This window comes from Molothrus aeneus, chromosome 6, assembly GCF_037042795.1.
Source record: "Molothrus aeneus isolate 106 chromosome 6, BPBGC_Maene_1.0, whole genome shotgun sequence".
Classification (NCBI taxonomy): Eukaryota; Metazoa; Chordata; class Aves; order Passeriformes; family Icteridae; genus Molothrus; species Molothrus aeneus.
Window position 1 is genome coordinate 39,817,859 of NC_089651.1, and position 140,801 is coordinate 39,958,659.

The 140,801-nt window shown below is 46.9% G+C and overlaps 7 protein-coding genes and 1 pseudogene across 8 annotated transcripts; 3 read left to right on the top strand and 5 right to left on the bottom strand.

Annotated features, from left to right (window-relative positions):
* The first annotated feature begins 4,914 nt into the window (after positions 1-4,914).
* On the top strand, positions 4,915-10,837 carry EIF2B2 (eukaryotic translation initiation factor 2B subunit beta). The gene is made up of 8 exons (XM_066552619.1): positions 4,915-5,092; positions 5,713-5,833; positions 6,363-6,511; positions 7,225-7,388; positions 7,660-7,755; positions 8,614-8,751; positions 9,395-9,461; positions 10,346-10,837. Exons 1-8 carry the CDS (start codon positions 4,930-4,932, stop codon positions 10,501-10,503), a joined length of 1,056 nt encoding a protein of 351 aa, XP_066408716.1. The 5' UTR covers positions 4,915-4,929; the 3' UTR covers positions 10,504-10,837.
* Positions 10,838-11,191: 354 nt separating this feature from the next.
* LOC136558279 (DNA mismatch repair protein Mlh3-like) lies at positions 11,192-21,891 on the bottom strand. Its single transcript, XM_066552620.1, has 8 exons — positions 19,835-21,891; positions 19,120-19,191; positions 18,041-18,149; positions 14,777-14,936; positions 14,111-14,134; positions 13,832-13,913; positions 12,397-12,548; positions 11,192-11,665 (listed from the first exon to the last, which is right to left on the bottom strand). The coding sequence occupies exons 1-8, from the start codon at positions 19,929-19,931 to the stop codon at positions 11,588-11,590; spliced, it is 774 nt and encodes a 257-aa protein (XP_066408717.1). The 5' UTR covers positions 19,932-21,891; the 3' UTR covers positions 11,192-11,587.
* A 5,362-nt stretch (positions 21,892-27,253) lies between these two features.
* LOC136558277 (DNA mismatch repair protein Mlh3 pseudogene) lies at positions 27,254-31,531 on the bottom strand (annotated as a pseudogene).
* A 212-nt stretch (positions 31,532-31,743) lies between these two features.
* Positions 31,744-33,020, bottom strand: ACYP1 (acylphosphatase 1). The gene is made up of 2 exons (XM_066552621.1): positions 32,748-33,020; positions 31,744-32,392 (listed from the first exon to the last, which is right to left on the bottom strand). Exons 1-2 carry the CDS (start codon positions 33,003-33,005, stop codon positions 32,177-32,179), a joined length of 474 nt encoding a protein of 157 aa, XP_066408718.1. The 5' UTR covers positions 33,006-33,020; the 3' UTR covers positions 31,744-32,176.
* A 336-nt stretch (positions 33,021-33,356) lies between these two features.
* ZC2HC1C (zinc finger C2HC-type containing 1C) lies at positions 33,357-37,492 on the top strand. Its single transcript, XM_066551764.1, has 3 exons — positions 33,357-33,455; positions 33,910-35,149; positions 35,803-37,492. The coding sequence occupies exons 2-3, from the start codon at positions 33,917-33,919 to the stop codon at positions 36,067-36,069; spliced, it is 1,500 nt and encodes a 499-aa protein (XP_066407861.1). The 5' UTR covers positions 33,357-33,455; positions 33,910-33,916; the 3' UTR covers positions 36,070-37,492.
* An 817-nt stretch (positions 37,493-38,309) lies between these two features.
* NEK9 (NIMA related kinase 9) lies at positions 38,310-65,323 on the bottom strand. Of its 2 annotated transcripts, XM_066551761.1 has the most exons (23): positions 65,092-65,323; positions 64,648-64,677; positions 63,666-63,843; positions 60,764-60,819; positions 59,823-59,893; positions 55,964-56,069; positions 52,865-52,996; positions 51,778-51,888; positions 51,151-51,215; positions 50,118-50,168; positions 49,272-49,464; positions 47,900-48,044; positions 46,717-46,917; positions 46,288-46,334; positions 45,301-45,456; positions 44,765-44,873; positions 44,074-44,235; positions 43,527-43,697; positions 43,255-43,314; positions 42,502-42,692; positions 42,112-42,276; positions 41,225-41,437; positions 38,310-40,825 (listed from the first exon to the last, which is right to left on the bottom strand). In XM_066551761.1, exons 1-23 carry the CDS (start codon positions 65,278-65,280, stop codon positions 40,703-40,705), a joined length of 2,925 nt encoding a protein of 974 aa, XP_066407858.1. In that variant the 5' UTR covers positions 65,281-65,323; the 3' UTR covers positions 38,310-40,702. The 2 variants fall into 2 exon arrangements, with proteins under 2 accessions (XP_066407858.1, XP_066407859.1); XM_066551762.1 differs by lacking the exon at positions 64,648-64,677.
* A 4,371-nt stretch (positions 65,324-69,694) lies between these two features.
* Positions 69,695-85,499, bottom strand: TMED10 (transmembrane p24 trafficking protein 10). Its single transcript, XM_066552085.1, has 5 exons — positions 85,244-85,499; positions 81,145-81,265; positions 76,730-76,803; positions 72,377-72,503; positions 69,695-71,934 (listed from the first exon to the last, which is right to left on the bottom strand). Exons 1-5 carry the CDS (start codon positions 85,469-85,471, stop codon positions 71,813-71,815), a joined length of 672 nt encoding a protein of 223 aa, XP_066408182.1. The 5' UTR covers positions 85,472-85,499; the 3' UTR covers positions 69,695-71,812.
* Positions 85,500-108,491: 22,992 nt separating this feature from the next.
* FOS (Fos proto-oncogene, AP-1 transcription factor subunit) lies at positions 108,492-111,156 on the top strand. The gene is made up of 4 exons (XM_066551738.1): positions 108,492-108,771; positions 109,172-109,420; positions 109,536-109,643; positions 109,758-111,156. The coding sequence occupies exons 1-4, from the start codon at positions 108,631-108,633 to the stop codon at positions 110,370-110,372; spliced, it is 1,113 nt and encodes a 370-aa protein (XP_066407835.1). The 5' UTR covers positions 108,492-108,630; the 3' UTR covers positions 110,373-111,156.
* Positions 111,157-140,801: the final 29,645 nt, after the last annotated feature.

Sequence of the window (140,801 nt, forward strand, 5' to 3'; positions counted from 1 at the left end):
CCACACCCAGCCCAGAGCCTCTGGCCGCTTATCATGTGGATGCAGTTCTCCTGCTTTTAGTTGTCATAATATTGACACAAAGCAAAATAATAGTGATGGCGAGACTCTGCCTGGCTCTGGAAGGCAAACAGGCAAGGAGACGGGGAGTAGCAGACTCCGCTATTGTGTGGGACAGGGCAGCAGCCAGGGCTGCTTCCCAGCTCTGCTCCTCAGCATCACTCCTGCTGATAAGAGGGGATGTGGGATGCGGGTGGAGGGGGAATATAAGCTCCACAGCACACCCTCCCTGCTGAGGAGAGTGGACGTGTGTATCGGCAGGGCTTCATCCCAGAGGCTTTCCTAGAATGTGGGTGGAGGAGTGGCTCATCTCTCCCTTTCCCCGAAACCTGGCAGCTGCTGAATAGCTGCCATCACCCGCAGCAGACAATGAGCAGAGGGGAGCCCGGGGCCAGCTGCAGCGCCGGCAGCGCGGGAGCAGAGGAACTGCGGGGAGCTGGCTGGTGACCAGGAAGCAGCCCAGACTGCTGGTGTTACGGACCCCTTGGTGACCACACGGCGTCCGGGCTGCACTTTGTCTCGCTCCAAGGGCCCGGCTTCCTGCAGCCACACCAGGTTTGCTCCAGGGCTTCTCTGAAGCCAGCCCAGAGGGATGAGCCCCCAGCAGCATCTCCTCTGTGGCCCAGGCAGAGTGCCATGTGCCATGCACCCTCAAAGTAGTGGCAGGGCCACAGCCAACACCTGCATGGTGCCACTGGGTTTTTTGAGCACTTGTGCCTTTGGTGGCAGCGAAAAAAGCCAATGCCTTTTCAGGGTGTGAAGGTCCAGGACACTAATAGCAATGCTGAGGACAACAGCTCCCAGCCAGCTCTCTCATCCCTTGCTAGAGCTTGTTTTCCTACATGACATGCCGTGACTTCCCACACTTCCCTCACCTCTTCCTGACCAGCCTGGCCTTTGAACCAACTGCCTCCAGCTGCCTGTATCACGAGGGGAGACCTGGGCTACTGCCATAGATGAATGAGCCGATGAGTGAGGCTCCACATCCAGGGCAGGCATTTGGACGCCAGCTTCCCATGCCTCTCCCAGGGGCTGGGAAGAGCAAGAGGCAGCCCAGCCTGCTCTGGTTCCACAACAAGCCCTAGAAAAACCTTCATGCTTCCCAGCCTTGGTCTCTATTTTTAAGGCTCCTAAAAGGAGGGGGGCGCAAACTACAAACTTGCTGGCAGGAGAGACGGTCCCTGGGCTGGATTCAGAACCGCCTACTCATTTTCCATAGGGATTGTGGACTCCATTGGTACCACAAGGGTCTGGCTATGGACTTGGCCTGCCTGTGTGTGCTGTGCTGACGTGAGGATGAGACAGCAGCCATTTTCCAGGCAGGGACAAGCGCACGTACACGCAGGCGGCCAAGCCAGGAGCTGCCCCAAATCCTTTGCTAACCTGAGGTACTGAATCCATCCTGTCATTCCCCTTAGCAATCCCTGCCTGTTTCCCCTTGGCCACCCAGGCAGTCATGGCAGCCAGGCTTTTCTGAGGTTGACCAGTTTGGAGACAGAGTGATCAGCGAGGACCTGCAGAACACATGCCCTGGTACCTGCAGTGTCAGACTGAATTTCAAGCATGCCAAAGCTGCCGATGACTCAGACAATGTGCGTGTGCCTGAACAGCCACAGAGCTCAGCCTTCCAGCTACTCACGTACCTGCATTGGATCAGCAGCTGTTTGTTTGGGCTTTTTGTCTTCTTTCCCTGGAAGCTTGAGTTTTAAACATGCATTCTGCACTCAGTTCAGCTCACCGTTTCCATCCCCTTCACTTACTAAGTGGCCTGCTTTCTCCTCTGTAGCACACAGAAAACACTGGTTTGGGCTCCCTTCAGCAGATTCATTCCTGCCTCTCCATCTGTGACTACAAAAGCTTTGGTCTTGCCTTGTTTTTGTCCCAGGTCTTTGAGTACAGGTTTTCTAAAGAGCAATCAAATCACACCAAAGATACCTTAGTGCATCTTTCCCTTTAGACTGTGCTTTGTGTTCTCCCCACACCCATGCACTCTGACCTCCTTAATTCAGTCACTTGTGCTCAGCAAGTGGCTTAGGCACCCAGCAGTAATGCTGCTTCTGCCCATGTCACCCACCCAGCCTTCACAGTCCATGCTGAGCTGACAGCCTGCCCTGCTGCTCCTGCTGGGCCATGGCTCAGCTGGCTCTCCCCTGCTGGCTCCTTCTCTTTGCCTGTGCTGAGCGTGAGCAGCTCACTTTGCAGATGAGTCCAATTACTGGAGTTCAGCAAACTGATTCTCCTCCCTGGCATTTTATCCAGCCCACTTATCCACTAAGAGTTTCTAATCCAAACAGCCTCCCAGCACACGATGTTCCAGTCCTCCCAGGCTCTACCCAGCCTCTGTCCTGCCTTGTCCTCTCTCACATGAGCACTTGGGGGATGACATTCAGCCCCCAGGGATGCAGAATTCCCTGGGCAGAGGGAAGCAGTGTCTCCAGCAGTCAGCCTTGATGGCAGAGAGCAGGATGCCATCCTGGCTAGGCTGGCAGCTCTCCAAGGAGGTGAGACAGTTTTCAGCTCCCCTGCAGGCCCATAAAACGTGCTGCCATGCTCGGCTGGCCAGCTCATTCCCTGCTCAGCTCTTTTGTGCACATGACCAGCACTGTCTGCACTGTGCCAGCCTCCTCGCTTGCTTGTGCACCAGCTGGGGAGCTGCAGCCACCAGCTCTGCCCAGGGAAGGGAAGGGAAGGGAAGGGAAGGGAAGGGAAGGGAAGGGAAGGGAAGGGAAGGGAAGGGAAGGGAAGGGAAGGGAAGGAGGGTGGGCTGTGCAGGAGACAGCTCTCTGTGGCTGTGGCAGCAGAGGGGGTCCTGTTCCATAACACCCAGCAGCTGTGTAGCAGCAGGTGAGTCTCCTTCCAGCTGTACAGGGCTGCACCTCCCCACCCCCATCCCTTCTGCACCCTGCCACAGCCTCAAGGCAGTGGGATTTTAGCAGACTGCACCAGGGCACCAACATGCATCTTTCCTTCCCCACTTGCCCTACAGTCCCTGTGCTGTCTTTGCTGCCCATCCTCCTCCTCAATGCCTCCTTTTCAGTCCTGCTGGGCAGTCCCTGTCTGACTCCTTGGGTCCTGGCAGCAGCAGCTGGCTGCTGACAGTTGGATGTCTCGTAGCCATGGTCCCTGTGAGCAGCCTGAGATTTGCCTGCAGCTCTCCAGAGAGCCCCAGGCTTTGGCTCAGCTCAACTCTGCAGAGCTAATGGCTCTGAAATCCCCATTCAGAGGCTTTCATTCATGAAACACAGGGCAGCAGACCAAGCACAGGACTCTGTCCCTCAAGGGACACCAGACTGCCAGCTGCCTAAACTGGCTGTGGCAGCAGTGCCCAGCAGAAAGTGCTACAGGGGAAAGAACAGAAACAGCACAAATGGGAAAAACTCTTCAGCCTGGCAAAGCACTGGGAAAAAACTGTCCTGCAGTAGTTACTGGGACCAAAGCAGGGAATGTAAACAGCCCAGCATCCACAAGGAGGTCATAACCTCAGAGCCCTGTTTCCCTTCCTCTTCTTCATCCTGCCTAATCTCCAAGAGCTGCTCTGTTTACTAGCAAGATAAGTAAACAAACAAAAGAAAGTTCCAACACAGTGATTTTTATTTTTCTGGCCAATCCACAGGTCCCAGTCCCTGGGTGCACATGTGGGAGCTGTTTCTGCACACCAAGGCAGCTGGCACACAGCCCTGCAGGACCAGCAGCAGGCAGCTGATGGGCACAGTGCATGCCAGTAAGTGGCTGTGCAGAGGGGCAAAGGGGGAATGGGGTTTCCCTGCACAAATGCAGAGCTGGGCAGACCTTGCTCCAGGGAGCCTCTGATTTACACACTGTGGAAGAAAACATACACCTAAATCTGGGGAGAAGGAGGAGACAATGCAGTGGGAACCAGGATGTGTCCATCTGGGACAGTGGGGCCCAGCACAGTGGAGCCAATAGCTGGGCAAACCCTGTCACCCTCTACTGACTTTCTCCAGAGGCAAAGAATGGCACAAGCTCATCATGGAGTGAAGCTCTGACTTCTACCCAGGGCTGCACTCCCCCAAGCACATCCAGCCAAACTCAGATGCGCGGCCTTTTGCCAAGCATTGGAGGCATGCAGCGAGCTCCCTGCCCCAGGCTGCTGGTCTCTCTGGCTTCCAGGCACACAAGGGCACTTGAAGAAGCAGGAGGAAAAGAGAGGCATGGAAGGACTCTCAGTCCCCTACAGGCTTTGGGTGACAAATCACCTGCATTAAGGTCTTGGAGCCAGCACACCAGCTGTTGGTGTTTTGCTGGGGACCCAGCAGCCCTTGAACAGGAGCTGGCTGTAGGGTGAGTCCTAAGCTAACCAGACGAATGCAAAGAAGATGTCATGAACATCCAAGGCCCTACCGGCCTCGCCATGAAGCAATCACTGAAAGCTTCCAGCATAAACCTGTTTGCTTTTATTTCCTAATCTCAAACAACAGGACACAGACCAGAGCGATAGAGTAAAGCAGTACAGCAATGAGAATTATTCCATGGCTCCAAGAACTAGACACAAAGGAGCTACATTCCTGCCTTATCCAAGGCCGGTTCTGGCTCTGCCAGCAAGAACAATTGGGCTGCCAGGAACTGCGCCTTTCCCAGCCCGTTTGATTTGGCCCTTCAGAGGCCGGCACGGCGCGCTCCAAACCAAACTCTTCCGTGCGCGCTCCAAAGCGAACCCGCCCGTGCGCGCCGCAGAGCAGAGCCGCCCGTGCGCGCTCCCGCCACCCCAGGCACCGCCCGTCCCCGGCCGCGGCACCGCCCACCGCCGGACGCGCCTCTCATTGGCCGAGCCGCCACCGGGGGGCGGGCACAGCTCCGCGATCTCCGCCAATGGAACGGCGGGAGGGCGGAGGAAGCGGAAGTACCGCCGTCATGCCGGGCGCCGCCGAGCGCGGCTCGGAGCTCTCCGAGCAGATTGAGGCCTTCGCGGCGCGGCTGCGGCGCGGTGGGGAGCGGCCGCGCTCCGAGGATACGGCGCGGCAGACGCTCTCGCTACTGCGGAAGATCGTCGGGCACGGGCGATGGAGCCGGGCCGGTGAGGGCCGGGCGGCGGCGGGCGGACGCAGGGCTTTCCCCGGGCGATTGCGGCTCCCCCAGCTCCGGGAGCGAGGCGGCGGCGGGGTGAGCCGCGGGAGGGCAGCTGCGCCCCGGTCGCAGCTGTCGGGCGCGGAGGAATCCGCAGAGCCGGGGCGGGCCCGAGGCGGCGCCGCTGGCGCTGGGGCCTCGCTGTCAGCGCCCAGCGCCTTCGCAGTGGCTGCCCTGGCGCGGCGGAGCCCTTCCCGGGCCTGCCGTGCGCACGGCCGCGGTACCTGCGGAGCTGCCCTGCTCCAGCCGTGCTCTCCCCTCCGCGGCGGCAGTCCGCGCACGGGCCTTTCCAGCAGCACGCCGTTTCCTCTTTCAAAGGAAAGGCCAAATGCACTGCTGTTGGCCTTCTCTTAGGTCTGTGTTGTGTCCAAGCGTTTCAGACTACAAAACCCACCAGTGGAACCGGCTGCTTCGTGAGGGCTCTCTGCTCGCCCCTTCCTGGTGTTTCTTGGTGCTGTGGTCCTTGTGCTGGAGCAGCTGCTGGCCCTGGGATATTGAGGGGGTGCACTGGTTTGATGCTCACATGGGCTTGCTCTGGGCAGCGCTAACCAAGGCCCTCCCCTCTTTTAGGGGAGCTCATGGATCTGATCCGGACAGAGGGCCAGAGGATGATAGCAGCTGAGCCGTCGGAGACAACAGTGGGCAACATGGTGCGACGGGTATTGAAGGTCATTCGTGAGGAATATGGCCGGTAAAGCGCCCGCTTGCTCCCTGTATCTCTCTGAAAACCCAGAACTGCTCTTTTAAGCTGCTTCTGTAAAACTCCTTAAGCTTCCATCACCCCCTTTTCCCACTTCTCCTAGAGAGGGATTCAGGGAGTTTAACGCCAAAGGAAACCCTGTTGTTTCCACTGTAGGTGGTCACATTTCTTCTTTAGAAACCCCTTGGTGTATGTGTTGTGAGTGCATGACAAGTCTGTGCCCTGGCCTTGGGTTGTTCTCTCTCTCTGTACCTAGGGGGATCCATCCCACTGGAGCAGTAGACTCGAGCCTGCTCCTTGTCTGTGGACAGCAGTGTTTGCATTTGTCTTAAGAAGGCACTTTCTGGCAGAGATTTGGAGGTTTTTCTGCCAAGACAGCTATGGAGACCCTTTGGTGTGGCATGGTGTGCCTCCTGTGGGTGGTTTTCCTTCCTGTCTCTTCACATCCAGGTGTGCCAGCTCAGCCTGGCTGTGGCCCTGTGCTCTTTCCTGAGGCTAAAGAGGCCACTTCTCTCCACAGGCTTCACGGGCGCAGTGAGGAAAGTGACCAGCAAGAATCCCTGCACAAACTCCTGACTTCTGGAGGACTGAGCGAAGATTTCAGAACCCCTTATCCCTCCCTCAGAGCTAATGTTATTGAAGCTATTAATGAGATGCTAATTGAGCTAGGTACAGATGGGTCTGAATTGCACCTGAGTGAAAATTCTTATGGGATGGGACTGATGCTTCCCCCTTCTCTATGTGAAATAAAACAATAAGGATCTGGGAGGCTTAATCTGAAGGAACCAAGGGACTGAAGCCCTGCTGCTCCCATGAATTAGTTTTAAGTCCTCTTTGGCTTATGGGGAGATGGGTAGATTGTGGAAGGAGCAATATGGGGGGCTGTAGGCTATGCTCTTGGTCTTCTGGGAAGTCTCGAGTCCTGTGAAGAAGAGTGTAAAATCCCTGTGCACATATAACCTGACCCTTGTCACAAAGAACCGTGATACAATTTTCTTTTTCTGTGATTTTTGTGACAAATCAGGCACCCGGCCCACCTTCTGAGGCCCAAGTTGCCCCACTATTGAACTACAAAAATGTTGAAGTTTTGTGGGTCTCGTGGTTATCTGGAGCAGTGCTGACACAATCCACTCCCCTCACAATGGAGTTTTCAGTACAGCTGTTGTTATATATAATGAGGGTATAGCTAGGCAGCATGGGGCATTCAAGGGCCAGCTTCTTGGTTCCACTCCACTGGCAAAAAGAATGGATAGAAACACTGCTCCTGCTCTACCAGTGCTAATAACATTGCTTTAGTGAAAAATCTCTTGTAGGACAGTCCTAGCAGCACAAGTGTTGCTTTTGCTGGCTGCCTCTACACCCACATGTTGCTTGTGTTCCAGAGGGCACGACTGATAACATAGCAATGCAGGCCCTGGAGCACATCCACTCCAATGAGGTGATCATGACCATTGGCTACTCGCGCACAGTCGAGGCCTTCCTGAAGGAAGCTGCTCGCAAGCGCAAGTTCCAGGTCATCGTGGCAGAGTGTGCGCCCTTCTGCCAGGTAAGCCCCAGGCTGGCTGGACCCTATGTCCCACATGTTCTTACTGAAGTCTTGTGTCTGGAATCAAGGTGAACATTATGGAAATTCCTCTGCAGTTGAGAGATTGGAGATAGCTCATTTACCTACCCCAGCATCCTTGAGTTGAAGGGCCGTGTTCAGGTTTCATCACTTGGTATTTTTGCAGTTCAGACAAGAATTGAGTGCTGATACCTTTATAGTTATACTGCAGGAGCTATGTCACAGGAACCAATTGGATTCTTCCTCTTTTTAGGGTCATGAAATGGCTGTCCGACTGTCTAAAGAGGGTATTGAAACTACTGTCATGAGTGATGCAGCTATTTTTGCTGTCATGTCTCGAGTCAACAAGGTAAGGAGGGCTCCATTGGGGGGAGGGATTTCATGGCAGATTGGGTGCTTAGGCCTCTCAAATCAGCTGCAAGTCCCAGCAGTGATGGATGTGTCTCTTCACTGAAGACTCAGAATTGTAATTGTCCCTGTTCACTGCTGGGGTGGGGATTCAGTAGGAGCTCCAAGTCAGTATGATGACTGACTGAATGGTGACAGGTTTTTCTGGCTTAGTGGCTACACTTACAAGAGAGCCTCAAAGGATTAGCCTCAGTTTTCAAAGGAGATGGAATAAAAAGCAGCATTTCTAAAGGGAAGAAACACCCCTTTGCCTGAAACAGAAGATGACTGTTGAAGGGAATAATTAAGATTTGTCTTGTTAAACAGACGTGTTCTGTATTTTTAGAGATGAAAACTTGGCACCCCAAAATGGGGAGAAAAAAAGTACTTGTAACATATTAAAATGCAGCCACATTAGTTTTTATCTGTATATTTTGAGCTGCTTTATATTACTCCCTCAAGCATAACGCAAGGGAATTTTTGCAGTGAGTAGTCAAGTTACTTGTACAAAGCTCACTTTGTAGGTTTGTAGAAAAGGGACCACAGCCCAGTTTCTGCTTGGTGTTCCTTGCAGTAGAACATACATTTCTTCTGAAGTTCTCCGGGCTGGAGTCATGCTCTTGTTAGTGAGGAACGTCTCAGTGCAGAGCCAGTGCCAGATGAAACAGATCAGGCATTCAGCTGCCCTAGAACTCCAGCTGCTGGCTGGCTCTACTGACACAGTCTTCCTCCAGCTCATCTGTCAGGGTCTGAGCCAGGAAGTGTTTCTTCCCCACTTTGCTGTGGAACATGCTATCCAATTCTGATTTGCCCTTTTAAGGTCATCATTGGTACAAAGACAATCCTGGCCAATGGCGCCCTGATTGCTGTGAGTGGGACTCACACTCTGGCACTGGCAGCTAAACACCACTCCACTCCACTCATTGTGTGTGCCCCCATGTTCAAGCTTTCACCACAGGTAAGTACAGCAGCTCTTCAGGACTGCACCTGCAGGGGCTTTTGCTTGTAGGAGCTTAGGGTGGAGAACACCATCTGTCCCAAGGCAAGGTCAGTAAATGAGCCATCTCCCCCATCTAGCACTGTTACTTCAGAGAGGAGATCCTTACCCAAATCTGGCACACCTCAGGATCTCCGTGAAGCACCTCTGCAAAGCAGTACATTGGATATCAGGATGTAGACCACTGCCTAGACTGATGAGACTGGCATTGCCACACTTATTTTTCTTCAACCAGGACACATTTCAGTTTATACCATTAGTGTTGAAAGGCAGAGAATGTAGAATGAGACTCTCTTACACTCAGTACTTTTTCAATATTGTCAGTGTGAAGTTGCAGACTGAGGAAGTCACTCCTCCAGTTCACTAGGCTTTGGTAAGGGCAGCCACATCATAGAAGGCTCTGAAAGCTTTGAGGAAGACCTTCTACCCATAAATGTTAGAGAGGTTGTAGACACAAGCACTATGTAGTTTTTGTAAAAGGAGTTAATATCACCTGGCAAGTCATCTTCCTCTGCATTAATTCCTTCCAGTGCCAGGATCTGTTTTCACAAGGATAAACAGGTAGGGCTTTTTTCCTGATCTTCCTGTCCTCTTTCTCATTTAGTTCCCTAATGAAGAAGATTCATTCCACAAGTTTGTGTCACCACAGGAAGTGCTGCCATTCACAGAAGGTACTGGTTATTCTTTATACATCTGGTCAAGCTGGTTCAGACATTTTTTTTTTTGTAACTCATACAAAAAATTAAACATCAGACCATGTTATAACCCAAGACAGAAAATCCTTTTTTACTGTCTTTGACAGAAAAGAGTGCTGTGAACCATTCAGTTTTATAACTGTATATTATGTTAAGTAGAGAAAAAGTATTTATTTTGAACACTGTCTTGGCAGTTTTGCTTCTGCTTTGAAACTGTTTTATTATAGGATGGTGATAATGATGCCAGGTAGGCAGCAGTTTCCTGTGGGACAGGGCAGATGCCCAACACCGAGGGCAGCTTTCATTCTTTCCTGTAACTCCTTGAAACTTTGTAACATGATACAGCCATTGAAACATCAGTGTCTCTGCCATGGGCTTCCCACAAGCACCATCTTTAGAAAGGCATCAGTGCCCAAGCCCATTTTCAGTTAGCAAAGTCTCTTTCAAAGCCCCATTTCTATGTGACAAAGAAGCAAGACAGCACGCGTGGCAGCAGATTTTAGTTTTGTCCTTCTGAGCATTTCTTTAAATAATAACTTTGGCAGTATCAGGATTCTTGTCTTACATATTGGTAGGGTTTTTTGGCAGTTAGTCAGTCTACTACAGTCTACATCAGAGGGGATCTGGGGTTTCTACCAGCAAAAATGACCAGAAACAGAGTATTGCCATTCATTGAAGATTGCTGTATAGCTGTAGTTTGATGACATCAGTGAAGAAGTTGGAAAGTATTCAGGATGTTCAGGTACTGATTTCAGGGTGGCATATGCATATCCAGTTTGTTTAGGTACTCCAGAAGGTGTGCAAAAGACTAACTGTACTTTGAGTTGCTTTGACTGATATTGCTGCTATTCACTTCACAGGGGAGATCCTGGCAAAGATCAATGTTCACTGCCCAGTGTTTGACTACGTCCCTCCAGAGCTCATTACTCTCTTCATTTCTAACATTGGGGGTAACGCACCTTCCTACATCTACCGCCTGATGAGCGAGCTCTACCATCCTGATGACTATGAACTCTAATACTGTGAAGCACATCACTGTTCAGACTCTTTTATCTTTCTCTTTAGAGAGATACAACAGCTAATTAAAGTATATGTTGCAAAGACAAGTTGCTGTGGGGAGCCAGTGGGAATTTGCTCAGCAATGTCTTTTCTACCCAAAAGCATAAGAAGGCCGAGTTCTTGTACAGGTTTATATCACATGCTGTGTCAGAGACCATGTGGAGCTGCTAACACACTTTGATTTTGAAATAGCAAGGCATATGTGTAACTCTGGGGCAGCTAAGCTGTTACTTCAAAGTATGCTGCAATAAAGGCTGTTTACAGTGATCTCACTGTTAAGCACATTTTCCATATGCAGTTGTTTTGTTTATTTAACTAGCAGGAGTTTTACCAGTGTAGTCAGTTGCCTGCACTCACTGCATGATGCAGTAGCTGGCTTTACAGTGTGCTTTCACATGTAAATGTGGTAGGAGTAGAAACCCATCAACAGTTGTCTTCAAAATGGATATTTAGCTACTCAGTTATTTCTGTGGGGCTAGGTGGGGATTTAGAATCTCTCACTCAAGAACACAAACTGCAAGGAGTTGGAGAAGGCAGCTGTGTGTGTCATTCATTGCCAAGTTAAGTGTTTCTTGAGTCTAAGTTGGCATATATATACTATGAAGCTGGTCGATCCTCATTCCAACCACTGCCATGAGCCCAAGGAGTGAGTTGAGTGTGAACTTTATTAAGTTTTCAAAGTACTATAAAATACACTAATTAAAATTCTCATCTCTATTATGCAGAATTATGGTGTGCTTGCAGAAAAGAAGTGCTTTGCTTCAGTAGCTGCAAGTGGCTGCAACTCCTTATACCCAGCAGTGCAGCACTGACATAGCACCCAGACTTCCAGTGCTATTCCTTAATGTTGAAGATGCTTCTCCAGGCTCCAAGGGTGGGCTCATCCTGCCATGTTCTCCTGGCTGGTCTCTGCTTCTTTGGTCAGTAGTCAGAGGAGAGCTTTGGTGACTGCAGTGGCTCAGAACTTGGCTCCACACAGGGTAGTCTAACCACAGGATCATGGATCATACCAATGCTTCTAGTGGTTGCACTTTAAAATTTTTTTAAATACGTTCTTTTTTTTTTCCAAATAGCTGCCATGCTCTTGCCATCTTCCTAAGTCTAGTCAAATTAGGTTTAGGCTGGAGGGAGAAAAATTAAGCACAAGTCATAACTAAGTAAATAAGTTTCAGTGTTTTCACACTCTTTGCCTTAATACAGTCATTCCTAAGTTAATATCTAATTCAAAGTCCCACCTGACTTTCAACAGAATCCAATTTAATAACAATAAAGTACAGTAATAGCAAAAGGGAGGAATAATGATTTTGTTTTAAATGTAACCTGATTTAAATATAATTTGAATGTAACCTTATTTAATGGAAAGTGTTCATAGTCATGGCAACAAGATGATCTTTGAGGTCCCTTTCAACTCAAACCATTCTATGATTTTTCTAATAAATGTTGCTATTCCTGTGCTTTATCCCCATTTTATAGCACCTTAAACTTTGGAAAAGTAAGCATTAGTTTAATTAGCATCTTTGCCACTAGCAGAATTTCAGAATTTCCATGTTTTCCAAATTTTACACTTCAAAAAAACTGCAAGCACTTTAAATGTATGCTTAACCTTAAGGACACTATTCAAGTCAGTGTGACTATTCAAATACTATATGGTACGATCCTTGCTAAAGTATTTACAGGACAGATGGCTTTTGTCCTGAAGTTTCATTTTATTGCTAACAATATGTAACAAGTCAAGTAATAGAAGGCCAGTGGTGGTGGTTTCAAACGGGATGATCTTAGTTCTAGCACACATACGTGATGCGCCTCTGATAACCTAGAGCACGGATTAGCAGAGGTGTGTCCCACACAGTACCTGTTTTTCCTGCTGTAGATGGTCTATGTCTGCAAGAGGCAGCATTGAAGGTCTTCCATGAGCACACTGGAAGGGTAGCTTACAAGATGATAAAGCTTCAATAAGCCTGCAGCTCTCCTCCAAAGTCAAATGCTCATTAAACTTAATAGCTCCTGAAAAAGAGAGACACATTCTTGCCCCTGCTGCCAAAGAGGACTCCACTTCCTTCAACAGCTGTGGTTTTCAGTGAAAACTTTGCCTGAGATTAGCTGAGAGGCTGCAAAGGCAACCCAGAGCCTGCAGTGTGGCAGACTTGAGGCTTGGCTCAGTTAAAGAGTCTGCTGTATAAGGAGATCAGCTTTTCATGGCTTAAACTTTAACATAGTCCAAGTCTGATGGACGGTAAGATTATTACATTTTGGCATTCCAGGTAATGTTGCAAGAGGCAAATGGGCTTTTTGTGTGTGTGTGTTACTGAAATTGGAAACAGCTGAAATTGGAAACAGTTCACAAATCAAGAAATATTAAACCAAGACAACAGTTAATAACAGTTTCACAGGCTTGAGTGGCTCTCCGTGGCTGCGAGGGACAGGTATCACTTCTGAAACCAAGTGCTAGCCCTGCCACTGAGTCCATTCTCACAAGTGAGCACTTAAAGGCGTCCAGAGGAAATTCAAGCAGAATATTAGGGAGTTATTCCAGAGGTGTTTGCAAACTTCAGCCTTCACAGATGCAAAAGACCATCTGCAATATGCTTTCAGCCTTGAGACTTTTTTAGACACAAAAACCCAAAACCTATTGACTGCCAATTGAAAACTGAGACACTGTTGAGAAAACAGATACTTCTGGTTCACATTTGCCCTTTCAGTGTGATCTTGTTGATACTGTATATGACACAGGAATTGCAACAAGATGCTGGAGCTACTGCAGTCAAGACCAAGAAGGCCTGCTCATTGCCAGGTGCTGGAAAGCAACAGTTCCCTGAGATGGAAATTTTTACCACACTCCTTCCAAAAGTACTTGAAATGTTGCAGGCACACTTAAACTACCACTTGGGATACTTAAAAGAAATTAAAAATTTGGAAACAGTGGCTAAATGTTCTTTCCTGCATGCTTTCAAGCAGATTCTAGCACCTTCCCCCTTGGCCCATCATAGAGCTGTTATTTGAATGGTTTAGAGCACACACAGATGAATGCATCTCAGAACTGTGTGTTTCACTTGAAGGCTGGGAAGTATGTTAGGCCCATACATGAATAAACTGGGGGAGTATTGCTTATCCCTTAGTGCTGTCCATGAGCATTACCTCCTCATCCCTAAGAAATAATCTTTAACCCTACAATAGCTGCAAACACATCCAAACACTGCCCCAGGGAGGATGATGCGTATATACAAAGGTTTGGGGGAGGAAAAAAAGCCAAAAAGAGACAGAATGAAAGAAAAGTACAGTTTCCCTACCATGACAGGCCTGGGAAGCTAACACCTTCAGAAACGTCAGAGGCAGTGTCCCTCGCGCTCCTCCTCTTGTGGTCTGCAATAGCTAAAGGCAGTAAAGGAACGTCATGTTACTTTCCATTTAATATGAGAAAAAAGAACTGTAACACAAACGAAACTAAAAATGAGGAAAAGCTAGGAGATTATTTAGTCCACTCTCATTTGAAGCTCAGCAGGCTCCCTTTGATTCACGCAGTAAGCATTGGATGTTCCAGTCAACTCTAGAAGTAGACAGCCACTCACCTCAACTTGTTCTTGAATAAGCTCCTAGAAGAAAAAAGGTAATGTCATCAGTTGCTATTTTTCCCTTCCATCCTCCTACCCTACTTTGTTTACATCTGTGTATAATTTACTGTGGACTGCCTGAATAAGAAAAAGTCATATGGTTTGTAGTACACTGACCACAGTGTGGAAGATCTAGGTGGAAGTCCTGACCTCCCACTGCAAGTAATCACTTCAGAAATTTCTCCCTCAAACTGCAGAACATCTGAAACAGTGGTTTTTAGAAAGCCCTACTGACCATGTAGAGATTTCATGGAAGCAACTTTAATGTTACTGATACATAAATATTATTTGTTATGACTTATTCATTTTACTGTTCCTTCATTTAATATTTTTTCTGTTCCTTCAAGCATTTACTGTTTATTCAAGCATCCATGTGCACTAAACTGTTAAAATATCTTTGCTATATACAGTTTTTCTTAGCTTCTCCTCTAGTCCGAATCTGAAACAGTCTTCTATCATTTCAGTTATAGTTCAGTGATTTCAGTTTGGGGACTATTTAGCTACTAAAAGGGATGGCATTCACATTTGCCACATGTGTCTCCTTCATAACAGAACTTGTCATACCTTGGGCCATGAATACAGAACAAGACCCACTATCATAACTTCACCATATGCACAGCTGACCTCCACAATACTTTTAGTGATAGGTTGTCTTTTCCGCCGTAATTCGTTGGCTTCTCTTTCTATAAAACACATTGGCACTTTCCTCACGAGAATCAAGGAGTTGTTTGTCTCAGGAAATGATAATTCAAGACCCAAGTCCTCCAAATTTTTGTAGCAGCATCTGAGGAAAAAAACCAAACAGAAATAAGACATCAACCACTGTATCTATGACTCCACAGTACATGTAAACATTTCTGTATTTCTGTCCACATACATGGTTTCTCATATCACTTCCTGTAACAGTTTCCCATCTCAAAATCCATGCCTCATGAGATTCCAAGTAATTTTGCCTTTTCAGCTTACATTCAGACATGGTTTTTTCACTCCAATAACCATGCATTTTTCATGTTCCACAACTACAAGATCTAAGAGTTCCTGTGTTATGTGATGAGAGGCTTTATTTCTAAATCTATAAATCTGCCTTTTCTGAAGATGTCTGGTTCAACATACAAACATTCCAAATATTGAAATTACACAGCATTAAGACTATTTTAAGTCTAATCTAAAAGAACTGTGATTTCAATTAACACATATTAGCAAATTCTTAAAGTGGAAAAAATATTTTAAGAAATTTAGGATGGTTTAATGAACTTTATATCCTGTTAAGCAAAGAGAATACAGGAAAGAACAACCTCTAGTTAATTATGACATATGTCAGCCTGTGGATGGAAAAATACACACAAAAATGAGACTTCACAGACAGATGAGAGCTTATCTCCAAAATGAAAACAACTGTAACAATATATACTTTATTAATTCAGGGAGTATTCACTTAAAACAAAGGTGGTAAAGGTTAGTTCTAGAAAAGAAATTCTTTGAGCAAAAAATAGAAAGAAGCAAATCTAAACTTCCTAAATCAATAAGGAGAATAGTACAATTATTAGCCTCAATATGAACATGGCTTATGAAATTCTATTTTAAAAAAAAGAAGACATGTATAGCCTTCAGCAGGCTATACAGAAAGAAAGACAAAAAGCCTATTGTGAATGAAATTACAAAATCCAAGCAGCTATTGAAATCAACTGGCCTTTTCTATTTTTTTTTAATTATTATTAAAAGAAAAAATAAAGAAGGAAGTTCAAGAGAGTCAACAGAACAATGCATTACTACAATGCCTAGTAGATAAATAACAGAACCAAAGCTGCAGGTGAACCAGAAGTCCAGCTGAACAATTAAACTGCAAGCATAGCTGAAGTGAAAGGTCTTTTAGACAAGTTATTTTATTGTATTACACCAAACTTTACCACAGAATACAGTCACAGTCTGAGAGTAACAATAACAATAGAATTTAGATTTCCACAAAATACTTTTAATCCTAACTTTTTAGTAATGATAGTCTCTCAGAGCAATGGCCAAGGGATGAACTGCTAATACATACTGAAAAATTATTAAGTCACACAATAAAAGTACTAGTAAGCTAGCACTAGTGAGCTTCTTGCTGAAAATCACAACTGGCATCCCTCTGTGCTGAATATTCAACCAGTGTCCTTAGAAGAAACATATGCCTTTTTGAGTTACTTCCTTACTCAGTTTTGTAGAATGTTTGTGATTTACCTGATGAAAATAGTAGCTCTCATAATTTATTAGCTCTTTCAAAAAGTCATGTCACCACTTAAAAGTAGATAAAAGAGGAAATGCAAAAGGTTGTTATGGATAGAGAAGGAACATCTATTATGATTTAGAGACTACGGAAGCAAGGTGTGCTGGCAACAGATGGTCAGTGTTCAACACGAGTCCTGATCTGTATCTTCGTGATTGTTTATTAATGATGTGGAAAAGAAGAAGCATGGTCAAGCAAGCAAATTTGTAGAAAGCACAAAATTATTTCGGTCAGCTGAGATTAGATAGAGACAAAGTTGAACTCAATCAGAATTTAAAACAAGTAGAAAAATAGAAGAAAAATAGATTAGAAATCAGTAGGATGAATGAAAAATGGGCAGAAAACCAGAATTTACTCCACCTAAAGACAAATAAATACAAATTATCAGAAGTAATTTAATCTATTTCTACTTTTGGCTGGCTTCTACATAAACAACAGAAATTCAAAAATTAACCTCCATTACTCTGTTTCTTTGCCTTGACCATCCACATAGAAGCAGCTTATGCAAGCAGCAGCAGACAAAAAAGGAGACAAAATATCAGGTGTGGATATAATAAACAGAAAACATGGGCACAGCTGCAAATCTACTGTACAAATCAATGGGATCCTCCCACTTGGAATATTGTATTCAATTTTAGCCGTCCATTCTCTAAAGTAGATCTATTAGAAATGAGAGACATTCATAGATGAGAGCAAAAATAAATCAAAGTTGAACAAGAGGCATTACAAATATTGTGATGTTAGCAACAACATCATTGAGAGGTGGGAACAAAAAAAAAATCCAAATATTACTGAAATATGAACAATACTGAGCAAGTGTATCCCTGTACTAGGCAACAATCTTAATAAGGACTGAATCAGCAGCTGTTGAGCTTGCCACAGGAATCACAAAAAAGAAAAAAGAACAGTAATGAAGTAATACTGACAGAACTTCATCTAAAAATTCAGAACAATGCACTAAAAAAACCTCAAAAATTAATGTGGCAGGCAACAGACAGGGATGTGGGGGGAAAGAAAGTTTGATGAGTGTCCAATAGGTCTGCAATAGTCCAACAAGAAATCTGTATCTAAACTCTTGAAGAACAAAAGTTAAATATCCTAATTGTAGCTAGGTCACCATTCTGAAACATTTGGGAAACAGTGTTCATTAGTTACTCTTGGCAGTCACCTAGGAAAAAGGAATGTGTTTTTGAATGATTCACAATACAGACTTTCCATACCCCATCCTCCTCTTCTCAAAAAGTGTCTGTAAAGTCAGTACCTAGGTTGACAGTCTGGGCACTGCAGTCTTTTGTGCACTCCCAGGTCCTGAGCCCCAGACAGGAGGAACTGTTGGAAGCTGCTTTGGCAGTCTTCTGGCCCACACATGAAGGTTTACTTTCCCAGGGAAATCAGAGCACATTGCAAAGGCACTAAAATGGCACACCCCAGGGTTTTGTCTTGAGATGTTGTAAGAACGTGCCTAAGAAGTGTATCTGTTTCCCTCAGTACAGACAGAGCCAACTGGGCTCTGCTCAGGAAAGAATCAACAATTTTTCTCCTGAGTTTCATGGTCACAATATATAGGTATCTTCCTGATCAACAGAGCCATCCCCCAAAATTGAGAGCTATTTGTCACTACTAACCGTAGAAATCTTCTTTGTTCTTCAGTAACTTCAATCTCCAAAGGGGGAGAGATGGAGGATGACAGTATTTTCTTCTTGCCACATGCTGCAGCTTCCTTCTCATAGGAATCTGTGAATGAAACATTTAGAAGTAACCCTCTTAAAATATTTACGGAGGCATTACCCTTAATGACCCTCTGGTTTGGCATGTAATCCCCTGCTTGGATTAAAAAATGACCACAGAATGCCTTCTCTTGAAACTTGTGGAGGACTGGGAATGTCACAAACCAGACATCCAGTCTCTGGGGAAGGGTTGGTTAATGCCACTTTGTTTTTTCCCACCAGTTCCAAAAAAGAGTCACCCTAAATAGCAAAACAACCTACTGATATATTTGGTTCAACTCAGAGAGAACAATTTTTCCACAGAAAGTCAGATATAAATGGAGTTAAAATACTATTCATTAAGCATTTCTTCCTTCAGTCTTTACCTTTTTTCAGTACCTGACCAAAAGGAGCAGAGTTCCTGGAACACTCGGCAGGAAGTGAGCAGTGTTTGTTGATGTAAGAGAAGGTCAATGATTTTTAAGTGCTTGATGGATGGTTATTGTGCTTTTTAACACTGAAACCAATGGCTAATGAGCTTACACAAAAGACTATTATCCCTTTGCAAATAGTCAGACTGTGGAAATTTTAGGCTTTAAGCACAGTATTTAGCTAAAAATGAACCAAATGAACTAGAGTCTTTATTCAGCATCCTATGTCTTATTCTTCACAGTATAACCACACAAACTTATTGATGTTGTTTTATTTCCTCTTCATTGTTTTTCCTATCAGTCTTCCTGCTCTTTCATTATGTCAGGACTATTTTAGTTCAATAGTTCTGTGGGTAGGGAGCATATCTTTTATTTTTGGAAAGGCTGCAAGAATTTTCAGCTGCCAATATTATGATTGCTACAGATACTGAATGTCTGCACTCTTCTAGGGATCAGGATAAAGATGTTAAATGGATAGATATCCTATTGGTTCTGTACATCCCAGAGAGCTCATTTGTACTTTTCTGTGCACTGATGATCTGTTTCTTAGACCACCTGAATCCTCACCTGCAATCAGCTGCTCCAAGCGGATCCGTTCATGAGCTGCATGTTGGTCCACCAAAATCAAGAGGTTTCCATCTAAAAATGTACCACAACAGATGAGAAATAGGCAACTTTGTACCAGACAACTGCAGGGGTCAGAAAGAATAACCACTTCCCAGAGGCCACATTTAGAAGATAAGTATCAGCTTGTTTCACAGAAACAAAGTGAGGAGGAGGCTGTGTTGGCAGAACATAAAGTTACCACAGAACAGAAATTCAGTGGTCCAAAATGGTGGTTAAATTAGGTAACTAAATTGAGTCAGAAACTCTTGTCTATTGACATCTTCATCTAACTTCATAATAGAGCTGAGATCACCTATAAACTGTTCTGCTTGACACTGTCTTTTAAAATGTTACAAAACCTACTGATTTTGAATGCCTTTTTTGTACAGCTTCAGAAAGCTTCAACAATGAATATGTCCAGACACTGTGAACAGAGACTGAAAGATATTAGCAATTTGAGTACATCTATTTTTATAACATTAATCTGAAGGCAGTAGGAACACTCAACAATGTCCAAAATAAAGATAAAGAAGATCCAAGAAATTTCAAGCAAAGACTAAGGTTTTCCTCTACTAACAATATCAGCCCAAGGCAAGAAGAGATTACAAATAGGACAGTGCTCCCTCTGCAGTCCACTTGACAGCCACCTCAACTTCATGCTATTAACCAGTCTTACCTGCCTTTTTTTCCATTCCATTCCTAGTGTTAATTAAACAAGCGATAAATTTATTGTCCACTTGCTGAAGAACCTGTAAGATACTCATAAAACTCATTATAGGCAGTACGATTATTTTTAAAATGAAGGCAAGCAAAAGAAACAACAATCAAAATGGATCAAGACCAACAAATAGCTAGTATGATGACTAGAGGACTGGAAGCCACATCTTTCCTAACCCAAAAGGCCTAGCAAAACTGGACTGAGAAGCTAGATAGTTATTCTTTATCAATACAGTGGGGAACTAAATATGGAAAAAGCAGACATTATTTAAGCTAAAAGATAATATTGGCAGAAGGTCAAATGACCATTAAATGGTCATGAAACAGTTTCGTCTGGATCTAAGAGAAAGTTTCAAAATATATTTTTAAAAATCTGGATAAACTTTTTCAAAGATAATAATAAGGGCATGAGTACTAACTGTTCTAAGGTGAATGAAATGGCCATGTAGAAACCTCCTTGAGTTAGGAATGAAAGTTGTGCACAGTGACTCTGAGTAATTGATCTGTTGCTATCAGCAAAAGAGAATGTAAACAACTTTTGTTTAACTTGCTAATCATCTGCAGAAGAAAGGAAGCAGTTTTTCCCTTCATTTTTTGATGTAGAATTTGCCTCTGTGACTTGATTCCACTTTCCCCTCAAGCATCAGAAATCAACCAGAGCAACATGCAATACTGAGATGAGGTGCACAATGCTTTCAGTATCTTATTGTTAGATTTCAAATATACAGATATGGTGTTATGGAGGAATTTCTCCCAATGTTACATAGACAGCTCACCCTCAATTCTCTGTTTCACAACATGTGCATTGTTCACCTGGTAGGTAAAAATTAATGGATGACTCTATTTCTTTGCAGGGATACAAGACTAATGATCCTTTTTATTCTTTTCCTGTTGCATGATACAACATTTTCTGCTTTTAATCTTTTGTAGAGATTCTCAAAATTGCTATAGGGTACTGAAGGCAGTATTTCGTTTTTTCAGAGATAGGAAGTAGTAATTTCCTCTAGTATTGCCTTCTTAAAAACATAGAAAGGAAAACATGATACAGGTAATCACAGAAACATTCAGTAAGTTTTAATGAACAGCTCTTATTATGAGAAAACAGACAAATGGTACCTTCCATTCTCCATCTTTCCTCTCTTGGCTTTGTGAAACATAACCTGTTCACAACAGTAACTTTATTTACTCCTATTATTTATGCACTCACAACATAAGTAAGGGAATCATTTGAATCCTTGTCCACTCTGGAGATGAACATTACCATGCCTCACACAGCCAGAACCTGCAATCTCAAAGTGAGCAACCTGACTGCATAAGAGTAGTGCCAGCTGGACCTGTAGGCCTTTTGTCACTGGGATGCAGGAGAGGAAGATAATCCACTCTGGCATTTCTACCCAAGCAAACTATCATATATGTAAGCTGAAGACTTATATTTACATTAGCTTTTAAGCTAACACTCAAAACATTTGATTGAAAAAAACCAGTGAAATAATAAAACTTGATGTTATTATGCCACTATTAAAAATCACTTTTAAGTGCAGACGTAAATTTTAGGGTGAAATTTCAAGTTTTCCATTAAATCTTGGATTTGATTTTGAAATCACTCTACTAAGGAATTGAATTTCTAAGGTAAATAAAAAATTAAGATAAGGGCACAGATTTAATAGAAATATGAACTAAGAAAATGCTAAACAACAAATATAAAAACTGTACTTTGAACTATCATTTAGTTAATAATGTTTCTAAGCAGCAGTAACAGGGCTATCTCTTGATTTTGATCTAATCATACTAGTCAAGTAATTTTAGAGTCACTTGCAGATAGCTGGTTTACCATGAGATGATACTAGGATATGGATGACACACATGTCTGCTGGTATCACACATGACCAAGAATTCTGTTAGTGCTTGTGAAAATTAGGAATGTGAACTGTTTTCCTGGATATTTCTTTCCTACCAGGTAGAAACATCAGCAAATCCCATCTGCTGCGTAGGATTTCAGGGATGAAAGCAAGTAATAGATTATATTGTACCTGCATTGAATGAACCATGTCTTTGGTGAAACGATAAGGATACAAGATATTGTGAATTTTCACAGCCAGACTGTCAGCCTGACCACTGGTCACATCAACTGCAATCTGTAAAAACAGGATTCCATGTCAAGGAAAGGCTCAACAATGCAGCAAAAAACCCCAAACACACAGAGCAAATACTCCCAATGAACCAGTTTTAACAAAAAACTAGAAATAACTCTGCATTTCACAAACGCAGCTTTCCATACAAGAATAACAGCAACTCAAAAACCATCTGGCAATACCTGTGCTTTTACCCCCGCGTATCTTTCCCATCTGGCTATTACCTGCTAATTTCAATGCATCCAGCTAATTCCAAGTACCTATCAAAAGCTGAAGTTAATGATCAGCCTACGTGAGCTCTCAGGGGATGGTATCACAAAGGATGCATGACCCCAGGATGAGTCAGAACACACGTCACTGCAAGGCTGAACAGAAGTGTTCCCTTCCAGAAACTCACCAGCAGGTGGTTTGCAGCTCCATGCCTATTGTTTGCAGGTGGAAATGGTTACATACATATGTTTACACACACACAACATGAGGATTAAAGATAATGCTGCCTCATGACAGCAAAGGAAGTTTTTCTAAAAGCTCCAACATTGTTTCCCTCTCGCATGCTGTAATCCTGCCAGGCTTTAAAAACAGCTATGATAAAATACATTTTTAAGACCTGTTCAAAGCTGGGTTATTTTATCTCTGTCCACAAAGCAGACAGACACTATATTACAATTTTGCCATTTGATAACTTTTAATTTTGAGATGACTATCTCTGTAGAGGGAAAGACAGTTTACAATGTTTTGGTTTTAGAATTATGTAAAATGAAAGATTAGCCTGATACCTGCCTCTCTTTGAATAAACCCACAACAATGACTTGCATCTAAACAGTCTGTAAAAACCAAAACTTCCAGGTCCATAGTGTAATATACCCTTGGATAACTTATATGCAACAATCATTATATTTGCAATTTTGGACCCAATGTCAGAAAATAACAAAAATCTAAAATTATTCCTACTTCAGCATGAGATGCAAGGTAATACTTACCTCTGGGCAGGGAACAAAAACAGGATTATCCCATTCCAAAAGCAACGACTGGAGGGACTCCCCTTCAGCATCTAGGAACAAACACATAGATAATAGAGGAACTACCACCATCTGTCAATAGACTGTTCACTGGGGACCTCAACCTCACACAAGTATTATTTCTTTTTTTTCCTTCACAAAAAGGGGAGAGTGTACAAATAAATAATGGAACATGGCACTAGGCTTCTGTACTGTTTACTTTAACCAGGTAGGGCAGTGTGTATCCTTCTGACTCCTAAAAATGCTGCAGCACTATTCAATAGGCCTGTCTAAGGGGTGGAGGGATGGTAGGGAAAGAAAGACTTGTTTAGCTACCCATTCCCTCTGGACAAAGTTACATACCAAAAAGATTATTTCATCCTTTCCACCGCAAAAAAAAAAAAAAAAAAGTGTGAGGATTGAAGCTATTTTTCACATTCCAAGGCTGGAATAAGTACAAAGAAGGGAGTAGGTAATTATTCTTTAAACTCATGACATAATTCAACAAAGAACTGGGTATTTCATCCTGTAAATAAGTATTCTTTAACCTGCCTTCAACCCAAAAATTTTTTTTCCAGTTCTAGATCTGAGATGACTCACACAGTCCCATTGTTAACAGACCTTGAGTAATTCTGGTTCCTGTTGGGACATCTGGGAGAATTTTTTGATTTGTTTTTACCACAGAACACTGTGTCCTGGAAAGCTGGCCCTACCTCTCAGATTCTGGCTTGTCTGTGTCTTCTCTTTTTGAGGTCTAGGAAGGAAGGGAAGCACAATCTCACTTCTAAAGGGATGGCATCTGAACTGAAACCCTAAACAAAGAAATAAATTTACTGCTGCATAATAAGCAGCATGCAAAATTAGTAAAAGCTATACATCTATTATATTCTTATAAAGGAGCATGTGCTTTGCCCTGGAAAATTTTGGTATCATGCAGATTTTTGCAACCTAATATTGAGAAATAACAACACATATGTAAAAAGCTGAGAATTATCAGACATACACACCTTGGGAAATGTAAACATATTACCATGGTTTCTGCAGGACTGTATTTAAAAATTGGCTGCTGCCTTAAACTTGTAATAATTATTTCCAGAATTAGTGCAACCAGAAGTGTTTTCCCCAAAGAGAAAGGATGCATATAGTAGTCTATCAGAGATCAAAACATTGTTGAATTCCCTCTGTTAAGGAGCAGCAAAACTGTCAGTCTATCACCATTCCTAGCAATACTTAATACAGTTATCAGGAATTTTTAAAACTGCAAACTACAAGTCAGTGAGCCCACATGAGGTAACAGAGTTAGTCCAACAATATGTTCTCACCCACCCAGAAATGATTTAATATTACAAACTTGTATTGTTATCAAGAATATTAAGAAAAGTGGCTCAGATTTCCAGCACATTGGTAAACATTTCACCCTTCCTTTGGTACAACTCAGTCTTCCATTCTTTGAGAAATAATAATGAATTAATAAAGTTCCTTTCTACCAAGAAATTAAGGGTGTGCATTCAGGAAAAGAGGCAGAGTGATAATGCCAAAGAAAACGAGCTGTGTGCTGATAAGCTCAGTGTGAAAAGGCTCTATAAAATCTTAGGCCAGTCCATAGACTCCTGACTGTTGGCTCCATTCCAGTGAGGACTAGTGACCCTGGGGACTGAGAATCCTTTCAAGAATCCAAATGGGCAGTCCAGCACTGGAGAGTACCTCAGCATCCCATTGTCACAAAACCCAGAGGAAAGGACAAAATGGCCTGATGTAGCTCCTGCTAAACTGTGGCAAATTGAAGAATGCTGCCTATTTCAGACTTTGGCAGAACTTTTATAACTATTGTCATGAAAAAACAATATCTCTCAAGTTCACAGAAGAATCTACCATCTGTAACAACCCAAGTCCAGTACTTTATACATGTAATAGACAAAGAGCCATCTCCCTGTTTTTTCTTGAAGGAAAAATCCTTGTTCAAGATACATATTGCTCAGAAAGTTAGGATTTACTTGCTCCAAGGCTGGTGAGACTTCAGACTTGGCAGAGATATTATTAATATTGATTCTTCTGGCAAGTAACATCAAAAAAGGTGGTGAGGATAGTAAGGTATACACTTCATGTAGGCAAACCCCATACAATTACCACACTTGAGCATTCATTTTCACTTGCCTCAGTTAGATCATGAAGATATTCCAGTGTAATGACACAGCATAATGTAAGGAACAAAAATTGCAAATATAGCTGGCATAACAACAAAGACCAGGTTGAGCTAGGATAGTTTCCTACTACAAATGCATTGTTAAAAAAGGTATCCAATGGTGAAATTAAGTTTGATGAATTTTCCTGTAGCAATCAGTTTAATCAGTATGAAGATGCCTGGGTCTGGCCTACAAAATCCAACATCTCTGTTGAGCATGTGGCTTGTGGCTGGAAAAGATGTCAGACAGCCACTGCTGTCATGAAAAAGAGGGTATGGATTATTCTTACCTACTTCCACCTATTGCTAAGCAGTGTAACTTCCCTAGAATTGTGTACAAGATGCTATTTTTAGAGGCTATGAAATTCTAAGTCAACACCATGGAGTTACTGACACTACTCTAAAAACCAAAATGAAAGCATACAAGTGAGGAAATTATTTTGCTCCCGGGTCATAACAGCAGTCCAAAACAGTGCTCAACATTAAGAGACATGAATGCTGTGTTAGGACACAGTTATGTTTATTCCTATGGCTGAAAGGAGCAAACATCCTTTGCTTCAAAAACATATGAAAGAATGTGTTTGTTGGACTTTGAAAACCTAAGACCTACAGGATCTAGCCACAGTTCAAATACCTTGTGAAGATTTGGGAGGTCCAGCTCTTAACCTAAGTAAAGAATAAAATCAGACATGTTGCCAAAGACCTGGCAGAGTTAGAAAGACTGGCACCACTGATACAACGGAGAGTAACACCAATGCTAAGGCTAAGAACCATGCCAAGGGAGGTAAAAAGATGCAATACAATACATGTCTTCAAAGCCTACAGACTGTACATCATCTGAAAGCATAAGAGTACATGAGGTATTATCTCTATAAACATGAATGCACTATCCAACATTTTGGATAGAAGGTCAAGTTCTGCATCTCAGGGCTTTGGCTGGTTACTAAAGAGTACTGTAAGCAACAAAATTAGTATACCACAGAAACTAAAATGTTAGTCAAAAAGCGTATATTTGTGCTTGCAAGTAGTTTCGCTTAATAAAAACTTGAATCAAATTTTCTTCAGATAATTAGATAGATATTAAAAGCTTCAGGCATCAATTATTGTACATAAGGGGGAATAGCTCAACTGAAACACCTACTGCACCAGTGACAAACGAGGAAGTAACAGACAAAAATGGAACAAACCAAAAGCCATGACAACTGATTACACAAACTTTTAACATGATAACTAGAAGGAAGTCCAAACTACTTTTTCAAAATAATTTATGTAGCAGAAAATAAAGTCTACACCAAGAATGGCTGCATCTTCACTCATAAAATCTACCTACACACAGAATGAGCAACAACGAGAACACAGATATATCCCTAGAAGGGAAAATTATCAAAGACAGTACCAGACAGATAAACTAGATCAGGAATATAGAGTCAAAACCCAACAGACAGATCTGCGAAGACTCATGAACACTGTGCCCCTGAAAAAATAATACAATGCAGGATTCTTTCACTAGTGGAAAAGGTCCATCATCAAAACAGCAACAATGCTGTACAACATCTGCTATGAAGTGTGAAAGAACAGCCTGCCTTCTAAAATCCATGGACCGGAGACTACACATTCTCAATGAAGTTAGATTTTTTATTCATCTTTCAAGGGTTGCTTTAAATTTTGTATGCAGTTTAAAAAAAGATCATTTTAATATAAGGTTCTCTTTGACTACACATTCTTAGAAACATAACTGTTTAGGACAAAATGGTAAAAAACATGGTATTTTTCTGGTACACTTCCTTTGAAGTATGTTCCTCATTTTATATGTGACAACAGTTATATGCAACTGTTATCACAGATAATGTCATGATGCCCATGAAAAGTAGGCAGCTATCATGCTAATTGTCATGCTGCTGACATTTCTTTTTATCATTTTATTTAAAAAGATCTTTTAATATCTTTACTGTTAATGTTTTACTGTCTCCATAGTTCCCAACACTTTCTTGTTTTCCATGCAGCTATTAGCTATAAGGTAGTGACTAATGCAGTAAAAGCTCTCAGGTACTGCTAGCAAGATTATTTTATGCACCTAGAAGAACAGTTTTCCTCATCCCATTTTTACAACCACCACCCCTCTTACCATTCTCTGAAACAACATTCACAGCCATTGTTGTTATATCTTGAATGCAGGCAGTCTGAAATCCTTCACGAGGAGTGCCGTAGGTGCTGAGTCCAGTTGCTTTATTGATGTACACTGTCTTACCGGTTAAAGCATCAAAATCTTGGAGCCAGACAGAACATGAATCATTCCTGGGATTGCCTGTGCTTGTGTTGTCATCAGAGAATTCCAAGTTCCTTTGTAAGGTCACATGGGGAATTTCAGTATCTTTCATATTTTGTTCTGAGGATTCACCTAACGTACTTTTGTCTTTACAGATGATGTCAGTACAATCATTTTTAGCAGGTAATGCTAAAACTGAAGAGACTGTGTACTCTCCTTCTATACTGCTGAGTGGTGAGGAGCTGACAGGACTCTTCACAGCCTCTGCTATCACACCATCTGATTGCGAGCACACAGCCTCCTTAGAAATGCTGGACTTACACTCCATTTTTTCCACTGAGGATTTATATGTTTGACAAACATTATACAAAAAATTATTATTTGAGGATTCACAGTCAAAAGAATGGACATTTCTTCTATTTGAGTCTGTTTGGAACTGTTCAGCAAGTTGTTCTACTTCTTTGTGATCAGTTTTCATTCTGGACAGTTTGGATGATAATGATCCTGGAGATCTTCTACAACTTGTAGTTTTGTTACTGACCAGAGAGTAATCAGACAATGTCAAAGGACTCTGACAAAGGGCTCGTTTGTCCTGTGACATTTCTCCGCTGCAAAATAAAGTCTTTTCCAAGGAACCAAAACCTTGGCTAATATTATTAGAATCATCTTCTGCAGGTGGAGTTTCATAACTGCCAAAGTTATCATGATTGCCATTCCCATCCTTTGAAAAGTCACAGTTAGTTTCTGAATTAAGAACTGGGAGACCACATTCATTTTGCTCTGATGTGGGTGTTGGCAGTGTAGACTTAACTCTCCCATAATACCTCCTGAACTTTTCTAATGATCCCAGCTGTGTGGACAAGCTCAGTTTCTTAGAGGGCTGTGATCTTGGCACAGCTATCTGCCTTCTAGTGTTTTTGATAACAATTTTCTTGTGAGGAATACCTGAAGAAGTTGCCAGTGGCAATTCTGCACTGTTTGATGTTTCATAAGGTCGTTTATTGGTAGCAGCAGGCAAAGCTCTCTCATCCCTCACCCGATGTGATAAAGCTTTGTTCTCATCACCATCAGTCTTGCATACTTCTCTGGTAAGAGAAGTTGTATATTCTTTATTAGCATTACTGGAAATACCCTTAGCACTTGAAGACTGAATCACAACATTCACTTTATGGTCAAAAATATCCTTGGCACTGACAGGGCCTGGCCTACACTGTGTGTTTGATGCAAGATTTGTTTCTGTCTGTTCACAGTCATGTGGGGACTCATTTTGCATAACACTTTTTATGAGGCTTGTAAGGCACAACTTTAATGGTATTGAACTAACAGCCCCTCCTCTGGCATCATCTATCACTTCAGCTGTTCCCCTGTTTCTTCTTGCATTACACAGTCTTATTAATGAACTTCCAGAGACAGTTTCAGGTCCCACTGCTGTTTCAGTGGGGTCTTCTCTCTCAAGCAGTGACTGAATAACATCCTTATTTAAGACAAGAACCTTACCGCTTTCCTGCATTACTTGACCTTGATGGCTGCCCCCATCTTTTATATTATTCTCTGCACAATCCCCTAGGTCACCACAACCATCTATTTCCCTTATTTCTGATCTGGCTCCTCCACTGAAAGAGGAACAAAGATGTTCTGAAGGTTTCAGATGAGTATCAGATACTTTTTGGGAACTCTTAGTGTATTTTGACTTCTGTTCTGAGGTATTTGATTTAATTAAATCAGAAACTGTGTCATCTTTGCTTGACAATGGAATATCTGCTTTATTGTTTCTACATGGATCAGATGATTCAGCAGTGTTTTGAACTGGGGCATTTTTAGTTTCCTGTACATTTTTACTTGACTCCGTAAGACTTGAACTTTTTTTCCCAGTAATGGATTTCCTCTTGACATCTTTTGATTGCAAGCTACATATTTCATAAGAATCCACAATTTCATTACATGCTTTCTTAAAGTTTTCCTGGATGCTCTTCTCATCAAGAATTGAAGGCTTCAGAACTGGAGCATTATGTAAACGAAAGTCATTGTGTTCATTAAATTCTCTGATGTCCTCACTACATGGTTCAATAAATAAATGCTCTCGTTTCAAAAATATTTTCACTCCTTCCTCTATGCAAGTTAGAAGAACATCCCAGTTCTGGAACTCAATCAGAGTCTTTGCAGGTTCCAGGCACACATCGTAGTCACTGTATGCACAGGTTACATTGAGAATAAAGATCCCATACAACTCTGGCCCACAGCGATGGCGACCGGGACTTGAATTAGCCTGTCGGCTCGCAGGGACACTCTTTGCCTTGCAAATTACACTTTCTTTTCTTAATAAAAAATCAATTAGTTTATGTAGTCTTGTCTTTAAAACAAGCCTTCTATTCACATACAAGAACTGCATATTCTTATTGTAATGTCCCTCAGTACTGATAAAACCACTTATCTCAAATCCCCCAGACTTGTGATTTATTTCTCGCAACTTCTGGGATCTGCCCAGTCCATAAATTTGACAAAACCGAGAGTACACATCTCTTGTCTTAGGGAGCTGAAGCACCATGGAACAAGAAACATCGTTTCTTAAAGAAAGAGAAACAGAAGGATGCATTAGCGAAACAGCCTCTACCTTCTGTCTCACTCTCTCAATTTCCAGTACAGGATCCATACACTTTCTCCTCACTGGTAACTGATGGAACAGATTGCACACGGTGACTGTAGTTCCGCCACTTGGTCTGTTCAACTCAGCTTCACATACTTCCAGTGCTTGCCCATTGTGAAACAGTTTCATAAATGTTTTTGCTGTCCTGCTGGTCTTAGATGAAATTTCCACTACACTGGCCATGTTGGCTATACTTGCCAAAGCCTCTCCTCTGAAGCCATAGAAAGTCAGGTTCTCCAAGTCTCTTACTGAGCTGCACTTGCTGGTGAAGTAGCGCTTTCCAACAGCTTTTAGGTCCTCCTTCCCCATCCCGGAGCCATTGTCCACCACCTGGATCTTGAAAGCTTCCAAATCCACCCTGATAGCTACACATGTTGCTTTGGCATCGATGCTATTGAGGACAAGCTCCTCAACACAGTGTCCGAGTGAGTTGACAGTGACTCCAGAACGCAGCCTGGCTCGCACATCTTCCACCAAACGTTTGATCATGTCAAAATCTGATAGATGAGAGCCACAAGAAACTGCAGGGAGCTCACTGCTCCATATTCCTTAAAACACGGAGAGATAAAGGGGGGAAAATTAAATAAATACAAATTAAAGACCTGAAAAGGCTTTGATTTATTTCATTCACCCTCATAGATACACTTTTCTTAGTTTTCTTGGCATTCAGAGGCTTTTTCTGTGATTACTTTCATGCTCGTGCTCTGACTACACATTGTCAGCGCCTTCAGGGAAGACGGCCAGAGCCTGAGCCTAAGCTCCTTACTAACAACATGCTGTGTTCTCAAACTTAACATATCCAAATCACACTCCTACCGTGTGATACAAAACTCAAAGAACCTGCAAGCAAAAGGCTTCTACTGCAATTTTCATCAGAATTATAGAGTAAATATCACCAAGACCTGGGCAGAAAGATGTTTTTATCCTGTTTTTACATCCCCACAAAAATTGACAGTCCTGGTCAAATAGCATCTGCTGCTACTTACGCAGGAAAGGAGTAAAGCAAGCTTAGAAATGGGTGTCAGGCACAAAGAGAAAGCTGTTTATGCGAAAGGGAACCCACTGTTTTCAAGTCCTTGGCGCCTAGTGGTTTCCTAGTGGCATTCAAGGGGCCTGCTAGCCGTGCCTGGGGACCCGGTGCGGCCACGGGGACAGGTCTGCCGATGCTCCCTGGCCGCGGGGGCTGAGGAGGGCAGCGCGGACCCGCGGCTCAGCTCGCCAGCACACGCTGTTCGTGCCCTCCCCTCACGGGCGGAGCGCCCTCTACTTCCTCTCCCCGGCCGCCTCGGGCCCCGTTCCCGCCTCCCGCCCTGGCCCCTCAGCACCCACCGGACCGGGGCGGGCCCGCAACGGCCGCGGCGCGAGACCGCCGGAGCCGGACCCCCGAGCTCCTCGCGCGGGCCGACGGCGCGTGCGCAGCCGCGAGCGGGCGGGGCCCGGCTAAGAGCACGCCGGGAGTTGTAGTTCCCCCCCGACTGGGCCCAAGGAGGCCGGGGAAGGCGGGAGCTCGGCCCGGCTTCCCCCTGGCCATTCCCGCACAGCGGCACCGAGCGGGGAGACAGAGGGGCAGATTTGGCAACCAGATCCCGCTCCGAGGGCCGTCATCCACTCAGCCCCTCCATCCGACATCCATTCCACAGAGAAGGTGAAATCCAAGCAATTTTATTCTACAGCAAATATGAAGTTCTGGGATAAAATAAATTGTTTCTGAGACATTTAGTACATAGAAATAATGTTTTTAGTGATGTTTTCTAGCGGCACTGACCCTGTGATTTTCTTCACATGAGCACCACACTACAAATTTCAGTTTTATCTCATGTACAGCTCCCGAAACCACATACACTTGGAAACAGAGGTTCTGGCCCTGAACAGCCCTTTTAACAGAGACAACATAGCTTTTCCTCTATCCACAGGAATTCTGCGAAAAGCTGAGCATCAAACTAACAAAACAATAAATTAGAAATTTAATAAAATAAAGTTCTCTAGAGCTGAACATTGGCTGACTGAACGAGTGAGGAAGAGGGTCAGTGTTCCGTGAGCACAGCTCACGCTCCAGAATTTGCTTCTTCCTGGACAAAGTCACTTCAAAATCTGGAATTCCTTGTGCTCCAGCGCCTGGATCTTCTTCTCATTGCTGAACTCTGCTCGGCTGATACGGGACTGGGGACTTCCTATCTTCTTGAGCCATTCCTGCAGCTCCCGCACCCTGGCAGTCGGACCCTGGATTTGTCCTTGAACAGTGCCGTGGCTGGTATTCTGGACCCAGCCAACAAGCCCCAGCCTTTTAGCCTCTCCCTGAGAAGACAATGCAGAGCAAAATGAGGTTAATCCAAACTGTAAGAGAGCAATAGAACAGCATTCGCATACAGGAGCCAATTTTGTTGGCAAGATACAGACCTCCAAGGAAGCTCCTGTGGCTCAGGCAACAGGAAAGCAGCAGAGGACTCACTCCACTACTCAATATATTCTTTCACGCGAAAAACTGGGGCTGAAACTCTCTCTTCAGTCATGCTTACATAACCCGGCCGGGCTGCCAGCAGCCCCGCGACGCCGGCCCCCTTCAGCAGCAGCCGGAGCGCAGCCCTCGGCCGCGGGCTCGGCCCCTCTAAGGGGCCCACAGCGGGCACGCCCCCGGGACCGCGGCACGCACCTGGGTGTACTTGCGGAAGAACACGCCTTGCACCTTGCCGTGCACCTCGTAGTCCACGGACACCAAGCCCTCGCCGTCCGCCATGGCGGCAGCACCGCCGCCGCCTCCCGCTTCTCCGGCTACCGCAGCCGCCGCGCGCCCCGCTGCGCCTGCGCCGCGCGCCGGCCGCCGGGGGCGTGGCCTCCCTCCCTCGGCCAATGAAGAGCCGTAGCGGGGTCGGGCCGGTTCCTCATTCGCCGCCTCATGAATAATGCGCATCCGACCGCCTCACGAATAATGCATATCGGATCGCCTCACAAATAATGTGTATCGGATCCCCTCACGAATAATACATATAGGACCGCCTCATGAATAATGCATATCGGGTCGCCTCACGAATAATGCATCTCGGACCACCTCATGAATAATGCATCAGGGCCGCCCACAGGCGCCGCGCTCGTGCAGCGGTGGAACGGCCGCGCGGCCGGGAGCGATCCAGGGGCGCGCGCCGGCCGGGGCGGCACCGGTCTCCCGGCAACAGCCGCCGGCAGCGCGAGGGCGGCGCGGCGGGCACGGCCTCGCGGCGGGCACAGCTCCGCGCCGGGGCCCCGGGAGCCGCGGGCAGCGGCAGCGGCAGAAGGGGTCGGGTCTCTCGGGCCGTGAGCGCAGCGTGCGGCGCGCAGCTTGCCGAGGAGGGCGGCCGGCGGAGCGCCGGGCGCAGCCCCGCAGGTAACCCCGCTCGCCCCGCCGCGCCTCGGGGGATGTGGTGGAACGAGCCACAGGAAGATCGTGCCGAGCTTGGTCGGACTCCTGCGTGTCCGATGTGTGTGACAGAGTGAAGGGACACGTTATGGGAAACAGGCTGGGTACTATAACAATTCCTCTGTCATTGCAGTATATTTCTGCTGCTACCATGGTAAGGAAGGGCTCAGACAGAAAGAGAAATAAAAGTGTGTCTTATTTCTGCCTGCATAAACGGTTGAGACTAGAAGAGGCAGCATGGAAACTCCCTAGATGGAAGGAATGTAAAGATTTATAGAAAGCAGGAAAGTTACAAAACCTTTACTAATACTTATAACCTCTGTCTGCAGTGTCCATGCATAAACTGTTAGGACAAGATTTGTCCAGTTTTGGATAAAATTGTTTGTAATGGCTTTGCTTCTAACCTCAGGCTCTTTCTCAGGCACTGAATGGATTTTTTTCCTCCGGTGGCTCCTGTGGTGGCAGCTACTAAGTTTTCTCCTGGTTCCCAACTGAAATACCAGAAGGACAACTTTCAGCGTGGATTCATACTTGACAAAGAGGAAAGTTTAAAAGATCTCTATGCACAAAAGAACCAAAGATATTCCTACTCTATGTCTGCAGAAAGCACTCAGGACAAGCCCAGGCATGGAGGCTTTCAGTCAGGTGGACTAGAGAGCAAGTATCTCATCAACCAGACCTGTACTCTGTCAGCTAAATCCTTAGGCAGACATAAAGAAGGAGTGGACCGTGCATATCCCCTGCAACCAATTTCTCACCACAAGAGTGCAAGCGATCCACTGCTCAGCACTAGAAGTTCCCCCCACGTGCAGGAAGCTCCAAATAGTAAATCAAGCTCAATAAGCAAAAAGATGGTTCCAGCTGGGAGATCTCAGTTAGCTGCAGTGCTCTGCCCTTGGACACGAGAGCCTGAACCATCAGCTCTCTATCGCTACAGGAGAGAGCTGGCCTACATCCTAAAGCTGGAGGAAGATAGAAGGGACCTAGAAGAGGCAATTCAAAAGAAAAAGGCCCTTCTTGGAGAGAAGCTAAAGAGGACAGAGGAGACACTTAGGAGGATTCAAAGAGAGAAGGAGCTTATCAAGGTAGAGGAGAGAAGAGAAAGTGAAGTGGAGATGACCCATGAGCAAAAGGCCACGAGGCACCCTGAAGAGAAAACTTTCAGAGCTGCAGACATGCCAGGTGTTGGGATCTTCAGCGGGACACAGTCTGCAGAGGACTCCATCCCCAAGTCTGGCACCGCTCCCCACCCCCAAGAGCTGGCTGTGGGGAACCTCAAGGAGTGGCTGGGGGCTGCAAAACACAACAAAACAAACAACAGCAAAATACAAGACAACATCCCCATGGAGCATTTAGCTTCTTTTTCAAAACTGGTCCCCAAACAGAGCCCTTCTCTCTCTGCCCTCTCTGACCAAGATTCTGACGACCACCCATCTGCAGAGATGCTTCACATGCAGGCTGCCAGTGCTGTGGAGCAAGAGGGCTTTGGACAGTGCAGCTTCTGCAAACGTAAGTTTCTCTGCACAAGGCTTGAGAAACACATGAGTATCTGTGGCAAGAACCAAGACTCCAAGAGGAAAGTGTTTGACTCTAGCAAGGCCAGAGCTAGGGGAACAGAACTGGAACAGTATCAGCAGCAGAAGAGCTCAAGGAGTCCTCAGGTAAAGTGCAGTCCCTTTGCCTCCCTGGATCCACATCTACTGTTCCCACTCCTTCCACTTCAACCTCTGACTGAGGTGCAAGCACCTTCCCATGTGCATGGGGCCAAGGGATACAATGCAGCTATTGTCTCTGAAAGGTTCTTGCCAAATGGATAAATAGATCCATTTAAAATCTCATAGGTGGAGGCAGGACTCCTGACTTGGCTTTATAACGTGTTAAGGGTGTACTACTGGAGAAGGCTCACTTCCTTGCTGTAGTTAGGATGCAGAGTGGTTCTGCTGCAGTAAAGCTCTGTGACACCAGGGGCTGCAGGGAGCTGACTGAAAATCCAGATAATAGCACAGTCTGTTAATGAAGGCAGTGGAAACAGGCAGCTCTGTTCCTGCAAAGGAGATGTAGCAACCCTCTTTAGTTCCTTGGCCCTACTGCTTGCTTTTCTGGTTATCCTGAAGCTCTTTCTATATACTGATGTTTCCATCAGTATTTCCTTTACATCCTCCTTTGTGCTGGTCTTTCTGACTCCCTCTCAGGCTGGGTTTTATGTCAACAGGGAATGCACAGGACAGGTGACATGGGTTGGGCTCTGAGTGTAAGTTTGAGGATGGAGGCTGATGGTGGTCCCAGTTGCCCTGACTGCCTTTCCCTTCCACAGAGTAAAACACCACCCAGAAAGAACAACTGGAAACAGAAGCACGAGGCCCTCATCCACATCATGTCACAGGCCTGCCAGGTGGAGCAAACCCTCACTAAGGGGAGGAAGGTCTCTGGCCTGCCCCCACTGCCTCCCATCGACAATCCAGACTATGTTGCCTGCACCTACTGCGGACGAAAGTTTGCTCCCCGAGTAGCTGAGAGGCACATTCCCAAATGCGAAAACATAAGAAATAGGCCCCCACCTCCACCGCAGAGGAGGCGCTGATGAGGCAGTGCCAGCTGTATCTGCTGCTGTGATTCCCTGTCTGGTTTTTGCCAGATTCACAGTTATGCACATTTGTGTTTGCTGTAGTCTCAACACTGGCTGCAAGCTTCTATGCACAGCCAGTGAACAGCTCAGGATGAATCAGCTGAAAAACAGAAATTGTATACTTTGACCTGCACCCTAGGTTGCCCCACAAAAGATGCCCCTTTCCTCAGCATAAGAAGCTCAGGATCAGAAATTCCAGGGGTTAGAAAAGCTAGCAATAGCAGGCACTTGCTGTTTAAATCCTTATGTCAATTCATGTGCATAGAACAAGGATACTGTGAATCAGCCAGGCCCTTGAGGCAACAGAACAACCATAACAAACAGATTTTAAAAAATGGAGTTTTCTTCCTGCAGGCCAAGTTGCTAGGAACCTCTAAAAGCAAAGCTTTCACCCTTCCTGAAGTCATCTGCTTATTTCATCTTGGTTGCTGCAATGGGAGGGAATTATGACAAAAATATATCCCTTGTTTTCTTCTTGAGATGCTGTTTTTCTAGATTCTGATTATTAAATATATTAAACTAGTTCTCTTGTGTAAAAGTTATTTTAAATGGTCACAGAGTGGTCTGTGTTCTCACAGTAAGAATGACTACTTTGTATGAGAAAGTTGCAACAAGAAGCGAACAAGGAATAAAAAAGCTCCAGAAACTCCTTTTGCAAGTCCTCTGGTAGCAACAGCAGCAGCTCATGGGAACCTAGGGAAAGATCTAAAGCAACTAGATTAAGCTGGAATAGTCAGAAGTTGAATATGAAGAAATACTCCAGCTTTCAATGAGTGATCCAGCCACAATGACTGAACCTGACTCCTGAAAGAGGTTGGAGAGCTTCTGTCCTATGGATATGTGAGCAAAAATCTCAGTCCCTTGGCACACCCTGGAAAAGCATGAAAGTCCCAGAAAGGATCATTGCAGCACTGTGCTAGCCAACAACCCGTGTACAAACCTGAGAGAAAAAGCAGACTCAAAAGAAGGGAAAATAATTTACTGTATCCAAACTGATTGGAGAAGCAAGACCAATGCTTTAACTTGAGAGTTTTGAAAAACAGGATAGCAAGAGGTAGGAAAGGGGTAAATTGAAACCTTTATGCCAGCCTCCTTGAATTCATGAAAGGAACAAGTGATTTGAACACACTAGTTAAAAAATTCAGCACCACTGCCTGTCTTCTAATATTAACTCCGTTTCCCTTGCACTGTGTTTTATTGACTATATTTAGTGGACCCTAAAGGTCAGCAGTGTAAATGGTGACATGTGGATACACACTAAAAAGCATCGATGCTGTAAAATAAACCCATGTTTTGGGGACTCCTCATAACTGACAGGCAAATGGCTGAGATTGAAAAGATTGACACTGTAGATTAAATAAAAGTTATTAAAATTAAATCACCAGGCTTCATTGTTACATGTTTTGGAGCTAAGATAGGCAGTTCACCCCTCCTTGCTATTGTTTCAGTATCCAGAAAGTCTCTGATAACTGGTTTAAAACTTAGTAACATGTCAGACCAAGTATCAGGGTCAGCACAGAGATTTAGGGTGCTGCTTTGCTATCATGGTTAGTTACCCTGACACTACTCAAGCTGTGTTACTCATGACAGCTCAGCTTCCTCTTTTGCTCCTGCAGTACAATCCCCCTCTCAGAGACATGCCGCATTTTCAGCATCCAAATCTCTAGTGGATTTTAAATCTTTAACTCTGCTCTGCCTGTCAAGATATTTCACAATTTAATACCATTTCTGATGAAAGTGACAGTGTGCAGGAACAGTTGGCTGAGCAGGTGTCAGGCAGGTTTTCCCTTCTCTAGGCCTTAATGATCAGTGAAGATATTCTGAGAAAAACAGGTACTTCTTTTCCCTTTAAGCCTCTCTTCCCATTACTCATTTCCCCACTTGGCATTCAAACTGTGGAAATAAACACACACACACAAGCTCCTGACGTCACTAGGAGGAGATGTAGCAGTATGAGAAAAGAATGGGTTTTTTGTTTGGTTGTTGTTGGTTTCTTTTAATGAAGGGACACAGAAACTGACTTTTTTTTTTAACCAGAGCAAAGAATCTAAAAGCCCTTTCACCCTCTTTCTATAAGCAAAAGAAAATAACCAAAACCAGAACGCCAAAAAAACAGATGACTGTATGAATATTTCCCTTTCCTTTCTTGGGAAAAAAAAAAAAAAAAGACAAGAAAAGGAGTTCAAACACAGGACTATGAGTTTAAACATTTATTTAAACAGAAATTCCAAACCACTCCACCCTTTAACCTTTCAAAGAAAGACAATGACAAACTAGTTTTCAGCCAGAGTGTCAGAGCAGGCATAAGTTGTGTTCCACTACAACAACTCAGTAGCAATACTAGCAGGAGACCAACACATATGGAGCTAGCACTGCAAGAAGGGGAGAAGTAAAAAGGGTTTGAAACTGCTCAAAGGCACTTCTGCCTGCCTGCCTTTCCATTTTCAGCCCAAGACAAAGGTGCTACCTTTAAACTGCTTTTTTTTTGTTGCATAGCTGGCTGGTGTGAAATCTGTGTTCTGTAACAGGCACAACCTGGATAGCGTGAATCCTCTAAGGCACATATGAGATTGTGGAGCACAGGGCATCCTCTGTCAGGAGCCCTAATCCTCCACTAGATCCAAGGGGAATCCAGTCTGTGCACCTAGCTTCCCAACTGCAGAGCATTGAGAAATGAGGATAGCAGTGCACTGCAGGAGAGCGACTCTCATCAGCTTGGTGCTTGCTTATTGGACATGGCTCAGGCTCAACGTTTCAGTCCTCAAAGGCACTGTTGCACTTGAACAACGACCCTCAAGCCGGGACCCTAACCTGAGAACTGGCTCCAATGCACGGGGGGGGGAAAGGAGAGCAGAGCCACAAGGGCAAACAAGCCTGGCTGTACCAGGGCACCTGATTCTCACTGCCTCCCAGGAGGGCTCTCCTCCTGCTCTGCTTCTGGTAGCAGTGGACAGGCACTCTGGAACGATTCTTGCCCTGGACACTGCATTGGGAAGACAGCACTTGATTCAGCTCCCAGATACTAGCAATAGGCACCAAAGAAGTATTTAAGGAGCATTATGTTACGAGCAAATGGTTTGGCATCCACCTCTAGAGACAAATGGGGAATGCTGGATTCCCCAGAATAGTCTCTCAAAAGAAGCCTGTCAGAGGTGATATGATATTCACCTCCAGTAGACCTAAGGCAATTCTAGTAACATGCCATCAATGGGGATCATTTAAACCTGATGAAATCATAATCCCACTCTCACAGCAAAGGTGAGAGGAACTTAGGACTCCTTGGAGGCACCAAGGCAGGGGAGGCTAGCTGCTCCCGGGGATCCTACCAATCCCACAAGCTTTACTTCAAAGTCAGTTTGCTAATAAATTTAAGGGGAATAAAATTAACCTTGTTCTCTAACAGAAAATGAATAAATCTTGAGCATCAGACCATGCCTCTTCCCATCTCCAATTTTCTTGGGAAAACGTCTCACTTCTTGAAAGAAGGTGAATTCCGGACTAAGATTTGATCATTCATGGTCTTTGGAGAAGGCTGCATCCTGAGACCACAGCAGTAGTGACCTATTCTGGGTAGGAAATGGCATTCCAGCTTCATCAGAACACTGAGTGGAAAAACACGGATTTTTCCCACACCCACACAGAGTGTAGGCACAGGGACTGAGCAGAAGAGAAGCCAAGCAGGGAGCAGCTACAGGCTTATGCCAAGAAACCAGAAACTCTGGCACCCAAACCAAGTTAAGCAGCTGGAGCAAGAAACAGGTAACTTAGTCTGAGGCCCAGATGCTTGGCATCTGGTTGGGAGACATGTGGTCTGAAACCAAGAAATACAGATCCAATCTCAGACAGTCCTCACTACTGCTATGGGAAACACCCGATTCACTCATCTTGGTGCATCGCCTGGAAGTTGGAAAGCCCTCAGCACCCAGAATAAAGCCTTCAAACTCTGTCTATACAGACCAGTGGACTCAGCCATATGGCCAGAAGCTATGCTTCGAGGCCAGGGACATGCTGTCTACCATCATGATCTCCCTAAGAGGAACAACTCCACTGCCTCCAGAATGACACATTCGCTGGTCCCTCTGCGCCTGAGCAGAGGGAAGCAGCCTCACTGCCGGGGCCTTACCACGTGGTAAGGAGAGGATCCTAGTCCTTCACCCCTCTGAAGTGAAGGTGGCAAGTCTTAGGGCTCAGCCAGCTTCAGTACAGAACATGTTTCCTCCTCTCATCTAGAGATGCAGTGATGAATACTGGGGTCCCAAAGGCAGCTCCCAGGAAACAGTGAAACAATGAAAGGGCCACAAGCTGCTACTGGAGCCATCGCCATAATGGGGCCGTTCTGCCTCACATGCAGAACTGACAGGTAAGGTACAAAGAGGAGCTGCTGCTGCTTCAATCACTGAGCTGGCCTAGAGCTCAAGGGCCCTCCCCCTCTCAAACTCACTCCTAGTTCATATCAAACGTACATGGGTGCTGCTCTGGAGCCTCCGGCCTCGCTCCTTGTCCGCGAGTGACCTGACGCCAGAAAAGCCGCTCTCTGCATTCGGTTAGTGTGCTGTGAAGTTAGATGGATCCCAGTGGGCTCAGGAGACTAGAGGTTGGAGCGGCACGAGTCCGTTCCCAGGAGACACCAGGAATCTGAATCCACATCAGGTTTTGGATCCACTTCCATCTCCTCTTTGGTTGTCTGTGTTCCTTTGGAATGAACCTTCACCTGCCAAAACACACAGCAGTTACCCAAACAGTGCCAGGACAAGCTGCACAAAAGCTAGAAGCTGCACAAGGCCCAGTTTGTGTTCTCCACAGCCATTAGTTACTCTTTGCAACATATGACTGACCATCACTTCTCATCAAGAGAAATAAAGGGAAATCCCAGGTCCTCAAAAGAGTGGGCTGTCCTCAGAGGAAACTCTTTTGGCTTCATTCCTGTTTTGCTACTATCAGAGCCTGCATCAGCAGCTTATAAAAGAAACAGGCATCTTTCTTAGTCCCACCAAATTCTGTTCTGATAGAGATGGCTGTTAAGAGTTGCTCTCTTCTGCACAGCCTCCACAATCTGCAGGAGCATGGTGAGCCCTGAGCACGGATGTGCACCCAAATGACGGATTCTCACCTGCTGCATTTCCTCCATTCTCCTGCAGAACCGCTGGAGTTGGGCACTCAGATGAATGGTTTCCTGCTGCAGCTTCTTCTGATCATCCAGACACTGTAAAACCAGGCCTCGCAGGTGTGTCACCTCCACTTGCAGAGCACTGCACATGCAGCCTGCACCAGGAGATGCATCCTTCCCTTCACCACATGGTAAGGCTGGACTCAGGCAAGTAGGCTGCAGAGACATAGAAGGAAGTCAGGCCAGGTTTGAGTGCAAGGCCAGGAGCTGTATATGCCACAAGAAAAAAAACACGCCCAGAGTGTTATCCCAGCTTGTTCCCTGACTTGCCAACTTTCTAGCAGGCAGGATCAACAAGATGCTTCTCCTTCTGTCCTCTGTACAAAGTCACTAGCTTCCTTCTTTTCCTGGGAAGGCCATTCCTATCCTCCTAGCACCAAAATCCATACTGTTTACCCCCCTTTCCCTAAGTGTAGGATCCATGCCTCCCTTGGGACAGAAAACTCCTGAAGTTAGGTAGTCTCACAGGTTGTAATTTCTCATTGATTTTCTGTATCAATTCTTCTTCTATCTCTGCTTTCTAAATTTCTGTTTTCTGCTAGGCTTCTGAGCCCTCAGCTTCTCTTTTTTTCCAATTGCATTATACACATTTTCCCACAGAACTGATCTCATTACTTTAAATCTGACCAAGAATCAGCTTTGTACTCCCAAAAAATCCTTGAGAATTTTTCTCTTTGCAGCATCATCTCTGATTATTACCAGCCCTCTCTTCCTCATCCAGATGAATTAGGCCTATCCAACAGTCTCTTCTCAGCTCTCCCCATAATTCAAACATTGCCATTTATGGTCCCCAAGAGCTTTTAGCCAAGCATTCACTTTGATAACATTACCCAGGGCTCTGTTTTGGGCTTGTTTAATCCAACGGGTTCCTCAGAGGCCACTTTGAGTCCTTGAAGTTTCTGGTAAGGAAGAGTCTCCTTCTCAGGCTCTGAAGATGCCATGCTCAGAGGAAAGGGGCTGTCAGGCATGGGGATGAATTCAGCATTCTCCAGCTCCTGGATACACAAAAGAAGCTCTCTCAGGCCTGCCAACTTCCTACAGGTCATTTCATCTCAATCGATGCACCAACACCCTCTTGTGGTTAAAATGGCAGCGAGGCCTTAAGGGCTCTGTGCAACACGGCTCTAAGAACCTATCAGAGTATCCCTCAAAGGTGGAAGGGGCCACCCAGCTTTCCCAGCCTAGATCCCCTTTAAGGCATTTCTGAGAAGCCACGTTACCTTCCGCAGCCAGCCAGGGCAGGAGCTGCTGTCAGCACTGTTGCCTCCTGTAGCTTCCGTGGTGCTGATCCAGCCCCCCAGCTCACGATCTGCTTCCATGGTTCCCCGAAAGCCTCCACTGGGATTGGGAGTTTCTGCTTCCTGTTCATGATCCTCTTCCTCTCCTCCCCCAGTTGTGCAGCTCTGAGGCACTAGCAAACAAAAAGGAAAACTTTATACTTTTCCCACCTCTGCTATTCCTGTTGCAAACCCCAGATGGAGCAGAGAAGATGCATAAATGTGTACTGTATGCCCATGGTGAGAGCACATGCTAGCATTATCCCCCTCAGCAGTTTAGCTCCTAACACTGCCTGCAGGCCTCTCCACAAGGGCTTGTGTGCAGCAGTCTTTTGCAGTTTCTTGGCCCCAGCCCTCCCACAGGTCCAAGAAACTGGACTCCACCTCTCCAGCAACTATAGCCCCTTCTCATATCAGTTCCCTTCAGTGAATTCCTCTCAGCTTTTCCTTGTCAAATTGAAGTTCCTCCACAACAAAGGCCTCTCTGCACCCATGTTGTTTATCCTGTTTCCCTTGTTGCTTCCTCGGGTTTAGGCCATCCCTTCCTGTGCATGGCACCAACCAGATTTCTTCCCTTTGAGCTCTTCTGTGAGGCCTTTCAAACACAGAGAAACCATGCTGCAGGACCAAATTTCCTTCACTCAAACTAACCACTGAGTGGACTTAAACCAGAGCTCCTCAGGGCATGTTACTTACCTGTACCAATGGACAGACCACTGCTGTTGGATCGTATTGTTTTGGAGTTCAACACCTTTTCTGCAAGGAGAGAAGCGTGCTTTCAGTCAGAGTTCCACACAGAAAGCAGGATAACTCCTACAAAGCCAGTGTTGCAGGCCTATGGCTCAGAGCAGCTTGCCACATTTCCCCCAGAAATTTGGCCTGTTCTCAGGCAAGATTTATACTCTCCTGGCAAAAGAATATATCATCATAAACAAGATCCCAAAACTACATCCTAAATTTACACTTACCAACAATGATGATGGTGTGCCAGCCACGGCATGACAGGTCTGGAACATGATGCAATGATCCAAATATTGGCCGAGGCCACGAGGTACAAATATCTGAGCCGTGAGTTCTCTCAGTTGAGGTCATTGCCAGACGCCCGTTCCCGCCATTACCCCAAGCAAAGATGTGGTTGTCTGAGGAGAGAGAAATTCGGGGGCTCAATTCCCTCCCTCCTTCTCAGCCTGCAGTTGCTGTAAGGATCAGTCTTTCTGCTGTAGCTGCTATCCCAAAGTATCTAATCCACCAGCTCCATTTTGACAGTGGGAGAACAAACCAATAACAAACCTAACAGGCAGCGACCAAGTCAGTACTCTGCAGCCTTAGGGACAGCAATATCTTGGGCTGCACAGGGGCGATTAACAGGGCAAAGACAGCCCCAGGCCAGGAGGATTTCTTTATTTCAGGGCTGTGCTGCGGGGCTGGTAAAAGAAACAATCAGTAGGAGCCAGTTAACCCCTCTGCAGATTAAGTTTAAAGTAACCCACTGCAACTTGGCAAAGAGCCACTCACCGTCAGTAGCAGCTATGGTGAATTCATCTCCACATGAAACCCTGATCACCTGCTTACCCCCCAAGGGGCCTCCCAGCAGGTTTATTCCCAGGTGCTTCTTATAGTCCCCAACACCAAGCTGTCCACACTTGTTGGAGCCGAAGGTCAGCAGGCGGCCTCGCTCTGCCAGGAGGAAGGAGGAAGAGACAGTCACAGTGAGGGCCCAGCTCTGCAAGCAGCCATGAGACAGAGCACAGGCAACAACAGGAACAGCTCTGCTGAGCGGCCAGCCAGGCTGGAAGGGGACAGTGCCAACCAAAAGGAATGGGTTTAGCCTGGAAACACCTGCCCAGTTCCTTTTCCCATTGCTTCCCTTTTCTGATGCTGGGGGCTGGGACTCCTCACAGTTCTCTGACTGATGTGGCTTGGGCAAAGCCTAAGTTGATCACAAATGATCCCTCTGCTAGCCCAGAGTATTATACTTCCCAAAACTTTTTTTCTCCCCTTTAAAAAAACAGGAAGGCTGACATTGCTGCTTCAGCTGGCCAGGAAACAAGACTGCTGAGAAACAGGAATCCTGAGTTCCTGGAGCAGGCATGAACCTTGCTACCAAGAGCAAAATCCCCAGTGTCAAGGGCCAGGCTGAAAGGGCAAAGTTGATGTAATGTAATTCAGCAACCAGAATTCAGTTCTTACTGCACTAGGCTCTCACCATCGATAGAAGCTGTGTGTGTCTTCCCTGGAGAAATGGTACGGATCTTGTAGAAGGATAGCTGCTTGGCCAAAGTAAGGGAAGTGGCGTATGGCACCTCACAGTATGTCTGACAAAAGATGTGGGTAAGCACAGAGTGAAAAAATCACACATTCATCAGCTAAGACCTACTCAAGCGAGCTCATAGCTGACCACAATATTAAACTTAAAGTTTAGGTTTAATGGACATAAAGTCTACGTTTTAGGACCTAAAGACAGTCCTAAAACAAGTATGATAAAAAACTGCCAGAATCTGTATCACTGGATAAGCCACCAGAGCAGCTCACTCTGTTTCACCACCTCAGATCTGACATAAGCCCACAGGGCAGACAGAAAACTGAGGAACAAATTGCCCCTTCCCACAATCCCAGTATCCATTGTCTTGACTGGAATTAAAGCATTGGCAGGAAGCTAATGAGCACTTTGTCAGAGAACTTCCATTTCCCCATATACTACTGATTGCTGGGAGCTGGAGCCAGGCATCCAAACACACTCACATCATGATTGATTATCCCTGCTGTGCACTGATTCAGGCCCAGTTTGTTGAACTCGTTGAGTCCACATGCCAAGACTTTGCCTGTCTGGGTAAGCAGGAAAGTTCCATCACAGCCACAGTGAACGGACACAATGTTTAAGGTCTTCGGAACATCCACCTAGGTGGAAGAAATACATCCTAAGAAAATAAAAATCCCAACACCTATTACATGGAAGCTGGCACATGGAAAACATATGAGGGTAGAGCATTGGCACAGCTAGTCTGGACATTATCAATAGCCAACACAGTTACTTTGAATGAAGCTGTAAGAATACCATAAAGTCTGTAGCATATGGAAACTCTAGTCACAATGCAGATAGTCAAGGCAGACACCAGTTACCAGCACAGGAACCTGAAATATGATGCATAGGCAACCTGGCCAGATGGGCTCTACAAACAGCAAACACAGTTAGGTGAGCAGGACTGGGTTTGTGTCTGTGCCATGTGGGTGTGATACTGTGTGATCACAGATACTTGGCTTCCTGGCACATCCTTATTTGTTTCTAACCCACAGTGGGTTGGAATACTGCAGTTACCTCAGCACTGTATTTCAAGAGGTTTCTACTTTCAACTAATCTTTAACTCATTATATTAGATTCAAAGACTCGCAGTAGTTGCACTGCTGTGAGTTTCCTCTACAGACCCAAGGTAAGCCATTTGGTATTTCTCACTATGATTTCTACAACATCTGGCATTTCCAGTTCCATCATGGAAATCAGTGCAATGAAGCTCTAAGCTATGATGCTGTCTGGTTTGTGAGTGGTATGACTCTGCCATGATTGCTAGGAGAGAAATGAAGCAAAATGAAGGGAAGAAGCAAAGTTAAAACCCTTGAAAATTCTATAATGTCTCAGAAAAAACACCTGAGCCTCAGAGAGATAGTATTTCCAAACAGTTACTAATTTGGATTTATGCCCTAGCAGATTTTAAGAAGTAGTCACAGCCCTACCTTCTGAGGGGTGTAGTGATCTTCTTCTGAATCCAAGCCCAAGCGTCCTGCATCAATGAAAAGACTGCAGTTAAAATGGTCTTCCCAAGTGCCCATATCTAAGAACTGGTGTTGCCTCTCCACAGTCTCAAAATAATCTCCCTACAGAACTAGAATCTCCCTGCTCCCCTACATCCATCATCGCCCACCAACCCCACTCACAGAACCATTGGGAAGCCAAGTGGCACCTTAGAGCTTTCCAAAGTTCTAAGGCTTCAGTCTCCAGTTCCCCATTTTTAAAGGAAAGAAAGTCCCAAATAAACAATGTTTTTTGCCCCCAGGGTATATACCAGGCAGCCCTCACCCAGGCCCTGCATGGCACACCTGCAGCAGGCCACTTTCCAGCAGGCACGTCCCAGCGCCTTTAGGGATCAGGGAGACCCCACCTACCGTACTCTCCACAGCCCCACGTGTAGACTTCTCTGTTCCTGGTCAGCACTGCCACATGGTTATCTCCACATGAGACCTGCTCCACAGCATTGGTAAGAAAGAAATCCAGCTGCAGGGGCTCAAGCACTTCAGAGCCATAAGCCTTGTCAACGCCAATGCATCCATAATAGTCTGAGCCAAAGGCATACACCTGGCCCTCATCTGAAGGACAGAAGGGAAGCTTGGTCAGCACACGGGGCTCCTGTTAGGCTGCATATTAACTTCTTAGGACATGGTCAGAGCAACTTCTTTTCTGCAATATTCTTCTTTAGTGCAGAAGAATGTCATCAGGAGACTATGGAGCCCTTTCTTGTTCATGTTAAGATGGATCTTACATGACAACCTGTAGCTACCTCTATGCCAAAAAACCTTTGTCTGAACCTGCCAATTTCTTTAACAGTAACGCACAAATTGATTCTGTGGCCGTCTAAGTCACTCCTTCCTCAAAATGAATGAGCTTATCTCTGTCAAATTTCTGCCTTTTCAGCACTGGAAAAATAAGCTTTTTGAGAATAATTTCCATGAGTAAAGCAGAGTCAGATTCTTCTATAATAGACAACACCACACGTAACACATCCTTTAAAGAAGGAGCAGGGTTAGAACTAGAGACAGCTACCAGATGTCAAGCATTCCAAATTAAACAGTAAATCCTAGATACATATTCTTTTTCATCACTGGGTGATTCTTTCCCCACACAGTCCAAAGAGAGTTTCAAATATATCTGCATTCTTGATTTCAGGCTTCACTGTCTTTAGTGTGAGCATGAATGGAGGCAACACATGCACAGGTAAAAGCAGAAACTCTGTACAGACACGTAGATTTGTGGTCAACACCCAGCTTTATCACCAAAAAGTAGCACATCCTTAGCAAAACCCCATCCTTCTTGGGAGTCAATATCTTCCTCTGTGTAATAATGTTGACCTATCTCAAATGTTGAGATACAATCTATCCCAAATGTAATAATGTTGGTACTATCCTCCAAATTGAGGGATGAGTAACATACAGGGCTTTCTCCTTTGTGCATGAAGCTGCTTTGCTAATCTCATGGCGAAAGCAAACACCTCCAACAGCTCAGCAAAGTGACAGGATTTGTCAATGCCTACATATCCTTAATAGTCTGAGCCAAAGGAGTTGCAGCTCTCACCCGTGATGCACACTGTGAAATCATCTCCACAGGACACCTGGCGAATGGCTTTGCCCTGAAGCTTCTCAACATGCTTTGGCTGCCGGTAGGAAGCTCTGTCTCCATGTCCCAGCTGCCCGTGCAGCTTGGTGCCCCCCTGCATATTCTGCAAGACAGAAACCCCTGGTGAGGTTACATTCCCAGAATCCCACAGATGGTGTCAATAGTTAACAGTAAACAACAGAAGCAAACAACAGAAGACAGCAAGGAGCAAGAGAAAATGTTCTGTCTGCTCTTGGGAAGAGACTGCCATCTCTGAACATACAGCAGGCAACAATCTCAGTCGCAGAATGACTTTAGTGCAGTGATGCACTAACAAGGAGGGATCCAGTCTCAGGTCAGCACCTGGTGAGGAATCCCGGCTCCTTCCTCATCTGCCAGGCTACAGAATCTGCTCCCTGCTGCAGGACTGAAATTCATCCTTCAGCTTTTTGAACTACTTTTCTAAATCCTAATGGCTGCAAAGAAATGCACAACCTGAAACAAATGTCATTGACATGGCCTGACATAGCAATTATACAGGAAAATTATATAAAACAAGTACTGTTGAAACAAAAACTACTAAAAGCCAGCTGAAAGTTTTTAGTGGTTGTTCTTGCAGGAACACACAGCAAATTACTCCAAGTTGGTCTCCTCCTATTTGGATCTCTTTCCTTTCTTACTGACTTCTAACCTGTTTTAACAGACTCTGTATAATCAATATAAAAACCCATGGAAGCCAGGAAATGACCTCCATGTGAGAGACCATCTCAACCTGAGAAGACTGAATTCAATTGCTTAAAATGCATTATATGCCAACATTTTTTATTCACTTTAAACTATTCCAGAATTTCCACTCATCATAAAAGTCAGAGCTGTTTAGCATGAGATCCCTCTGCTTTCAGATGGAAGTTGCCTTGCAGATGACAACTGTACTACAAAAAGGTCACTCATCCCACCCATTCTGATCTTGAAAAACCTCCTAGAAAATACAAAAACTGAGACTCACTAAGTCTCCACTGCACGTCTAAGTAGTCAGGAATGGAATGAACATCTCAGGAAGAGATGTTTGACTCAGTGTTTGAGCCTGCAAGACCACCATCTACAAACCTCAAGTGCACAGCAAGTCTCCAAGACACTTCCTGCCACAACAGAAAACGTCTCCCAGAAAAACGCTTGCCTTGGGAGACTTGTGTCGGCCCCAGCTCAGATGGCCTCAGTGTCCACTGTAGTTGGAATTCTCCCTTTCCAAGCTCCCTGCCCATCTGATTCCAACAAGCTCATGAACAGTCAGCAGTAGATGTGAACCCCCCTTTCCCACCCTGACCCGCTTCCTGCAGCTTGTCTCACTTACCACCCAGGTGTAGAGCTCCTTCTCCACCGTCACCACAGCGAAGTGAGTGTTACCAGCACACACCTGGCGGGCACTGCAGCCACTTTTGATGGCATCCAGCTTCTGGGGGGTGGACTTGCCACCACCCCAAACATACACCTCACTAGTGCGGGAAGTCACCACGGCAATGGGAGCCTCGTTCATGGTACTTGACCTGCACAAGACCCCCCCCCACAAAACATACATGCTTTCATGAGTTTGCATTCCCTGTCATCATCCATTTTCCTGCTGTTGTCTAGCAGTTTCCTCTTCACAACCATTCATGGTTTTTATTTTCAAAAATAAAATTCAAAATAAAAACCAAATTCTATTTGATAAATAACAGACAACCAGCTACACATGTCACAGAAGCTAACTGCTTCACAGAGCAGCCCTGCTTACAGGATTGCTGGGAACTGTGCTGAAGCTATGCTATATCAGGTTTTATAGAAGATATTTATTTATATTAATGTAATATTCATCATTCAGACAGTCATGTTCCTCCTGCTGAAGGGAATCTGTGTGAAAGGAGAGATCTACATTACAACTCAGATATGTAGGCTGCAAAGATGACATCCTCAGTAGGACAGATTAGAGCGGGATGGGACCTGCTGAGGTACAGCTCCAGCCATACAAGTAAGTAGGATATAAAAAGGCAGAGTAAAGCACAGGACAATAAGCATGCTACTGCTGTGTCAAACTTCTAGCATTCAGGGATCCTCTAAACTACACTGTTCCATTAAGGTTGTCACAGGCTAACACTCTCAGTTCCTCTCTGGGGAGCTGTTCTCTCCATACTTCCTTTCAAACACATGTCTAAATAATTACCTTGGTCGCTTATTTGGCCCATTAAGCAGCGTGACTTTCTCTTCCATCTCCCTGCCAAGGGAGAAAAAAGATTTTAGGAAACAGCAACATTGTCTATGCAATTTACTGACAAGCAGCACACACAGACTGTTTTCCTTTCCAATAAAATGCTGCTGCCTCTTGGAGGAAGCATGGCAGCTGTTTACCAGCTCGCAGCAATACACAGTAAGTAGGGCAGAAGTAATGTAGCACACAGCTAACAAACTTCTAGAGAGCTGAGGACAACAAACTATGTCTGCATGAAAATGCAGCCAACCAATACCCATATTGCACAAGAATAACCTTAAAAGGCTAAATATTATCAGGATTTGGGCTTTTACCAATGCCTATAGTGAGACAAAACTCAAACTCCGCTGATTACCAAGCAAAAGAGTATTGCTATAAAGGACTAAGTCTGCTGTCCCCAAATAAATAAATGTGGAATAAAAACAGCCCAGAATTACTGTCTTGGTCATGACAAGATAGTGTGTGCAGGCTGATGGTCTAAACTAAGCTAACATGGGCCACTTTCAATGCAAGTCTCTCTCAAAGAGGGAGACAACAAAAGGAAAAAGTGGAGGTCTCTGTATATTGAAAGAATATATATCATTCTCTATACTGAATGATCCATATATTTTGAATATATATATTCAAAATGGCTTTTTCCAACGACTGCAAGAGGATCTCTGTGACTCTTCGTTCACAGAAATTTGAAGAGTAAGAAGAAGCATTCCTCAAACAGTCTCAGAATGGAATACCTCAAGGTTCTCAATACAAAAGCTTCTAAGGATGCAGAGACCTTTCCCACGCACCAACAGAACATCAGACCAGAAGACAAGACTGCAAAACTGCGCTTTTCCCCTAAAGAAAATGAAGTACTTAAATATCTGCCTCACATCAGTCTAAATTCACTGAAGAAGGTTACTATGAAAGCATAAACACCACCAGTCTGCACAACTCCTCCTGTGTTCCCTGTCAGCCATCCAGGTTTTCAGGCAAGACCATCTGAGATTACCTCCTGCGTTTGCTGAGGAGGGGATGTTCGAGCAATTCATCTGCAGTGGGTCTCTTTTCTGGGTCCTGAAAGAAGAAAGCAACAAGTAATTCTCTGGGAAATACTCATCATCTACAAAAAAATCTTGGGCCAGAAGACTCATTCAAGCCTGCATGGACTTCCTTCCTTGACTCCCTTCAGAAGGGAAAGAAATCAATTCAAACATTTAGAGTGAATAGGGATAAATACTACAGATGTGCAGGAGGGACTTGCATGTTCCAAAGGTATTAATACTATGTTTGCTCTCAATAAATTAATTCCCTACAGAAAGCCAGAGCCCTAAGAGACTGTACTGAGATGATGCTCCTACCTTCACAGCACTGCATTAAAAAATAATTGCTTCTGCCAGCCCATTAAATACTCGTGATCACAGTAAACCCAGCACAACTCCAGAGCCTGCAGGACTGAGACAAAGTTTTCAGAGGACTGGAGAAAGCCCAACCTTAGTGATGCCTCAGGCCCCACAAAAATTACCCTGCATCAACAGCTCACATACTGAAACAGGCATGTCATTCCCCTTCACCCATGAATTCCATGGCTGAGACAGCTGGGAATGGGCATCTGAAAGTTATAAAGTATTTCACCAACCTGATCAAGGCAGGAGTTCACCATCTGGATCAGCTCCCAAGAGTAGACAGTGGAATCCACCTCCATGGCACGATTTCCCTGTACAATCTTCACACAAAGGTTCAAGGGATTCTAGGCAGAAACCAGAAACCAGTCATAATGGAACCAAACTGGACAATGTGTCCAATGGGGAGAGATGCCACCACTACTCTCTTCCTCCATCTCTGATCAGGACACATCCCTCTTCTTCTCTTCCTAGCAGGTTCTCCAGAAATCTAATAACAATTCCTGCAGAAATGGTACCTCTGATAGATAGGACTTGGCAACATCCAGCTTTTCACCAAATTCTCTAACAGTGCAGGGAGATCAGGCTTCTCTTTGCATGAAATCTCCTCTGTGGTACATTGCCCTTAAACACAGCACAGCCGCAAAGCCTGGGCTTGAGAGCCATCACTGGAGAAAGTCAGGAAAGGGTGGTATTTTCACATATTCTCTTTCAGGGTTACAAAATCTTGCCTACAACAACTAGCAGCTTCTCCCATCATATGGCACAAACTAGCAAATCACATGTGTCAGCCAGCAATGCTCCTTTCACCCTCCCCTAAGCCAACTTGACCAGACTTCTCTTGCAGCCAAATTTTGAGAAAGAGTAACAGGATCTAATCCTATGAAATGTGAAGGCCAGAACCTTTTCCTACAGAATGCTACACAGAAAATTCACAGCTAGTAATGCTAAAAGGGCAAGAAGACTACACAGTCACAAACCTCCTCCTTGTAGTGAAAAGGACACTTCCTTCACAACCATGATACAAATTAGCACAGTTATTATTCTGCATCTAACAAACATGAGCTGCAGACAAGGGTGGGTTTGGCAGAAGCCAGGGAGGCTGCTGCATGAAGGCAGGAGGGAAATCTGCATGAAGGGTAAGGGGAATCATGCAGACATTTTCTCTGGTTATAGCTGTTACTCTCAGGCCACTGTTTTTTTAATTAGCAGGTTTAAACAACAACAAAAGAAAAAAATGACTGAAGAAAACTATGAGCTAAGTGTGAATCTTAGAACAATAAAAAATAAGGTTATTCAGTTCATATTGGTTTGAAGACTTACAGTAGCATCAAAGGTCCTCTTCAGGGTAAGCAGCTCAAAGATGACACAGCCCACAGCCCAAATATCTGATTTGAAGTTGTATTTCACACCCTGGCAGAGTTCTGGGGACATGTAATATGGAGTTCCCACCAGCTAGGAAAAAAAACATTTAAAAATCAGAAATGATCCAGCAGCTTTCAATTCAGGAACTCTGTACCCATTCTGTTCACACAGGACAGAGCTAGACACAGCACTGGTGATACACCTCCCTAATGTCCTGGAGGGATGGGAACAATAAGCACACTTTTTCTCCTGTCACCCACAAACCTGTCTGGCCCCGAGCTTCCTAAAAGATCCTAGACACCTCTCTTCTCATGTACCTGATATAGTACAGACTTCTCACTAAAGTAATAGTCACAAAAACACAGCAAGGACTTTCCCCTCTCATAAATATACATCATTTAGGGGTACTCAGGGCCTTATGTACTGACCAGGCATATGGAAACCATCACATGAGGCTGAAGAAAAAAGGATCTAGCAAAGCTTCTACATACAGATGCCAGACCTTGGCTATGGAGCCACGCTGATCACAAGATAGTGCCAGGACAAAGGCTGCTCTGTCTCAAAGAAAAAGAAGGGTTCCTTTTGGGTCAGTACATAGAAAACTGGCTTGAGTCCCACCCAAAAGGCCTTCACTTCAGAAGTGGACTTTCCTGAACAATTCCTTTGTGTAGGACAAACACCCCTACCACACAAAAATCCAAACCCCTGCACATAAAAACAAAAGCCTCCCAGGTACTGCAGAAGCAGTGGCTTAGCTCAAAGTCACAACAAGGAGACACAGAACAAACGCGATAAAAGATGTAAGAATGAAGCTTCCAGATGAATGGAGCTCACTCCTTAGAAAGAAACTAGACAGCAAAACAAAGTAAGACAGAGTTTAGAAAAAGGAGAAATATTTATAGATGACCTCTTTTCAACTCTCTCAGCAAAGCTCCAAGGAGCTTTACAAAGCCTGCCCTTCATGAGGCTCTGCAAGTACACTGGATACCTAATGGGCACATTGAGAGTGTGCCATCTCCCTCCCATTTCCTGTCACTGAGCCTGACCACTGCAGAGCTACACAAATCCCTGCCATGGGAAGGTTCAGGAGCCCTGAGATTCTGAGTATCACATAAAGAACTGGGACATTGCACCTAAACCTTTTTTAAGCAAAGGATAATGTAAGCTTTCTCTAAGACAGATGTATTTTCTGTATCTTCTTTGGTAAATGGTCAAAAATGATAAATTAGTGTTTAGTAAGAAAATCAGTGTTTAGTAAGAAAGATGTGAACATTCTACAAAATCACAATTTGACTGCTACAATTACAAATACTGATAATAACATGTTTTGCACTTATTTCCCAAAAAATTGCTTCCAGTCTGCCACTGGTCATTAGGTTACAGATTGAGCAACTAGACCAAAGGATAGCCAGCATGTAAAAATCAAAATATGGTTGAAGGTGTGTAGTTCAAAATTTTTCATATGTGAAAAAGGAAAAAACAATGTTTGCAGGTCTAGTAGGTATAGATGAATACAGACAACACAGGCGAAAACAAACCTGGAAATTCACAGCACAGACTGAACTGCCTCTGAAAGTCAGGCCATGAAGTGTGAAAAACAGAAGTGACTCTACTGCAGTCCAGCCTAGTGAAGGCTTTATGCAGCAGCCTTGAGTCCCCACTTACAGTGGAACTGCACAATAGTGCTCATGTTCTGGAAGGAGACTGGCAAGTATTTAACTACACATCCTAACAGAACACCAATGCCTGGCCTTAAATTGAATGATACAGGCTGGTAAGAGGAAGTGTGAGCTGGCTTGTGTCCCAAACTATAATAAAGGCTTTAGCAGACAGGAACCTCAGACAATGTCTCCCTTTCCAAACCTAACACTCACCACAGAAATTAATGGAGCTGAGAAATCCAAGCTGAACCTTGTAAGTGCCTGCAATACAGCTTACCCTGTGTCATAAGTGGCTGCAAAAATGCTTTCTGGCAGGGTCTGGAACAAGGCCAAGTTTGACAGCCTTCTGGCAGAATTAATCTCTCCTACAAAGCTTTGTCCCCCTTCAGGAACATTACCAATAAGCCATACATCTGGTTACCATAAGAAACACAAGTGCCTTTCTTGCTTCTTCAACAATCCAGTTCAGAGCCTGAATACTAAAGAGATTTGAAACATGCCTGTGGCACAGTGCAATGTCAGGCACACACATCCAAGCTATCTCAGATCCACCTGAGGCAAAATTTACCTGTTAGCACAGCAGCATGACAAAATTACTGTAATTTGTTAAGCTGGCCTTAACTAGCCCAGAGGGGGAGCATTGCTCTGATGTGACTATAGTGCTGTCTCTGTCCTTCAGCTAACACTGCCTTCCTGTTACACAGACTCACCTTTAGAAGTACCGTGCCTAGGGGAAAGAAGAGCAGTGCTCTCTAGCATGGCTACACCAGCTCTGGTACAATTCTATTCCCATAGTGGCACCTATCTTTAGTCTGCTGCTGCTTTCCAGAGAGACAGACCTCCAAAAGGTAACCTGGAAGCAAGGATAACTGGAGGCTGCAACACATCAGCAAATATGGCAAAGTTAGTGAGACAAAGTTAGGAAGTAAAGTTGTAGCAAGGTGGGTGCCAGTCTCCAAGTAATAAGTGACAGGACAAGAAGAAATGGCCCCAAGTTGCACCAGAGGAGGTTTACATAAAATACTAAGAAAAATTTCTTCACTGAAAGGGTCAAGCATTGGAACAAGATGCCCAAAAAAGTAGTTGAGTCACCATTTCTGGAAGTGTTCAAAAAAACCTGTGGATGCAGCATTTGGGGACATGGTTTAGTGATGAACACAGCAGTGCTGCGTTAACAGTTGGACTAAATGATCTTAGAGGTCTTTTCCAGCCTTAATTCTATGATACCATAACACTGAGGGAAATTCTATGATACCATAACACTGAGGGGTGAGGGAAAGGGAAGTAACAGAAAACAAGCAGCAAGAACGTACAGCATTCCCTGGTCTTCTGCAAGGCATGCAGAGATGAAAGAAAAACACAACTCAGTTTGCACACAAAGATGGCAGATACTCACAGTCTCAGCCATAGAGTACTCAGAGTTCAGCTTCTTTGCCAACCCATAGTCTCCCAATTTAATCAGGTTTGCCTTGGTTAGAAAGATATTTAATGTCTTTATGTCTCTGAAACGAGAAAAAGAAATTCAAACACTTGAATACGCTTACAGATTTCACAGTTTTTCACAGATTAATATATTTTCCCCCTAAAATGAGCTACTTGCTACTCTGCCAGCACTCTGTCACACATATGTACACAGAGTTCTCCAAAGGCAATTTTGCCCCAAGTACCAGGGCAGTAACTGCAGTTGTCCATGTTTTATCACATTCCCACACAAACACAACACAGTTGCAGAAGCTCAGGCTCAGACACCTATGTAAAGGCCACAGATCAAAGATAGTTCTTTCTCCCCTCTCAGTTTCTTCTCGTATGAAGGTCATTGAGCAGGTCTTATTTTTGCTAGTTTTATAAATAGACCCAAGCCAGGAGACGCTGAGCTCACTAAAAACATAAGTGTAAGTATGAATATGTATGTATGCAAATATAAACACATACACGGAGGGTGTGAAACAGATGCCACTCTAGAACTTAAGCATAATGTCTTTACTCCTCAAGAAGAACTCTTTATAACAGGACACAGGATTCTAGCCCATGAGTTGGCTGGGCTGACTGAGAAGGCTTAGTCTAGATTTGAAGGGGGAAGGAGGTAAGAGCAGGCTGGTTAAACAAGAGCCTGTGGGCTGCATGCCAGTGTTGGGGGTGAAATCCATAGCCCAGGTGAAGTGCATCTGCACCAACACACACAGCATGGGTAACAAACAGGAGGTCCTGGAAGTCACTGTGCAGCAGGGAAGCTGTGACACAGCTGCCACCATGGAAATGGGGTGGGGGGACCACTGGAGTGCTGCAGTGCAGCTCTTCATAAGGGACAGGCTGCAAGGACAGGCAGTGGGGTGGCTCTGAATGCTGGGGAGTGTTTCGACTGCACAGAGCCCAGGGTCAGAGACAATATGGCTTGGTGCCTGGGGGTGAGAATTAGGGGGAGGATCACCCAGGCAGGATGAAGACCCAGATGAGATTCCACAAGCAGCTGGCTGATGTTTCATGATCACCAGTTTTTGTGGGAGATTTTACCCTGCTGCACGTCTGCTGGAAACTCAGCACAGCAGAGAGGAGGCAGTCTGGGAGCTTCCTGGAAGATGGATGTGGAGATAACTTCCTGACACATCTGGTCAGAAAGCCTACTGGGGCAGTGCCTGCTGTTTCTGAACAGAGAAGGGCTGGTGGGAAACGTGGTGGCCAGAGGCCGTCTTTGGTAGTGACCACAAAATTAGTTTTCAATTCTTGGTGAAGTAAGGAAGGGGGTCAACCAAACCTCTACATCTTGGGAGTTCTGGAGGGCAGACTTTGGTCTTTTCAGGACATTGGTTCAGACAGACCCTTGGGAAACTGCTCTTAAAAACAAAGGGTTCTAGGAAGGCTGGACATATTTTAGGAAGGAAATTTTAGAGATGCAGGAGCAGGCTGTTGGAGAAGCTGGCAGCCCATGGCTTGTGTAAGTGCACTCTTTGCTGGGTTAAAAACTGCCTGGGGGGCCAGGCACAGAGCATGGTGATGATGGGTGCCACATCCAGGTGTCAGTCAGTAACCAGTGGGGTTCCCCAGGGCACAGTGTTGGGCCAGTCCTGTTTAATACCTTTATCAATATTTTGGACAAGAGGATTAAGTGCACCCTCAGTCAGTTTGCAGAGAACACCAAGCTGAGCAGGAGTGCAGATGGGTTGGATGGTAGGGTAGGCTCTAGAGTTGGATCTAGACAGGCTAGATCCATGGGCTGAAGCCAATTGTAGAGGTTCAGTAAGGTGAAATGTTAGGTCCTGCACTTGGGCCACAACAACCTCTGTAGTGCTACAGGCTGGGGGCAGAATGGCTGGAAAGCTGCCCAGCAGAAAAGGACCTGGGGATGCTGGTTGACAGCAGCTAAACATGAGCCAGTGTGTGCCCAGGTCACCAAGAAGGCCAGTGGCATCCTGACCAGTATCAGAAGAAGCGTGTCTTCTTGTTTAAAACAAATAGGATTGCTCCCCTATTCTCGGCACTGGCAAGTCCACACTTCAAGTCCAGTTCTGGGCCCCTCACTGCATGAAAGACATTGAGGGGCTGGAGCGTGTCCTGAGAAGGGCAACACAGCTGATGAAGGGTCTGGAGCACAAGTCTGATGAGAAGCAACTGAGGGAGCTGGGGGTCTTTAGCCTGGAGAAAAGGAGGCTTAGGGGAGAACTTTCCACTCTCTACCACTGCCTGAAAGGAAGTTGCAGCAAGATGGGGGTCAGTCTCTTTTCCAAGGTAACTGATGACAGTTTTCACAAGACGAAATTGCCTCAGGACACACTGGGAGAGGTTCAGGTTGGCTATCAGAAGAATTTCTTCACTGAAACGGTCATTAAGCATTGAATGGGCTGTCCAGGGAAGTGGTAAAACCACCATCTCTGGAAGCATTCAAGAAACAACTAGATATGGCACTTAGTGCTATGGTTTAGTTGACATGGTGATGTTCAGTTTGACTCCTGAAATCTTGGAGGTCTTTTTCAGCCCTAATGATACCATGATTCTACGTACTATGCCCAAGAGGTCGAAAGGCTGATGGCCAAAACTGATAGAAAACTCTCTCAGACAGAGTAATCTGTGTGTAGTTTCACAGATCAACACAAGAGGCTGGAAATAGAGAGGAAGCCCTGGCAGCATGATATGCTTTTTATGGCCAACACTTCTGAACACCCACTTTTCCTAATGTACCATCAACAACTTCCCAGTGTAAGTCAGGAAAACATCAAGTAAAGCAGCACTTTGCATTCATCCACTTGGGGCATCACAAAGCCCTGGGTCACTCTGACAATGTCTGCAGCAGAAAGAAATCACTGCAAACATTTAAATAATTGTTCAATTTGTTATTATGGAAGGATTTGGGGCCACACATGTTCAGAGGTGGTAAGCAGGAAATCACTGCAAAGCAGGAGAGACATGGCATTTGCTTCAGGCCAAAAACTTAGGCACTATTTGCTGAGTGTAGGCTACCAGCCCCTCATTAGCAAGGCTTGCCAATTACTAAAGATTCAGAATGGCAGCAGCCAGGATGCTATCCTACAGAAAACATCCTCACACAGCTAATCCCATAAGTTAGGGCAGCACATGATCCAACTGTGCTGGAGGTGGCTGTCTACATGTGCAATATCTCCCAGAACATCATGGCCTCCTTGAAACACACATAAGATGTGAAATTTACTGCTCCCAAACAGAAAAGGGCAACAAAAAAAAAAGTAATTAGCTACACATTAAAATCTCAGAATAACTGTCAAAATCACCACTACAAGCTAACAGACTGTCCTAGCTTCTTAAGTAACAGGCCACAGAAATAAGATTCAGACAAATGCAGGACAAATCTTCAGGTTATATTAGAGCAATGGACAAATGCAGAGTCTTCATCACCATTAGCCTCCAGGAATTACAGAATGATGTACACATTGGCTTGCAGCTATTAACTCTGGAACAGCTCAGAAGTACCTTTGGCCTGTGGTAAATGCTCTTCCTACCCACTTTAACAAACATCATTTATGTGCTATCGCAATAAAGGGCAAATTTACTTCCTTCCTATGTGGATAAACTCTTTGTTCACACAGCTGCAGTTCCAACTTCAAATACGAGATTTCCTGCACATTTATCACAAGATGGTTTCTAGCCCAATAAAAAAAGGGATTCTTGACATCTAGGAGATCCTATTACACTGTGGAGAGAAGCTTGGTGCTTGCTTCAAACAAAAGAGCAAATAAGTTCTTCACTGACCGCCATGAACTGCACTGGTTTCAGCATGCCACACTTACCTGTGAAGAATTCCAGCTCGATGAATGCAGCTCACAGCTGAGGCAATTTGAAAGAGATACCAAACCACCATCTGCACAGGGAGAAATATAAGTATAATGTGAGGCTTGAAAAAAATTAAAAAACCACAAAACCCTACACGTCCCTGTCCCACTGAGGCACAGCAAGATGGCCTGGCCATACCATTTAGATGCCCTTTCAGAAGTATGAAAATTTTAGAATTTTCTAGTTTGGAAATCTCTAAAACAGATATTTCCATAGGTAGATTGTTCTACTTCCATTCATAGTGTCTGTCCTGACAAGCATTAGAGATCCAATAAGTGAAAAGACTTCAGAATGACAACTAATGACCACTTGGGAAACACCTACAGTTGTGCTCTCCAAAATATGAACTGGGACCATTAAATACTCTCCATGAGCCAGAAAGCCTTAGAAGTCACTATATAAGACAAGTAAGTGTAATCTAAAACTAATCAGCTTGGCATGCAGTGAAAGCAGATGGCAAACAGTAAGTTTTAAATAAAATAAAGACAGAAAATGAGAAGAGCAAGATAGATTCAATGAAATTACTTGAAAAAAAATATGTACAAAATTGTTAAGAAGGGACAGAAACAGAGGGTCTACTAGGAAGAAACACAGAGAGGTTTAAAAGTTAAATGTTTGCCAAAATGATAAGGTGAAGAAAGCCAGCTCTCTTTCATTATTCCTCCCTTGGAAATATATACTGCTTATAGACAGTTTAAAAGGAAAATAAGTTTCAGATAGTCCATAAATGCTTGCAATATTGAACAAGGAGGATACCAGCCCCCAGATAAACACAGAAATTCCCCACCATCACAATGAAAAAAATTTGAAGAAATACACAAATAATCCTACAGATTATTTGTGTACTTGCCAGAACATTAGGCCAGCCCCACTGCTCCCTCAAACCACTCCAAATTACCTCTTCTTCAAATAACTTGTCTTTCTGTCGCAGAATCTTATCGTAGAGGTTCCCTCCTGTAATTATAAGTGAGTGAGAAAGACAGAGATGTTCATCTTAGTTAATGGCAGCAGTTACTCTGCTCAAGTGCTGCTGGGAATACTCAACCCCCCTAAGAGATCTGATCCATCACTACAGCTCTCTCACAGCATTCTTCACTTAAACTCATCAGGCACTCACAAAATTAAGTTCTTCTTCCATCTAAGAACTTCAGTGTGTGTTTAAGCCTAAGCCGAGACAATTCTCTAACACCACCCTTTAATACTCTCTGAAAAGCAAACCAGTAAGCTCAGCCAGCAGTCCCTACTTTTTTATTTATCTTTTTAAGTGTTTTCTTGGAGTATGTAAACATGTATTAGGTGTACACCAAAACACATGAGATTGTCCTGTTCAGCATTATATATACAAATAATACATTAAAAAAGAGAAAGAAAACAATTTTTAAGTCAGAGTAGTCCCTGAAAGCACAATTTACTGTCTTTCCCTACCTATTCCCTCTGGACTGGCCTCTCCTTTATCTGCCTTGCCAAATACACTGGTGCAGAATTCACAAAGCACTGACAACAACAGTACCACTAACAGAAGCCTGAAATCAGCAGAAATCTTTGGTGCACCCCATGACTTTAAGAGAGCAGACTGAAAATCAAGGAGAGCTAAAAGAAATTATGCTGAGGGCTGCAGGTATTTAAACTCCCTGTCAGATCAGCACCCAAACAGTAAATCCCAAAACTCTGATCACCTCCTGCTGTTATTCCAAATCCCAATTATCATATATTATATATATTTCTTCTCATTCAGCCTTGCTGTAACTTCTCAGCATTTCTTTTTTCTGCCTTATGTTCACATTTACAAATTAGCTACAAACCACTTTCACACTCACAATTTAACCAAAGTATTCACTTCTGCCTCTTCTTATGAATATCTTTTCTAACCATTCAAACTTTGCAGGTTTTTAGTCAATTGTGTTTTTCATCTCTCTTTTTTTTCTCCCATCTTTTTTGCAGCTTTTTGGAACAAAAGAGCAGCATGATAGGTATTACATTGCCAAAATCCTACCCAAGGAGACAAGTTAGCTCTTGACTCACACAACCAATACTTCTATGCACACATACAAAAACCAAATTAATTTTGTATTTGTTTCATCTACTCACATCTAACCTTCCAATGCAGGTTATTCTCTTTTCAATTACTGTATTTTATAGGATATTTCTTTCCAAATGTATTTCATTTGTATTCACTGATGTTATCCCATGGTAAATCCAAGTCTTACAGTACCACGATGTACACATGGAACTAAAGGCAAATAAATCAATAACTTGCCTTCCTCCTCTGTAAAACAGGGGCAACATTTACTGAAATTTGAAATTCTTTTCTAGATCTTCAGAAGAGACAAGCCAATTAAACAGTAAAAACTTTGGATTCTGAGAAGTGTCTGAAAGTGACTAGTCCAGCTTTACTTTAAAAATTACTCACAAATTATCTTGGGCTTGTACACTGTAAAAAAAAGCCAAAGAAACAACTATTTATGCATTGGCACAACCACTACGTGGAAGTCCAAAGAAGATTTCCTCTTTCTCATGTCCCTTGTTCTCTGCCATTCAGACACATTCAGGCAACACCAGCTATACACTCATCTCTTGGTTATTATCCCAAAGCCAACAGAGGCATTTACAAATGTGCACAGACATCAAGACTACACAGCTTTTCTCTATGCCCTCCAACAAATTTATCATGGCCTCAAGCATGCAGTCTTTCCACGGCAAGTAAGCAATTGACACAGAGAGAGAACGCCTAAAATAAAAGGCGCCTCAAAGAGCTAACATTCCCCTATGCTTGCACTGGACTCCGTCCTCCATAAGAACAAAAAGCAGAGAAGAAAAACCAGCTTTGGCCAAGCTGCCTACCATGGTATCTGACACCCTTCTAAAGGACCTTGCACAACTCTGTGGTGCTCTCCAACCTGTTCCAGTGAAAGCAATCTGCTGTATAAGGTAATCACAACACGACTATACTCTTTTCCAGCAAAAAATGTTTCTAGCAATGAGCCAAGGCTTAATGCAAGCCCTATACAAACACCAGATACTCTGCCTGGGGAGCTGTCCCACTCACCCAAACAGAAGCCACACTGCAGTTCTAGGCATGTATCCTGTTCCAGCAGTGTAAACTGTCTATGGGCTCCTCTTCCTGCCATCTAAGAGCAACAGCTGGTCACAGCCTCATTGCAAATCCTGCTCTCGCTCCATCCGAGCTAGGATTGCCTTCCCTACCAACTCTAAACACCATCATCTGAGCTACTCTTGGACAGAATTTCAAAACTTTCTCCACCACCAGAAGGACCAGGTTCATTGTTTGGGGTTTTTTAATAGCAAATGTAAAAGCTGAAAGCAGAAATCAGGAAAAAGACCTGACTGCAGCGTACCACGACATTTTTAAGCTCTGATTTATAAATGCCAAATTATAAACCTTTTTAAGTAACAGTACTGAAAAAACAGCCCCACTCTACACTGCTAGAGATGCCCAGAGAGTCTCCCAGTCTATTCCCACTGCCCTCCTAAAAGAACACAGCAAGATGCACTGGAAGTGTTTATCACCAATAATCCACTCCTTTCAGCACACCAGCCATTCAGAAAACTCAAGAAATCATCAACTGCATAGACTGCCTCCACTAACTACTGGGCTTCTTTTTTTAGCATCTGAGACACAAATCAGAAGGGTTCTCAGTCTCCTCTTCAGGAGCTATGCAGCAGAATTCACCACCACTCCTTTGCTCTCCAGAGCCCAGAAACACTTGCTGCTGGTTCTGCAGGAGAGTGACCCAGACACATGGCAGCTGCCTGTTCACAGATGGGAGTAGGGATCTCACCATTACAGTATTCCAGCTCAATCAGGAGCGTGGTGTTATCCATGAAGTGATTGTAGTATGCAATGATGTTCTCATGCTGCAACAGGGCCAGGATAACGATTTCGTTCAGAGCATCACGACGCTCCTTTTCTGACAGCCGGGTCAGGTCCACCTCTTTCCACACTACAAGCGAGTCATCCTGAAACACAAAAACATCTTTCAATTAAAAACACACTCTTATGAAGAGAACAGTATGTGCCTTTATACCAGGGAATTAAAATACTAGGAAAATTAAAAGACTTTCCTGTCTCTTACATATTTCAGAAAAATATTCCTCACAACTTAAGTTTTGATGTTTGCAGTTTGTCATTAGAAATAGTCATGGCCTGAAGCCATCTTGCTAGCTGGCCAACACTCACTCTGGGGAAAAAAAAACTAAAACCAAACACCAAACCAAGGGAAAGACACACGGTTTGTCTTATTTCAATAAAGACTAAACTTACTCGAGTAAAGGGAGAACACTGTATTTTTAGTGCTGTAACTGTAGGATATTGTACAAGAGCATAAGCTGTTACAAATATTCAAAGGAAAAAGCCTAAAGAAAAATAAAACAAAACAAAACAAAAAAACAAAAACAAAAACAACAACAAAAAAAAACCAAAAAAAAAAAACCAAAAAAACACCTCTCCAAAACAAGCCAATAAGGAAACCAGAATGAATTTAGATTTAGTTTGCTCTTGTTAGGCCCACACACGTTATCAGGCATGCTATGAGTGATCTCTCAAGTGAACAGTGTTCACTTATACCTGTGCAAGCCATGGCACCTCAAGGTGGCCAGAAAAAAACTGAAGAACTTTCCTTTGGAACTAAATCAAGCATTTTTCCTTGACAGCCACTAAAACCACAACTACAACTGAACTGGATGGTATTGAACGAGTTGGGAGCAACTTCTCATCCAGTCTCCCCTGATTACACTGAAATGCTGAGCATGTGAGACAGTTACCTGTATGAGATGACCCCATGTCCTCTGTAACTGGAACAAAACACAGAAAAATGAGTAGTCTACTAGCGTGGGAAGAACCTCCACATCTCCCTGCCAAACTTCAGGGGACCCAGAGACTGGCAGTGCCCAAACGCTACGAAGCCCAGACCCTGCACTCCCAGACACTGAGGGCTGAAGCTGTCACTTCGTATCCGGGCTGTTCCCAGAGCGGTGCCGGGGGATGTCACCCTGGGGGCTGTCAGTGCCATCCTGGGGGCTGTCGGTCACCCCAGGGGCCGAGCCCAGCTGAGGCTCGTCGGGCATCAGCGCCTTCGAGGACCGGCCCCTGCCGACCGCCCCTCCGGCCCTGGCAGCGGCCCCCGCCCCTCTCGGAGCGGCGCCGGGGCCCCTGGACGGGGGCGGCGGCACGGAGCCCTTCCGCCGCCGCCGGGGCCGCCCACCTACCTCGGTGCGGCGGTACAGGGTGGCCTCGCCGAAGGCGCCGCGGCCCAGGGTGCGGATGGGGATGTAGTGCAGCTCCTCCTGCTCGCCGGGCACGCCGCCGCCGCCGCGGGAGCCGCCCCTGCCCGAGGACTCGTTGCCGAAGTCGGAGCTGATGGAGTCGCAGTGCCGCTCGTACTCGCCCAGCGACATGGCGACGGCGGCCCCGCTCGGCCCGGCGCTCCCTCAGCGCGGCCCCGCGGGCTCCATGTCGGCTCCCGACGGCGACCCGGAACCGCTTCCCGCCGCTGCCGCCGCCGCGACCTCCGCGCTCCCGCCCCGCCGGGCCCGGCCCCCGCCCCGCCCGCCGCCGGGCTCGGGGCGCACGGAGCCGCCGCTGTGCGCCGGTTCACTGCCCGAGGAGAAAAGCGTCCAGCGTTAGTTTCCTAGGAAGCTTTTAGAAATAAAAAACTGTCTGAAGTAACTGATTTATATAAAAAAGTAATTGCTATTTCTTATTGTACAGTTGGTAATGTTTCTTTTTGCTTAGCCGTGCTACGCATAATATACATTATTGAAAAATAATTGACACAAGGGAGAACACACACATGGATAAACACTATGACTGTACCCCAAGCACAGAGATGTGCTGGGGTAGTGAGAGCACTTGCAGTGGATACACATTTCACACTGTTAATAAAGCATAGCCATCTCCCTTTCTGTGCCACTCACAGTTCATGGATTCTCTCTCTGCTGAAAAAAATAAACTAAAAGCTTATAAATCGTAGACCTGAAGCTGCAATGGCTTCTCTGTCATGAAGTATTTGCAATCCTACTCTTAGCTTTGAGATTCATTTTCTTCACAAATGATGCACACCATCATCATTTCAATGTTTTATTTTCAAGGTTCTGCAGTCACAACTACAGGTGAGAAAGCGGAGTTGAATGATGGAGAACGTTCACTTCAGGACAGGTGATCCAATGCTTACAAGAGACCTCAGGAGATGAAGCACAAAGCCCTAAACCCAAGCACAACAGAGCCCAGTCAGCTCTTATTTCACTACCTTGGGAAGATGCTTGAAGGAATGAGCAATGCTCCTTGCAAGGTGCTGAAGGTTAAAGAGCTGTTTGGCATTATATACACCTATTTGTAAGTTATACATCAACATCTATTTGTTGTGCATTGAAACTATTTCCATACAAAGATGATGTCCTTAGGAGCAGCAAAGACAGCATGTCAGTTTTAGGATAAAGAAGCTTGCAGTAATGGATGAAAAAGCTTGGATGTGTCTTGCTAAAGATCATTTGCTCCCTCCATTGGAAGGAGAGTACTTGGGAAAATGTCACCTGGCAAATAGTAATAGTTTTTTTTAAATCTACATGACAAAAATCTCATGAAAATGGGATTAAGGGATTTGGAACAGTTGTAGAAAATCAGAAGACTAATTGAAAAAGTCAGTCTTCATTTTTCCTATTTGAAAAGTAGAGCCATCTTGACCATTATTATCTACAGTATCTTACAAATTCTTCCACAAAATGCTTACAAGTAGTAGCTACAATCAGGTTTAGCCACCCCACAGCATTGCCTTTTCTGCCCTTTAAGAAGCAGGCAATAATTCTCACAGCAAAATGCCCCCAAGGTAAGTAGCAGTCACTGTGCACTTAGGTTTATTGGAATATGACTGAAGAATGCCTACCTGACTTTACACTGTATTTTTCACTCAAGCATTTAAAGAAATCAGACCATCAAGCCCCATCAAGGGGCAATGTGTCATTTTCTCTCTTGCAAAATGAGTATTGAAGGATGAATTTGGGTAAGGGCAGAAAAACTGTCATTTAAACCAAATCATAGCAAGCATCTGCCTTACTTCAAAGATCTCATTCATGGTTTTCAGAGTCAAGGCAGTACATTGGTTATATTACTAAGGAAACAACAGTTCACATATTAAAGGAAAATCAGCCCATGCTGAGAAAGAAGTGACAGGGCATCTACATAGTTAATTATAGTTAAGGAGACAACACCATGAAAATCCTGTTGCATATCTATAGCAAATACTTTATGTGTGAAGGAAGATTATCCAAACAAAGTACACTGGGGGAAAGAAAAGCCCAAGCAGCCTGGTATGGGTGAGAAAATGCTAGAGGGTAAAACTCTACAGCAGGTCAGACCAGAGCTGCCATGGGATATAGCAGGAAAACACAAGCACCTTGTCTCCTCTGCTTGCCTCATCTATTGGCAGCTGTAGGAACAGCACCCAGCAAACAACCAAGGAAAAATAAGTTCTTACCATTACAGTTCCAACAGAACATCTTGGTGCAGTTTATGCAAAGATCACATAATGCAATCAATTTAAAAACTCGGGGGAAAGCTACCTCAGAAATACCAGTTGTGAAAGGAATTTAAGTGACAGGAAACCATAGAAGTGAGAGAAAGCAATGTGAGCATGGTCATGTCATTGCTTTTTTGGGGGTTATGTGCCCCCAAAGGAAGTTATTCAACATGTTCATTTTATTGCAGAAACTGAAGTGCTAGACAAATTAGTCCTTTAGGAGATAGCAGCTTTCTCCAATCATGAGCTAAATCAATGATCCTCACAGCAAAGATCACTGGGATGGACACCAAGAGATCACTGCTCCTCTGGCAGGCAGTGTCATCAAGCTGAAATACAGATGCTAATGCATTGAGTTTGAGGTGATGGACCTCTGGCAATAGAAGAACAGAACAGGAATCTGTTACTACAGTTTTGCAGAAAGTTTAAGGCACTTCAGCTGAACAGAGGAATTTCTAGCTCCTGATAATCCTTCTAGTGCAAAGCAAAATAGGATTTCTACAAACATTACTGAGCAAATACAAATGTTTTAGTGCAATGGCAAAGGCTTGGGGTCAGTTGTTTCAGGTTATCAAAAAGGTGCAAGAAAAGCCAACTCACAGTTTTTCTAAACACTCTGCTCTTTCCAGCCTCCTCAGAGAAAGGTTACCTGGCTCTGGTCTGCCGAGCTATCACACCATCACATGCAGTGATTTGGGGGAAGAAAAAACAAGCACAAGTCTGACAAATTTTCCAGGTGGATAAGGGGCAGCAGAAAAAAACCTGTCAACACTAAACTCCTGTAGTCTTCAACAGACCCAACCTTTTTTTTTTTCTTCTCTGAAAGATTTATCCATTTCAGGTTTGTGGTCTCTCTTTCCAATAAGACACCTTCAACTTAAAGAGTTTATTTCCCAAAGACTTTCTTCACTAAAATTATGGCTATTTCAGGCACCTGAAAGACAAGTACAGCATAAGGACACAACTAAAAATATGGGAGACAAAAATATACCACATGAATTGACAGAGGTAAAGAGAGGCCAAGCTACTTTCCCAAACTTCTGCCTCAGGACCCGCCAAAATGTATGGGCAGGAATCCCCTCATGATCTTGACAACCAGTTGCCAAACCAGTTTGAGTCAAATGTCTCTCGGCTGCCAGTCAGAAGATAACACAGATGTTGTACACTTGGGTTACTTCTCACATACCTGAGCAGCTTCTTGAAAATGAGCAAGTGTGTAAAATGCTCATCCCCTCCCACATGTAGGCAAACAGCAGCTGCAGTGGGCACCCGCTACGGGGTGCAGCCCACGCTGGCAGAGCACACAAAGATAAACCTTACTTGGGAATGCTCACGTGCTGAGTTAAGTACTGTGATAATTAAATCGTTAGTCACATTGACAAGTGGGTGGAAGAGGCTGCAAACGTCTGATGCAGTTTGCTACAGGCAATCATGGATTTACCACTGATGCATCTGTCACACACAAAGATGGGCTCAGACCCAAGCATCTGCAGCAGCTCAACTTTAGGCTATTTCCCAGAAGTGAAATGGAACGAAGACACCAGCCCTGCACCCCCAGTGCTGTAAAACCACCAAGACCCACTACCAACCTACCGCATGCAAGCAGCTGTATGATTTCACATACTGAAAATATTCATCCGGGGAAAGAACTTGCAGAGGCTAATCCTTATCGAGGGATCTGGGAATTTCCCTTCCTGAAATCCTCCCTGATAGTACTAACTAGTTATCCAGCATTTTTATGTCCCCAGTCTTGTTATGTGGCATATTTCACTTGGCTACTGCATAGCAAAAGGCTTGCAGGGTCAGCAGAGATCTGAAGAATTTCAGTAAATACCTAACCACCCTCTTCAGTATCTGCCACTCACATAATACCAACTCATCTTTGCAATAGTTTTCAATCTCCTCTAAAGTACAAAACTGAAAGTACTTCTGTTTGTCTTAATGAACAAAATTTTATGTGAGAGCTGCTGGTGAAAAATTGGATCTTGTACCCCAGAGCACCAGCCTTGTTTCACTACCAGCCTCAAAATTCCACCCCATAGAGCAATATAATTAGGAAGGGGGGAGGGAGAAAGGCAAAAAATGGTAACCTGTATTGGGACACCTCACTTGCTGTGTTAGTCCCACTTCACAGAGAAGCCTGTGCACCATTCCCAAGTCTAGAATTAATTGTTACTAGAGAAGCCTAAGGGTTGTGGAGACTCTGTTTACTTGCTACTTCCTGCAACAGGTCAACTTTCAGGGAACAGCAGCCTGTAGGAACATGCACAAAGAGGACAAGACTCACAGCAACAAGGTGAGGTGGGTTGTTTTTCCCCAAAAATTTTTTATTTGAGAAAGCTGACAAAAGTCTCCCAACCAATCATTACAGGTAAATCCACACCAGTCCCCCGCACCTGCTCCCCAGTAACTACTCCACTACAGTGAAGATCAAAACATAACACCAGAACAATGAGAGTGTAACAGTCACCTGGGGAACTTAAGGCCTCACCATCATTTTTAAGATAACTTTGTACTCAGATAAGGATGGGGAGAGTATATCAAAACAGACAAGACCGGAAAAGACCCTTTCTTGTACTATCTTTTCAAGTTATATAAAAACAAAAGCAAAACCTTAACAGATCTACAGGCTTCAAACTGTAGGACCTAAAACTACCTTCAAATGACTTCTGTAATTCAGTCCTGTGGCACTGCTGCTGTTTCTGCACTGTAACAGCTTTCAAGAACATACAAGGATAAAATGGATACAAGGGCAAAGGAGCAGACTTAGGATCCTAATATGGCCTTATCAAAAACCAAACAAATTAAAAGCAATCAAAGTATTTGCAATGGAATTAACAACTCCAGGAACTGGGAAATGGCAAAGAACTAATGTATTTAGATGACAGGAGATCATCTTTACATCCTCTTTTCCACTGCCTCACCCTGGACAACTGTTTCCTTCCTAGCAATAGATCAGACTCAGGTGAGAAATTATAAAACTATGCTTTTTTTGAAACTGCTAGGCTGGGTCCAGGGCCATGACAACCCCATCCCTACCCAGAAGTATCCAGACACAGGACACCAGAATGCTGTGCTGCTGAACCACTGCTCTGAAGGAATGTAGAGACGATGACAGAATTGTAATCACAGCCTAAAAACTGCAACAAGTCTAGGAAGTTAACCTGCCTGCTTTTTCCCAGCCTGGCTTTTTTAACATAGTGCCACATGGACAGCTGAGAAATGGTTAGAAGCTGCTGGCTCTTACTATTTAGTACTGCACAGGAAAACAACAGGTCTGTTGAGGGCACAGTATAGACTGCCCCCTCAGATGTCGAATTACCCTATTCCCACCCTGTACTGCCTTTTTTCAGTTCATCCACATTCTTCCAACTCCTCTGGTACCCTGCACAGAACTACTGTATACCCTCAGACCTCAATGCAGGGTACAGGCCCTCATACCTCATGTTGGCATCAGCTCACCCTGCTTTGAGGTCTCATGAAATGACATTCAGCCAGCTGCCTGGATAGATGAGAAGTCTCCTGCTTAATGTAAGAGCAAATTTCCTAGCATGACCTGCTCCCATCTGCTCTGTGACTGTATCTGACCGAGGCCTCCTGCACAAAAGGCTGTTCCTGACCAAGGTTTTCAGGAAAGCTGCTGCACCATTTCAAAACAAGAGAGGCAAATCCAAGACAAACATGTGGGGGAAGGGTGGGACCAAGGCTGGATAGCTTATTTGAGCAAAGCAGGCTTCTTTCCAAGCTCAAATACACTTCCAAGCCTGCCTTAGAAGGTTCCCCTTCCTCCAGGCTGAATCACCATATGCTCAAGTGCCCTGACCTGTCAGCACAAAGACACCAGCTCCCACAGGGAGAAACACAGAGGTCCACGACAGCGACCAAACCTTGGAAGACCCTCTATTCTCAGGCCCTGCTGGAATGATGAATCCTATTGCTTTGCACTCATCTCCATTTGCTCGAGGCTTAGATCCCAGCTGGTGAGGACAGGGAATTGCCCTGCTCTGCCCCAGTGTGACCTGCATGCCACCTAAAGAGTGCAGCAGGGTCAGGTGGTTCTGAGTAACACTGCAGTCATAGACAGATGGGAGACATCATCAAGCCATGATTATAGAAGGAGAATAGACAGCGCAGAAAACTTGCTGCAGCTGTCATGGAAACATCTTTTTTTATTTAATCGCTGCCCCAGGAATACCCAAACCCAGCATGACCTCCCCCACCCTCAAGATCCAACAGGATTTCACAAGTCCCCCATTGCCTCCGATGTTCAGGCTCCCCTCCCCCTTTAAGGTCCAAGTTCCTCCAGAAAAGCTCCAGTCAGTGGGTATCCTCTGTGAGATCGCTCCAGGAGGCCATGGCTAGGTCCCAGCGGTGTCCAGCTGGGTCTGAGAGGAGGAGGAAGAAGATTTGCTCCTTTACTCAATCAGCTTCTTGGCCTTGAAGAAGCGACGCAGGTAGAAAACTTGCCAGGTGGCCAGGCCGATGAGACAGCACATGGAGAAGATGCTGAAGTACAGAACCCGTGTGTTTGTCGACTCTGAAACAGACAACAAACCATTGCACCTGAGTCTGGCATCACAGGATGCACCCAAGATGGCAAAATTCCCAGGATTTCTTCTCCTCCCCCATGCAAAAGCAAGATAGCATGAAGGCAAGGGCACCTGAGAACCAGCAGCACTTGAGAATAAAAGCAGAGGGAACAACAAGAAGGATAATAAGAGGGAACAAGGTGAAGTTGTGGTTAATGGGCAGCATTGAATGGAACAGAGTAATTCCCATTAGGAATGGAGACAGAAAGAAATGATTTCTAGAGACAGAACAACAAGACTCAGTGACTGCCCCAGATTTCCCTTACTAGGAACAGAACAGGCAGAGACCACCATAATTGCTTGATCTCCAAATGCTGCCCTAATAACACCTTTAGCAGAAATGAGGGTTTTTAGAGTTCCATCCCTCTGAAGGGGCACACAGTCTCTCACCATTTGTGTCCCTCATCTCCTCTTCTCGTTTCTTCATATAGGCAAAGTCATTAACGATGGACTCTGAAAGATCTTCCAAACGTCTCAATTCTACTTCCAGGGGTTTCAACTTCTCCACTTTAGCAATCTAGAAAACAGGAGAGTCAAATCACTGAACCAAAACCAAAAGCTCCCACATGGGTTTTTACTGCCAGTTTGAACCACTCCTCCCCACGCGCTACAGATCTGGGGCATCCTTCCCCTCGGGAAATACCTCTATGAGCCAGAAACTACCATTGCATAAAACACTATCACTTCTCCCACCTGTTTTCTGAAACACACTTTCCTACTACTCCTCCTACACGATGGAGGAGCACAGCATGCATGCAAGCACACTTCTTCCTTATTCGGCTTCATGTTAGCTAATTCACAGTTGGCTTCTGAGGAGTGGGTAGAAGTTCTTGCCACATGACAAAACCTCCAGTGAGTGTAAGTCACAGACTGAGATACAGGTGACTAACTTACGTATGTATTCGATACAGTTCCGTAGGCACACAGCCCATTAGCACTGAGACTCCCTTCGCTAGTGCCCCAGAGAGCCCAGGCAGCCCTGTTCCCAGCAGCAGCGGCTTCATTATCCCACAAGAGCTCGGGGCTTTTATCCCTCAGACAGAACCTCCAGCTCCTGGCAGGGACCCCGAGCCGCCGGGTGGCGCTGCGGGGCCGCTGCGGGGCCCGGCTCTCGTCGGGAACAACGCGCTTCCTCCCCCGGAGCGCTGGGCCAGGCGGGACATCGCTGCTGTGCACAGCGCCCGGCCCGCGGCTCACGTGCTCGGCATCCAAAAACAAAAATCCGCTGCAAATTCAATTACAAAGGACAGCACACAACAGCAACTGTTCAAGTTGAATGTGCAGACATGTGTCTCTGTCCCAGCTGTGGCTATAACCTTACACACGTGTTACATAAAACATGCGACACAAGGACACTCAAAGGAAGCTAAATGCAATTCCTGACACTTCTCCAGGGTTTGGGTTACTGCGGTTCTTGAATAGAATTTGTCACTATTTCCAAGAAGTGACAGGCCCCTGCCATGAAGGCTGGATGCTGTGCCCCCAAGTAATGCAGCAGAGGAAAAATGAGTTAGAGAAAACACACAAAGCACCTGCAGTTCACCACCAGTCTCAGCCTCACAGGATTATTCAGATATAAGCTGCATGATGGCCATCTCTCAGTGCTCCATGCTGACAGGCAGGCAAGAGGGCACCCAGCACGAAGGTATCCCCGAACTGCCACTTCCAGATGCAGCTGCCTGGGGATCAGAGCCAGAGCTGAAGAGATGCTCATGACCAAGCCAGTGCCAGCTAATCAGCCCTTCCACTGAAGGGTCTCCACATGACACATATCCTGGCAAGCAGCAAGCCATCAAACAATCATCTGAGGGTTTTATGCTGAGGCAAGCTGTATATTATAGCTCTGCCAGCACAGCAGTGTTAGTTTGGAGTGTTTGAGAGGAGGGGTAGGAAGGAGTAGGTTAACCTCCTCCTGCTTTCTAGCCAATAGATTGTAACGAAAAAACCCTGTGGCCTGGCCACATATCTGCCAGCAGAGACCTCTTCTGAAAAGCTAGCACCAGAGTTTGCATGCCTGCAGCCCAGACTCTGCTGACACTGCTAGAGCAGCAGGTCTGTAACACACACAGGGTCCTGGGCAGCTGTACTGACAAGCTAGCCTTGCACTGACCAGCTCCATTATCTTCCTTGAGGCCTCATTTCCTCATTCACATAAGGCTACAAGGGTTCCACTGGGAAAAATCAAGGTTTATCTGCTCCATCTGCATCCCATCAGCTGCTCTTAATAGGTGTAGCTAGAATCTAATAGCTACTTTTAGTCCTGCATTATTCTAAGATGTGTATCCTGCATCATGGAATCAATTAGAGTGGAAAAGACATCTTAGATCGAGTCCAACCTAAGACCTAACACCACCATGACAACTAGGCCATGGCACTAAGTACGATGTCCAGTCTTTCCTTAACGACAACCTTCCTGGGCAGTCCTGGAACCTTTTACCCCTAATGAACCCAATATGCACAGCTGCTCCAAGAGATTTTGTAAAAAAGCCCACCAGGCATCTGTGATAGTGGAACATCATCATCTTAGAAAGAACATCTGGACTACCAGCACCAGGATAACAAGTCCAATGAGCTTCCCAGTGGTCACTTAAAAGATTTGTCAAAGCCTAACTCTCTTCTAGCACAGAAAGAGATACACTATAGCCAAGAATTGGTAAGAAGTAGTCAATGTGGAAAAAAACCTAGATCATCAAGCATGTTTAGTGCCACCAGAAATATATTCTTTTATAAATCTTCATTTCTACTTCTTGAATGGATAAAATTATTCCTCCCAAACTCAGATAATTAAGATATGACATTGCAGTTAGATTCTCTGATCTGGCTCACTATTCCAGCTGCTTTGCTCCAAGAATGTCTGGATCTATGAAAGTTTATGAAGCCAGACTTGGACAGTATCAGTGACCCTCATTAAACTCCCTTAATCAAGTCTCCTTGCAGCAATTCAACAAGAAGGACTAGGGCTGTACAACAGCTCACTGTTACCCAACAACACATGAACATCACAAGCAAAAGGCTCAAAAAGGCTGCAATTCCACAAGAGAAACCCAAGCAACATTCCTGCCCTCTGAGACCCTACAGCAACCTGTCAAGTCAAAACTCACAACTACTACAGCAAACTGAGAAGAGAGATGGTGAAAAAAAAATCCCACATTGCAAAGCAGTGTGCTAAACATCTATAGCAGCTGTACAAATAATAAGTCAGTTTGAGTCCTTTGTAGACATCTGTTCAACAAGGCTCAATACAGTCTACAACTTTGAGAGGTCCTCACAAGTCAAGGATGATTGCCAGGGCTGCCAAGATCTGCATTTGGTATCAAGTGGGACTGCAAGTCTAAATTCTTCTTTTCTTGTATTTGTCCATGGACCTTTTCCCTCAATGAGCATAAGAGATGCATTTATTCCCAGACAGTTTTATCAGTACAGCCAGTGAGTATGTAGATACACAGGCATAAGAGAACCTTTCTGCACAGCAATGGTGCTTCTGGGTAGCACTACAGTAAATTAACTCTAGAGTATCCTGTGGGGTGGTATTTAAAGGGATTTTGTAAATATAGCAAACATAATCCTCCCAGCTATGCTCTCAGGGATTCACCCCATAAAATTTCAACATCTTGCAATCCCTCAGTAGCAGGTTGACAAGCAGCTGGCCCTATGAGTGCTCCATTCTTCCCTGACCCCCAGCACATTTTTTACTCTCCATGTAGGATGTGCTCCCAACTGACTTAAGCTATGATTGCTCTGCTCTTCCCTGACCCCAAGCACCTCCTTACAGTCCACATAGGAAGTGCTCCCAGCCAACTTAAACCACACAAGACCAGACAGCCCAAAGTTTGAAAGGAAGGTGAAAACACCAGCATTACCATCTCAGATTTTTGTCAATTTTCTATCTGGAACCACGCACAGCCTCCTCTGCTACCCACTCTCCCCTCTATGGCATCTCCCATGCCCTTATGCACAGTGGACACAACAATCATCTGTGGGACTCTTTCTCCACCAATAATTCTCATTTTCTCAGGCACAGGCTCTGTACTGGGGGATGATTGATCCCAAATTCTAGTGAGCCAAAAGCATGATAGCTGCCATAAAAATTCAGCATCCAAACCAGTCAGGACTGTCTCAGCCACAAAATAACTGCTACTCTACAGCCAGCTCTTGGGCCTAAGCAAGCCATGTCCTCCTAAGATGGAAATGTTGAGGCTTTTATGCCTATTTCCAATGTCACGCCTTCAAACCAAATACCCATTTCACAGCAGCTACTACTCTGCCAAACACCTCTACACTGATACACTGCCAGTTCTTAGAAACACACAAGAGCCATTTCAGGCCTGCTGAGCCAGTACATCTTACAGGCAGGAAGGTAAGAATAGTAACATAGAAACTTGACCTTTAAGAGAGGGTCTGATATTAAATTCAGATGACCTCTGCTTCAGGGGTTGGGGAAACTTCACCTCTCAGTGTCTTGTTGCCTCTAAATACCTATGCCCAGAAGCTGGCTCATGCTGTCCTAGTGAAGAAATTCACACATTAGGCTCCAGTTCCCAGAGTACAGAATCAATTCTAGTTGATGTTTGTCTTTTTATTTTTTTCTCCTGTAACACACAAAGCTTCACTGCAATTGTAGTTTGCAGACAGGCTTTCATCACCACTGGGAAAACAGCTTCCCACCACGAGCCCAGATCTACAAAAGCATCACGTGAGTGCTGGGAAAGGGAAGCCTGCAGTGCAGGCAGCCAGGGGACATACCTCCTCATAGTTCTTTGCTTCAACGCCATGCTTCATATCCAGAGTCACGAGCTGGTCCGGCATCCTCCCTGTTCCTGGAAGCATAATGAAAGGATTCCTTGTGTGAAACAGTCAGCCTGCCAGGAAATCACCAGCTCTTCCCACCAGTGAGGAAGAACTCAAATCCCTCCCCTCCCCTCCCTCCATGTCTGCAGCTAACTGCGGAGGCAGCACAGTCCAGCCTAAAAATACAGAGACTCCACAATAAATCCTGGCTGAAGGAGAGCCTCCCAAATATAATGAGAACAAGCTGTAACCAAAAGCACTGAGCGTCGACAAGATGCAAATCACTGTAAAAACTGCAGAGGATTAGAACATGAGCACCAGCTGCTATGAGACAGCCTGGTGAAAGACAAGTCACCGGAGGGACAAATATTCAACTGGGAGGCCCACGTTCACAGGAAGTGAACAAGCAACTTGTCAAGGTTACTGGGGCTGTAAATGGCTTTAAATGGCTGTAAATGGCATTCAAAGGAGCAAATGATAAACTGCTCCAACTGAGGAACATGGCCTATGAGGCCTTACATACTGGAGTATCTGCAGAAGCCAAGGCAATCCCTTCACCAACCATCTCAGATAGCCAAGAACCACACTGCTAATGCAAACCCTGAGAGAGCAAGAGGCTTCTGAAGCTGGGAAAACACTGCCCCAGAGAGCTGCCAGCTGGAGCCACATTAACAGCCAATAAGGCTGCAGTCACCAGCAGAGCAGGTATCTTTCAAGGCTGGTACCCCCAGGCTAGGGAAACCTGTGGCTTATAGCTTCTTTCAACTGCTACAAACTGTCACATCTAAGAACATTCACAAGAGGGGAAAAAAATTATAAGATAACCATATCAGATACTCTCAAAAATGCTGCACATCAGCTTATCTGAGTATCATTCTCTACCACCCACCAAGAAAATACGTCTGTATGTAACACATTTCCAAATCCCAGCATGTTAGGACATACAGCTGTCCTCAACTGGCTGCCAGCAAAACACAACATCTGAATTTACTTAAACTATGAATTTCAGAGTCTCTATCCAGAAGCATGTCCAATACTCACATTTTGTCTAAGAAGGCTGCCAGGTGGGCATTCCCTCAGTCCACAAACAAATTCAATGTACAGGTTATGCTGGGTCACTCCAGTTGGAGCTAGGAAGATATTCCAGACCTTTGATACGACATCCTCAATTTTTCTTCTACCCACTCACTGAACAGCTCTTCAACACCAGAGTAGAATCACCTCTTACTGCTAGCAGGACAATGAATAATCCACTGATAAAATGGATTATCAACTACTAAACCGCTTCCTAAGTTTCTTTATGGAAATGCACTAATAAGAGCCCAAAAATAAATTATTATTAGGATGGGATTTTGTTGTTTCCTTATAGAAGACTGGTTACTGTAAGAAACCCCTGAAGTCCCAGCACTGTTCTTTAACAGACAGGCTGTATACAACCCCCAGTACTCCTTTCCCCAGCCAAAAGTTCTGACTGCTTATGCCACACACGTTACTGGCACGCATGGAGACAGGCAGGTAGGACAGACCACTGTAGCTGTAGAAAAAAATTCACAGCACAGTTCAATGAGAGGGTTTTTTTAATGGTGCTCAAATTATAGCAACTTGATTTCAGAGCTGAAGTTTGCAGGAAGTCATGTGAAAGATGAAAAGACCAGTGAACAGAAGAACAGAGCTAGAAGAATTAATTTGCTAGATTGGAAGGGACAGCTGCCAAAAGGCAGTAAGAAACCAGAAACCTTAAAGCTGCCAGGTGCAAAGGGATGGAGAGCAGACATTTTGCAAGAGGTTAACATTGTCAGGAACTGGCATGGAAAAACTCAAGCTGCCCTCCTGTAAGTTCACTAAACTCAAGGCAGCTCCCTTCACAGACATCAAATCCTCAGAAACCCCTTGCTTCTGTGGCAGCTAAGGCTCACCAGAGCAAGCTGGATCAGCAGCAAAAAGAAAAACAGTCGAGATTCAGAGATCATGAACTAAACTGATGCCTATATTCCTGATACCTACACTCCTCAGGTCTTCAAGAGGTCATCTCACAAGAGCACTGAACTGTTTCCTGGGAAATTAGGGGAGCTCTTAATTTGCAGTCAGTGGAAAAGCAGGATGGTTGAACTGAACATCAAAAAGTTTTCCCACAGGAATTCCAGAAGAAATGAGTCCTAACACTCTTAAAAGTTTGGGAAGAGAAGGATTACAGAAGGAGGATGCAGTTAAAGATTAGTACACAGAAGAGCCCTAAAGGGAGAACGCAGTGAGGCCAGGCTGTTCACCTGAGATGGGAGAGTAAATGTGCCTGGGAGCAGAGCACTGGTCAGGAAGACAGGACTATACTGCCTGGAAGAGGGTAAAAAGCCCATCATGCAAATACCCACAGCTCCAAAAAGCACCCTAAGAACTCCTCCACTCTGATAAGGTGAACCCTCGATATAGGATCTCTCTCTCACTTCCTCTTCCTCATTTCTGTGGTTAGGGATTGAGAAATCCCAGTTGCTTGGACCCTTAAGATCCAACTGCTCTAGGTTTCCTCTACCAACAGTTTGTCTCTTTCAATACTCCACAAACATCCTCCTTGGCTGCTGCCCTAAGTCCTGATTACTTACTCGATGAGACTGGGAAAAAGACCCTAATCTTTAAAGAGAAACATGGGAATTAAAGAGACTTGGTACATTCCCCCACTCCCATGCTGACCTTAGAGAGGAAACAAGGTACTTCCTTGTGACGTGGTCACTTCTTTCCAAGTACCTTAACCAAGTCCTGCAGATGATCAAGCCTCACAGTGTCATGTCCCTTACTTTAATACTTCCTTGACTTCCAGCACAGACATGGGAGGTCTGGAAATACTCCAGGTGGAATTTGGGGCACCTGGGTCCAAAAAGAAAGCCTCCAGAAGAGGATCCAGTTGCTCAGTTGATGAGCTCTATATTTTGGCAGCTCAGTGCCCCACAGGTTATCAAGGTAGTAACTGCATTTAGAAATACTTACTCCTCAACCATATTGAAAGCTTTAAAACAAACTTGCAACAAGGGAGTCAGGGATCAAACATTTGCTACAATCAAAACAGTTGTAAGGGGCTTGGTCTAGGCAAGAAACCTCTACTCAAAAGCACTGAACTAAGAGTCTAGACACAACTAAAGAAAGAAACCTTTCCCACTTCAGTGTGTGATCACATGGAAGCTATGAAAAGGTCTGCAGGACTGTCTGGAGACTTCTCAAATACCCAGGTGTTGGAAAGTAAATAGCGTGAGTGACTCCCAGATGAGTCACTAGTGCCTGCATGTCTCAATGTGTTAGGGAACATTTGGAAGTCCTACCTTTGGAGTAAAATAAAAACATAATCCTGAGCATTTCGAATCACTATTTTATCTGTAAAATACCATAGAAGAAGTGTTACAAGCCAGATCCCTCCCAATCCCAGCAAAGAATACAGCCTTCTCTTTCTGTAAAGTTCTCTTCAACTTGCAAACTATTTACATCTTATATATGGAGCAGAAATAGCAAAACAGCAGCTGCCTTTCAACTGATTTGAGGAATGCTGCTAGTGAAAGCTCTGTGAAACATTCTGGGATCTTTTAGGGTAAGACCTAAGAAAAACCAGGCCCAAGGAGCAGAACTCTGACAGTAATCATGAAAATATGGAGCACCTCCAAACTTGCATGCACTCACAGCACCACTGATGAGACTTTTGCCCACACATTGGCCACTTTCAGCACGTTTGCCCTGAAGCTGAGCTCAGGCAATACATGCGTCACACTCACAGGAAACAAGCCTCAGCCCTCGTTAGGCAACCATCCTTGTAGCACAAATGCAAAGCTGACGTCCCTGTTCATTTCCCCTTCCCTTTACTGACCACTTAAAGAGCAGTTGTGGGTGCAAATCAAGGACACATTCCCTATACACACAAATTCAACCTCATTCAACAGTTGTCAACCTGGTTACCAAGAACACATTGTGCATAGATCACATTCCAACAAATGGGGAAGAAATGGCCTAGTGGGGTGAAAGAGAGGTCCTGGAGATGATAGCACCCAGCTCTGCCCTGTCTCAACTGCAAGACAGGGAGAAGCATGAACTGGCAAAAGAAGTGTGGTTTGCTCACTGGTACTGCCACTCATTGCAACTGTGGTGACCTCTGCAGGAGAATTGCCCAATTCCCCTTTCAGAGGAAACCCAACTGCTCTACACAACAACCACAGATGATTACTTCAAATGCAACACACAGAGCAGATGTTCTGCAGTGAGACTGGCCACAACCTCCTGAAAATCAGCTTTAAGTCAAAAAGTGTTCTGTGGACCACTTTACTCATATTCCTAATCCACACAGCTACACAAACTTGATCAGAAGCTAGAAACAGCCAGCATTTCATTTCACTTACCCACAGGAAGCTTGCTCTCAAAGCAGGCCTCAAACATATCATAGTCTTCAGTGGTGAAGGCAAACTTGCCCTTGCTGGCATCCTCCTTGGCATACAGGATGTGCCCAGCTGAGTCAGTTATCTGTAAGAGGAACAATGAAGGTAAGAAACACAGTACTTTGCTGCTGTGAGCTCATGCTGCCTGTGCAGCAAGAGTAATCCTAGCCTCCCCTTTGGATCTGCTGCTTTGTCCTTTCAACAGTTTCCCTCCTTCTTTGTGACTACATCAATTCCTCCCCTCCTTATCCACACACCAGGAGCTGACAAAGAGTGACTAAGAAGTAATTATTGACTCTTAGATCCAAAAACCACCAATCAACCAAAAAACAACACTCCCCCCCCAAAAAAAAACAACAAAAAAACCCACCGAAAATCTATTGCCCAAAGAATCAAAAAAATCCCAAACTGAGCCCCACTAATTTCTCTTCCTCCTATGAATCCCAAATATATACTACAAGTAAGAATTGGAGCTGAACGAAACTGTCATTCATTGCCTTTATTTTGCAAGCAAAATTCATGAATTCCCATAGCAACAGAGATAGGGAGAAGACTTATGGGACAAGAGTCACATTCCTCAGAAGATGAAATAGAGAAGGGTACATCTGTTGCTCTAGAAACGAACCATGAGCGTGGCCCTGAATTACACAAGGTTTGGGTGCCAAGATCCATAAAAGTGGCCACTTCAGAGGACAATTCAGACTACACAGACAGAATAATGACTGCTTTGCACTAAGTCTATAAAACTACTAAGAATAGGCAAAAACTGTGGAAGGTCTACAAAAATGCTTCAACAAAGAGTATAAAAAGAAAGGACATGAATTTCATGACGCAAACTTGAGAATAATTGTGCTCAATTAAAAGTTCCATCCAGCTGAAACACTGACTGGGGAGAGGGGTGAAAAAAACCAAAGGTGTTACAACACTGCATGAAAATGAACAGTGTGCAATCCACTGGAGTGCTTTCCTTTTTCCCTCAATGCTAATTTCTAACAGGTATGTCTGAAACAGCATGGACACTAAAGTTACTAGGGGTCTTTGAAACTCTTAAGAGATAAATAAAGTAAAAAGCTTGGGAATAATTTTAATAATAAGACCAAAGTACACAAAATAATTTGTGGCATGGAAAAGGTAAGTCAGACATTCTCTTTTATTCCAGCCTTTTCCCTGTACAAAGGCCATGCAAAAGGGCTATATACCCAGAACTATTCTACAGAAACACTCTTTATTCTTATTAGAGCACTTAATTAACTCTCTGGCACTGGATTTGAAACAAGTGTGGACTTACCCATGGATGAGAGCTGCTGCACTAGGCAGGAAAAACAATCAACTATACAAACTCTCACACTTTATGGTCTAAACCATAGCAGGCAAGACTTTAGGAACAAGCTTCCTCTATATACACATTATCCCACAATGGCCTGTTAAGAGATTTGTTGTAGCTGCCCCTGCACCATATGCTGTCAAGTGTCTGAGAACAATGAGGAGCACTGTTCCCCATACAGCAGCTCAGAGCTGTACCTGTTTTCCAGTGGCAAGCAGATGAAAGCACACCTGCACAGCCAGGTGCAGGCAGCTGTGCTGCCATCTCCTTGCCACAAGCCACCAGCTACCTCCTGTCTGGAATTCACCAGGCACTGGGAAGCACTGGGCCCAAGTGAGCAGGCCGTTCTGCAGTAAAGGACTGTGTATGTTTCACGACATGGCATGTGCTGTTTTAGTGGAGGGGTCATAATCAACCAAGAAGCCTCATCAGCATGACATCACACATTCTGTACACCAGGTTCTCCGTCACAAAAACTAGTTAGAACAACTTAGCTCTCAGATGCCCCTATTATTTTGAGCGCTATTTTCGTATGCCTTTGTAAGCACCAGAGCTAATCTTTATGCAGCTTGGTCCACTTTTGCCCTTTGCAGCTCGTGAACAGCATTCTGGACAGTAAAAGCACTGCTATCCGCTTTCATCAAAACTGAATAGCATTACCCAAATCAGCCACATACACTGCCCATTCAGCCGGGGGTGCGAGGGCGGGAGAAGCTGCTAATAGCCCAGCCAGAACGCTTGTGGGGGAGCCGACCTGAAAGGAATTTTTCATGCTATTCTAACGTTATTTACGGTAAGGCAATCCCCTACAGACAGGGCATTGTTTGCCCTTGACAAACAGCCCGATAGGGTCGGGCTCCACAATGGGGCAGAGGCACGCGGCTGCCAGGCAGCGCTCGGGCGCCCCACGCCCCCCGCAGCAGGCAGCGCCCGCGGGCTCCCCCAGAACAGAGAGTGCCGCTGTCAGCGCTGAGCTAGCACACACACAGATCCCAACTGAGCCGGGACACAGCTACCTACCACCCTCCTCCCTCCTCTGTCCGCTGGCCCAATCCAAGGGGCCACAGCAGACCATCCAGTGCAGAACAGAGAGTACCTGCAGGCATCATGCCCTGAACTGACCCTTCCCGCACAAACCACAGAGAAAGCAGGCACTATCAGAGAGGTTTCAGCACTTAGAACAAGCCCAGCATATTGGGAGGACACAGCATACCTGAACAATAAGAAGGAAAGCAAGAACTGCATTCATTATTTTTTCTCCTTTGCAGCTTTTCAAACTATTTCATTTTATGGCTTGAACAAAAAAGAACATCTATAAGCAGTACCACCTGGATACCAGCTTCATCAGCAAAGCCAACCAAGACTCAAACATGGGATTCATTGGTTCACCATCACCTCCCTAGATAAGTCCTGTGTCATAAAATTGAGTTTTGGAAGAGACCTTGGGGTCAACTGACCTATGAGTGGGGAATCTGAGAACAAGGAGGGTTGGTTACCAAGCACTAAGAGACAGATGGGAACACGGCACTCTGTCTCAAATACTTGTGCTTTACCAGGCAAATACTACATCCATATTTTAAAGCCTTAATGCTGCTTGGCTCTGCCTATACACAGACGAGTTTCCTCTAACAAATGAAGCAAGAACAGAACAACATGATTTTTTAAAAGGTAAGACTCCAGAAGAAGCCTTCCCCAGCCATAAGCAAGTACAACTGTCAATAATGCCAGCACCTTCAGGCATTGATAGGCAGATGCTGGAAAGGCAACCTGGTTTCACAAGGTCTGAAATACTCAAGAACACCAAGTTCACAAACTCCTGAGCAGACCAGTCTGTCTCTGGTTGTGTGCTTAGTATTGAAACCTTTGGGAATGCAGACAGAAATAAAAAAGGGGGAGGAAAGCTTGTAATGAACTAAGTAGCAACAGACCTTATTCGGCTAGGTTGGAATTTTGAAAAAAACCTAGGAAAGGCAGACTGTGGGCAGAATTTAAGTGAAGTTGTTGAATTAAAGTGAAGCTGTTGAAGTTTTATAGCTGCATGTCACACATGTGTCATGAATATTCTGCCAATCCTGTACTTCCTGAAGATCCTTCAGGATCATTTTCTTCCCTGCAGCAAATATCTGCCTAGCAAAAATCCATGCAAGCCACGACACAGCAAGATGAGAATAGCCATTTTGGGTACCAGAATCTGGTACAGCAAAATGTTCTCAGCACCCATTGCACTGTGCCAGGATCCCGTTGTGCCAGGCCCTCCGCATGGAGGGAGCCCTCGGAAAGCCACGTCACCAGAACTCTTTCCTGCTCACACGGTGTCAGCAGCCTGGCTACAGCTTTATCGCAGCGGCCCATCTCGCCAGGCGCCGGATAATCTGCATCTGCGCGGATTAAATGGCAGACTGCGGGACGGGCCGCTGCAACCCCATCTTTGGGGAGAAAAAGCTCCTGTTTGGCTCAGGCTAAAACGCCGCCCTGGTCCCTCGCTGCCCAGCACCCGGAGCTCCTGGGCGGGCTGGTGGCCCCTCGCACAGGGCGAGTCCCGCGGTGCGGTGCGGTGCAGGCCGGGGCCGGGCGGCTGTCGGCTCACGCGTGGGCCGGTGTCACGCGTGGTACACGTCACCCCTCTCTTCCTTCCTTCCTTCCATCCATCCATCCCCGCCCCGCACGGCCGGCGAGGGGAGGCGGGGCGGAGCCGCCCGCCCCGGCCACCCCCGCCCCCCCGGCCGGCCGGGGCCGCACCTTGAGGTTGGCGGAGGGTCCGCTGGAGGAGCCCGGCGGGGCGCTGATCTCGTACTCGCCCGTGACCAGCGTGTCGCGGTGGATCTCCTCCCGCAGGCACTTCCGCGCCTTGCCCGGCAGCTGGAAGGAGATGGGCCGCGCCGGGCCCACCAGCAGGAGCAGCAGGAGCAGCGGCAGGAGCGGGGCCCGCCCGAGGCGGGGGCGGCCGGGCAGCGGCGGCAGCGGCATGGCGGCGGCTCCGAGTGCGGCGGGCCGGGCCTGCCTCCGCCGCACGTGACCGCGCCGCCGCCGCCGCTGCGTCACCGCGGGGCGGGGCCGCCTGACGGGGCGCGGGCCGCGGGCTGCGGTGTGAGCTTCTCAGGGGGATGTTTGCTTATGAAACAAATGAGTAATGAAGTTCATCCAGTAATAACGGAGGGGAGCGAGTAATAATGATCTCGCTCGTTAAAGAATTGGAAAATTGGAGCAAAACCGAGCCGTGCTCTGAGGCACAGGAGCATTCTGGGGATCTCTGTGAGGCTGCCTGGCGGCTGAGGTCCTTCCCTGGGAGAGACGCTTGCTGTTTATTGTATGGGGGTTTTTTCCATTTTTTGAAGACTAACTTCCCTCTTGACTTCTTCACAGAAGAAAATTCGGTTTTATCAGATGTCTCTCTTCTTTGCATCAATGCCTTGTAAATACCATTCAGTAGGAGTATCCAAGTGTTTTTAAAAGCAAATAAAATTATGATGATTTTTGAAGACAGAGCATTACTTTTTTTCTCTCCTGTTCCAGCACACACTTAGATCTACTTTTTCTTTTTTTTCCCCCCTCTTGATACATTTTACTCTTTAGGAAGACAGCATTAAGTAGGCACTGACCAGCTTTGGGCTGCCGCTTCCCCTGGCACCACACCACCCCCATTCCCAGCCTCCTGGCCCGGCAGTGCAGCTGCCAGGAAGAACAGGCACAGGTGGGAGCAGTGACTGTTCTGTGGCATAACCTGCAAACAGCAAGGAGGAAAATTGCACAGGTGTGTGGTTATGATCACCACGACTGCAGTCAGCTCCTGGGATCAGCTGCAAATATTTGGGTGTGCTAAGATGTAAGGAAAAGCAGGAAGAAATAAATGGATAGTAATATTGCTAGAAAGCAAAATATCTTTTTGATTTCTGTTCGCTTGAGTAAAAAATATTACACCATTGTTCCACTTTTATTCCTTGAACATCACCAGCTGTGTTCTCTCTCTGGTCAAAACATGTCTTTAATGACAAGCAATAACAAGGAGTCAGTACAAACTTTAATCTAAAGAGGCTTTAAGTGGCAAATTTCATGCTTGGATGTTCACCTGCAGAGCATTTTAAAGAACAGTTCAGCGCTTTTTGCCTGCTTGGGCTCACACTTACTGAGAAAATATGGTGAAGGTCTCCTGCAGAAACAGGCACTAAGCCCAAATGTACAGTGGTGGAGTGACCTCATTACTTGGAGAGAAATAAAAAAAACTTTCACAAAAAAATAATTCACTAAAAAGCCCCCTAAACAACAAAAACCTCCTAGCATTAGACCTTTGCCCTTACTTTACGCTCCAGTTTATTGTTTGAAGTGGGATTTTCAGTCACTTGATGGACATTTCAATACATTTTTAATTCTCTTATCAGTTCACAAACCTTCCCTTATTTGGACAATTAAATTATTTGGAAATGTAACCATAATAAAATAAATTTTTGGCTCTTTCTGCAATATGTCAAAGTATATTTGCAAATGAAAACATTCTTTCCATTGCAGCACTTAAGGCAGAAAGAACTATTTCACAAACTTTAAGAAACACAGATTGCTAGGATATGAAGATATGAAATGTTGTACCATAAAATTCCTGATAAAGCTGGCACAGCATGACAAATTTCTTCATGCAGGACATCCCCCAAACCAGTGATATGTATCCAGCCTTCTACATGTTTAAAACATTCAATACTGCCTTATTTTCCAGAGGAAGTGGCTCATCCATGTTAAAGTAGCCTCGTTTTCTAAAATCAAAGTGTGAACTCAACCACCAAAAAGCAAATATATGACTGACTACAGTCCCTTTCTATTGTGGCCATTTTGTCACAGTACATTTTTAGATGAGTTACATTTATGACCAACAAATTTATCCCCTGCTTTCTGTTGTAGTCTCCTCCTGTGGATGCATTATTCTAGAAACTGCCACACAGGCAAGTTCAGATCTAATTATAAAACCCCCTCAGAGATCCTTTAGTGCTTCAACGTGTTATGAAATAAAATGGTACAGAGCTGCTGTGAGTCTCTTCACAATCCCCAGCTTTTTTTAAAAGCACTTAAACATGCAATGGGGCAATTTCCCTTGAGTGTGCAAAGAAACTTAGAGCAGAGGGAAAGCATTTGAAGATCCTTTCAGCTGCAGGTTAGGAAATAACAATCTTGCAGGGACATGCCTTAATATTTCCACATAGTGGAGGCTAACAAAATGAAATGCTTCCTGTAATTCAAAAACCCTGAACAGAGGTGAAGGAGAGATTGATAACTTGTTACACAACTTTTCAGATGAAGCCATGACCTATTTTAGCTTAATCTGCTGTGTTAAGCACTGTGGGAGCTTGGCAGTCAGCTGGAGGCAGGTATTCCTTCTCTCTACCACCAACCCATCGACAAATGGGTGTATCCCCAAAATAAACATTAATATCAGCTGCCAATCATGACACACTGACAAAATTCAAACCATTTTGTTTGTGTGATAAAAGATATCTTTTATATTTCCAAATATCCCTAATGCAGTTTTATCACTGTCTTGAAAGTGATGAAGAGCACAATGAATTATTCAGCTTTCAGTTCTGTTTTAGCAAAAGAGCAATGGAAACCTTTGGATTTCTAAGTAGTCTGAGACAGCAAAGGCCATTGAAGAAAATGTGCCTTTTTCCACCAAATTTCTAATTTTTTCCCAACTGACTAAGTTCACAGAGTGTTAGCAGTAGTCAATTCCTGCCACACCAAAATGTATCTTTTATCTATGGTAAATGGCAGAAAGCAACACTAATTTGCTTTCTCCATGAAACAATGTGTATGAATGTGTATGAATTACGTAATTAGACCTTTTTTTTACTGCTTTTGCGTCAGCTGCTGTGGCATTTTTGCATTTTCTTCTTTTGGACAATAAAAAGTTGAAACAATGTTCCTCTTAAAAACTATTCTAGACTTACTTTTATGTTCTAATCCTTTAGCATTCTGCCTTGCACCTGGCAATCCACTACAAGCTACTGAGAAAATGCTGTAAAAATTACAAATGCTTTACGATGCTAATCAGTGTTTTTACTAACCATGCAAAATTATCCATCCACCACTTCTAGAAAGTGCAAGGCCATTCCTTTTAAGGGGCTATATTTGAACTCATTGCTGGGATATAACTCTCACAGTCATCATTGTGATCACAATCCAGATAGAGATGCTATTCAACCAACTAAAAATAAATCAGTGGCTAAACAGCCATAGAACAGCATTGCACTGCTTTGTCTCTGCTGTAATCTGTCCCAGAGATGACATATTCTATGTGCTGGCCATATAGCTAAAATATATGGCATTTGGGTAAGAGGCATGGAACAAAACAACTTTAGATAGCCAGAATCATTCAGAGTTGAATCCTTTGAGGAGATGAACTACTGTTACAGTATATTTATATGTATCTGCTTCCATTTCACCAAGTGACTAAAGTTACTCCTACAAAGTACTTCAAAATCCTTCATGGATGTGAATTGCTTGAAATCAACTGTATGGGGCTCACTCTAAATTATGAGTTCATTTAGGGAAACAAAATATCCTTCATCACAGACAGCCCAGATTCAATCACAAACAAACTACTTTGAGGAAGCGAGCATTCATGACTCTTCTCTCATCTCTCCCCAGAGCTTTTCCTGCTGCCAGACAGGTTTTCAACTTTTAAGTAATAGCCTGACAGCCCTCCCATCTTTTTGAGGAAACCGCCCACTTCACTTCCTAGCAACCTTCACCTACTGCCCTCCTGGAGTTCAAGGGAGGCCCATATCCCTTTCCATTCCCAATGGGTGGCTCCAGGCAAAGCCCTGCTTCTCCCACAGCCCCAGCAGCTTGAACCATGTCCAGCAGAGGCCTGCTGGCCTTTCCTACTCACCAGCAACACTGTTGGGATTAACTTTTCCAGCAAACACCAATACAGAGTTCACCTAGAAACCCCCAACCTCTGCAAGAAGCAGCTGGCCTGTTACCTCCTCTCAAGTGCCAGCCCTGTCCTCCTCTGACCTTTGTGATAAACATGCCTCTGCTCAGGGAAGGTAACAAATTACTGTTTGCACAGGCTTTCAAGAATCTCTACAAAAGAGGTTTTGTTACCTAAGCCACAACTTTAAAAAAATAGAAGCTTGGGGTATTGTCTTGTCTCAATAGGCAAATTCTCCAGTGTTAAGTCATACCATTATTTTTCTTTCAGTTGTGAATCACAGCGCAGGCTCAAAACAAGGCACAAGAGAGTATGTTTGATGTTTGGGGCGTAACTTTATAGTTACTTTTTCTTAAAAGATCGTAGCTGAGATCCATCTGATTAAATGCATATCTCTGCATCTCATGGGCTGTGGGGGCTGCATTCCCTTTCCAAGCAATGGGGAGAAATAAGTTATTCTAGAGAGATCTCCTCATCCTGAACCAGACATCTAAATCTGGTTAGATAAATCTCACTCTAGGTTTCTTCAAACTGCATTTATGCTGAAATCAAGGTCTAATCAGCACTTACCTTGTGTAGTGATGCTCTGCACGAGTCTGACTGTGCTGTCAGGCAGACAGCTGTCCTTGCCCAGTGCACAGCATCTTAAATAACAGCTGCTTGGCCAGGTCCACCTCCATGCAGCTCAGCTCCAGCCCTCACTCACCTCATCCCTACCAACTGATGGGGACCCCCAGACCACTCAGACCAGCTCCTCCACTGTCCTCTCTCTGATAAAGGCTACAGATGGATATGGCATAGAACAATGGAGAAGTCCACAGCAGAAAGACAGGATATATTTGCTCCAGCATCAAAAAACTGTGAGTTAGACCTAACTGGAGGCTCTCAGAAGAAGACTTACTATCCTTTTTAAAACATACACTCATTTTTAAAAATCTGGATCTTTCTGCCAGCCATATAAATTTCAATGCTTTTTAATATTGCTGAACTCTCTAATCAGATGCTTTCCTGAGGTGCTGGCCAATGTCTGTAAAGGTATTTCCTTAGAATCAGTTTCAGATTTTGATAACTGCAATCCTGTCACAGAACCTATCCTCCAGTTGTACCTGATGGGAACATGGTTGATTTCACTCTCAAGAAAGGTGTCTGCCTAAGCTGCGAGGAGACAGCAACGGAGGGAAATAGATGAGGAAAAGTACCAGATTAGCTACCAGGAAAGGCTTGAGTATCAGTGTGTCTAAGGGCAGCTCTTGCAAATGATTCCCAGCTAAGACAAGCTGTGACTTCAGTGGTATTTTTAAAAGAAAAATTCTGAACTGAATTCTTAATGTAACCATCCAGAGAGACTTTCACATGTCAAAAGTAATGTGAAAAAATATTCAGGAATTAAAAAAGTAAATGCTCTTGTGTAGGCTTTGCACATGATAGCCAGAAGCTTTTATTGTGTAGGAAGCCTGAAGTCTTTTTATTATTCTATGACAGTGATGATTAAATGTTGAAACATTTTGTTACTGGAGGCTGTGTTTCTTCAAGGCCTAATTTTAATTATTTTTTAACTTTTCAGACATTTAGCATTTTTATCTGTCTGTTCTTAGATCTTTCCTTCTTATACATAGAGAGCAAGTGCAAGAACACTGGGGAGGAAATACCAAGGCAATAGAGAGTTGGAATTTCTAATTTGAAACACACAACTATGTAGCTATGGAGCCATGATTTCTGAATTATATTATCCTCATATCACCTGGTAAGAATAAAAAAGGACATCTATGCACAGCAATGATATCTATTTCAAAGATATCTTCATGCTAGATTTAATGGAGAGTATCAAGCTACGTTCCCCACTGAAGAGAATGCTTAATGAATTCTTCCAGACTCACATATTTTTTTCAACTCAGAACCACCTTGCTGATTATTTGAAGATTAGCATGAAGAACATTCCTTCCTGCAACTCATCAGAATGGCCAGCACCTAGCAAAAGCCATGATGAATATGAGCTCTTGTATATCAACAGCAGCACAGCTGAATGCTGCTCAAGTCACCAGTTCTTGGGAGGAGGCTTGGCAGCAAAGGCATCAGTTAGATGCGATGTTTATTGGATGTCTTCCACCAGCTGCACTGCGTGGTGGCTTGACTGTTGGATTATAAATATTTCCCCTTGTGAAAAAGGGAAGTTGGCTGGATGAACACTGATTCAGCAGGACATATTCATAGCCTCGACAGAGATTGGTGTGTAAGAAAGCAGGAATGGGAAGCATTGAATTAGGCCTGGGAAGTCCCCTCTCTCCACAGGCACATGAGCAGAGCACTTATCTCTGGAAGCTAGTCAGCATGGCACGTGGGCAATAGGAATATTAATAACTCCTCTAAAGCAAGATTTCTGGGGGCAGGATGGCTCACCCAAACCACAGCCTCCATGGCCACTTGGTGCAGATGGGCAACTTCTGCATTGAGAAGTTCCTTCTGCAAAGGCAAAGTGAGCTGCTGGGCTGGGAGGGGGGGCAGGAGGCACCCCAAAACCCAGGGAAAAGGTACTTTGGAGATAGTGCTTTGCTCACTGCTGAACAAGGCACTGAGTCACTCCTAAGCACTGTATCCAAGGCCGGTGGGCCATGAGAGCCTTGCCAGCGTGGCTGTCTCAGTGAGCACCAAAGACCTGGCTGGCCACTGCAATGTCTGATACAGAGAGTATCAGGTGACAGGCCCTTTGGAGAGCTGCACAAGGAGTGCATTCTAGCTGGAGGGAATGGAAAAACACACAGTGAAGATGGATAGGATGTGTAATCACAGGTTCTCATCCATGCTGCAGCATGGCTATGAAGACTGATGAGGATCAATTGGTAAGAGCAAAGTGGAAATTTCCTTTGCCCCGCAGAAGCCTTCCCCAGAGGTGTCAGAGTGCTGGGATAGCTCTGGAGTTTGCCTCAGTGCTGGCTTTGTGCAAGTGGCTCTGACTCACCAGGGCAATTCTGGACCAGGGGGTTTTCCAGGAGGCAGGGGCTGAAATCCCCAGGGATGTTGGTCTAGACAGAGTGCTCTTCCCTTTGACCTCATTGAGGGCCTCAGCTTCCTCTTCATGCAAGTAACACCAGCTGCCAGGACAGGTTATTTTGAGCTACAGAACAGTTATGAAAGAGGAATATGCTGAGAGTTTGAGGAAAAAGATGCTCCTGTTATAAGTATCCTTTTCAAACCACAGTTGTGCCAGGATACTCATCGCTGCTGCTCACAGGAAACAATTTTTATTCCTGACATCTAAAGAGACTTAAACAGCCTGAGAATGGCGCTTTGCCTGACACTGGGCGAGAGCTGTAGAATGATCTCCATTTCCCCCAGGATAATCAGAGGGAAATCCCAGTCATTAAGTCTTCTGTCAAGTGTTGACGTAAGAGGGATTGCAAATGAATCCTGCTTCCCATTCATCTCATCCCAGCAGAGATCCCGCTAGTAAAACCCGTCCTCCAACAGCCTCGGGGAAATCCCAGTCCACATCACAATGCTCTCCTGCCTTTTCCTGCAGCAAATACACCCTGATATTTCATGTGCATGTGTTACATCTTCCAATCCTCAGAGCTGATTTGTAAGAGAAGGCACAGGCAAGGTGCGAGTGCAGTGGAAGCACAAAAGATTTACAATATTCTGGGCCATGGAGATGTGTGACCCTCTCTCCACTTTCCCAGCAGCTGGTCCCTGGCTGCCTCACCTGCCTTTGGTGTCTCAAAACTCTTCAGCAACAGCCAGCCTGGCCTGAGCAGGGCTGACTTGTGGCTTGTGGGGAAAGGACAGGTTTTATGGCCCCTTCTGGCCTGTCCCATCCTTTCCACTTCTGTATACTCCGCTCTCTCAGAGGCTTTCTGCTACAAATACGCAATTTCAGTGGAGTCAAAGACCTGGCAACCTGGGCAGCCAGAAGATGGATGCCCCCTGCCTAGTGGCAGGAAGCACCAGGAGCTCTGCCTGCACGTGGGGTGGGCAGTACTGGGCAGGACCCACTGGGATTAGCATCACAGGGGCGTGAGGCTGCACTGAGTTGTGCATTGAGGAGTTTGTGGCTGGGGGAGTCACCCACACCTTGGTACCAACCCAGGAAAGCTGGATTTTGCTGTACAGCCCTTTGATTGCCAAACACACTTTCTGAACTGCCTCACTGATTACACAACACCAGTCTGTGCCACTCCAGGCATTCCATACCCCATTGCATTGTCATGGGCCAAAGGAGAAAAAGATAACAGAAGACATGAGGGACACACCAGGTGTTCTGCACTGTATGGTTGACATTTGGATTGCAGCAAGGCAATTCCTCAGAAACCAGTGAGATAACAGTCATCAGTGGACACTCAGCAAACAATTTCCCCAAGGATACACAAGCAACTTCCAGCTGGCCTTGCTAGGCTGAGGGCAGGACTGAGTGAGCAGGGACATCACCATGTGACACGGATATTCCTCCTCTTATCCAGCCAGTTCATTCCTGTTGAGCTTTCACCTCCAGGAACTCATGGAGAAGATGAACAGACTTCATTTGTTCTGAATGGTTTGGGGTTTGGGTTTTTTTGAGCCCAGCATGAGGAATGAGGAACTGCTCCTGTGGCTGCCCCACTCACCTCTTGCTATGCTGCTATATATATATATATATATATATATACACACATATATATATATATATATATATATATCAGTGATTCCTGTCTCCGGGATCTGTCTGGGATCCGAGCCATCTCTCCAAAAGGAGATGTATTCAGCACTGTCATATGACAGAGGTAGAGGGAGAAGGTGGCAGAGGTCCAGGGGACGCAGCATATATTACCTTCACAAGCAGGCACATGCCCCTCAAGGTAGGAGAACAGTTTTTGTCTTTTGTTGTTGTTGTTTTTCCATAAATAATGAAAAACACAGCCATTTTCTCCAGGGCTTTTCTCATCTTTAGTGTATGACATTGCATTAACTTGCTCCCCTTCACAAGTCTTCAACATGTCAGTTAAATGAGGATGGAGAATATTAGCCCCAGAATTCAGGATGGGACACCAAAGCCCCTATACAGACACACAGACATCAGGTAAAGTTGTGCCCAAAGTCACAGACACGAGCAATGTCGCAGAATAACAGATTACCACATTCCTGGCTCCTCTCCTCTGTTCAGACTGGTAAACCAGGCAAAAAATATCAAAGCCAATACATCCAAAAGAGAAGTTAGACACCTTCATCTGTGTGTGCTTTGGACAATGATACTATTACTTTTACCTAGTAATCAGGAGCTTTGAGCAACTGAGATTTCTCATGTCAGCAGGGAAAGTCTCAGACCTAATCTATGTGTCTGTGCAGGAGTGTGAGTGACTGTTTTCCAGCTTCTTTCTAGGCTTTTCTCCTGGCTTTATTTCCCTGTTCTTTTTTCTTTCTTAAAAGGGTCTGAGTCTCCACACAGTGTTTTCAGAGTCAGCTTTTCACCTCCTTTCAGTACTACACAGCCTGTGGCTCTACCAGGTTGCAAAGTCAGCAGACAAGGGGACCTGGCCGGCTCTGCAGGTCACCTCCCAGGGGACAGCAGCAGCTCCACGTTCCAGCCCACAGAAACAAGTTTGCTAGAAAGCTCTGGCAGAAGTACTATTCCAGTACTCGTCTGCTCGGGAGTTTGGCCTCAGACATGGTGAATACAGAGCCTCCAGAGAAGCCCTGCTCCGCCCACGGTGGTGTCCACGCTGGAAAAGCGAGGGTCAGCGCAGCGCTGAAGCCCAGCTTGCGTGTGAGCGCTCAGCCTGCGTTCCCCAAAGGCAGCGATGAGGCATGGAGCCGTCCCCGTGAGCCTTCGGCAGCCGTGCTCCCCCCTGCCGCCTCCTCTTCCACACATCTATCCCCTGCGGCCACACACCAGCCTTGCTGACAGATCTTACTTGAAAGCTCTGGCAGGCTGTGCCACTAATGGCAGAGCCCTGAGCCGGCTCCCTCCGTCTCCCTGGAGTCCCTGCGCAGACGTAGGTGCACGTCACGGCCTGCTCTAATTTTATCCGTGTTTGATGGAAGAGGCGAACTGAGCAGCAGGGAGGCAGCTATTTTGGTTTTCTCTGTGGCGGTGGGTTATATAAAGCATCTTGCCGTGACCCGCGTCGCTTGGGAGCTGCTTTGCTTTCAAACCCGAGGCTCGGAGGCTCGCTGCCGGCAGCCGAGACCTCCGTGCGGCAGCTGCGTGGGCCAGGTGTGCCGAGCGTGTGCCGTGTGTGAGTGCGTACGGAGACGGAGAGAGAGGCAACGAGATTCAGGGGCGACCATCTATAGGGAGAGCCTGGCTCTCCTCCTTGCCGTGCGGTGTGGCATACACCCAGGGCTTTCACCGTTCCAGCGCCAGCCCATCATACGTGCTCCCCCGGCAGCGCAGCGGGCACAAGCGGCTGCGGGATGCCTGCGGTGGGCAAGCTCCGGCCGCCGCCGCAGAGCACTGCCGCTCTCATCTCACCCGGGCAAGAGGAGCGGCTCCATTAGGTGGCAGCAGCTGCAGCAGCCACAGCAGGAGGAAGCTGCTCTCCCGGTGGAACCTGTGCGGGTGTGCAGGAGGCCCACGGGGCCACAGAGGTGCCTGGCACAGCCGGCAAGCACTGGCCCTGGGTGCTGGGCAGTTTGCTACCATGGGATGCAGGAGATGTGGGCAGCTCTTGCCCTAGCTCCCTGTGGGTCCTGGTACTCGGGGATACCTCTGTCTGACTCTGGCCGAGCCGCTGTGGCACCCCAGGGGCCGCTCCCGGGGCTGCCCTCCGGCACGTAAGGCACTACGTGGTGAGCAGCCGCTGGATGCTGCCCCTTGCTAGCTGAGCTGAGCGCAGCGCCCAGCCTCGGCGCGATGGCCATTTCCCAACCGCGGGGAGCGGAGGCATTACGCAGGGCTGCTCGCCCGTGTGGGCTGTGGCTCCTCCACGCCTGGCCCTCGCGGGTGGTGCATTCGTCAGAGATGCTCCGGTGCTTGGTCCCAGGCTAGCGAGGCAGGGCAGCGAGCTTTGGGCTTGCCGGCTTGGGAATTTTTGGCAAGAGGCGGCATGACCAGGACTCCTTTCTGCGTCTGACATTGGAAGAGTCTGCCAACATCTGGGCAAGGTGCTAGAGCCCACTGCCCGGAGGGAGTTTTGGGGAATGTCTCTTGCTTTTGTTTCTTGTACAAGCAAGCAAATTTAATAGCACAAGCTAAAGTAATTAGGACGCGTCACGATGTTGATTGGCACATCCCTGCTTCTCCAGTCTCTGGGTGCTGCTTACCCTGTGCTCAGCTCTCCGGCTGACTCATGTCAAAGCCGCCTTCTCCCTAATGACCAGGGGTCAGGCTAGGACCCAGCCTGCTCCGTGGCTCTCCTCGCTCCCACGCAGTTCCCGCTGGGCCTCCCGCCGTGGCACCGGCAGGACGCACCCACTTCCTAAAGAGTCACCTCCTGGGAACACCGCCGAGCCTCTGCGGTGGCCACGGCATCCGACTCCCTCCCCCTCCGGGCATGTGCCTGCCTGAATGCCCATACCTTCTGTCTGGCTGCTCCCGAGGAACTGCTGGGCGAGGGATAACCCGCAGGACAAGGGGGCTGTGGTCCATGCGCAACCACCACCCACCCGCCCAATCTGCAACTGGCTGGGGTGGGAGAACTACATCCTTGGGGTGTTCCCAACAGGACCCATATCTGTCTTGCTCATGCATCCCCCACTGGCGCCAGGAGCCCCAGCCCCCTCAGCACACCACCGCATCCCCTTTGCTGGCATGATCCCCGGGGAAAGCGGCGGGCGCAAAAGGCATGCCGGAGGAGGGCCGGGTGTGCGTGCAGGAGCGTGCATATGTGCACGTCAGGGAGAAGGAAGCGGGGTTGTGAGCGCTGGAGGCGTTGTGAGCGCCAGGCACAGGCTGACAGGCAAAGGCTGCCGCTCCCGTAGGAAGATAAACTGTTTCACAACAGTCACGATCGCAGTGAGTAGTTCACTCCAGAGTGCTCCTTCTTGCTAGGGAGGGAGAGGATAATCAGAGCCGAGAGGAGGAGTGTAGGATGCGGGGGAGCATCCCAAAGATTATGCGAGTGTGTGTGGAGGGAGAGTATTTGTGTGGAGAGAGCAGCAGCTCTGTAAGCCCCTACACACGGGGTGCGGACACAGGAGAGGAGTAATGCTATTGCACAGTAATGCAGTAATGCAGCCCCCTCAACACTGATGTGGAATGCTGCCCGGGGGCAGAGGTCACTAAACCTGCCAAAACTGGCACCAGAGCAAACAAGAAAGGCACGAAGAAACTAAAATACTTCAGGGAGTGAAAATATTACAGCCTTGGAATATACTGAAATGGGAGAGCAGCCAACTAGCCTCCTATCAGTTCTGCAGAGAAGTGCAAATATATTCAAATATTGTGTGAAAGGACAAGTCCTCCTGCAGGAGCTCAGATCCATCTCTCCTTTCCTAGTGCAGCAATTCAGTAAAGATGTCTCTGAGTCCCAGGCTTGGACTCAGAGACTCTGCTAACTGGAGCCCTGTTAGCTTGAAGTTGCCTCTGTGGCCATGCTTACCCTTTTTTGGTGCTGAGACTGTTTGAAGTGGTGTAAGCAATACCAATTCCACAGAGCTCACTCAGATCCTCCCTGTTGTGCCAGCACAACACTATACACAACTGCCTGGCAAACCAGATCCAGGAGCTGTTCTGGCAGAGGAGCCATCATCTTTTGTCTTTCTGGGGTTAGTTGTCTTCCAGCACAGCTCACTGCAAGGCTCCTGAGCAGCACCGGGCACCCCGGCTTTGCTCAGAAGGTGCTGGCTGTGCCTCCCAGATTTGAATCAGCTGATATGGAGGGAGTGGGGTGGCTGCCAGCACCACACCCTGTGTCGTGCCAGCACAGGTGAGTGCCCATGCACCCAAGTTGCAGCTCTGCAGCAATGCACACCAAGCTGTCGTGGGCTGGCTTTTCCCACTCCTCCTGGCATGGGACCATGGGAGCCTTCTCCATGCACTGGCTGACTCTTGACTCTGCTCTCAATCACCACACCATGATAAAATGGCAGAGGACAGATTGACAAAAGACAGCAAAGAATTTTCTCTTGGGCTAACAAAAGAGGGCAACTTACCACCCCACAGCTGAGAACTGGACCTGGCAAGGAATGGGAATGAGGTCCCCCAGTGGTGAAGGTACCCTGACAGTTCAGCCCACGGCAAGCCTGAGCAGCAAGCGGCCTGAGCTGACCTTCAACCTGCTGAAATAAAGTGTTCTGTTTCCATCCAGGTCAGCTCTCTGAACTGGCTTGCCATATGTCTACATGCTCCTATGTCTAGTGCAAAGAAATGAAACATGTGACTTGAGCAGAAGAGGACTAGGAGCACCCAGGGCTACATTGCCCACCAACCTTCCATCTCTGGTGTCCAGCTGCTTGCTCCTGTCCCACAGCATCATTCAGCTGGGCCTGTGTGACACAGGACAGGAGAGATTTGGGATGGAGCAGCAGAAGCAGGGTTGGGTAGATGCACTTCTGGATGTTGAACTCTGTCCTCTGCCCTGCCGGTCCTTCCCTGTCCTCTGCCCCACTGCTCCCTCCCTTTCTGCAGGTGAGGCCCCATAGCAGACAGGGTGGCAACCCAGTAGCAGCCCTGGCTGGCAGGATAGGGCACACTGAAAATAGCCAGTTGATTGAGATGAGGCATGAGCAAATGAGGAGGACACTGGGCTAATTGGTGTCTGTGACTCCCTGCAGCCCAGGAGCTGCGAGCGCCTGTGCAAGCAGCACCACTGCGTGTGCCCTGGGATGGGGCCAGAGGGCTGACAGCCTGTTTTGGGACAAGGGGAGCAGCAAGAATAATTGGTGTGATTAGTGGCATCTCTCCTTTCTCGTGCCAACGTCAAACACGGAGGAGAAGCCCTCACGCCATAGGCACCAGCTGCCTGGATGCATCAGACGCATCCCCCCTGTGTGTCAGTGGCAGGCACTGCCCGCGGCAAAGGCTGTGGGAGGCTACATGTCCTGGTGGGACATCCCTCCAGCCCTGGCGACTGGTGACTTTGGACATGCTCTGCATTGCGGCCCCGAACCCCAGGCGTGATCCCTGCCTTTGACCACCTACCTACACTTTCCCACACGGCCAGCGGTCTCCGGGAGCAGGTGACCGGCTACCCCCGGAATGCGGAATGCTGCCGTGACCGTGCGGATAGCCTTTTCTCACGCCCGCTGATTACCTTCCCAAACACCGGCACTTCAGGCTTGCCCTTGAGAAGCAAACACTAATTTCAGCCGCGCCCTTTCCTGCCCCGGGGCTGCAGGGCGAGGGTATCCTCAGCGTACGCCGTGTTCCCCACCGAGGGGTGTGGGACAGGAACCAGCCCTCGTAAAATCGCTCGGATTGAACCTGCTGCCCTCAGCCTGCCAAACTAAACCGAGCTGATGTAAAGCCAAGAGCAATGACAAGAGCCTGGCTGCTGGCGAGGGTTGGGCAAGCAGCTGGTTTCCAGTTTGCTGGCCTCAGCAGATGGCGGCGGCGGGAACAGTCGCTGGGAGTTCCCACCCCGCAGGCACCCGGCTCAGCGGCCGAGGCCGGGGCGGACCCGAGGTTCCCTCCTCTCCCGTCTGCCAGCAGCTCCTGCGCAACCCTCAGTGCAAAGACAGCTTTTGGGATTTCAAGGAGCCACCCAGCCGGCCCTGGCACGGGGAAACCGGGGATGCCGGTGGGTGGGTCCCTCCGCCAGCCGCTCTCTCCATGGGGTATTTCACCTAGCAGGGCTCTGGCCGCCACACATTGTGAGGAGGGAAGCTGATGTCAGAGAGAAAGACGCCCAAAGGAACACTCAAAGGTCGGCTGCCGGGGAGGAAACAATGTACGCGGAACAGGGGTCTTTGGAGCAGCGCCTGCTGCCCCGGAATGCAAGGAGAGCATTTGGTCTGTCTGGCCTCTGCTGGGCACCCCCGCTGCTGGTGACAAGAGTGTGGATGGCACTGGGCAGTCTGCTGGGCAACTTTGGCAGAGCAGGCTTTTCGGAGGATGCTGCTGGCAAAGGATGCTGAGGGATCAGGCCACTCTTTAAGAGATGGACCAGAAAACACTGCAACATCTGTGATTCACTTCTTAGTTTCTTTCCACTTATTTCAAGGCTAGATTTCTCAGGTTTGCTGGACATTCACTTTACATCCACACTCCACTCAGCAAGCTGGATGATGGGCACAGCAGACCTGTTCACATGTGTTGGGGGTGCTCAGCCAGTACCTGCAGCAGGGCAGGAGCTCATGTGCACTTCTTTCAGAGCAGTGCCTGCACAATGGCCTCTGTGGCCTGTCTGTCCATCCATCCGATTCTCCCAGCTCCGGGCTCTTCCTGCAGCTGGGCTGTTCGCACTGCCGGCCAGGGCAGAGGGCTGCACCGCTGTTCCCAGTTAAAAATAAGCCCACCTTCTCAGCGGCATTATTTTTAATCTCGGGCCCATCTCCCTGCTCAGGTTACCAGCCCGCGCCCTCCCGGCGCACGGAGGAAGGGCGCCCAGCCGCCCGTGGGGCTGCCGGCTGGAGGGACCTCTGCTAACCCACAGCCCACACCGCTGCCTCCTGCCCTGGGGGGAACCCTGGCCTGCGGGGCTGCCCAGACCCGGCCGGGCCGAGGTGCCCCGCCGTCAGCCGCGTGGGCAGGAGCCGGCGGGGGGGCCGGGGGCCGCCGCAGGCCCCGCCCGGCCGGGCCACCGCCTCCCAAACAAACAACAGCCGCTCCCGCTGCCGTGGCGACCGCGCCCCGCCCGCCGCCCGGCCCCGCCCCTCCCGCGCGGCTGACGCGCGCTCCGGCGGGGGGGGTGGGAGGGGGAGGCGATGACGTCGCCATTCCGTTTCCACGGGAACCACGCGCCGACGTCACGGGTTTGTGTGTTGTCAACGTCCCGCCGTCTCCCGGGCAACGTCAGGCGCCGGGCCCGGCCCCGGCAACAGCGCCGCGATTGGCCAGGGGGCCGCGGGGCGGGGCCCGCGCGCGCAGCGACCGCCCCCTCGCCGGGCCGCGCCTGGGACCGGGCCGCGCCTGGGGTGGGCCCGGGACCGGGGGGCCCAGCGGCCGCAGAAGGGACTGCTGGGGCTCAAGCCCGGGTGGAAGTCAAGCACCACGGCCCCTCGCTCAGCTCCCCTCTCTCCCTGCCATCCTAGTGAAATGGGGAGGAGGCAAGCTTGTAGGTTGAGATAAGAACAGTATAATAATGGAAAACAAAGTTACATGCAATAATAATGGCAAATAATGGTAGTAAAAGGGAAAGGAGCTAAAACCAAACAAATGATGCACAATATAAATGCTCACCACCCGCTGGCCAGTGCCAGACCCCAGCACATCACTGTTTTGTGTCTCTCTGGGGTTGCCAGGTTGGCACCACTGCTTTTTACAATATTTTACTGTTTTTTCTGGATTCTGCACTTGTCTGGGGATAAGGTACAGACACATTTTGTGTGTCCACTGCCCTGTGCACTTGCTCATACAATCCCACGCCCACTGCTGCCATTCTGAACCTGCAGGCTGTCAGGGTGGGGAGATCTGGAAGCCTGGCTGGGATGTTGACTTCAGCAAGCACCCCAAAACTCCAGTGTCTAGTCCAGGTGGGCCTGGCAGCCTGGAGGAGTCCTGCACAGCTGTGCCCCATGGCAGGAGGGAGACACTGGGCCCTGTGGGGGTGGTGTGGGATGGGTGGGGCCAAGTGCATGGTGCCCCATTTCAGCCGCAAGAGACCAAACTCACAGCTCCATACTCCAGTTCCTCTCCAGCACCATGCCATCTCCAGCTCCCTGGGAAATTCTGGGTTTGCTTGGAGAAGGCAGGAGGGAACCCATGACTAGAGGAACCAGGGATAGAGACCCCTCCAGGCTACCTTACTGGGGCTCTGCTGAAGCACAGGGTGCCTTTCTGTCCAGGCTGGCGCCTGCCCACATCCACACTGGCACTCAGTGCCCAGGGAGGCCAGCACCGTCCAGTGGTGTCTCACATGGGTGAGAGGTGCCAGATTTGCAGCCTGCTGAGCTCTACTGAGATCCTAAAGCAAACAGTGACAAAGCAAGTTAACCTGACCCCACTGGCTTGGCAGTTGTGCCCCTGGCAGGAAAGTACAGAGGACAGGTTCTCCATGTGCAATCACCAAGTGAAACAGTCCCAAACTGGACTGCTGTATCTCTTCTGTGGAAGGTCCTTGAGTTTCCAGGCCTAGACTCTCTGGCATGTTTATTGTCTACATGTTTAACATGTGACCTTGACAGGGAAGAAAATGGAGAGTCTGGTATGGGCCTGGATGATGGCAAGAGCTTTTCTCAGCTCGGGACGAGCTGGGAGCTGCTAGCAGTGAGCACAAGAGACTCTCCTCCAGACCCTGCTCACTGTGCAGAGCTGGAGCAGAGCACACAGATGATCTGTCAATGTCCTACTCCCAGGTCTCTCTGCACAGGCATATGCTTAACTCTGGCTGTGCAGATACTTAGGAATGAGTTAATACAAAAGATGTTTCCTCTTCCAGTAGCTATCCCTTGCCAAACCAAATTGCTTGGCAGATCTGGATGCATGGGGAGGATCAAAGCCTCGGGGCTGGGCTGGCAGTGCTCTGCACTGTTTACATGTTTACGTATTCATGGCACTGTTAACCCCAGACGATTTAATAATACTGAATTTTGTATTTGTTACATTTCTTAAATACCATCTAAGGAACCTCAGCTTCCTGGGGTATTCCCAATGTTTGTTCCTAGGGCAGAGACGGCCAACTCACTGCGTAGCCATGGCCATGCCTTATTATTTATTCTCTTTCTCCATTCCTGGGGTCTCCATTCCTGCAGTAGCAGCATCTTAGCACTGAGCTGACTGCTCCCTTTAGCTCTGCCTTGAGTGCAGCCTCCCTGTCCAGCCAAAGGCATGGCTCAGTTGGAGAAGGGTGCAAACACCTTGCTTTCAAGTCTTGCCATTTCCTTTCAGCAGCAGCAACTGAATGTGACTTGCTGGTGGGCCAGGGCAGGCTGAGTCTCTGTGAGTCCCTTGACAGCCCCATGACTACAAGAGTTGAGGACTCAAAAAGGGAGACCTTACTCGTGTTCATGACTGTCCTCCTGGGCAGCCAGCCCACCTGGCATGCTGGTGTCTGACACTGAATGGCACAGGGAAAGGTGATCTGGGGACTATGTCCAGTGAAGCAGGGTTGTTTCTCCAGGCAGTGACAAAGGCTCAGTGTGTCTTTCTTCCTCCCAGACTATCCTTTGCGATCCTTTGTCTATCCTGAGTTGCCTTGAGCCTTTTTTCCCCAGAGCCTTCCCCAGTCACAACAACTAGAAGGTTTCTTTCTGTCCTGTGCAAAACAATCTTCAACATCCTGTCCCTTCACTTCAGCTGCTTTGTTCTCCATCTGTAACAAAATCTCCTTAGCTAAGCACAGTGGCATTTTCCTCCTTCTTCTCAGCACTTCCTCCTTTGCTACCTTTGACCCATTTTACTCAAGAGCCACTACACCAATAGAGGAGCAGGACCCCTGTACCCAGCCCCAGCCCTTTTACCCAGCACAAGCATCAGTATTGCCCAACCACACAGGAAAGAGATAGCTTGTGCAAGGTGACCATTCAGCTCCTACCTCCAGGAAGCCCAAGCTTTCACTTGATTGTGTGGGTTTTTATTGCAGGCATCTTGTAGGGTTCCATCAAGGAAATAAGTCACAGCTGTGCTTGCCTTGTTTGGATCTTGTCTGATAATCAGAAAAGTTCTGCATCATCCTGTCTGTCACTGGCCTTGAACATACTGCCTTTCACTGAGTATGTTTTCCTCTCCTCCCCTCCCAGCTGATCAGTGCCTAGGAACTATACCTGTGAGCATGCATAATGCCCTGGGATGAGCCTGTGGTGCTGGAGCTGGTAAGAGGCCAGCTTGGCCATGGCACACACGGTACATTGGTGGTGGCAGCAAGAAGGAGTTTTGGAGTTTTATCAGGAGAACTTTGTGCTTAAATTACTCAGGGTTATGAACCCTGGCTCGTGGGGTGACGGCTGCCAGCCTGGCCTTGGGCAAGAGGGCGCAGAGGAAATGCTGCGATGGGCGAAGCTCTTTCACACCTGCTGGCTGTGAGCAGTGCATGGGTTCCTCAGCGTGGGCAGCAAGGTCCAGCTGTGCCTGGTGAGTTTGTATCCACCATGGCGCAGGCAAAGAGCAGTGACAATGAGTGGGATGGCACAACAGCATCATTCACAGTAATTGGCGGCCCATGGCATGCGGCTGTGCGACCACGAGATGCCGGGATGTCTCTGCTCGTGGTGTTTATTCTTTAGGATGTCCCTGTCACACACCCAGCTGCTGTGATTATTAATTACTATTTATACTTTGCTTTGGGTATGCACTGTACCTTTAAGACCAGCAGAGGTGGGAACCCTGCCCTCCTGGAGGCTCCCAGGCTGGGTGGGAGGGTGACAGCTGCAGTGAGTCTTGGGGGGAGTTCAGGACACTTGGATAACATACTATGAGCCCTTCCTCCACCCTTTGCTCCCCAGCCACATCAACAGAGGGGCCAAGCTCCCACCACTGGGTTTTCAACCCCCTTTTGTGCTTTTCCATCCTGTTTTCTTCTAAGTCCTGCAGCCTCTGCCTGGCTTTAAAAGCCTCTCTGGGGCCAAGGGGAAGGATGGGATTCTTTGTGCTGGGAGTGAATGCATTGTGGGACACCAGGAGCAGTGGGTATGCAGGTGTGTGTGGGGAGAATTTCACAAATGCCTCTGGATCTTGCCCATAAAATCTGTACTGCAACAGGTGCTCAGGTTATTGATCATCTGTCAGTATAGGCAGGATGCTTTGCCAGGCAGTGATGACTTCTCAGTGCAGGGAGCTATTAATGGTGTCACAGCAGTGCCCCATGCATGCTAGTTCTGCTGCTGAACTCTGGCTGTCTGGTCTCCTTCCCAATGACCCCAACAGTCCCTGGTTAGCTGGAAGCAGATGCCCATCATGCTGTGTGTCTAGAGAGGGAATATGGAGCCATGCTGCAGTCAGTGCTGCTGACAGAGAGTAGGTTGAGGCAGTCATGTGACTGCCAAAGGGCCATGTTGCTGGCATGAACTTTCCCCTGGTGCATGGCCAAATTTAGGCACAGCCATCTCTTGCCCCTGAAGTGGGTTTTGGCTGTGCAGTTGCACTGGCCCACACACCCCAGGTGCTTTTCTGTGGTGGTTTTGCAAGGCCAACCTGAGTTGTAAACATAGATGAAGGAGGGCTGTGAAAGTAGGGCCAAGTTCCAGTGTTGCACTCTGAGGTTTAGGATCTCACTGTTCTGTTGTAAGCCTCAGAGCTGCAAGCTTTCCCATCTCCCTGCTTGATAGGAGGAAAAGTGGAGGCCAGTAAAGTGGAGGGGTTCTGTTGGTATGCAGGACAAGATCCTCACTGGATGGATGCTGTCCTTCTGCCCTGCCGGCACCATTGTGATGCCCAAGAAGGGCAGTGGGAATGGCCTCTTCTGTCTGGCCAGGCGTCTGGGAAAAGCCATCTCCCTGCTGGTGACAGTCAGCAGCCACCTCCTCCTCACCAGCACGGGACCCAGAGGTTCAGTGGGCTTGTCTAAAGCAAGGGAATAGTCCCTGGAAGGGTGTGTCCCTGCAGATGAGGCCCCGTCAAGCACCACCAGAGCCTGGCAAAACCCTGCTGGCCCTGGTTGTACAGGTTTAATAATGTTGTAGTGTTCACTGAACTCATGGTCCACTCCACAGATCGCACTAATTTATGAGGGTCTAGTGCCTCTTCCCATTCCCAGCTGGCAGGGGAGGTGAGGAACCTCCATCAGCCTGGCATGCTGGTGAGGGCAACCCTCTCACCCAGGCAGGAGGGTTCATGCTCTGACTCTGTTTTGTCGCTGTGGTACCGCCTGCTTCCTTTTTTTGTTCTCACACATACTGTGGTAAAACGTGTGCACCCTGTGTTTGGAGCAAACAACAAACCCACGTCATGTGTTTTCGCTTTCTCTGTTTCGTTGCCTTCACGTGTTAGAGCTGTGCGGCGTCCGTGCACTTTCCGTTTGGTACAAACAGATCATGCTTGGTCACCAGTGGAGATGGCAACAGGTGGTTTGCATGGGCACCACAAAAATATTGTGGGCTTTGGTGAGGTGGATTCCCCCCCTGATTTCCAGACACTTCTTTTGGGGAAGGTATTTTGGGTAGAGGAACCCTGGGGCAGTTTCTAGAGAGAAGGGATAAACTGTGTTTTTCTGAAATATGCCTGGCAAATGTCTGAGACTGGAAACTGTGTCAGAGGCTCTTGCCCATGCTGGGCACCGATGTGTCGATCTAGGCCCTGTGGCTGCAGAGGTTTGGCCTTTTGCTCACTGCTGGCAGGGATGGCAGGGTCGTGGCTTTGCTAATTTGCTGGCAATGCCTCCTCTGGGCATTGCTGAAGGTCTCCTCACCTGCAGCCTGGGGCTGCCAAAGAGACCATGCTTGCCCCACTGTTTCAGTAACTGGCATGAGGGGAGTGCTGGCTGGGGCAAAGAACCGGTGGCAACACAGGAACCTGGGCTGACAGATGCCTGCCCCGGGATGGACTGGCCCATGGGCCAGCACTGAGCTGCTGAGAGCAGCACGGGCCCCCACAGGTCCTTTTCCAGGGAGCGGCAGGGGCCGTGAGCTGCGGCAGTCCTTGGCTGTCCCCTCTGCTCTGACGGGCAGTTCAGAAATAGCAGCTGGCCCAGTTCTCCCGCCCCCGTGGCCCAGATCTCTAAGAACGGAGGTTGCTCGCGCAGCAACAGCAACAGCAGCAGCATCAAGCGCTGCATTTAGCCCATGAGCTCAAACAGAGGGAGCGGCTGCCAGCAGGATCCCAGCCTGGCTGGGTGACGCTCCTGCCTGGAGACTGCGCTGCAGGCTCTGTTTGTTGCTGTAAACACGCTCCCTGCTGCAGCTTCCCTGTTACTATCTATAGCCGCGATCTCTTGGCTCCCGTGCAAGGCGAGTCTGCGGTCTGGCTCCCACCTTAGCCTGACCTGAGCCAGGGCTGCCGACATCCCCGTCGTGGGTGGGTGTCTCCGGGCTTCACTGCAACAAGGATCAAAACAAAACCCAAACTGGAGGAAAGGACGAGCCTCGCCCCTTTCTCTCCTCGTCGGTGGTTTCCCGGTGGCCTCCTGCCCATGCTCTTGGCGGCTATCCCAGTCCCCCCCCGCCATCCCGAGCACTGCTCCCAAGCTCTCCCAACCTTCTCGGAGGGCTGTGGCCCCCTCAGGCTTCCCTGGCAGGGCTTCCCATCGCCCTCTGCCATTACCCTCACTCTCGATAATTACAAATACACATAATAGGGAAGTCAATAGTGACACATGATCATAACGCGCTCCTCGCTGCAGGGACGGGTGTTAAGCTGAGCTTTCCCTGCGTGGGGCCCGCTGAGTACCTGTCCCCAGCTACGGGCAGACCCCGCTCAGTGCTGATGATGGGGCTTGACTTGCAGCGCAAAGCGCATCCCCGGCCCGCCGGGCCCCTTCTTCGCCGCCTTCCTTGGAGCACCTTGCTCCAAGGCTGCAAGGCTGTGCGGGGCTCCGCTGAGAGAGGGGATCACTTGCGGCCGGACGGCGCCCCCGGGGAGGGGGTCACCTGCTGCGGGACGGCATCCCCCATGGCGGTGCCCTCATGGCGGTGTCCCCATGGCAGCCCCCGCAGGGTCTCGCCAGGCGAGGGGGGGAGGGGGAGGGGCCGTCGCGTCCCGAACCGTCCCGTCCCGTCCCGTCCCGTCCCGTCCCGCGCGCCGCCCGCCCGCCCGCCGCACTTGGCTGCAGCCTGGAGCGCTTCCCGTCAGTCACGCCCCCTCGCACAGGATGTATCCCATATAAGGATATCTGCGTCAGTGGGTTCCCGAGCCCGGCCGTACCACTCCTCGCGGGGGGGGAAGCTCTATGGCAGCTCCCTCCTGCTCTGCCCTGGGACCCCCCCGGCCCTGCCGCCACCCCCCGCCCCGTGCCGTGGGTCTCTCCCGCGGGGAGCGGGGGCAGACGGCGCGCGGGGCGACCCCGGGGAGGCGCGGGGCGGGCGCGGGGCGGGCGGCCCCCCCCAGAGGCGCGGGTGGCGCTTCCCCTGTGACGTCGCGGGAGGGTATAAAAGGGAGGCACGGCGCGGTACTCCAGCAGCTCAGGCAGCCCCGGCGGCGGAGCGGAGAGACGCGCGGCGCGGACCGGCACAGGGACGCACGCAGCCGACCCCTCCTCGCTTCATCCCCAAGGACGCTTCGCCACCGTCGCATCACTTCTCACTTTCGGCTTGCGCGCACCGAGCCGACATGATGTATCAGGGCTTCGCTGGAGAGTACGAGGCGCCGTCCTCCCGCTGCAGCAGCGCTTCCCCGGCCGGGGACAGCCTCACCTATTACCCCTCTCCGGCGGACTCTTTCTCGAGCATGGGCTCGCCTGTCAACCCGCAGGTGAGTTGCTGAGCGTGCCGGCTGCGCTCTTGGCCGGGGCAGGAGCGCTTAGGAGGGGATGGGATGGGAGCGGGTGGCGCGGGGCTGGCCGTGTCCGCGGAGGAGGTCAGGCTGGGGACTGGCATGGGGAGCGGCCCCGGTTCCGAGGCGGGGCGGTCGGGGGGTGCCGTAGCCCGGGCCGCGCTCTGCGGCGGGTGTGTAAAGCGGCTTCATTGATAAAACGCGAGTTCATTGAGGAGACTCCGGAGCGGCGTCTGCGTCAGCGCGGACGTCAGAGATATTTATAACAGGCCGCTCTCGTGTGGAGCCGGCGCTGGCAGCGCGGCGCCGCGGCCCCGGGGACGGCGGGGAGCGGCCCGGGCGCTCCGCTGACGGCAGCCCCCCTTTCTCTGACCTACAGGACTTCTGCACCGACCTGGCCGCCTCCAGCGCCAGCTTTGTGCCTACGGTGACGGCTATCTCCACCAGCCCCGACCTGCAGTGGCTGGTGCAGCCCACTCTCATCTCTTCAGTGGCCCCCTCCCAGAGCCGCGGGCACCCCTACGGCGTCTCGGCGGCCGCCCCCACCACCTCCTACTCCCGCCCCGCAGTGCTGAAGGCGCCGGGCGGCCGCGGACAGAGCATCGGCCGCCGGGGCAAAGTCGAACAGGTGAGTGCGGATCGAGTTGTTGGGGGGGGATTGGGGAGACGCACCGCCGGCGGGTTGCCCTGGCCGGGGGGCATCGGGCTGGCAGCGGGACTGAGCTGTCTCTCTCTGCCCGCAGCTGTCCCCGGAGGAGGAGGAAAAGAGAAGGATCCGCCGGGAACGGAACAAGATGGCAGCGGCCAAGTGCCGCAACCGGCGGCGGGAGCTCACCGACACGCTGCAGGCGGTAAGTGCTGCCCGGGAGGTGGCGGGGGAAGTACCGGGGGCGGGGATGACAGGAGGAAGGGGACTCCAGCTGGGAGTGATGCCGGCCCTGGCTGACAGCCTGCTCTCTCTGCAGGAGACCGACCAGCTGGAGGAGGAGAAGTCCGCGCTGCAGGCGGAGATTGCTAACCTGCTGAAGGAGAAGGAGAAACTGGAGTTTATCCTGGCGGCCCACCGTCCCGCCTGCAAGATGCCCGAGGAGTTGTGCTTCTCCGAGGAGCTGGCAGCTGCCAGCGCCGCTACCGCGCTGGACCTGGGCACCCCCAGCCCCCCTATGACCGAGGAGGCTGCCTTTGCTCTGCCGCTGATGCCTGAAGCGCCGCCGGCCGTGCCGCCCAAGGAGACCGGCAGCAGCGGGCTGGAGCTCAAGGCTGAGCCCTTCGACGAGCTGCTCTTCTCCACGGGGCCGCGGGAGGCCTCCCGCTCTGTGCCCGACATGGACCTGCCTGGGGCCTCCTTCTACCCGTCGGACTGGGAGTCGCTGACTGCCGGGACCAGCGGTGAGCTGGAGCCCCTCTGCACCCCTGTGGTGACCTGCACCCCGTGCCCTAGCACCTACACCTCCACCTTCGTCTTCACCTACCCCGAGGCAGAGGCCTTCCCCAGCTGCGCTGCCGCGCACCGGAAGGGCAGCAGCAGCAACGAGCCCTCGTCCGACTCCCTCAGCTCCCCCACCCTGCTGGCTTTGTGAAGGGCTCCAGCACTGACTGACCTGCTGGGCCCCCTCCCCTGCCCATGCACCCCCACGGACTTGCAGCTGTGCCCCATGGGGCTCCCCAGGCCTGGGGAGGGCCCTGCCACCGCCACCCCCTGTCTGGCCTGGCGCCCCGGGGCCTGGCAGAGCGTCATGCACCGAGGTCTCTTACCTCTTCCAGAGATGTAGCAAATCGCATGGAGTTTGTCTTGTCCCCAGTGGCCCATCCATGAGAGCTGGTAGTCTGTAGCATGTCCCACATGGCTGGGTAGGTGACTCCCTCCCCTCCTTAGTATCACTAGCATTAACTAATTAATCTCTTGGTTTTAAATGATTGGAATTTAACCTGGTGCTGGGTATCTCCAACTCGTATCTAGTGCAGCTGATTAACAATAACTACTGTGTTCCTGGCAATATCGTGTTCTGATGACTTAGCAATGACCCATCTTATGTGGGGGGAAAGAGACTCTATTTTATTTTCTAGTAGGTAGATGAATAGCTATATCCATGTACTGTAGTTCTACATTGATGTTCATTGTAACTTTACTGATCATGCATTGTTGAGGTGGTCTGAATGTTCTGACATAAGTTTTCCATGAAAACGTTTTTATTGTGTTTTTAATTTATTTATTAAGACGGATTCTCAGATATTTATATTTTTATTTTATTTTTTTCTACCTTGAGGTCTTTTTTGACATGTGGAAAGTGAATTTGGATGAAACTTAAGCATTGTTTGCTTATTATTGTTCAGAGACATTGTCAATAAAAGCATTTAAGTTGACTGCTGGAGCTGTCCTTGTGTTACCTTTTGCACCTGCTTCTCTGTGACCTCAAAGGGGTTCTCTAGCCTCTAATTTTGTCTGGGCTTTATAAACTGCAGACACCTGCAATCTGCCTGAGACTAAGGGTGCATAAGGGTGGCAATACCATTTAGGCCAGCCCTGTCCTTGTCCTGGTGCTAGTCAGGGCTGGCTGTGGTTACACCCATTCCAGCAGGCACCAAGGTCACGCCCTACGGCCTTTCCCAGCTGAGCTGTCTGAGTCTGGTCCCCTTCTGTATCTGTGTGTCACCTGCTGTGGCCTTTCACCAGCTAGCTGGAGGTCTTGCTGGAAAGTGCTGAAAGGACATCTCTAGGCTCGGGCCCACATGATCATTTCCATGTCCCTAACAGCTCAACTTCCTTGTCCCTGGATGTGGTCTGGTTCCTCTAGGAGTAGTTATGGCCTATCTTCTTTGGACATGAGGGGATGAGAAAGGCTTGTGCACTTCTCACTGTGGGGTGAGTGGTATAAAGGTAAACCACTGGCTCTACAGTTTCTATTAAAGCCAGCCCAATCCTTGAATGAATGAGTTATAGCAAATGGCACACACGTTCTAGGAACATGCTGCCTCCTTGGGGTCTCTGGAAATGTGGTCTCTCCTGCTGAGTCAGTTAAGAAAGGCTGCTTCCCTCTGTAAGCCCGGCTGCTCGTGCAGTGAAATGTGCTCTGCTGGCAGGACAGCAGCTGGGCCAGGTTATCCCTGCTTGCGGAGCAGTGGTCTGCTCCCTCCCTGATGGCTGCACATGAAGGGTCCCCTGACAGCCTCCAGCCCTGCCACTCCAATTTGAGAACTCCTTTCTCAAAGTGAAAGCAAAGATGTCACCTGTGCTGGCTTGTGTGTCCAGCTGAAGGCCATCCTGACACCATGGTCTCAGGGTGCCTCACTGTAGGCTGCCATTCAGGGTCAGGTTTCTCTAAGTCTACATCTCCTGGTCACTGCAGCAGGCTCTGCTTATTTCCACCCCTTCCCTAATGAGAACACACACAGGATCCATCTCATGTCAGCACTGAGTATTGCAGCTTCATGACTTGCTCAACAAGGCCTGCCCTGTGTAAAAGCAAATATTACAAGTGCAGTTTCCCATCTTTCAACATTAATCTGTAGGCAGAGCTGACAAGTGATGAAGACTAATCCCACTTGCTACTAAGCAGCAGCTACTTTCACATAGCCACTTGAGTTTACATGGGCAACACCCAGCCACAGCAAATGCACAGAAGCACTGAACCATGACAGGAGAGTCAGACTTATGTGACAGGTAACCCTGTGAAGTCAGCAAATCTGGAATGACAATGTGATGTCTTGCTGAAACACCATCAAGTTCAGAGCTGAACAATTCAGGTCTCTGGGAACCCATGCATGCTGCTGAAATCACCAGATGTTCAGCAGAGGCTGAAAGCAAACTGGTCCACAAAGTCCAAAAATACCACATGGTTCAAAAGTAGCTTCTACCTCAAATTAGGTGGAGTGATCCTGGCCCCATCATCTCTCATGATCATCGGACAGGCTAAAGCAAAATCTAGAGTTAAATTCAGAGAGCAGTCCTGCAGCCTAACCAAGCCTTCTCTTTTTAACAGAAATGATAGCAAGTGCCAAGTCTAAGCGACAGCTTTTGCATTTGTTACGCAAAGATGTCAGATTCAGGGGTGGCACTACATGAGACACTTTATGTCTAACCCCAGGCTCCAGCCTTACTCCTTGCCTTCAGCCACAAACAATCCAGAATTCAGGATGTTTTACATAAAACTTATGCTGTGTTATGAACATGATTTATCTGCTTCCTGGCATTTGAGAATTATATAGTGAAATCGCACTTAAAACAGGGAGAATCTTGCCACTATCTTCAACTGAGGAATAATGCAGCAATCTCCGCCTGCAATGTGTTATAAGCATGTGCTTCAATTACAAGCTGTATCTGATCCATCACACAGATACCAGCACAAAGCTTTGTGAAACACAACAATGGAACGAGATAAGACACGTAGGGAACCCTCGTGTTATTTCTGAAGCCTCCTGTGCTCCTGATCCCTCTGAGGGCGGTCGTGTAATTAATTCTTAGAAATGCAACTGCAACGCAACGCAAGGCACAGTGGAATTGTTAGGAATTTCAGAAAGCAGAGCTGTAAAACAACGTGAAGGTCCTTAAACGCGTTTATGGCAGAACACAGCAGGGCTGCCCAGCCCAGCAGCACGTCCTGCCCGGCCGCAGAAGGGTGCTGCGGCTCCAGGGCAGCTCCGGCGCAGACAGCAGCGGCAGTCCCGACACGCTGCTGAGCGCAGGGCCCCGGGGCCGGTACCTGCCATCAGCGCGGGGCTCCCGCGTCGCACCGGCCCCGCCGCAGCCCCGCCCCGCCTCTCTGCGCCTGCGCGCGCCCGTGTTTACTGTTTGGTTGCCGGGGCGCCGCGCGCGGGCGCGCCGGGGACGTGACGTGACGTCCCGCTCCCCGCGGGGACGCCGCGAGCCAGCGCCGTGACGCGCGCGCTTCCGGCCGTGCCCATATATGGCAAGGCGGCGGCGGGAAGGAGCCCGAGGGCGGGACGGGCACCGGGACGGGCGGCCGTGCTCCCCGGCCGTGGCCCCGCGGCCCGGGACACCGCTCCCTGCCTTGCCCCACCCGGCTCCTCGCAGGTGGAGCCCCCGGGTGGGCTGAGCAGGCAGCCCGGTCTCCGTTCCGCCGCCTCCGGCGCTCCCGTTGCCCTTGCAGGGTAAAGCGTCAGGAGAAGCCATGGGCATTTCAAGCAGCTGGGTGCTGAGTCCCGGGCGAGCTCACACGCGGCGGTTTGCAGCTCTCGTCCCTAACTAGGCTTCCGTGGCATCACCCCCTCCCGGAAATCTCCATAGCCATCAAGAATTGATCCGTGATGGTGGGAAAACAAAACGAAACAAACCACCCCAACCTCCCCCATAGCTGACAACTGGCTTTTATCTCCAGTAGGTGGAAGAATTACCTATTACTTTTTTTTTTTTTTTTTTTTTTTTTTACCTGCAGTTGCAGCGCAAGAGCTGCCCTATGAACGTGGCTGCAGTTACCGGGTGACCAGACACCCACATCCTCGCTCTGCTAGTCCTCCTGCCATCTGTCTTTTTGTTACTTTTTGTTACTTTTTGTTACTATTTTGTTACAAAAATCCGACTCTACCGCTTTCCGTCAAAATAGAACAGAAAGTTTGCCAAAAGAGGTATCGGAGCCAGTGGACAGTCAAAATAAAAATGGATTATTCAGAGGAGATAAGGTTCTGGAGAAAAATTAAATTAAGATTTTGCTCTATGCTCATTGTAGAGGAACCTAAGAATATTCCCATACTTATACTTGATTTTATGAAAGATTTATCAGAGGATCTGTTTCAAACTGAAGGTCTGTAGAAAAGGTAGTGAAACAAATGGCTAAAATAAAAAGTGTTGAACAATTGGATTGCATTATATTCACCCAAGAGTTTTAAGAGAAGTCAAGACTGAAAAAGCTGAGCTGCTTACTAATGGTTTTTGTGTAACATTGCATTCAGAAGGGCTTTGGTAACAGAAACAGGGAAGATAGTTAATATGCCAATTAAAAAAAAAATACCAGCAGCCTGAAAAGTTCTGCAGAGCTGCTGAGCAATGAGCCTGTTCTCTGTACCAGCCAAGTTAGTAAAAACTTTAAAAAGTGAACTAGTGGATGCAGGGAGAAAATGAGGTACTGTGAAAGATGGCAGAGCCTTTCTAATGAGAACTCCTGGCCTCAGAGGTTGTTTGGAGTCCTGTGAGGAGTCAGCAAAGCCTGTGGACAAGAGACATTGAGCTGGCATTTCCTATTTGGGTTTCTTAAAAGTATTCAACAAAATCTGTCAGCAAAACCTTCTGAAGGAACTGTAGAATAAGAGATGTTTTCATGTGGATAGATGACACTGCATTAAAGACAGGTCTCTGTAAGACAGAACAAAACTATTTCTCCATGGATTGAGCCAACATGCAAAGTTCCACAAGGATCTGAATTGGAGCTTGCGGACCGAGAGAAAATGTAGCAAAACATCACAATACAAAGTGAGTGGGTGGTACAATTTGATGTACATACATGTAAAGTGTTTTAAATGGGAGATTAACAGTCCATTTCAATCATACAGAAACAGCCTAGAAGCTGATTTATCACTTGGGAACAAGCTCTTGGCATAATAATAGTTCTGTGAAAACCCCGGTTCAAGGCTTGGTAAATGAGCAAATCGAGTGTTAGGAGATAAGGAATTAGAGCAAGAGAATAAAAGCAAAGAGTGTCATCATGGCACGGGATAAATCCATGGTGTGCCAGTGCTTTGAATGTTGTGTACAGTTCTGATCTTTAGAAGCACAGAGAGCATTGTAAGAGGTTCAGACAAATGTTAGGAAGTGTGGGACAGCTTCTAGGTCAGAAGCAGGTAAGGTAACTAGGACTCTTCAGCTTCACAGACACAAGTTAGGGGAGGTTTCTTTCAGTACAACAAGCAAAACTTGGGAAATGTGGAATAAAACCAGATTTGACAAGGTTGCTCATTCTGTGGGTACTTGTAGAAAACCTTTTTGCCTGATTTTGTGGATACTACAAGGTATCTTGTTTTTTGGGGTTTTTTTTTGAGATGAAAACTCCAGAAAATGAACACAAATAAAAGCTAGTGAGGACTATTAAACACACAAATATACCCATTGGCTGTGCAAGTCCTGATTTTGAAATTTCTGGGACCTTAGGGAATACTGTGGTGAGGCAGCTCTACACACTGACCACTAACTTTGTCCTCACTACTTTCTTCAAGTGGTTGCTACCAGGTAATGTCAGAACACTGTGGTTGATAACAGAGAGAGGCAAAAGCTGTGCTTGATTTCATCAAATATGACTATTTCTATGTGGGTTTGTAGGGATTTAGCTGAACTTTTGCTTTTTCCTGTGCTTCCATATTATAATGGCGTTTGAATTGTTTAAATTACCAGAAGATGTGATCTCATATGTCCGTGCACCTTATCTGTTCAGATCTTTTGCTGATAAGGTTGTTCTTTGGAGCTGCATCCGGGAGCCTTTCCAGGCAGAGGTAGGCTGGTGACCCAGTGAGGGGCTGAAATGAAACCAACACCACCCATTCTTCTCATTTGGAAACAGCGGATGTTCACAAGGGACCTGGAATTATATCAACAGGATATCATGGGAAAACAAAAGAAGGCTGGAACTAGCATGTGGACAATGTAGCTTTATCATTTCCAATTAAGGAGCTCTTGTTCTGTGGAGTGGTGTCCTGTCCCCTGCCACTCCCTGGCATCTTTAGTCTGCACAACAACAGATTTTCAGCTCTCCTTCACTGATTAGATTTGAGCTCTGTTTTTATACAAATGTTTTGTATCTTGGTCTGTTGGCTATGGACAACCAGCTGCAACATTAAAGGAGTAATTTTAATTCTGATTGCATTGCATCTTCCACTTGGTAAGGATTGAGTGCTTTTTAAATAGCCCATCTTGAATCTTCTCATGCTTGGGAAGAAGGGAAGAGAAACCAACTCATAATATAGTATTTATCTGGTTTTGTTCGCAAAATTAAATATTTTCCTTGAATAGGTAATGGTATTGCAAAGGCCATAAAATACAGTAGCAGTGTTAATCCTAAAGCATATAATCTGAAAGGTACATGGAATTCAGATATTGTGAGGGTATTTGGGTTTTTAAATAAAACACTCTTTTGACACTGCTTTGAAGTATATTGGGTGCTTCAGCATGAGAGTGATGATATTCCTGTATGAAGCATTTGAATTCTAATGGTAGGAAAAATAACAGTTGCCAGTAGCACAGGGGAGAAGGACAAGCTCTGTTGCAGCATTAAGCCATGTGGTATGGCAGTTGAATTAAAATAGCAACGTAACCTAATGGTGATGTGTCACTAACCTCGAGGACACCAGGGAAGATAAAACAAAGTAATTTGCTGTCATTACATAAGAACTGAGTACAAAGCCAAGAATGGGGTTTCGGCACAGATAAGGATTCCACTCCAAGACTTTCAAAGAATTCAGCTCTTCAAAGCTTTAACTATCCACGGGCCTCTCAGATCCTCCCATCCTCTTCATTCTCTTCCCCCCTCCCCCCATGGCTGTGTTTTTTTGCTGCTATTTGTCAGCAATTTCCAGGTGCCACCAGCCTGGGTCCCTTGGCTATGCCTGTACTGCTGAATCAAAGAGGGGAGGAATCAAGCTTGGGCATTTGACTCCTGCTTGTCCACTGTGCTCTGCTACACATTAATGATTCTGGTTTCTGAAACAGTCTTGGCATGTGTCAAGCAGCAATCTCCAAGATGATGGTTGGGGGTAGCTCAGAGGGTAGTATGTGTCCAGTGAGCAGTGAGCAAGACTCTGAGACTGGACCCCCTCCACTCTTTTGGGTGATACAGCAACATCCCAGCAGGTTTCATACTGTCAAACACACCTCTGTGCTGTGGCACATGACAAGTCCTTTAGCTTCATGTTGTAAATCATCCCCCTGGGCTATGGCATAAGCTCTCTTTTATTAAAATCTGCCTGTTTGAAATAACACTCCTGAAATAATATTTATTTAAGACCACGTGTAGTTTGGAGGTGACCCCCAGCCAGGTGCTGTGTGGTGTGGATGGGTGAGTGACTGCCCAGCCCTTCCAGCACAGAACAGTTCCTGGCCCAGCTTCACTTGGCATTGTAGATGCTGCCTGTGCCAGGCTATAAACAAGCTCTGGCAGGTTAGAGGATTTACCTTGTTGTAAGGGTTGTGTAACATGTTCAGCGCTCCAGAAGGAATCCCTATGACTGCAGTGTTTGATAAATTATCTCCAAATCATCCTAAATATGGAGTGGGATTAAAGGGAAACACGAACTGATGTTTTTCACTGAATGGCAGACACGTAGCTGTAACTGGTGGAAAACACGGTAAAATAACACACATGGAAACATGTCATTCTACCTGGATACATATTTTCAAGATCTTTGTTTCTGTCTGGGAGCTAAGCCAAGGGGCATGGCAAGCTGATGGGATGGTTTCCACCTTTTAAGAACCATGAAATAATAGTCACATGAGCTGAATCTCTCAGAAGGGATGATCCTGATGAGGATCATTTATTTGAGAAAAGTTTTATCCATATTCTACATATCTTTAGGTTCCAAGGGCAAATGTTTCACTGGATCTTAGTCCTGACACATTTAGTCAAGACCTAATGAAATTCTTTTTGTTGTTGTTTTACTCCTTATTGCAGAAAGGCACTACAAGAATGCAAGACTCTTGCTCATCACACCAGAATAGTATTAACATTGCTTCTTCATAAACCTGCCATAGAGTTATATGTCATTTACATAAGTCAAGATTTGCCAAGAAAGCTTTAGCACTTCAGAATTGAGGGGGTTCTTTTCATATCTTTTAGAATGTATAATATGAGAAGGATTTTACTATGCAAGTATTTTCATGCCAAAATAAATGCATTTTATTTTCTTATTCCTTATAGAGAAGGTAGGGATGGTTCTGGAACCAATGAGATGGTTCTGGAATAGTGATACTTCTATGTTTGCAGTAAAAGTGCCAACCTATTCCATTTGCTGGATATATGGAATAGAGTGTAACTCCATGCAGTCAAACCAAGCAAAATCTCTCTTTTCCAAATCACTCTATGGTCAAAGTTGGCAATATTTTTCGACTCTGTGCCACTTTGTCACTTGCTGTTGTATCATCAGAGAGTAACTGTGGCTGAAGGCCTAAACATGGGTTGGGTGCATGTGAAAATGATTATCATAGCTAGCTTAAGGCACGTGTACTAGGACAGGGAATGACTTCACAGCTTCCAATCTTATAATAAATATAGCTTAATTACTGGATATTGCATGACAGCTTCTGCCCTGCAGGTGAGCAGGCACAGAATGTGGTAAGGACAGGCTCTGACTTCTAAGCAAAGGTTTGTATTTCCTTTTAAGATGCATTATGCACTGAAATAATCATCTGTGTTTAAGAGAATGAAGTATTTATTATATAATGATTTCCACCTGAGGATCTTGGAACTCCTTATGGGCACTGATGATTGAAGGGTTCTGTTCTAGTTTGCAGCTTACCATGAACTATTCAAAGCAGCATCTGAACACTTTCCCATTAACCTCAAAAGTGACTAATACACAAATGTGTGGTTTGTTCCCCTCTCCTCTCCCCAGTGGATTTTGTGTTGCAATGTGTTTGTGCTACAGGTGTAAGTAGCAGAGCTTGTAGTCTGAATGGGCAGACGGGTCCTTAGCCCTTGGGGAACTCATTCTCCAAATTTTTGGAAATTTTGTCCCTTGCAAAGGCCAATATTACATTATTGCAGAGAAGCTACAGTTTCAGGAGATCTTCACTCATGTAATTCTGTTTTATTCCTGGCTTGTACACAGTTACTTGTCCGACCTCTCAATTAAATGGTCCAGGAAGTTACACTGGCACAATGAATGTATTTATGTGGCGGAGTTAGGCTGCACTGAATCCCTGACCAAAGTTACTGCAGAACCAGTCAAGTGCTGTAGCTGACAAAACTGTATAAACTCCTGTGGAACAGCATATCCAGGACCTAAGTGATTTGCCTAAGCTCAGTTTGGAGTCTTCAGTCTTCAGAGCTTGTGCTAAAATCCTTATGTTTTACCATGAAAGTGGCCAAACACTGGAGCAGGTTGTGTGGAGAGGCTGTAGAACCTTCAGCCTTGGAGGTAATCAAAACTGGACTGGCTGAAGCCCTGAGTCACCCTCTGCTTTGAGGGGAAGGGTGGCCTTCGGAGACCCCTTCCAACTTTTGTTGATGCACTGAGTGCATGAATGGCTGGATCAATTGTATCACAGAGAGCCAAGTAATGCCCTGGTGGTGTGTGTGAAAGCAGCTGAGTGGTAGCACACAGGGTTTGTGGCAAGGAACTACTCCAGATGTATGAAATATCTCTATGTATATGTATGAGCATCTCTAAGATCTGGATGTCATGCTCTGACAGATCTAACTAGCAATTTAAAATACTATCTTTGCTGTCTACAGTGTGTTGCTAGCTCTCCTGGGTGACAGCCTGTGCTGTACCCTTGCCCATGCCCAGAGCTATTAGCTAACCAAGTGACTGAGGAAAGGGGCTTGTGCAGAGCTCCCTGATGCCCAGTGACAAGGACTGATGTTCCCATTCTTCTTCTGCCTCCCCTGGAACAGGTGTTTTAGCCCAGGACAGGAGACCAGGGTGGAGAGACTTAGATGGGAATGCCTGCAACCACCCTAGTCATAGTCATTCACCCCAGAGTTAAACCCCTGAGGCAGCACTTCTAAGCTCAGCCACCTCTAAACCCAGACTTTTGGGGTCCCAGGACATCCATTTGCTGGGACTTCTTTTTGTCCTGTGTCTGATTTTCTGTAGGTGTCATTTGTGGATAAAGTTCTATAGTTTAAATCAACATGCTGTAATTTATACTGGAACTGAGAGCAGCATGCAAATATCTTTGTGGCCTTAGTGCTCATTTGCACAATGGATGTAAGCATTATCCTGACCTGTAGCAAAGCTGACCAGCAAAATGGTCAGTGTCTCTTGGGTATTGGCAGGTCCGTTGTCAGTGGAAGAGCCTTGACGCTTCTTGAGATTTCATCATCGCAGTGCCTGGAGTCATGTGGTTATGTAAGAATTTAGATTTCGGTTTTTGTTAAGCATGTGTTTATATCTCGAGATCAAAGGGGACAGTTGGGCAATACGATCCTTGTAGCCCCAGACGCTTGAAGCAACAAGCACCGTCCAACGCTGACAGCAGCAATATCGGGAAGATCACCGCAGTTCTGGGGCTCAGGCTCGTGGGCTGGCACCCGTGGGTGCAGCCAGCTGGGCAGCCCCTCCGCCCGACCCTCCGGCTATAGGAAACACCCCCGGACTCTGCGTCCCTTGGCCAGGTCCCCGAGACAGTCGCCACCCGCGCTCCCGGCCGCCTGCTCGGCTCTCGCGTCCCCGCTCCCCGCCGGAGCTCCCGGCCCTGCCCGTGCCCGGGGGGCGCATTCCGCAATGCCCTTTCTTGGCCGGTGGCTGGCCGGGGCCCTTTCCCGCTTCCCTGGGCTGGGCATTCAGAACTTCAGCGCTGGGCGCTCCCGGCATGTCTGCAGCCTTGCAGGAATGCGGCTGGTCCGGTGGGTAAGTCTTCATTCCTCGCCTTTCACTGCTCCCTGCTGGTCTCCGGGAAGCTGAGCGCCGGAGGAGGAAAGCAGAGGCGGCCAGTCGCAGTTGGGGAGTATTGAATCAGGGTGCTCTGACCCCAGAGGTGCCTACTCCAGCTACCGACTGAAAGCAGGTCCAACGAGAGTGTTGCTCACTGTGTTGTCCAGTTGGATTTCAGATATCCCTGGGAATGGGGTTTCTACAACATTTCTGGGCGACTTGATCTAGTGTTTGATCAGTCTTATAGTAAATAGTCAGGATCTTGGGGGCATGTATTGAAGAGTTAGTATTTCCTTGCTGCTTTCCCAAACTTTTTTCAAATGCCAAACGCTTTTTCAGTGGAGTGGCTCCTCAGCCAGGTGGCACCCAGTACTGTTTTATGGAGTTATTCTCTCCCAGGTGAGGGAGTTGCATTTGATTATTTTTTTCATGAAATTGTTATCAGCCATTCCTCCAGCCTATTTGGATTCCTCCAAGTGGAAGCACTGTTCTCTAACCATGTCAGACACTACCCCTGATTCGGTGCTGTGCACTAATTTGCTGTTTGTAAGCTTTGTCACACCGTTCAGAATGTTACTAAGGGCATCACAGAGTACTGACCTTAAGAGGTGCCACTAGAGTCCCCTGGTTGTCACTTGGGTTTTGTACCACTGACTGATGTTGAGTGTGGTGATCCAGACAGCTTCCAACCCACCTCATTATTCATGAGGCAAATATGTGCCTCACTAATTTGTCTCTAAGCTTAGTTGTGGGGGTAAATGGCATTGTGAGCTTAATTAAAGTCAGTTATTGGCTCAATGAGAACAAGAAACTGATGCTCCATCTCCATTGCAGCAGTCTGCTTTGCCAGGACCCTCTAGTCCTCTCCACAAAATCCCTTTCCTAGTCACTCACCTGATCCCATCTCCCATCTGCACTGACAGTGCTCTCAGGCTGCCCTCCTTCCTCTCACCAACCCGCTTTCCCACGACTGCCAAGCCTCACAAGGGACCTGGGGTGGGACCAAGTAGGCAGGTAGACTTTTCATGGGATGGACAGGTGGTTGATACATGGCCAGACTTGTTCTCAGAGTCCTTTGCCTTGCTGTGTATCTGCTGTGCAGTCTGATAATTGAAATGCCTTTTGATGAATCTTGTTCTTAATCCTCTCAAATATGTACATGTGCTGATACTGAGTGTAGTTTATCTAATGAAGCTTTGGATAGAGTGGTATGTTCCTGTAAACACCATACAGACCAGGGGCCTGGCAACCTCTTATCGGATTTTGCCCTAGGAAATAGTAAAAAGTCAGAGAGACTGTAAAGTGGGATCTGACAGGGGCTGTGGGGCTGAGATCTGGCATTTGTGGGAAGTGCTGGGGGCTAAAGCACACCACACAAGGGGCTTGGACAGCACAGGCTGTGCTAGTCAGGGGAAGAGCCTTGCTTTTGTTTATTTTACTGTTTTTTGACTCTTTGAGCTGTGTTCTGCAGGAAGAACTTAGAGAGGTTTTGGGTTAAGCATGTCTTGGGCCAGTGAGAGTGCACAATACTGAAGTGTTGACAGGGACTAGAAGGAGTGTCTTGCTGTAATTACTGTGCTGGATGTTCAGGTGGCACTGAGGCTGAAGGGTTCACAGGACACTGTTGGGTCTGCAATTTCTAAGGCAGTTCCAGAAATAGTCATGCCTCTTGTTGTTTTTCTTTTCTTGCTCTCGTCTAGGAACATGTATAGGTTGAAGCTAATCTGATCTCTCAACTTCCCTTGTACCTAACAATCTGCTGTGTCCAGCTGCTCACCATGCCAGATCAGAGCACTAACCCCGAGTAGTTTGAGATACAAACTAGTTGATTGCCTGTTTGTGTCCTGTCTCCAGAGAGGCCCATGGAGGTCCCTCTTCAAAACAACATAACCACTATAATTATTTTATTTTCTTGCAAGGACCATCTTTCTTCACCCCTACCTGCTGACACTCTGCATGTTGATAGCAGAATAGCGTGAGCTCTGGTCATTGCAGTAAGACAACCATTGCAGTGGTTGCAGCCATGCGATAGAAATTGTCACTGTTGCACTTGTAGTGGTGAGTAAATACCTGAACACTTATTCAGCTACAGAGTCTCACCTGTCTTACAATCTTCTCTGTTCTCAAGTCCTTCAGAATAAAAATGGAGGCACAGTGGAAAGTACAGGCAGTAACAAATGCTGCCTCTTGTTTTGTTGATGCTGGGAGCAGGGGCATTTTCCTGTGCTGAGTTTCCTTGTGAAGGTAATAGTCCTTGAGAAATTGCCTTCCTCTCCTGAGGAATGTCAGGCATATTCCTGACCTTCCCTTTTGGAGCCCTGCACTGGAGTTGCCAAGCTATGTATGTAGAATTCCCCCAGTAATTCTGAAGGAGCTGGCTTTGCTGAGCAGGTTCAATAGCTGCAGTACCTAGGGAGGCTCCTCTGTTTGCTGACCCTGAAAGGAAGGTCCTTCTGTTCCTGCTAATGGCCTCTGCCCAAATCCCTCCGTACATGAGCTAGCTCCTGTCAGAGCTGGAGAGCCTGGGTGAGTCCAGCCAGGTGTTTGGATAATGCTTTACATGGAGCAAGCTTTTCCTTTGCTTCCCTCTACCCTGCAAACCTTCTGCTGACAGGCAAGATATTAAAATAAAGACTGTGTGGCCCTTATTGATTCTACCCAAGGCTTTTCTTTTTTTTTTTCCTGTGCAAGCCTGACACGCAAAGTCTTGCACTGGGCTTTTTAAATCAGGCTCTGGATCAAGTCTTGCAAAGATTGTGTGCAGCTGCAAGACTGCTGGAGGGGTTTTTATCCTCACATCAGATAGAGCTGGGGCAAAAAAAAAAAAAGAAAAAAAGCCAAACCAAAACAAGGGTAAATCACAGAGCCAGCAACTTTCTTGGCATCTCTGGGATTGTGGCTCCTCCTGCCCCTCCAGCCTTCAGAAATGTACTTGGCAGAGCTGCCCACATAGAAAAACAAATGCTTCCCAAACCAAAACAGAGTTGGGTGTTGGTAGTGAATGGGCCAACACTGCGTGCTGGCGTCATCTCTGCCCACTGCCAGCATGTTGTCATAGGAACAGCTGGATTATTTTACAATCCAGCTGTGGAGCCAATTCTCCAAAGGAGTAGCCGGGAGGGAGGAGAGAGGGGCAGGCACTGCTGTATTTTCTGGTAACTGGAGGGAGGAGGATTATTAATGGAGAGAGGGAGGGAAGGGTTACCCGTGAGTGCCATCTTTCACAGCCTGAAACCACAACTAGTCATTTCCAGCTAACTTACTGCTTTTAGCTGCATCTGGGAATTACAGGCTGCCCTGTGAGAGAAGGGTGGTGAGGAAAACAGCAAATCTTTTTGTGTTGAGGCTGATAATGTGTCTCACAGCTTGCTGTCCTGCAGAGACCATGACTTGCCAACTGTGGGGAGTGCTGTGCACCTGTACAGGTTCCCACCACCCAGAAATTTGTAGCTGATCAATTAATGGGTCTCAGCTTACCACGAAAATGATTCATCACTGTTTCCCTTGCCCTCTTTGCAATGTTTGCTGCTCTCTTTCCTTCTGGAAGCTCCTTGGATCCTCTTTTGAGGCTGCAGAGCACTGAGGGCATTGTAGGTGCCTAAGCAGAGGTTTAGTCTTTGTGCTGGTGGAGGTTGTCACACAAAAGTGAACACACTTGGTCCGATGGAAGAATGTTTGCTCTTAAGTGAACTCTGGGCCTTGTGGTTTAGCAAATCACACTGGTTTGGGGCTTGATGAGTACCCACAATAAAGATTTGATGACAAAAGCCAGGAACCTGCAGCAGCTGCGAGAACAGAGCCCCATACTCTGATACAGCAGGGGCTGCTGCTCTTCTGAAAGGGGAGGAATTTTTCTGCCGCCACAGTGCTCCTGGCGCAGGGAGAAGTGAGAGGAGGCAGGGAGGCTTGGCTGGAGCCGGTGGCGTTAGCAGGTCACTGCTGGGCCGTGTCCAGGCCGTGGATACACTCGTGGCGCCTGAAATGAGGCGGCCCCATCCCGTTCCACGGTCCAAGTGCCGTGGCGCCGTCCCGGGACGAGGTGGCGAGGGCGGCGGGGGCTGCCGGCGAGCGTGGCCGGCAGAGGGCGCAGGCGGCGGCCCGGGAGCACCGGCCCGGCCTGGGCTGGGCTGCTGCGGGCGGCCCCGGAGCTGCAGCTGCTGGGCACGGCCTGAGGGCCCCGGCGCGGACAGACAGCCGCCCCGGCCCTGCGCTCCCGCTAGCCGGGGAAGCAGGGGCAGGCAGCCGCCTCTCAGCTCCGCCAGCGTGGTGCTCTGCAGCCTGGCTTGGCTCGAGGTCTCCTTCCATCAGTCACAGGAAGGGATGTTCGAGCAAGAGCTGGCCGTGGGTCATTGCCAGGACAGGTGAATGAACCTTGCTCTCCCTTGCCAAATGATGTGGCCGCTCTGATAGGCGTGACTGGTTTGGAGACCCCTTCCCTCTGTTTGCAGATGTCACCAGGCTGGGGGAGTGTTGGTTTGCTGGAAGTTAGGAAGGTGCTGCAAGGGGGATCTGAACAGGCCGGATTGATGGGCTGAGGCCAATGGTACGAGGTTTGACAAGGTCAAGTGCCAGGTCCTGCCCTTGGGTCACAACAACCCCTGCAGTGCTACAGGCTGAGGGCAGAATGGCTGGAAAGCTGCCCAGCAGAAAAGGTCCTGGGGGTGCTGGTCATGAGCTGCTGAACACGAGCCAGTGTGGGCCCAGATGGGCAGGAGGGCCAGTGGCATCCTGGCTTGTGTCAGAAATAGTGTGACCAGCAGGACCAGGGCAGGGATTGACTCCCTGTACTTGGCACTGGTAAGGCCACACCTCGGATCCTGTGTCAGTTTTGGACCCCTCACAACAGGAAAGACATTGAGGTGCTCGAATGTACCCAGAGAAGGACAACAGAACTGGGGAAGGGTCTGGAGCACAAGTCCTGTGAGGAGCACCTGAAGGAGCTGGGGTTGTTTAGCCTGGAGAAAAGGAGGCTCAAAGGAGACCTTTTTGCTCTCTACAACAACCTGAAGGGAGGTCATAGTGAGCTGGGGATCAGTCTCCTCTCCCAAGTAACCAGCGACAGGACAAGAGGAAACAACCTCAAGTTACACCATGGGAGATTTAGATTGGATATTAGGAAAATTTCTTCACTGAAAAGGTTGTCAAGCATTGGAACAGGCTGCTTAGGGAAATGTTAGAGTCACCATCCCTGGAGGTATTTATAAGACATGTAGATGCAGTTTTTAGAGACATGGCTTAGTGGTGGACTTGGCAGTGCTGGGTTTATAGTTGGACTCAATGATCTTAAGGGTCTTTTCCAGCCTGAATAATTCTGATTCTCACATGCAGTTTTTGCCAGAGCTGGAAGGCCAGGTCCAATTTTATTTCTTGATTTTAAAGTGTGACAGATAAGAACCATAGAATGCCAGTGATAAGAACCACATGCCAGAATGCCATGTGAGAAGACTCTCACATAGTGATTTGGCCCTTTGTCAGATCTCAGAAAAGATACTGAGCCTTTTTCCATACTTCACTTGGCATTTTTGTTTATCTCATATAGGGGTTGATGCTGTATGTGCAGCCTAGGGTCTGGGAGAGATTTAAAAGGGCAATACCTGTCCTGTAACTTATTGGTTCTTAACATTTTAATTAAATACAAGTTAGATTTGCAAAGAAATATTTTAGGCATTGCAGTACCTTCTTCCATCCCTCCTTTCTCCATTCTTCTGGCTCCTCCCAGTGGTCTCTGTTGACCCCGCCAGTGAAGACTTGCAGTCCCCTTTAGGGGCACAGTTGATAGGACCTTGAGTACTCACATTCAGCACACAGCTTTCAGCATATGTGCTTCTTTACCAACATCTCCAAACTTGTCAGAGAAGCTCCAGTGAGAACTGGCATCTTTAAGTTATTTTCAGGATTTGAACTAGTGAAGATACCTATTTGAAGAAAATGACTTCTGGGCCTTTTTAGTAGTGCAGTTCTGGACCTGGTTCCTGTTCTATAGGAGTTATTTGCAGATGAAAATAGCAGATGAAAATTGTAAAATATACAGAGAAAATGCTTTACATGGTATCTAAACTGCCACTCCAGTTAATTCCACATTTTTGAGGAGGTAGAGAGATTCCTCTTTTCTCATTTTATTTTTGGTCTCTACTGCTTTGAGGACATTTTTAAGGAGGCAAACTGCAGGCAGTGACTAATGAAGTGTCTCAGATGTCTTTCCATGATAAGACAGTCACCAGTGTGGAAAATTCTACACTTCTTCTGAGGGGAATTTTGCCTCTTGCTTTCTGCTATAAGGAACCCATTTTCCTGTTCTTCTTTATTTTAGGCTTCAGCAGAGAAGGAAGATTTAGGGGGTTTTAGGCAAGTCAGGAGGATGTTTTCTTCTAGAGTTTCAGCAGCTTCTCATCACTGTGGTGCTGAGGTAGACTTTCTTTTCCAAGTTATCCCCAGTGTGAACTGTTACATATTTACCTGGCTTCATCTCCCATGCAGCCTGTCACCCTGGTGCTGTGCCATCGCTTGGTAAGCCTTGCCAGCTGTTGTGGATAATCTGTTGAGCTGAGTGATTTGGCCAGAGCAGTGGCACAGGTCAGTGCAGTGCAGCCCCAAGCCTGCTGATGTGCAGATAGGCAGCTGTTTCCAGATTGTGGATCAGCTCTTGTGATGTGTGTAATGAGGGCAGCAATTGCTGCTCCCCAAGTTTTGCATGGATGCAATGTAGGATCTCTGGTTGCTTGTGGTATAGCTGTGTGGAGCTTTTACTTTCCAAAAGGTTGGTGTTGATAGACAACAGGACTACCCACCAGTAGAAATGACTGAATAGGAGATATGGAAGCTGGGGCAGAATATGGGAAGGAAGCAGAAAGAAGAAAATAAAATTGATACAGGGTAATTGTGGGAGGGAAGGGGAGGTGGGACACTGGCTTTTATGGGGAGTTATTAGCGTGGGTCCAGGGAGGAGTAGCTGAGAATTGTCCTGTGGAATTACTTGATCCATGTTGGCACTTTGAGGGTGCTATGTGGTGGCTGGACCCCAGCTCTGCTCCAGCAGTTCCCCAGCAATTCCAGGTCCCTGGTGCGTGAACCAAGACCTTTAAATGAGGCAATGTTCAGCGCTCAGGCTGCTGTGCCCCTGCTCCTGCCAGTGGTGCTGGTGATGTCAGTGTGGGAAACATGCAGCAGTCAGAGTGTGCTGCTGCCAAGCTCCTTCTGCCTTTCAGGTTCTTTCTCTTCTTAAATGGTCCTGTGTGGTGTCCTTGTGGCCAGTGATGGATCCTATACTTCTGCATTCCCAGAAAATAAGCAATTCAGCACTGAACCAGTGCTTAGCTGCACTCTCAGACAGAACTGCCCTTGCAAAAATGAGCAGTTCAGGCACTCCAGTGCATTGTTTGATTAGGGTTTCCCAGACTCCTGTGTTTGAGACTCTTGTAAGGTGTCCAAATGGTTTTCTTGAAAAGGGTCATCAACAGACAGTCCTGCAGAGCCCCTAAATGTGTTTGTTGTCTTGAACCCCAAACATAGATAGATTTGATGTTGCTGGCTCTTGGCACTTGGTACCCATCCAAGCATCAAGTATACCATTGGCATTCAAGTTGCAGAAGGCATTAAAAAATAATAATGTATCATGTCAGAGTTGATTCTTCTTTCTCTGACTCCAAGAGTTTTTCTGCTTGCAAGCATTTCATTTTGCTAAGCTAGGCTTTTGGTTGTGGTGGAGGTTTTTTGTTTGGTTGGGTTTTTTTTTGGTGTTTTTTTTTTTTTTTAAGTAATCATGATCAGGTCAGTTTTGACCCTCTAGGGTAGTCATTAGCTAGTAGCAAACTTATTGGAATACTTGATGATAAAAAGATAAGTTATCAAGTGAAGACTTCTAGATTTTTTAAAAAAAATCAAGCATGCCTTTGCTCATCATGCTTACAATCTTAATATTGCAGTAATGAAATCCTGTAAAAGAGAAAGGCTTAAAAGTATGGACAAATATGAAACTAATTAGCTTGCTGTCATTGTCCAAGCTGAATGAAGTGCTGAAAGAAAATAAACATTCACAGTGAAACACAGCATGGATCTAAACAAATTCTTTTAGCTTTAGTAATAATCTGTAGGGCTTCCTTACTAAACTAATGACTGGAGAATTTTTTATTTTAAAGCTGGGTTTGTGCTCTGACCCCATCAGCACTGAAGCTGTGCTGTTCAGCATGGACCTGCTCTTGCCACAGAGGCGAGACTGTCTCCTGTCAAAGTGTTTCTTTTTGCAAGCAATCATGGTAGCTGCATGTGTCTACTAAGCATGCAGCTGCACACAAAGTTTTTGATTTGGACTCTTGTCTTTGAAAGATCAGGCTATGAGTGATTATGGTTTTTAAATTTCCTTTGGAACTAGTACAATCCCTCAGATTGCCTTCATTTCCAGAAGTAGCTGGTCAATGGATTTTTCTTTAGATAAAAAAATTTCTATACTCTGGCCTGAGTGGAACTTGTCAGCTGCAGGAAGGATTGTAGCTGCAGTTGTGTGCTGTGAAGTTCCCAAGATTCCCATCGCCACCTTCATTTAAACATCCCCCAGCCCTGCTATAAACAAGGGAGAGACACTCACCCTGCACCCTGGCTTTGAACCAGGGATATCAGAGCTCTGGCTGGAGACAGAAGGGGAGAACAGAAAATAGTGTCAACTCATGAATCATCTCAGTGAGGACAGACACCCACCATGAGCAAAACCAGACAAACCTGGGGTTGCTGCTTAATAAGCAGTTTATTTCTTGCGCATGTTACAATGTGCAAGTGAGCTGCAAAGGCAGCAAAGCACCAGCTGCCTGTGCTCCATGCACAAAGAGCACCTTCTTGGCCAGTCCTGTTGCAGCAAGGTACCTGTAGGGATGTGGATGTAGTGTATGAGGCTCTTGGCTGGTTTTGGATGGTTTCCTAAGATGACAAAGTTTATGTAATCATGCTGTTTACCGTGGGGCCCTTCTGGCAACTTTTGAACATGTGGAACAGTTTCAACCAAATTTGAGATAAGAGCAGAAATTCCCAAGGTTGTTACATTTCTACAGGTTTTCTGAGGTTCTGCAGGTGGACGGAAGAATCAGGCCTGGTTCAGTGCCAGGCCATGGAAAAGATGGAGAGTGCAGTTGGTTTGGACCCCGGTCTGGCAACCAGGGATGTACAGGCACCCTGTAAATGCAGGGTGTATGTGTTAGTACCACAGCCAGCACACACATGCATCAGAACTAGCCAGAACTGGGGATGGGAGAGGTGGGAAGAGGAAGCCAGGATCAATGTTGTGTGGCAGAGGCATTCAAAGGCAGGGGACACCAGTGTGGAAACTGGCTCACCTGCTTTCTTCTGTTCCAAGATCCTTATCTAGGCTAGCTTGTGCTTCTTAATACTGGAGAGAAATCTTGACAGCCTGTGCTCACGAGTGAAGATTTAGATACACCTCTCTGCAGTTTCATGCACTTGAGAGTAAGACTCTCTTGGTTGGCTGCATTTTCTAAGCTCTTCCTTAATCAGGCTTGAACCTTGAAAGCAGTACCTGTATCCTGAGGGACGTTGCAGGGATTTAGGTGCAGCCCATCAGATCTTGGCAAGTTTTCAAGGTGGCATGGCTTCCTTTTGTGGGAAGTCTTCACTGTCTGGTCTATATATGCTATACCCTTGCATCAGGTTTATGTGTCAACAAAGACTAGGAGGGTGCTACACAGTAGCTGGAGTTCTTTTGGGTACTGCTTATAAACTTCAGGAACCATAGATTCTGCCTTATGGAGCACCTTACTACATTACTCTGGGAGGGCTGTAGCTCAGTTTTGCAAGTTGATCTGGTGTACAACTGTTACCACTGGATCCTTGAGATTATTTGCATACCTTGGGAGTTCCTCCTTCATCTGTGCCACACTGCAGTGGGTGTTATCTGAGCTGGTTTGCTGAGTTGGCCCAGTGCCTCTGGGGTCACCTTGACTGTCCACCCTCCTCTGTGGATCTGGAGTGCATGGCCTCCTGTCTGTGGTTCAAGGGTGTAGCCAGCCCCCTCTGGTTGCCATGCTCCCTCCTTCTGCAAGGTTATACAAGGAAAGCTGAAACTTTCTTGCCAGAGGCAGGGGAGCAAATTCAGTCTCTGGCAGACCTGGAACAATGAACAGCTTGGAGAAGGTGTGCTTCCAGGACACATGCCAGCACTGAACCAGCACCAGTGGCAGCTTTACAGAAATGCCACAGGCAAAACGAGAGCTCTGGCAATTCACAAGCTCCCTGGGTTTGACAGGCAATCATCCAGCCTCACCTCTTGTGTAAGACTGGCCCCTTCATTTCAAGCAGTTTCCTCTGTCCCACACCCAATAATATGGGTTTGCCAGCTTTTGGGAGGCTAAGCAGCCTCAGTGCAGAATGCAATGGAGACAGGGATCTACCCTGTGCAGGGATTGATCAGCCACACTCTACAAAGCAGTGCTTTAGTTCTAATCAAAGGTTGCCTGGCAATGGCATCCGGCTGTGGTTCCCATATTCCTTTCTTCAGGAGATTAAAGACTTTTTGAGTACTCCATGTTTACTCCCTGGGCTTACAGTGGAATAAAGACGCTTTCTTCTAAGCGTGCAAGATGCTAAAGAGGCTGAGCTTACTGTGGGGCAAATAGTGCAGCTCTCAGCCACTGCAGTCTCTCTTCCTCCTCCATTCCTCAGTGGTCAACATCCCTTTTAAAGTAGGGAAGTGATGCTTTTCCCAGAACTGTACACTAGCATCCATGTACTTTCTTTACCTCTACCCACTATGTTCTTCTCTGACTGTCTCCTGTGAGGACTCAGGCTGGGTTTTTATCCATAATCCCAATGGGAAGTGCTTGGAGCTATTTTATAGGATGCAAGGTGCATTTTAAATCAGAGAGGGATAAAACCAGCAGTAAAAGAAAATCTCTTCTGAGTTGTAAGGGCCAAAAGGAATTAATCACTGCAGGGAAATGGGCCCTCTTGTCTACACAGAGGGTGGGAGAGAGAGAAAAGGAAGTGACTTAGAATGGAGAAAGGAAAGAAAGGTCCTTGCAGTGTCCCTGTCAGTACTAAAATAAATCTCTGAAGAGAGAGAAGAGGGAAACAATAGCAGCAGAAAGCTGCCAGAGTGATGGAAGAGCAGAGCTTTAGGAGCAGATCTCTTCCTGGTGAAAGGCTGCCAGCTCAGGACCTTTGTGGTTAGTTTGCTTTGGTGAACTGAGTAACTTTTGGCATGCATTTGTCTTTCTCATCCGTGGACTGCTTGCTAAGTAGGCAGAGTGGTGATACTGAGGGCAATATCCTAGCAGGGATGTAGCTGAGCCATTGGATCAAATACTGGATTTGAACTAACCCAGTCTTGTTTTGGAGCAACTAAACTGTCTGGTGGGCTGGAAAAACTCTGGGGAACCTTTGACTAAGGTTGCTAGAGAGCAATGTAGCAGAGAGTTTCCATCCAAAAAGGATCCAGGCAACATGTCCTTACAGTAAACAGAAGAAAGCCTTGCAATTCTGTAATCCTTAAGCATAAGGGGGAGTGGATGAGGCTGCTGGGAGCAGGCTGACAGCCCTGGGATGTTTTATACTGACAGAGCACATCTGTAGAGCAGAGCTGCCAGGCTGTCGTGCAAACCCACTGGGGGACACTTCAAGCACATGCTGTCTGCAACTCTGGGGCTCCTCACACCTTCCTGGGCGTGACTGCAGCAGGGAAGCAGGTCAACCATCAGCATTATTAACAGCAAATCTGACATCTGTGCTGGCCAGTGGAACAGCCCAGGCATTTGGTTTGTTTATTTTTCTTCTGCCTTTGGCACTTTTTCTCTCTACAGAAGGCGCCCTGAGTGCGTTGCTAACACACTGCTTGGGGTAAGCACTAAACGAAACTTCCACTATTTTGAGGAACCCAGCTCAGGAATTTTTTAATGACTGCTGCTTTTTTGTGATTCTTGGACAAATTGAAACTAAAACCTCTTCGCTGACATGCTTTTTTTGTCTGTTCTGCTGGTAGGCTGCTCTGTGGCTGCAAATCTCCACCATACCCAGATTCTGCTCTTGGCCTAATTTGACACTCTGAGCTAATTTCATTAATGTCAAGGGAGACATTTCCTCTTTATGCTGATGCAGAGCTAGTTTGGACATGAGCCCCACCATACCTAGAGGAGAACTGCAACTATCAAGATATGTGCAACAGAAGTTCTGGAGTGCAGAATGTGAGCACATAACTGCTGGGGACTACAAAGAGCTGCTCTTCTTCCTTCACCTTGCAAGTAGCTTTGCCAAGAGCAGGTTTTCAACTTTTGAGCTGTTAATTTGCCCAGGACTTGCTCTGCAGCTCTAGGGAAACAGACCTTTGCATTGACCTTGGCCTGGTTGGAGATATCCTTCAGAGGCACCTGCTATCCTCCCTCTTCCTATTTCCAAACCTACCTGTCAGCATCCTGGCATCATGAGCTACTTGCTTTCTTGGTCTTAAAAACAGTGGGACTCAGAATGTTAGGCTCTTTGGAGCAATTACAGTCTATTTTTAGCTGAGCAGACTTTGAGGGCATTTGCTTAGGTATAGGTACAGTGTCCAGGGATGAGGTCTGGGAGGCTTGTGACTGCTAAGATGCTGAACAGAGGTCTGGTGGGCCTGGCAGTGGGGGTTCACTGGTCTCTTTGGGGGTGTTGCAGGGAGGGGGCTGGGGTGGGTGTAGCTGGTCATATGTATCAGCAGCCAAAACCTGGTGTTGTAATGTCTGAGACGCTCCGAGTTTGGAAAAGGCCCTGATGATATCACCCTGCAGAACTGTTAATAATGCAGGAAAGGAAATGTTCACAAGGCTTTTCCAGATCTTTAATGGAGAGGAATTAATACACTCTCTTCCTATGCCCATTACTCTGTTTGGAAATGGCTTTCTCTCACTACCAGGCATCAAAAGGGATGGTTCTTTCCCTTTTTTTCCTTCTCCTTGCTGTTGCAATATCCCTACCACATGTAGCAGTGAGTGTTGAGGGCTAAGAGTGTGAGAGCAGTAGCTCTTGTGCACGAGTTCCCTGTGAGGACACTGAACTCTGCGTACCATCCTTCAGTTTTGCTTAATCCACTTCCAGAAGAGATAAACAAGCAATGGCGCTTTTAGTGCTGCTACAGAATATGCAAAAAAAGAGATTTAGTTCTGCAGGAGCTCTCCCATGCTACTTCTCCTTTGTGGCTCCTCTGTCCCTGCAGTTCTCCATACCCCACACCAGCCCAGCATGCCCACCAGCCCTCGTCAGAGCCCCTTTCAAATCCTGCAGTGGAGACCTGCTCGACTGCAAGATATTCCTTGTTCATTTTGGCTCTAGCCTGGTCCTTAAGAAAGCATCTCTTTCCTGGAAGTGGGGAGTGATACCATGCAGAGATTGCTTAGTTGCTTTCAGCTCTGCTTTTTTATCATGATCCACCCACTGTCACAAGATTCTTGGAAGAGTGGGAAGTAAAAGTCCAAAGCTGGAGCCAGTTAATGTGACTTAAGCGAGCAGTACCCCACATGGCACAAAGAGCATGAGGAATTATGTCAACCAGTGACTGCATGAACTAGGCAATTATCTCTTTGATTTTTTCTCAACCAGAATGTGAAGAACTTAATGCAGTAAGACTTAGAGACTGACTGAACTGGTGTGTTGTACTGAGAACAAGTGAAAATAAGGCCTTTAATCTGCTTTGCTGGGGGAGCTTTCTCTTGTAGCCAGTTGCTCATTGCCAATCATATAGACTTGCTTCCCCCTTCCCTAGTGCATGGGCTGGTCTTCTTTCTGCCATCTGTGATGGATGAGATCAGTGTGGAGCTCCCGCCCTCCTGCATGCAAGAGAGATAAAGTTGTGGGCAATTTGAGAAAGGGGCAAAACAGATAACAACTGTGGCTTTCACAAAACTTCATGTCCTGGACTCATAGGTTCCAGCATGGACTTGCCTGCCAACTGGCTGAAAAAGGACTCTGATAATTTGTTTATGCTTGTAAGCAGCAACTTGGAGCAAGCGAGTTCCTACCCTTACAGAAACAGAAAGATAAGAGAAGGAATTGACTTTCTAATAACTTTCATAATTTTTGGAGTGCAGCCCAAAGGACAGCAGTGGGGAGCAGGTCAGGCAGGGGGTCTGTGTTACGTTATGCTTGCGAGAAAGATGCCAGTGGGATTTTCCTCTTGAGGAGGGGAGTAAGGATCTCTCTTGAACAGTTTACCAAATATTGTGATCTGAACTGGGGGAAACTGAAAGTGTTGACAGGCAGGGGAGATAGATTGAACACAATGCTAACCAGTTTAGCCAAAAGATGACATAGGTGGGGGAAGCATCGCTGTCTCCAAACATCTGTGAGGAGATGGAGATTGCGTTAGCAAAAGAGGAAAATTTAGACTTAGCATCAGGAAAGTACTTCCTAGAAGTGAGCTGTGTCTCCACAGGGAGGGGGTGGGAGTCCCATATCTGGCAAGATGGAAAGAGCAATAATAATGAATCTGATTACTTGCTATGTAATGATAACAAATAATGTAAAATGAGTCTTGATAAAGAGCTAGATTTCTCTGATAGCAACCAAATGCACTAGCCAGGGATGAGCAGGGTGGGACTTGGCAGGTGTCTGATGCTGACAAGGGTGCATCTGGGAGTTCTGTTGACTTCTTTGAGCCACAAAGCCTGTATTTACGTTTTTGTTCACTTAATACTTCAGAGCAGAGATAAGTTCAATTCCTGGCCCTTTCTCTGAGGTTTTTCATTTGAAGGAGAATTTTGGGACAGCAGTGATCAGTTTGTGCTTTATTTGCTGACAGTGGAATCCCAGAGACCTGCCCCCACCTGCTTGATTCATTCACATGCTGTTTGGAATGGAAGGATGTCCCAGCAAAGAATGCAGAAAGGCAAATTTTTGGTTGGGGGCTGTTCTATGAGAAGAGCCAAGGGCTGGAGTGGAGTCTTAAATGGTCAATCACATCCAGAAATATGTGAGAATCATCTCTGAGATGTGGCCAAGATCCTAGACACCCTGGTAAAGGGAGCCCTGCCTACAGAGCAGGCAGAGTTGTAGGTGAGGAGAGCAACTTAGTCTATGGACCCAAGTGAGCCCCAGACACCCAGACTACAGAGCCAAGACCCCGGCTTTCTCTGCAGCTGCTTTCTTGGAAACAGACCAGCAGCAGTCTCCTATTAATACACCACTCAAAAAGATGGGGTTAAGTGCAGTGTTTGGGGGCTTTTGGTTTTGGTGACTGATGAGACCTTGATTTGCTTTGGTAACCCAGGAGCAAGATGGCAGCATTTCATTTTCCTCCAAAATTAAAGCCTTGGTTTTGTTTAGCATGGTTTATAGTGCCAGCCCTGGAGCGTTAAGATGTGAAAGGGGAATGCCCTTCACCTGTGCCCTTAGACCTGGTCTGCTGATGATAATGTCCTAAACAGTAATCATAAAATAATAGGAAAATTATGACTGAGGAGGTGCTGGGAGAACTGTGCCACTCCTGGTGCATCACCTGCCCCATGAGTGGAAGAGGAAATGGGTGACTCAGGGCCTGGGAGCGCAGCTGTGGCACTTGTTTTACAGGGTCTGGTTTCAGAGTGGCTGAATGCTCTCCATGGGGATCAGTCTCTGTCCACAACAAGCTGTGTGAGGGCTGAAGGAGAGGAGTTTCCAGCCCTGCATTATAGCAGCCCTGCAGCACAAAATTGTCAGACCAGAGGCACCTGACTATGCAAATGTGAAGCATGGACAAACATAGGGAAAAGAAGACTGGAAAATGGGCTGGTGGTTGAAGACATTTTTTACCCTGAAGCACGTTTGTTGGAGTACACAAAGAGTCCTCTCACAATCCACAGGAAAGCAAGCACAAAGGGAAAATAAACTCCAAGGATCAGGCATCTCAACAGTCAGATCAGCAGGCTGTTGTCCACAGTTCCCCCAAAATAGGCTGTGTCATTTCAGAGACACTTCCACTCCCCCTCGTCCTGCTGCCTTCATTCATGAGCAGCCTCCCAGTGTGCCCCTACCAGGTAATTGTTCAACTGCAGTGTGGAGCTCGGGGGAGCTGAATGCAGAGGGGAAAGGGTGAAGAGTGAGTGCTGGCTTCAATGTGGTGGCCAGCCTGGGCAGGAGGAACACAGCATGCTTGCTTGGAGATCCCCCTGGATCTGTGGAGATCCACCTGATGCAGGCTCCCTGCTTCCCCAGGATCTTATGGGATGGCTACAAACCATTGCTTCTAAGGATGCATCCATCTTGCCCTGATTGCAAACCATACCTCCTCTTCCTCTATGGCACTTCCTCAGCTAAAGGCTGTCTTTTTTGTGCTGTGAAGGGTTCAGCTCCCTGTGTCCTTGAGACTGAAATGATGAAAGTAATACCCAATGCTGTCAGGTCTGTTTTCCACCATAAGAAGCCATGTGGCTTACCCAGAGCAAGTGAGTAGAAATGGATCAAGAGGAGTGGCCAGTCACGAGACAGAGCCAGCCTGCAATGGCAGCATACCTCCAGTGCAAAATGTGGTGGTCAGCTTTTCTCTCAGGTGTGACAAGTGGGTAAAGAGAGCCCCAGCTGGCAACATGCACAGCATGTGCACTTTGGAAGGAGCCTCAAAGCTGTGTGAAATCCATTAGCAATGTCACCTGTCACTTGTGTCTGGCTTGTGGCTGAGAGCTGACCGATTGGTCCATCAGGTCCAGCTCTTTTTTGTGATAGTGGTATCTAAACCAAGCAAGCCCTGAGCTCACTTGTAGTGAAAGGTCTCCCCTGTCTGGCTCCTGAACTGGTGTGGCACTGCTCAGGAATGTTGCACAGTGAGAGGCCAAACTGATCCTGTCCCAAGAAGAGGAACCACCACAGCCAGCACAGCCAGCCTGGCTTTGTACACCACTCATGAGGGCAAGCACTTGGGGAACCCTCCTGCAAGTCTGCTGCTACAGCCTGGCCTGATTTAAAGGCTGGATACTAAAATGTCTAAGGAATGAATGGAGAATCCCATGAGGCCACCACTGGGAATGATCTGGAGTGCAAATTTCCCTCATTCCCTTCCTAAAGCAGACTTGCCCTGTGTGCCATAAGGGCCATGGAGAAGTTAACTCTGCAGCTGGGGAGACATCTGCAATTTGGTGAGGATAGGTTCTTTCCACAGAGGCTGCTAATTCTGCATGACCTAATCTGGGTTTTTTGCTTCTCTGCGCTGTGAGTCACAGTGTGCACAGTCCTTTGGTCACTGTGGCAGGCTGCAGGACTTCACAGTGGCTTTTTGCTCTTCCTACGGACAATGACTGTCTTTGACTTGGCTGTCATATGCTGTTTGATGCTTTCCATTTATATCTAATAAGATCACCACAATCTGCAGCAACTGTAAGTTGTCATACTAAGACCTTCACAGCAACAAGTGATATATTAGCTGGTCAGGAGACACACTGGTCCAGAACAAAGCCTGTATGAAAAAAATTCCCCAAAGAAGCCACTGATAACTCCCAGGAATTGAAAGCCTTAGTGTGGCTGTCTTGTGAAGGTAAAGCTTTACAGAGCTGGGTGGAGGGGAAAAAACTTTTGGTTTAAAAATAAAGCAGAAGTTGATCATTCATTGAAAGGTGAGTGCTGTCTTCCTTATCAGCCTGCCCAGCAGTCATGGAAAAGCTGGTGCCATCAGTAAATGCAGCCTCTTGACCGGAGGGCTCTCCGGCTTACCCTGCACCTACTGGGACAGCTGAGCCCTGAAACTGCAGATTCCCAAGCTGCAAGCACTGGGACGTGGGTACCAGATTAGCTCTTTTTATTTCCTTTCATTTAGCAGGATCCTGCAGAGCTGGGTAGCTGCCAGTCAGTCTGTCAAGACGTGAACTATTTTGGGAGTTTTTATGATGGAACAATATTTTTTTGGTAAACAAACGGAAAGCTGTTAAACAGGGACCTTCACCTCACAGCTCCCGGTTCAGCTCCCTCACTGCTGCCATGCCACAGTGACTGTACTGTCCACTCTGCAGAGCTCCCTTCATGGCTCCTGCAGGGGCAAAACAAATAGCAGCTCTTTTTTTTTTTTTTTCTTTTTACTAACTCCTCAACAAAAAACCAGAAAAAATCCAAAAAGCCACAACCCCTGCCGCCAAAAAAACCCAACAACAAACAAACAACCCCCCCCCCAAAAAAAAAAGAACCAAAGAAAACCCAAACAAAACCAAAACCAACAAAAAAAAACCAAGAGAGAGAAGAAAAAGAGCAAATTTGGTTTAGGCAGCAGAAGCAGTTGCTTGGTGGACTTAACCCCTAACATACCTGAGGGCAAGCTCTATATTGTCTCTGTGTGTCATGTTATGTGACCATGTAGCAGCTAACCACATCCCAGGCTGGATTTCCTCAGGGCTACTGGTGACACATGAATCCAACCAGCAGTGACACAGGGCTGACTGTGTATAACAGGAAGACTTCCTTTTTCACAGTGCCTGTTAGTAGGAAGCCCTGATGGAGTCACAGAGTGCACAGAGGAAGATTTTTGTCCAGAAGAATTGAGCAGGGAAAGAAAGGGCAGAAACATTTCCCGCTCTAAAATGGATGTAGTGTGCTCAGGAGAAAAACCCAAAGGGGTCAGTGAGTCCTTCCTGCTGCCATGAGCTAAAATTAGTTTTGCTATTCCTAGGTACTGGTGGCAGTGGAGAATCTAGTCTTACATGGGCTATATCTGCCCCAGCCTTTGGGGGAACTGATTGATGGCTATCAGTTGGAATGAGCCAAGCCTTTTGTATGCTCCACATGTTTGTCCACGTCACAAAGGCAGTTTGTGGTTTTCCTCGGTTCCTGGAAAGTCCAGTCCAGTTTGTACAACAGTGCTGGCTCACACAGTCCCTACTGGGAGCCCATTAATTCCAGAGCAGGCAGATCGCTGAAGAATCTCAAGGGATGCCATTCTTCTTCTCTCTCTACCCCTTGATCCACTCTCAGACTTACCAAGGAGTTGGAGTTTGCCCCACAGACAACTCACACAATGGGATCTTTTGCTTACACCATGTTGATTCTGCCTTGGGATCTCTCCTTTAACTAACTATTCTTACTCTGACACTCTGCTACTAATGATTTTTTGGAGGAGCCTTGAGTAAAGTTGACTGTGGGCAAGTGCACCTCCTCCCTGGCCAGCTGTCTGCCCTTCTCTGTGGGCAGTTGCAACCCCTGCACTTCCCTCTCTCATTCTCCAGTTTCTAGGGATTTTGCTTTTGCAGCCTCAGCTTCTCCATTTCATTCTGATGCTTCCTGGGATTCTTCCTGTGTCCATGCATGTGCATGAGCCTCTTCTCACCTATAGGTCTTCAGCACCCTCCCAGGGCAGTTTCCCCAACCCACTGTTCCTGCTCTTCCTGCCCTCTGCACAGAGTGCCTTCCTTGGCACTGTGGTTTGCTTTCTGCCATGTAGGAGCAGAATTCACCTGGCCCCACCATGAGAGTGCCTGTGCTGTACATGAGGTCTGAGAGTCCCAGGACTGCTGGGAGGACATAGGTTGAGCATCTTGGGAACTGCAGCAGCAATGCAGTGG

Bases quoted from the DNA above. Each gene is read 5' to 3' on its own strand.
- ZC2HC1C (XM_066551764.1), top strand. From the start codon at position 33,917: ATGGATTTTTTTCCTCCGGTGGCTCCTGTGGTGGCAGCTACTAAGTTT. The intron at 35,150-35,802 runs GTAAAGTGCAGT...TCCCTTCCACAG, and splicing joins AGAGCTCAAGGAGTCCTCAG to AGTAAAACACCACCCAGAAA.
- NEK9 (XM_066551761.1), bottom strand. From the start codon at position 65,280: ATGTCGCTGGGCGAGTACGAGCGGCACTGCGACTCCATCAGCTCCGAC. The intron at 46,335-46,716 runs GTAGGTGGGGTC...TCATTGATGCAG, and splicing joins GTGGGGCTGTGGAGAGTACG to GACGCTTGGGCTTGGATTCA. The intron at 44,236-44,764 runs GTGAGAGCCTAG...TCCTCCTGGCAG, and splicing joins ACACACAGCTTCTATCGATG to AGCGAGGCCGCCTGCTGACC.
- EIF2B2 (XM_066552619.1), top strand. From the start codon at position 4,930: ATGCCGGGCGCCGCCGAGCGCGGCTCGGAGCTCTCCGAGCAGATTGAG. The intron at 5,834-6,362 runs GTAAAGCGCCCG...TTCTCTCCACAG, and splicing joins ATTCGTGAGGAATATGGCCG to GCTTCACGGGCGCAGTGAGG. The intron at 9,462-10,345 runs GTACTGGTTATT...TTCACTTCACAG, and splicing joins AGTGCTGCCATTCACAGAAG to GGGAGATCCTGGCAAAGATC.
- LOC136558279 (XM_066552620.1), bottom strand. From the start codon at position 19,931: ATGAGTTTTATGAGTATCTTACAGGTTCTTCAGCAAGTGGACAATAAA. The intron at 19,192-19,834 runs GTAAGACTGGTT...GTACATTTTTAG, and splicing joins TGGAATGGAAAAAAAGGCAG to ATGGAAACCTCTTGATTTTG. The intron at 14,937-18,040 runs GTTAGTAGTGAC...TTTTTTCCTCAG, and splicing joins GAACAAAGAAGATTTCTACG to ATGCTGCTACAAAAATTTGG.
- TMED10 (XM_066552085.1), bottom strand. From the start codon at position 85,471: ATGCCGCTGCCGCCGCTGCCCGGCCGCCCCCGCCTCGGGCGGGCCCCG. The intron at 76,804-81,144 runs GTAAGTGAAATG...TTATGCTTCCAG, and splicing joins TGAGAGCAAGCTTCCTGTGG to GAACAGGGAGGATGCCGGAC. The intron at 72,504-76,729 runs GTATGTCCCCTG...CCTGTTTTCTAG, and splicing joins AAGCAAAGAACTATGAGGAG to ATTGCTAAAGTGGAGAAGTT.
- ACYP1 (XM_066552621.1), bottom strand. From the start codon at position 33,005: ATGCGCATTATTCATGAGGCGGCGAATGAGGAACCGGCCCGACCCCGC. The intron at 32,393-32,747 runs GTGCGTGCCGCG...TTGTCTTCTCAG, and splicing joins TCTTCCGCAAGTACACCCAG to GGAGAGGCTAAAAGGCTGGG.
- FOS (XM_066551738.1), top strand. From the start codon at position 108,631: ATGATGTATCAGGGCTTCGCTGGAGAGTACGAGGCGCCGTCCTCCCGC. The intron at 108,772-109,171 runs GTGAGTTGCTGA...TCTGACCTACAG, and splicing joins GCTCGCCTGTCAACCCGCAG to GACTTCTGCACCGACCTGGC. The intron at 109,644-109,757 runs GTAAGTGCTGCC...CTCTCTCTGCAG, and splicing joins TCACCGACACGCTGCAGGCG to GAGACCGACCAGCTGGAGGA.